This window comes from Nelusetta ayraudi, unplaced genomic scaffold (genome assembly GCF_046127955.1).
Source record: "Nelusetta ayraudi isolate G7.1 ecotype Tasmania unplaced genomic scaffold, CSIRO-AGI_Nayr_v1 ptg000016l, whole genome shotgun sequence".
NCBI lineage: Eukaryota > Metazoa > Chordata > Actinopteri > Tetraodontiformes > Monacanthidae > Nelusetta > Nelusetta ayraudi.
The window spans coordinates 1,756,388-1,900,566 of record NW_027466066.1 but is presented as its reverse complement, the minus strand read 5'-3'; the positions used below and the strand labels follow the sequence as shown (position 1 = coordinate 1,900,566).

General features: G+C 47.2%; 2 protein-coding genes across 3 annotated transcripts in view; both read right to left on the bottom strand.

Moving 5' to 3' along the window:
• Window positions 1-28,169: 28,169 nt before the first annotated feature.
• On the bottom strand, window positions 28,170-134,807 carry LOC142886690 (protein shisa-8). Of its 2 annotated transcripts, none has more exons than XM_076023765.1 (5): window positions 134,701-134,807; window positions 106,371-106,982; window positions 74,551-74,672; window positions 38,762-38,878; window positions 28,170-29,627 (listed from the first exon to the last, which is right to left on the bottom strand). In XM_076023765.1, the coding sequence occupies exons 2-5, from the start codon at window positions 106,931-106,933 to the stop codon at window positions 29,017-29,019; spliced, it is 1,413 nt and encodes a 470-aa protein (XP_075879880.1). In that variant the 5' UTR covers window positions 106,934-106,982; window positions 134,701-134,807; the 3' UTR covers window positions 28,170-29,016. The 2 variants fall into 2 exon arrangements, with proteins under 2 accessions (XP_075879880.1, XP_075879879.1); XM_076023764.1 differs by lacking the exon at window positions 134,701-134,807 and adding an exon at window positions 107,378-108,244.
• A 9,084-nt stretch (window positions 134,808-143,891) lies between these two features.
• The window catches only part of LOC142886674 (myocardin-related transcription factor A-like), a 16,629-nt gene continuing 16,341 nt past the window's right edge, over window positions 143,892-144,179 (bottom strand). Inside the window, exon 18 of the mRNA XM_076023738.1 lies at window positions 143,892-144,179. This exon is cut by the window's right edge and continues 530 nt beyond it. The gene's annotated coding sequence lies outside the window, so the exon portion shown is untranslated.

The window sequence follows — 144,179 nt, the reverse complement described above, 5'->3', positions numbered from 1 at the left end:
AGATTGCAGTTGCTGCCAAACTGTGCTTTTCTGCTGTTGTTTGCCGGTGTCATGCAGGACCAACTGTATTGAGGGTTGAGCAAGCCAGCAGACCACTGGCCACTTCTGTCGCATCAAACTTCATCCTTTTTTTTTTTTCTCCGCCCCCTTTTCATAAAACTGATAGGATTTCAGGCAGAAAACTGACCAAAAGCAAAATCAAGAGTAAGCACTGAGCCATCCTGCAAGTTACACCTTTAATCGCTCCATGCGGGAGTCCTTTAACAGAGCAAGTTGCGTATATCCCTCTGTGCCTTCATTCGCCTCTGCTAAGCTGGTTAGTTGATGCACAGCACAAACGGTCACTTCCTGAACAGTCAAGATCAAGCTAAAAAAAAAGAAAAGAAAAGCTAAACTGAACAAAAAAACTCTATAAAATTCTATCTATAAAATTCTTAAGATGCAGAATTGAGCTTTGTGAAGAACATCCGAGTGATTTTCATTGACAAGAAGTAGGGATTAAATCAATGATGTCCCAGATCCAGCGAGTTTCGGTTGCGGTGAATTAATGGGACACAGTAATCTGATGAATGCAACACTATAGCTACCAGTAGAAATAAGTTTTCTTCACAACGTTGTAGAAGCGGGCAGGGTGAACGTGCCATGCACAAGTGCTCATGCACCTCAATAACGTGTCAAATAGGAAGAAGCACAGAAAAAGGAAACAGCAGAGGTCGTACAGTGTCCTCCGACCAGCATTCACTTCAGTTGAGTTCTCCTGCAATAAATCACATTTTAATCCCTCGTGCTGTCGTTCATCTTTAGTAAATCTAAAATCACTAAAATAGTGGCTTTAAATTGCAATGTTTTTTTTTTTTTTTTAAGAACTTTTTGTTTTTGTTTTTTGCGCCTCTAATGAGCCAGCGGACTAACTTGCTAACCAGACCACTGAAATGTACGACTGCACAAGTCACCCTTTGTTTTTGTGATGCAATTTCTTTCTATCTGCTGCCTGTAATGTGAAATCCTGACATATTCAGCCTAACGTAGATTGTTTTAAGTAATTTAAAAGGTGTATAATTTATGTCCCTCTATTCAGTTGTTTTTGTATGTTTTTTTCCTCTTTCCTTCCATCGACATTAAAAGCCATCGACTGCATACATGGTAACAGCGCCTTACCTTTTTTTTTTTTTTTTTTTACTTTCTTTAGCCAGCCGCTTGGAATTTAAACAATATTAATCATTTTTGGTTTCAATAAAAAAATATTATTTTACATAAACAGTTGTCATAAAAAAAAGGACCTTTAGAAACCAGCTGGCTGCATCTGCTAGCGAAAGCAGTATTTCCCACACACACACACACATTAGTCGTGCGTTCACACTGTTTTTATTTACCTTTTGGGTTCTGCTCGGCAACAACAGCAGCTGGTGGTGCAGCTTCAGCTATCTCTCATCTCGGGTCATCCACATGAGCAAATGCTGCAGGTGCTGTGTTCCCGCCAAGGAAGCTTTTTCAATTCATCCTGACTGAAGCGCAGTGGTGGCATCAGATTGTATTGGCCATTGAACATATCATAGGTTTGCCTGTAAAAATAATAATAATAATCATAATAATAATAATCATAATAAAATTGATTTGGGAGGGTCAAGTTTTTTGTCCATGCTTGTACCTTCGTGTGCCATGAACACACAACAATGTGTGCACGAAAGTGATGATTTTCCTTCCAACAGCTGTCAGGGAAGACTAAGCTAGTCATGCCCATGTAAACTTGCTTCCCACATTACGTGGGATACAGATTCTGCAATATTTTATTCAGCAACAGAGATTAGTGTAGACTTGCTTCCGGTTGGCCACCAACCCTGACACCTTTCCCCCACAATACATTGTGTTCATTTTCCACAGGTGGTGTAACGCACCCAAAATAACAACTCTCAAAGCTATCAACAAGCTTTACATGTCAGTTGCAGGAACTATCTGAACCATAGAATGAACCTAATTCATTGCTAGCTGCTTTACAGTGTGAAATACATTGTGAGGTGAACACTGTGCAAAGCTCTTCGCATCTCGCGTGTGTTTCTCGAGCAGATGCTTAAAAAGGCGGAAAAACGGAAAAAAAAGAAAAAAAAAAAGCTCTCATTCAACACAGTCATTTCATTTAGTGAGGGGGAAAGTACAGGGTGAATGAACACGCCCACGTATTTTGACTTCTCGGCGCTGATGTTGTGGTGCCGTGACTCAAACGCCTCAGTGGATCTGCTGAGCAACTGCTTAATTGCAACGATTAAGCAGGTCATTAACGTTGATTAGGCCTCCATAATCATCTCCATTTAGGGAGGGGTTCAGTGCCAGGAGTTTCGCAGTCAAGTCTGAAACTCCCTCCTGTTCTTCTGCAGTTCTTTGAGTGTCCACAGAGTGGCGGTGTTGCTCTGCTTCAGGACAGAGGCGCTTCGGCAGAACAGAGGTGAACTCAATGAATGCAACGATTGAGAAGAACGTTTGAAGTATTTGGCGCTCTTATTATTTCCCCTTTATGGGCCTGTCGAATCAACAACATCGCAAACGTCTGGTACGCTGCCACGTTGTGTGTTGACAAACCGCATTAAAAACTGAACGGCCGGAGTATCTCGACGCCACCACGTTCATCAAATGAAACCATGTGACAAAGACGGTGTCATTGTTCCAGATGGCAGACGTCTCAGCGTGCGGTCGCCTTGACAGATGCAAAGCAGACTTTGGTCCTCGGCCTTTGGTCCAGCGCCCCCTCCTGAGACGGAGCGGCTAGTAAATACAGACGGAGGCCGGCTTGCGCTAGCTCCCCCGCAGCTAAGTAGCTGAATCAGCCCGGTTAGTAGCACAATTGTGAGCGTGTGCGTGTGACGTTTGACAAACGGTAACCTTCTCCGCGACGACAAGGGTACTTGTTAAGCGGGCCCAAAGTTGTTTGCACGGCAGCACCACCTCGGTGACAAAAAGCAAAGTGAGTCACGGCTGCCGCCCCCCCCTGCGCACACTCCTCCGTGACAAATCCATCCGTGACATATAGGGGTGACTTGGCTTTTCTCCCTGTCGGCTTAGCTCTGACACAAAGTTCATGTTATAGCTGCTAATGTAAAAAAAAAGTTGGAGCATTTGCAGTGCAGAGCTCTGGGATTTGGCCAAACGTGTTGCAATTTTTCCTCTTTAAAAAAAAACCAACCCAAAAAACAGCCCAAGCAGACTTCGGTTCAATCCACGCTGGAGCCTGTTCAAGCTAACTTTGGGCGAACTAATCGACCGGTCAATGTCTCAGAACTGTGGGAGGAAGTCGGAGTAACAGGAGAGAACATGCAAACACCACTCAGAAAAAAAAAAAAAGGCCAGAAGTACGACCTCTAAACTTTCTAGCTCGCCTGAACCGCCTTTTTCACTTTGCAGGTCATTTTACAGACATTTGAAATCCCCTCCTCATGTGAAAACCGGCTGTCGGCGAACTAGCGTGATGACCTTGTGCATTGCGTACACACAATATGTAGCTAAACAGGAAGTGATGCCATCAATTCTGTGCTGTTCAGCGTTCCAGTTGATTTGAATTGATGATTTTGTTGAAAGACTGACATTACTTGATAAATGCCTTTCTTTGCAGGAAATAACCACATTTTAAATACAGCCGCAACAATGAACCCCACTGGAGAGCGTGTGAACATGGCTGCCGTGCTAATTGTTCCAGCCTTTTTTATTTTCAGTTGCAGTTTACAGGCGTTGTATGAAAGCATGACTTTAATCAGAAATCCTAAAATTAACAATGTTAATCATTTACCAGCGGGCCTTTCATTTCAGCACCTTCTCACACCTTGTTTGGCTGAGAATTCAGGTGTTAACTTTTACTCATCCATCTTTTATACACGACAACTCAAGTATATTTAGCTGGTCTGAGCATGCAGGGAACCAATCAGCTCCCCTTTGGTTTTTTACCAAAAAAACAGGAACCGACAATTGCAAGCTGCAAAACAAAAACACCAAGAAAAAGAATAAGAAACTGCTTCATACTGCCGCTGCTGAAGACGTCATTGTGAATGTTAAACGACGCCAAGGCTTGTTACTGGCCTGTAATGTGCATCCAACGCTGCACCAGTCAGAAGTCGCACAGTGTTAAATATCTCGCAGGTGATAGGAAGGGACGGAAGAATCAGCCAGTCACTTTCACCCTCCAAGAGTTTTCCCCGTGTTCTATTTATACATGAAGTAACTCTGGATCTGAAAGGCATCACATGCCGCCATGACATGAAATGATAAAAATTTCAAGGTTATGCAAAGTTGCGTGAAAGGCCGCAGACGTCTGGAAGAAAAAAAGAGCAAAAACATCTCATCATTTTCTCGTGATGCTAACACGCCAGTGTCGGTGAGCGAGCAAAACAGACCTGAAGCCAACACGTGCAGGGTGAGAAGACAAAACCTGGGAGGAAAAGCGCAAGAAAACAAGACGATGGCACAGGTTGCATTTGTAATCCACGCCAGGTTTAGCTCTGTTTAGCTCCAGCTCGCTGTGGCTCCAGACGGAAGTTGTCGTATTTTTACCAGCTTTAATTGTTTTGAGGTCAGTCCAACGGTTCTCGGTGTGAAAGCAATGTGCTTGAGTCTTCATTGTGAATTCTCACTCTATTAACTGACGGCAACGCTCGACCGAAATAGTAAACAGCTTTAGCAGCTTTTTTTTTTTTTTTTTGGAAGGGAGGTTGGTAATCAAGCCCACTGGAGTGCGATTTGGCATCGTCTCCGGCTCCGATTCAAGGTGCTGCTTTTTCTTTCGGCTTCTGCCGCAATTTTTCTCACAGCGCGGTATCGGCGTGTATGTGTGTGTGTGTGTGTGTGAGACGGAGAGAGACACAGAGCGTGAGGGAAGGTGCCAGACACACGCAGAGAGGGAGTGAGTTGCTTTTAACAAGTCCATATTAAAAGCGGCAAAGCTCTTGGACGGGCCTCTCTAGGAGAGCTACACCCCGTCCTCCCCGGCGTTATCTTTCATTTAACACTGATATGCATAATTAAGGGACTCGTGTACCGTTTTTGAAGGTGACCATGCCACTTAGAGCGAGTCAAAATTAAGGGCCGCCCCCGCACGCAAGCAGCCTGCTCGCCTCGTGGATTTTTTTGGTGGGGGGAGAGAGCGGAAATCTGTAATTTGTCATACACACACACACACACACACACACACACACACACACACACACCACAGGAATGCGCACACACATTTTTTGTTTGCCTGGTGTTCTGCAGGAAGCAGTACCCCCCCCCCCCCCCCCCCAAAAAAAAAACAAAAAAAACAACCTCCATCTCATTTGCAAATCTGCACGCTTGGAAAATCCAGCCGCGCTGCAAAACCTCCTAATAGGCCTCAGCGCAGCCGATCTGAATCAAACCGAAGCACCAGTCAAACCCCCTCAGACGCCTAAACTGGAATAAAAAAACACGCTTTTCTGCGGGAAATAACGGCGCCAGCGCTCGGGGGCGAAAATCCTCCCGCTCGTTTCGAAGGGGGTCCCGACGAAAACGGCCGCGACATCGGTGGGCGCGACGCCGTCATGCCTGCTCGGATGCGGTTTTCCTCGCTGCTGTAAGTGTCACTCTGGATGAGCGTCAGCGAGAGTCCCAGCGTGGATGAAACACAGTGTATCTTCCTTTGACTCCTGCCCCTGTTTGCCTTTACTTTTCCCCACTCGTCCTCTCCCAACTTCCAACTCGACGTTTTTTTTTTGCCATGTGTTGCCTTCAATTTTGTTTACCTTCCAATCCGTTTCATCCCCATCTCCTTTCATCTCATCCCCGCTGAATCCTTGTCCTCAATGTTCTCAATAGAGAGTTGTTGTTTTTTTCCCCTCCATTTTCCCGCTCCTGACACTCTCCTGGCCTTGTTCCCTGACCTCTGTCACTTCTTATCAGAGGCAGCTTTGAGAGAGATGTGCTCAAAGCATACGGACAAATTTACTCGGCCGACAGACACACATGGAATTCATCTCAGTGACGCAAAAACAAACGGCGTTAGCTTAAAGATCCAGTGTGTAATATTTGGCTTGATTTATGATTTTTAAATTGATAAAAGCCTAATATCATTCATTCATTTTCCATACCCTACTCCCAAGCTCAGGGTCACGGGGGTCTGCTGGAGCCTATCCCAGCTGTCTTAGGGCGAAGGCAGGGTGACACCCTGGACAAGTCGCCAGTTCATCGCAGGGCCACATAGAAACAAACAACCATTCACACTCACATGCACACCTACGGACAATTTAGAGTGTTCAATTGACCTCACATGCATGTTTTTTGGAGTGTGGGAGGAAGCCGGAGTACCCGGAGAGAACCCACGCAGACACGGGGAGAACATGCAAACTCCACACAGAAAGGTCCCAGGCCCGGAATCGAACTCACGACCTTCTTGCTGTGAGGCTTCAAAGCGGCTTCAAATACAGTAAACCAACGAAGAAGAAGGTGGACGAGGAATCCGGGGTTTGGGTGCGCAGGATACCGTAGCTCCCTGGCAAGTTCAGGAGGGGGAGGAAGAGTGAAAGACACTGCAATCAAAAATGTAACCACTTGATGTCACTGTTTCTTCCTCAGAATCATCAAATATCACACGCTTAACCCTTAAATGAATCAACGTTTGCCAGTGCTGCGTCCCAAGCAAAGAGAAGACAAGTGTGCGACGGCAGGCTCCGATTCGTCCCGTTTATCGTGTTTCCTCGAGACTCGGCCCACCAGCTGGGGATGGATCCAGCCAGCTGGCCAGGTGACCGTTTTAAGGGATCACCTGGGTCAACAGCTGCTGGGTGCCGCTTGTCTGAGCCGAGACAAGGCCAGGATAACTGCCGTGACCCCCCCCCGCCACAACCCACTGCATAAATACATAGATGCATAAATATAGAAGGAGACGACACGTGCGCTGACCTTCTGCCACATCGTTTCCCATTTGCAGCCACTTTCCCTGGATGTCCTTGAGCTGCTCCCATCTGGAACTAGATTGTCGTGGGTGTGTGTGTGTGTGTGTGTGTGTGTGTGTGCACGTGGGTGGGTGAAGCTGGTGACTTCATCGGCATCTGTGTTCGTGCGTGTGTGACTGAGCAGAGGACAGCTTCGCCCTCGCTGGGCGCCAGATTTGCTCCAAACTTTCATCAGACACTGGACATCATCTATTTTGTTTTAAAATGTGATTTCCGGAGGGACATTCTGGACCAATTCATTCCTCCACTTTACTGTCGAGCACATAACTAACCCAGATTAGCGCACGCTGTGTTTGTGGGACACGAGTAAGAAATAATGTTTATTTGTATTTAAGAGAACGATTACTATTCAATTGACTGCTACAATTCAAAGCAGTGGTGTTAAACTGCTTACGAAACTCTTAATATGAAGTTTCTTTCATCAACATCAAACACAATTCTTGCCAATTTTATTACATTTCAGTTGACATGCAATAAATAAATCCACTTTATTTGTTTTCATTTCATTTTTTTTGTTGCCAAAAAACACATTTGAATCATAAAACAAAATAAAACAAATTAAAAAAAAAAAATTGTGTCAAACAATCAAAACACTTGAAGTACACAACGTTTTGGCACTTCTACTGTGTGTATCTATGTACACAACACACACACACACACACACACTCACTCTCACACCACTGCCATGCTCACTCACGGGTCAGTGACAGACCTGTTAAATCACCACTGCTGACCCAATTCGTCTCAGCAAAGTGAAAGTGTGTGTCTGTGTGTGTGTGTGTGTGTGTGTGTGTGTGTGTGTGGTCACGGAGACGTGGTGCCAGAGTCTGCAGGGAGGCGGTGCTTTTACACCTGCGAGGAGGAAATGTGAGGCTGGAGGAAATTGAAGAAAAGCAGATAAGAAAAAGGAAGAGAAGAGCAGGAAGACAAAACAAAACACCTGACAGCTGAGGCTCCAAGGAGAAGAATGATTATTTCATATTGTTTTTACAATATATTATCTACATCATCATTGTCGTGTTAATAATAATAGAACAAAAATATTATCAATGTATTGTTTAGATTCCTTGTGCTGTCTTCTTCGTCAACACTCACCACAGCCAGACTCAGACACTCAGTTGTCCACGTCCAGAACGCCATGTGGACCCCACCTGTATTGTAGTATCCACATCATCCACACGGTGGCACCAGCTCAGAAAACATCCTGCCTGGTGTCAGTTGGACATTGGATTAGATTCGATGTTAGAATGGAAATAGTACAATGCGCTTCTGTGGGCTTGAGGAAAATTCACCTTGGAGCGCGAGAATCCAACCCTCGACCGTTTACGGCCTCCGTGTTAAATCTGAAGTGTTTTTTCCACATGTCGAGAGACCGCCCGCCCGCTGGCTGTGGCTTCATATTGCACGTGCACGCAGTCAGGGGCGTCCATCTGTTGACGTCACAACTAACGCTGTCATGCTGCGGAATGTCATGTGTAAAATTCAAGAAAAACATCAAAGACGGCGGCGGGATGTTTGACGGGCGACGGAGCCCCGAACGCCGCTTTTTCCCCGAGCCTTGGCCTTGGATGCAAATGGGTGGGCGGGATCTCCGACAGGAAGGAGATTCCAGAGAAAGGCGAAGAGGGAACGATTCTGGGACGCGGCGGAGAAAGACAAGTGGCTCAGCCAGCTGGCACTTCTGGTGAAAGCGATTCGCCTCGTCCCACAAACAGCCCCATGAATCATTAAAAATCAAGAAGAAAAAAAAAAAAATACAAAATGTGGACACGGCAGCCTCTTCTCTCCTCCAGGCTTTTTTTTTTTTTTAAATCCACCGACACATTTCAACTCAGGGATCTTCCCCCCGTCTGCTGTCGGAACCTTTAGAATCCTTTTGTCGGGGGGGGGGACATAGTCTGGTTGGACTGTGGGAGTGACATTGCGCTAACAGCTAATCAAAATACAGTGTGACCTTTGCAGAGACGATCGTCTGGCCAATTTGTTGCACTTCAAAATGTAGTCAGTTTTACATTCCGTACGAGGGGCTGTGCGACTCAGCCCACGTTTCTGATCCCCCCCACCCCCCACCCTTTCACTTTCCTCTTTCCTCAATGCGCTAGCACGCGATACATTTAGCACAAATTAAAACATTCCCCTCCGATTGTCTCTGCCCTTGAGCCACCGTGCACTGCTCCTCTTCCTCTTCTGCTACAGGCAGTTTGAGTGGGAGTACTCCGAGAGGCTTCCTTGGCAAAAATAACATTCCTGTCAAAGTGTCAAACTTCTGTAATTACACAAACTAAAAATCTCTTGTATTTTTAGTTTTACGTGTCGAAGTCAAACTTTTACTTAACTCCACTGTCAGGCTAGCTTAGCCTCCATGATTACCGACTGATACCAGCTGTTTGGTTAAACTAACTGTTGCTTAACCAGTTATCTACTTGAAATGACATGTACTAAACACCTTACTATGATGCAGCAATCCAAAGCAAGTAACTGTGTCTTTTTACAAGAAAGGATAAAGGGGACATTGCATCCTGATTTAAAACCAGGTCAGGATTGAGCCCATGTCAGTGACAGCCAAACAGAATTTAAAGGTCCTTTAAAGGTCTTGCTCAAAGTGAGTACCGGCCGAAACACACACACACACTGACGCAGGTTTGGACCGAAGGATAATGATTTGCATGGGCACATGGGCAGCGAAGCGCTCAGCAATCTGCCAACTGGAGGGGATGAGGGCGCGACACACGATAGCACGGAGGCGCCGGGTCAGTGGAGAAGCGAAGACGCGGCGCTGTGAGCCCGGATCGGCGTGGAGTCAAGGTGAGAGGCTCAGGAGTTGCTGACGACATGCGAGGGCACTTTTTTTAATTTATTTTTTTTAGAGGTTATTTACAAGAGTTGAGGCTCAGGAGACGACGTTGCAACCAACGCTGCCGTGTCAAAGAGTTTCAGAAAGTAGGAGGAAGGTAACGATGGCAGCTGAAAGCCGCTAGCTGCTAGCTTAAGATTTCAGCTGTGCAATGTCGCTCATCCATCTTGTTAACTACCACTCAGTCAGCCCCAGTGCTTTTCACTAAACTCGGAAGTTGGAGCGAGGGATGGGGGTTCTCTCTGTACGTGTTTGCTGCTCGTCCATACCCGCGTATGACAACACACCGTGTGATAGTTTGCGCTCAAAAGTCTCCAACCTTCCAACTTACGTAGCGGACGTCGACGGTTGAGACCTGATTAAAAAAAGACCGGCTTCCTCTTGGCTGTGACAAAAGCTGAAAGCGAATGCAGCGAAATGTTGTGAGAAAACCACAGAAAAATACCAAAGGAATAGAATATCTGCAGAGAAGCAACAGGTAGCCTCTCTGATGCTAATGAGACTAGCAAGGCTGTTGCAGCAGTGGAAGTTTAATTGGGAGTGAATGGACTCATTAAAACTGTTTTCACAGCGCATATAGAGGTTTTCATTTATTCATTTTTTGATTTTTTTTTTTTTTTATTGTTGACTGATTTCGTTAATCACTATTGTTTGGGGACTCTATCAAGGCCTGACACCAAGAGGAAACCTCAAGTCTGCTTGAGTGTGCGTTCAATCACGTCCAGACGTTCCCTCTGGCGTGCCATGATTATGAAATTGGAGGAAGTGCCTGAACAAAAATGGAAAAAGCACAATGCAATCAGCTATTGACTGTCGTGATTACAAAACATCGTCAAAAAAGAAAAAACTGCCACAAAAAAAAAGCAAAAATACACAATAATTACATAACATATAATCCGCTCCTTGGATGTGTGACACATTCAGTCTGCTGAGTCAACTTTTTTGAACTACCAAACGAAACTTTAATTGACACGCACACAGTCAGTGGCTGTGAAAAATAAATAAATAAATGCGCACATTGTACATTCAGCGCTGCCGCGTTCATCCAGCCTCACAATGTCAAATTAGATTTACATTAAGATTTTTTAACGAGCGCCATTGTTGCCTCCTGATGCGGGTCCCACCTTTTAATCAGCCGCACTCCGCCAGCGTCTGGCAAAATGTGGGCCGGCTGCGAGCTAATTTAATCAGGCTCTCCAGCTACGCGGCCCCCGTGCGCACAACGTGCCCATTCGAATCTCGCACACTCGACTTCGAATCAATTCGGTCCGGCTGCCTTTTGTGATTGCCGAAAGAGAAACAATCACGACGAGGCGCGTTATCAGCTGCGTTTTTTTTTTTTTAGCGACTTAATGAATCCCCCGGCGCCTCTTGCACTGGAGGGGGCGCCGCGGCGCTCGGCGATCGCAATCGCGCGGGATATTTTTTGACGGGGAAGCTTCGCCGTGCACTCGGCAAAATGGTGAAAGTTAATTCGCAGTGATTAACGCACGACTATAACGTCCAGTGTGGAGATAACGTTTGACTGCAGGCTCAGTGCGATTTTTTGGTTTTAAACTCAAGACGACAGACGCGTGGCTAGTCGGGCTAACGAGAAATGTCTCTGCTTTATTTGGGATTCTTGTTCAAGTTTACCCGGTGGATGTATCGCAAGAAGTGGATTTCAGACTTCCACAATGGGGGCCGCACCGATTTAGTGTAGTGGCCATTTGCGGCACTGCAGTCAGAAATCCCATGCGCCCCCAAAAAGAAAACAATACATGGCAAAAATGAAATAAATGCCTGAAATAATCAAAATAAAACGAAACGCCGCGTGGTTCAAATGAGCAACTTCACTGAACGCCACATTGGCCGTTTGTGAAGTAGCCTTTGTGTTTGTGTGTGTATTATTTGGTAGGATCCGTCTGATGTGTTGAGTCAAATCTGGCTCCAATATTAAAGAGGCAGCGGCAGCAGAAGACAAGTTCAGAGCTGTTCTCCGCCATCCACCGCTCTGCAGTATGAGATCAATCCTTTACACTGCATGTCGTGTCTTTTTTTGGGGTTGGGTTGCAGAGGGTGCGAAATTACAGCCGGCAGCAAATATAGCAAAAAAGGTCGCGGCGGAGAAGAGCCACGAGCAGAGCGGCGGGTGCATTAAAACTAATGACGTGGGAAAAGCTCGGCTGTGCCGGAGCGTCGGAGCGATGGGAGGCGCCGAAACAAATGCAAGAGACGGACAGAAAAAGCTCAGAGCACAACGAGAAAGAAAGAAATGCAGGGGAAATCTCAAAAACTGCCTGTGCCTGAGTCTGTTTCATCTTTCCATCATTTCATGTTCACAAAGTTTCCGTGTCGTCACTGCGCCGCTGCAGTTGTGACAGCGCGCATCTCAAGTGGCGGAACCGCACTTTCAGCAAATTGGGACGAATGTTCGAACTGTAGTTTATCGAGTTAATCACCACAACATTCCCGCCCCGGAAGAAAGGCGAAAATCGTGTCTGAGCATGGAGGATGTTTTCAGAGAGCGCATACGCAATTTCTCTTCCAGCCAGAGGAGGGAGACAAAAAAAATAAATCTTTTACGCACAATTAGCACCAAAGTATTTTCTTTCGCATCTCTTTGCAATTGTGATAAATAATTGTAGAGGTGTTGTTGTTGTTGTTGTTGTTGTTGTTGTTGTTGTTATCTCGACAATACACACAGTATTAAATGAACTAATTTCAATTTCTTCTACTACTGTTACTTCAAGCTGAAACAATTACAGATCATAAATAAGAAAAATGAGTGGCGAAAATACTTCACGCGACTCCAATTTATACACACACACACACACACACACACACACACACACACACACGCAAATGCGGTTGATTCAGGAGAACAAAAGAGATGAAGACAATCGAAAGCCACGTTCAGCGAACGAAAGCCACGGAAGCCGGGGAATAATTGCACTCTCGCTGGTTGATCGAGAGGCAATTTCTCTCCACCTGCAGCACAACTTAAAGGTGTCAAAGGGCGCGGCCGCTGCAAACTCCCAGCGCCGTAAACCAACCAGTCAGCCAGCCTCAAGAAGACTCACATAATCAGCAAGACAACAGCCAACGTCTGTGGGGGCTGAGCGGCGGTTCCGCCAACGTCGGCCTAAACGCAACACGTCACACCCAAAATCTTTCATTTTGAGCCTCCCTTTTTGATGACACGCATCTATTTGTCCTGCCCATTGTTTGGCTCGGCGCCGGATACAGAGCGGCGTTTGCCGGATGGCCGCGGGAGACGGATAGCGGAGCGGCGGCGGCGGAGCTTCAGATGAAGCAGATTAATGGTGGTAATTGAGTGGAAACATTGCAGATTAGTTCAAAGCAGTTCTGGGAGAGTGGCGATACAGAGTGACAGGATAGTGCTATAATAATAATCGCTGAGTCATTGTTCACTGGCTCTGTGAAAGCGATAGCGTCGCGCGTGTTTGGTGCCAATTTAAGTGGAAGCGGAGAGGAATACCTCTCTTTTTTGGAGGACGTCTCGGCGTGAAATGCTCGGCGAGTGTTTGCGGACGCCATCTGCTGGGTTCCCCCGGCGCTGATAGCGTATCTGCGTTTATGTGATATGTGCGCGCACTCGAGTCCGTGAGCGCGGGCGTTGTTCAAGCAATTTGGCTAATTAATTGGGCGAATTAAATAAACGCAAACCAATTAGAGCTGAGGCCTTTATTTCCTGTTTGTTGGAGCCTGTTAGGGGGTTAATCAAAGCGAAACACAGCTAAGCCCCAGCCAATCAGTGGCGCCTGGGTGTTGAAAAAACAACAACATGCAAATAATTACTAAAATACATACTGATAACATGCAAATTAGATGAGGAGCCCCAGCCTTTAGCATTTTATGCTCCCGGTGACATTACCCACATGTTGTTCAAGCTCACACTATATTAATTACGCCGACTGTTCGGTTTACAGTAGAAGAATGCAAGGGGAGCGTAAACAAGGGAAATAACTCCTGTGCCTGTGTGAATTAAAGTGCTGCTAGCGGTGAAAGTCGAGTTTTTCCCCGTCTGACTAAAGCAACTGAAGTGAACGAAAATGCATTTCATCAGAGAAATATTTATGAGATATTTTTCATTTAAAGGTTATTTCAGTGCTTAATCTTTATAAAAAAAATACAACTCAAACAAAACATTGCTCTTTTGATAAGCTTTTATTTTGTCAACTGTCAAATGTCTCGGGAGGTAGACATGATGGGACTCCGCCACTGCAGCGGACCGCAAACGTTAGCTTGCTAATCCATCACATCAGCGCAGTTTCTCCGGTCAGTCAGTCATGTGGTCATGGTTAATCAGGATATAGACGCACGAGTCAATGTAGTCAGTCAGAGCGAGCAGCCTCGACAGAATGATGGCTAACCCAGCCAATCGGAAAAGATCAGCTTGCAGTATTTTTTCTTTTTTTTCTTTGTCCTTGTCTCCTGCTCTTACTGCTGTTGGTTATGGTTAACTATTATGTTTGTGCGAACTGTGTGTCTGGCACTCATGTCAAGCAGATGGATTACCTTCAAATCAATCGTGTTTCCTCCTCAGGACTAATATTAGTCCGGATTTTCTTTACTTGGTCGTGACAAATGCAATTTGATGGCTCGAGTCGCGTGAGCTCGACCCCATTGAGGTTTGTCCTTCCCTTTTACGCTACGGCTATTGTTTCTTTGAGGTACAGCGGCATCGGAAGACAATGAAAGCTCGTGCGGAGACGGGGCTGCACACTCAGCAAAGCTTTTGCAGAGAAATTAGAGCTGACACACGGCGGAATCCCTCCCATCAGACGCGAACCAATTAATCGTGACTGATTTCAGGTTGAGGCGGAGGCTGAGTGGTTTATCGCCCGATGACTGACTGGGACTGCGTTACTTTGACTTCCAGACGGTTCATTTAGAAGAGCCGGCAAACACAGCCCGCACCGCATTCAATTTTCCAGCCACGGTAATTGTGGACGTGTCCAATCACCGTGAATTCCCTAATTTCCTTAAGTTTAATTAATTCCGCCATCTTGGCTCGGCCCGTCCGCCAGGTTTTATGAGCTGTCTGCTGCCTGGCCCTCCATCTGCCACCGTTTCCCATCTGAAGCAGACAAATTGATTGAGCCTCGTCTTTGTTTTATGGACTAGCCCTGAGTACTCGTCCCTGTTTTTTTTGGGGCTTTTTATATCCCTGCTGCTCTGGCACCGGCGGAGAAGTGTGGAAAGCCATCGTGGAGAGCTTAACGTTCCCCTCCGATGTGGAATAGCAAACAGAGACTTGGCTGGTTTCGCTTATTTACAAAAGAGGCTCAACAAAAATCAATAAGCGTTTAATACAGAGATAAAACCTGAACGTGTTTGCATAATGAACGAGGTCAACAAACCACTCACGGCAACATCATTGCTCTATTTTTTAATTTCTCTCATTTATCTCTCATTCTTTGCTTCGACGTGTGTGTGTTACGAATGAAAAACAGGGCGTACGAACACACCCATTGGACGCCAAACACTCTCAGACAACAACGAGGTGTTGTCTGAGAAAGAAATTCCTCCAGCTGGCGCTGTTACCCGGGCAACATCGTAATAACTGTAAAGATCAAGGCGGTGTCGGACTTGTTAAACCTTCGGGGACCGGGAGAGCACCAATGGCGACGGCACAAATTGGTGCCTTCAAGGATCCTCGGTGATCACGAAGATCAAGGACTCGAGGCGGAGCCGTAAGAGGGTGATAGATAGAGTTCAATAAGGGGGCAGAAAAGACTCAACGGCAAGGTCGTAACTGGAGGGTCCAGGGCAGTGGCACAACTGGTCAGAGACTCATTGGGACAACGTACCCTTAATCATCAAGTCATACTTTGGGCAAATCTGACTGGAGAATAGCAGGAAGGGCAGAACAAGACAGAAGCAACATGGAGAAAACCTGTAAAAGACTCCTGCCAATCCCATCCTAACATTTCTTCCTTCGCCGTCCTACTCTGAACACGCCAGACGTGACGTTTTTACGAATCCGTTTTTGAACCTCTGCAGCACGGCGAGTGCATTTGGGGAAGGGGAGGCCGGTGTAATTTGCATTTGGACCAATCAGATTTTCTCCAACTGCGGGTGGAATCAGCTGGGACCAGCTCCAGGCTTCCTAATGGCACGAGGTGCCTCATTAGATGTGCACGAGCAACGTCCCCGTGGCGAGCCTCAATACGTTGCCGCGCGTAATTAAACCACTCGCCAAAAGCCGGTCGGGAACAAAGCAGAATTTTTTTTCCCCCTCCCCACTCAGAAAAGCCTCCAGTGCCATTCCCACCCCCACCCCCCCTTTTTTTTGTTCTTCCGATACATCAGAAATACCATCCGGCTGTGATGAAAAGTGACACTGCGGCAGCGAGCGGCAACGCAACTCCCTTCAGCGGCGGCCAGTTCTTTACGACATTCCTCTTCTTCTGTGGTTTTTGAAAGTTAGCTTCAAGCGGTGGTCTCCTGCTTTTGTTCTAGCTGAAATGGTGAAACTCGGTTCCTCCTAAAAAAAACACTTTATACGAGAGTCGTTCACGACGGATGTTCCGCTTCAAAATCCCAGCGATCCAGCGAATCCCAACCTGTGCAAAGCGGTACCGTCAAGTTCGCAGTTGCGGCTTTTTCGTTGGTGATACAAGGACTTTCTTCATACCTCGATCGCCTGAAATTCGAGAAGCAACATTCGGTTCTTCTTTCAGCATTTCGCTTCTGCAGCAGTTGAACGATTTGTCCTCACGGCCAATTTCTTTGGTCCCTTTCGCTTTTTCCCCCACCGCCCTTTATTCACCCTCACGATCCTTGCCAGGACAGCGAAGCCCCGCCTACTTCTTGTGCGTTGCTTTTTTGCCATGCAGCTGCATCCGGCTCTTTTATTCACTTTATTGCCAGGATCCTTCAGCCAGAATCTTTAGGCCGTGTCTATGTCTGGTCTCACAATAGGAAAAACACACACACACACACACACACACACACACACACACACAGAAAGTGCCAAGGAGATGGTGGCGAACCGTGCGGTGTCTTTGTCTATATGCGATGCCAAGATGCCCTCGGCGGCGGAGTGAGATTTAGACGGATAGACGGAGAAAAGGGAGCGCTCCTCCTCGAGAGGCCAGCGGTTTAATCGGGTTTATGAGGCAGCGGGCGGAGCAGATGGATGGAGGACATCCATCTCGGAACGCCGCGCTGTCCGCGGGATTCTCGACGGCCTCGACGCGCATCTTTCACCTGATCTTTGCCTCCTATTCAGTCAGCTGCCCTGCTGCTGTTAGTCTCACTCACGGTGACTTTGTGCCTCACGGCCTTCGATAGCGTACGTCCACACTCTTCTGCTCTGTTCCATAACGGCGCGTTGACATAGTAGTGCAAAGTAGTGTGTCAATATTAATGTGATATATTCACATAAAGTGTTAATAAAAAACTGCAGCATTCATAAATAATGATCACAAGCGCGATCTCACCCAGGTGATCACCTGTTTAACCTCCCGCCACTAGGGGAGGCGCTACAGGTCTGTCAAAACCCCGGAATAATTGAGAATTTCTACAATGAACAGCACAGTATTCTGCAGATTCAAGCTGCTAAATGTGAGTCAATTGTTGTTATTCGTGCGCAACGCGATTCTGTCCTTTTAGTAGAATTTTATCATCTCATTTCCAACCTCGAGGGCGTTTACGACGTGACAACGTGCACTTGTGCGACGGCAGTGAAGGCATCTGATTTAGATTTCGACGCTATTGCTATTTTTATCGCCACATTACCGCACCTTACGCAAGTGGTTGCAACTTCCATAAGGGCCTCTTGAAGATTTGTCACAGCGCCTTCTCCCCTTCCGGAAAAAAAAACACCACCACCGCCGCCGAGCTAATGCTACGCAGTGGGTTTCGCAGAACCGTTAAAACGTAACCTCATTTTCCTATTTACAAGAACGCGACCCTGCTGGAGCTCATCAGTCGTCACCACCTCCGGACATGCAGGTGAGCAGATTGATGGAGCTGTCCAAGGCCGTGCCTGCACAGCCGCATGTGTTGGTGTGCATATGTGTGTGTGTGTGTGTGTGTGTGTGTGTGTGTGTATCTTCATCAGTTTTTTTTTATTATTTCGCTGAGGATTATAGCAGAAGAAAGAAGTGGAGCAGCGTCTTTGGAATGCAGAGCAACGGGATGGAGAAGAAAAAGTTATGCTAATGAATGCATAATGCATGAATAAAGACAGCAGTGTGTGTGTGTGCGTATGTGTGTGCGTCAGAGTATGTACAGTACGTGCACGTGTGTGCGCATGTGTGTTGGCGAGTTCACACGCGCAGGCGACGGCTTCCCTTTTCCACCAGCCAGATCCGCCGCTTCTCTGATGGTGCGAGGTGTCTCATTATGCGCAGTGCATCGCACGGCACCACATGCGTTATTCTAAATGACCCACGCCGCGCAAAACCTCGCAGCCCGCCCGCCTCATTAGAACCCAGCAGCTCCGCTCCCGTCGAGCTTCCGCTTCTGCGGCGTCCAGCAGCCCGTTAGCTAATTACGCGCGCGTTTTGCGGAGCTAATTAGTGTCAGAATTTGACGGGGCGGCGGATGCCGGCGCCCACTTTCGAAATCAGTTTTGGCATCCGTGAGATGAGGTGATCTCTCCCCCCCCCTCCCCCCCCACCATCCCGTGCAAGGATAAGATGATAATCACGGCGTCAGACGGCACACCGGAGAAGCAACGGACCGTTCGAATCGCCTCCGATTAGAAAACAGACACGCTTCTTTGAGACCCACCTGCTTTAAGTTCTGCGTCGCGTCCTGCCACAAGATCCGCGTGGAAGTTAATTTGGCACCCGCTGACAGTAACGCAGGCCCGCGAGGCATCTGGATAGTGCCGATTTCCTTTTTTTCTCTCTCGAAAAATCTCGCAGATCCAATCTGCCGTCAGTCTGTCTTAATTTCACAACCAGCGAGCTCCCATTAAGCTGCGATAAAAACAGAAGCAGACTGCTGCCGTAGCCGAGGAAATGGAGCTGAAGGGGAAACAGGCGGAGGTGGTGGTGGTGGTATTGTGGTGGTGGTGGTGGTGGTGGTGGTGGGGGGTACAGCCCAGCTGCTAAAAACGCAAGCTTGGGATGCTGCAGCGCTGGCTGCTCCGCCGAAAACGATTTGGTGAGACCTCAAAACGACAGGCGCTGATAGTTCAGTTCACGGGAGTCGATCGACTCCGACGACTATTTCGTCGAAACGTTGAACTCCTCTTTGTAACAGGTCGGCTTTTTTACACTGCAGTCGCCCCCCCCCCGGCCTCCCCGGAAGACAGAAGCGACTCTTGATGCGTCTCGTTACACGTCGAACAAGTGGCAGAGCGGCGAGTCCTCGACCCTCGTCCGGCTTTTGTTTCCTGCTGCGACGGCATTAGACGGATTAACCTCCGACGCTTGAAGCTGTCCTTTTCAGCTCTCCTCCGCCACCACCATCCCTCCATCCCTCCATCCCTCCATCCATCCCTTTTGTCTGCTCTCCCAGCTTATGTTACATTCTGCTCCGTTCCTCGGCAAAACAAATTCCCCTCTCGCTCTCACTCTCTCTGTGCTGGCGGGAAATGTCACCCCCCCCCCCACTTTTTTTTTTCTCTCACACGTCTTTTGTCCTTCAGCTTTTCTTTTCTTTATCTGCCTCGCTCTCTTCCCCGCCGTCGTTTTCATCTCGATGATATTTCTTCCAAAACGGGCGGATGTTTCCTCCTCTTTTCTTCCCCCCTTTTTTTTGCTTTTTGGCTATTTTTCTTCTCTCTTTTTTGTTTTCTCCTCCCCCTTTCTTCCCTTCATTCATGAGGCTCTCTTGCCCGCCTGTCATTACCCACTGTCACCGGCGGCTTTGTGCGGCGCCCGCCCGTCTTATCTGCCTCCGTCAGGTGCCTCCAGCTGCGGGGATGCACAAAGGTTGACTGGTTGGCATTGTGCCACGGAGCCTTCACGGCCCTATGAGGGAAATATTTTGGGGCCATTTTAATGCTAACGGACCCTTTTCCTGGTGTGGCTAGCGCCGCGGCGAAAAGCCCTCTGATTTATAGCTCCAATTAGTGAGAGAGCGGGAGCAGGTTCGTTTTCCGGCGCCCCGTTATTCTGGGTCTTTGAAAGAAAAACTTTTTTTTTTTGGGGAGGGTGGGTGTGGAAAAATCATGTTAAAATACAAAATTAGTCACAGCGGATGAACGTATCTGGAGGGCAAGCGAGGAGGAAAAATGAAAATAGCCTCTTGATTCGATGCAGGACGTTGGCTGTTTTTCCCAGCGCGGGTTCCTCGATAACAATTATAACGCTAAAATGGTTCCTTCTGTTCCAGCTCGCCGTTAGCTCGCGCCGAGGTTTCACTTTGTCACAGAATTACACACACACACACACACACACACACACACACACACACACACACACACACACACACAAACTCCTGCTGCAGCCGCTGCACGGCGGCTGAATAAGTCATGGTAATGCAAGATTCCCGCATCCTCTGACCTGAATAAGAACATTTATGCACTGGTGCTGAGCCTCAGGACGGCCCGGCATTGGAGAGAGAGAGGGGAGAGGGAGAGAGAGAGGGAAGAGAGAGAGAGAGAGAGAGAGAGAGAGAGGGAGAACAGAGAGAGAGCATGCAAATAGAGGGGAAGGAGTGGAGAGCGAGCGAGAGAGAGAGAGAGAGAGAGAGTGGGAGAGGGAGAGAGAGAATTACTGTGGACATGGTTTGTGGCGTTTGGCTTTTTGCTCTCTGTGATGGATTTGGTCCAAACCCTTGAGACACACAAATGAACTGTGACATCTATGACAGCTGGAGATGATGCCCGCTGCACCCCGCCCCCCTCACCCACTGCCCCCCCCGCCCCCACACACACACACACCCACACACACCTCCCTGGGCTTTCTCATCTTCCTTTAAAGGAGGTATATTAATACATTTATTTTGATGTTTTTTGACGGTTCAGTTTCTTTCTTTTTTTCCCTCGCTTCTCGCTGCCTCGACCCGCTTACTGTGCAAGGATTTCCCGGGTAAAAAAAAAAAGGGAAAAAAAAAGGACGTCTTGAGGCGAAACCAGAGGTTTGTTCTGTACTGGCGTCCTGTTTTTCTGTGCTGTTTGATGAGCATTTCCCAGTAAATACGCCGGGACACTGCGAGTTTGTCTTCCGAGCCTCTGAGGCTGGAGGCAAGGGGGGGGGAAAAAACAGAACAAAGAAAGAAAAAAAAAATCAAAAGATCTTTTTCCATGCTGTCTCGATATGACATCTACAGTACATTGCGTTATCCCTCCGCGCTGTTGGGCTGCATGCCTGAGCTTCGCAGGAGGTGAAATTCAGTTCAGTGACGTGCACACGACTGTTCAACTGTTATTCCGAATAGGATGTGCGACCTCATTTCATGTCCCATGAACACAAACAGAGTTTTAGAGTTTTTGAATGAGGTTTTATTTTTTTTTCAAAATTAGCGCTTTTTCCCTTAAAGCTAATTTGAGACGCCCCTAATGTTAGCCTCATTTTTTAAATTTTTTTTTTTAGAGCTGCGTTTTTTTTGGCCACGTGAACCGCACATTCCAGTGGCACTGGAGCGCAAACTCCCTCGTCCCCGGGGCGGGGAGCGCGCTTCTCTCCTGCGGTCGCACGCTATTTTTTAATAGCCACTTCCAGGACATTCGCTGAACTCACTAACGGGACCGCCGAAAAATCCCGCTGTGCACTGCTTAACAAAATACGAGTGCGGGGACATCGGGATGTTCGGAGAAAAACAGGTGCGATGAGGCGACGCAAGGCAAGAAACCTGACTGGGAGTTTCTGCAAGAGGGCGAGAGAGAAAAAGCATGAATTACCACCAGACTTGTATGACTTTTTAGCTACAGCCGCTAAATCATGAAGCCAAGTAGCCAAACATCAGTCTGGGATCAGAGGTCACAGTTGGCCCCGTTATGTTGACGAGATGATGAGTACAATTCAGAGCTGTTAACATGCATGTCAGCACTCACGGAAAAGCTCTTGTCCAATCAGAACGCTTGGTGAGAGCCACCTGTGGTGCAACCATGGATGTATTATAAGCAATGGCAATGTGGCGTGCAGCGATTTTTTTCCCCCTCCCAGTGGCCACTCGAGGTACTGCAACAAAAAAAAACATATGGCCCAAAAAGCATTTTTCTAATATGATAGGCTGATGTTGTAACTCCATTGAAATTAACTGGCCACTACATCGGATGCTGGGGCCTCGGTGCAACATACTGGCGTGTGTGTGTGTATACATATATATATATATATAAATATATATTTGCTGTAGGAAATAACAAGTCGCAGCTGCGGTGTGATTTGGAAAATGATAGCCACCGAGGTCTGATTACAAAATGATCTCTTTAAGCGTGGAAGTCCATCACTCCCTGGGTGCAGTAAATTGCCCTTTGACTTGTCTAAATGCATTAAGATTGAGATTTACTTCAAACGCGCATTTGCGCGAGCGCGGAGGGGATTTTGGTTTTAGTCTTTTCGCAGGCGGCAGGAAGCGAGGCGGCAGCGGCGGCGGCGGCAGTGGCGCAAAAGGAAAGAAAAAGATTCTTACGTGCTGACGGATGACATCACACACTCAGGGCTCTCTGCCAGCTCGCTCACAACCCACAGGATACGGCGAAATCCCAGATGATGTCAGAACAAATTAGACGGCAGCACGCCTCTTCGGGAAGATCTGGACTCGGGGCTGTGCATGACCAACGCACAGGCGGAGGAGGGAAGAAGGAGGAAGAGGAGGAGGAGGGAGCCGCTGTCCTCCCGTGATCCTTGAGCGATTTTGGCGAAGGTTCCGTAAGTGTTTTGGGGCTCCGTCAGATCGATGCCGGAAACACGGGAGCCTGGCACTTTGATTCGTCAGGAATCAGACTCCTTAACTAGGCCACAGAAAGTTTGGTGAGCATCTCTTTGGATTGAAGCTTTGAGATTATTAGTATTGTGGTGGTGTGTGTGGAGGTGGGTGTGAGGAGGCGAGCACAACCACCCATCAAACGTGTACACGTCTGTACTGTTTTTCTTTTTGGCAGAGGAGCAGATGACATCACCAAAGAGGAACCGTACCCGAAGCCTGAAGATGATGATTCCAGCCTGCCTGCTAGCATGTCTTAGTTCAAAATTGTATCACGTGTAGCCATTATTGGGCAATTGCAAGCTTCCTATAGACAGAGTTCCGAGAGTTGTATCTGTAGCACTACAGGACTGGCCACTCCCTCAATAAGAGGAAATTGCAGGCCAGAAGAACCTCGCTGTCTGTCGTTCTTCCACCGCTGGTGGCTACAGATTTTTAGAATTTCACAGACAAATCGCACCCTCTGAATTTGTTGATCCGTTTGCATTTGACTGGTCCCTCCACTCTCCCTCTGACCCTTTCTCAGTGTTTCGTTTTTTCTCTCTCCACTCCCCCATGATGTCGATGCTAACCTGCTGCGGGGAGTGATGAAGTCGCCGTCAGGACAACAAACATGTAATATGGTGCAATAAACATTTCAAAGGCGAGTGGCCCGACTGAACGCGTCTCATGTTGTGTGTCGGTTTTGCAAGCCGACCCATTTTTGTGATTCGTTTGCAGGGGACGGGGACTCTGACTTTTTATGGGGGAAACAAGAGTCATAGTTTGGTACGGGGCGCACTGTTGATTTTACTGTGAGATGGGTTGCGAGTTAGATTCCCATGCCAGTGGGTTGCCAGTTAATTTGAATGTTCTCCAAAATAACAGAAAGTGCAAAGCACTTATTTTGTCCTTTTGAATGTTTTAATTAAACGTAATGTGGACTTTCATTATTTTATCTTATTTTATTTAGCGCGTGAAACTACAGAGCATTAAATTCTTGAGCATACATCCACAATTTAGCCTGTAGCAAATTGGTGAAGTGTTTTTGGGTAGAATATCCTATCCTACTGTTACACATGTTTATGCTTTGGATTGAGATTTCGCAACAACTCAGTGTAACTGCCTTAAAAAGTCCCGCCAACACTTTCTCATTTTTCTTCTCCTAGTTCTTTCAGTTCACCAAAGCAGTCACTCACTACTACATCCATGAACATTAACAATGGTGCAACATAAATTATACAAACATATTATATATATATTATACGTATCTATCTATCTATCTATCTATCTATCTATCTATCTATCTATCTATCTATCTATCTATCGATATAAATAGTACACTTTTACTTTACTTTACTTTATGTTTTCCTTTTTAGTCAGTGATTTTGCAAAGTAACTCTTGATTGCTTTGCTTTGACCTTTTTAACCCTTCCAAAACTAGTACATTTGCATCATTACCCGAACAGAAAGAGCCAAGTGCACAGCGTATGATTAACAAATGAATGCTATATTTCTTGAAAGTTCAAACAGGACACGTGGGCCAACATCGTATGAGTGCCTATGGACATCCCAGTCGGTAGACAGGCAAAAAACGTCACGTATATAGCATTTTGTATGCATGAAAACATTGTTCGCATCCCCTTCATGGCTAGAAAAACAACAACAAAACAAAACCAAAAAAAAAAAAAAAACCTCTGGAGAAATTGGTCTCGAGTTTACAGAAGTGACATCAGATTGCCCAGTCTGCTTTTATATAAAAAGCCCTTATATAAGCTGAGTAGTCAACAAATTTCACAGCAGACAAGTGGTACGGCATACATATATACACAAGTAGTACATAGCAATCCAAGGCAGCCTACTGCTGCTTTAATACAAATTATCATGAAACAACGCATGACTTTTTTTTTCTCTTTTTTTCCATTTTTTTGTTGTTTTTTTTTCGCAGATGCAAAAGCTGTACAAGAAACCACGGAACCCTTTTTCCCCCCCCTCGTCTTCCGGCTAACCTGTTGGCAAAGCACTTGGATACAATGCAATATCTTTGAATATTGAATACATGAGTGCATGTACATCATACAGTGTCAAACAGCTAATGTCCTCCGGCGGTCAATGACGGGTGTGCACGCTAAAATGTGGAAGCACTTTGCTGTCGGTCAAATAATTTTTTTTTTGTTGTGTTTTTTTTTTTTCCATTTCTGAAAGGAGTTTAATCCTTAAAGACACAATACAAAAGAAAAAAACCCAGAAAAAAAAAAAACAAATCCGACAAACAAATCGAAACCATTGAACCATACACCATAATCTACATATTGCTAAGGATCATGGAGGCCAAGTATGTCTACCGGGTTGCATTCGGAAAACCCGCGGTAGAATACTTGCGTTGTTTCTTTTATAGAGAAGGAAGTTTTACAGACGACAATCAGTTTCAAGCGAGCGGCGCCGCAGTCTCTCAGCGATCAGGAGAAACTGAGTCGACGCGCCAATGACGGCCGATGATCCAGAACAGTGGCGGGAATTCCCCGCCGTTCTGAATGCATCGCGAGAGTCAGCCGTTGTGTCTTCTCACTCTCTCCCGAATTCAAGGCTTTTGGTCCCGTTTCCCCCCCGCCCACCACCACCTACACACCATCACGCAAAGCGGTGGTGGTGGGTTGCGTGGAAGATATAATTAGCGATTTTCGCTAAATTTCGCTCTTTTCGTACGCTAGCGCGACGTGTCTGCGCCGCGTGTTGGTGTGCATTTCGGTGATCCACGATGCTTTCACATCCTGATATAACTTTTTTTTCTCCCCCTCTTGTTCTTTCAGGAGTTTGTCCGTTGAGAGTCCTCGGAGTCTTTCCGGCTCACAAGTAAAATCAATAATTGAAAAAAAAAAAAAAGTCCTGCATCCAAGATGTCCGACCGCTGGGGAGGGAATGAAAAGCATCAAGGTGTTTGACGGTTGCGTCTTGTGATTTCCGGCATCTTGGATCTTCTTCCAAGAGAGTAGAAAAACTTCCAGAATCACTCACAGTGTTCCGTTACAGTTCTGTCAATCAGTCATCGCGAGCCCCGCCAAAAATTTGGAGAAAAAGCCGTCGACGGAGGCGACGGGGGCGGGGAGACGAAAAAGAGAAAAAAGAAAAGAATCGGCAGCCTGTGTTTTCCTGAGCGAGTCGCTTCAGGCCCGACTCTTCCGACCTGCAGGCGGAGGTCGTCGCGGTCGAGTGTGAACGGGGCCCCTCGTTCACCCCAGTAACGATGTTCAAATTTGTGCCAGGCTGAGTTCCGGGGGTCCCTTTGACCTTCCCAGCCGCCATCCAGCGACCATCCTTTGGAATAAACGGGGGGTCGAGGGGGTCGGGGGGGTTTGCCTCGAGCATGTCGAGGAGATAAAACGCTGAATTGATACTTTCAGACAAGGAGGAGAAGGACCCGCGTCTCTCCTCCCTTATTGCTTCAGCGACATCGTATTGCTTGTTTTCTCTCTCTGTCTTTCGGATGTTCTGGGGGGGGGGCAGAGGAGCTCAAGGGGCTCCGAAATAAAAAGTTGAAGTGGCCTATTTTGTTGTTCGGGGCGTGTGGATATAAAAGTGAAAGAGACGCATTGATGCTCCCATTGATGCTCCCATTGATGCTCCCATTGATGCTTCTGTGCTTCCTGATCCCCCCCTCCTGAGCCCATCCTCCGGTACTAAAAGCGCTCCAGGGGTTCCCCTCAGAGTTTGTATGTTTTTTTTCTTTGACCCCCACCTCCACCCGCTCCCCACCCTCCGACATCTCAGAGAGTTGACGAAGCCAATGCGGCGTGACTGGGGAGCGTTCTGTTGCTAATTCAGACGCTCTCGTTAACGTTTTACTCGCTTGCATTTACATTGAACCAAATGCACTTTTTTTTTTTTTAGTTTGGAAGGCCCACCCCTCATTCCAGACTCTGATCTAGCAGGCTTGTCACCCGCGCAAAGAAAACTGCATATTTAGCCCTCTGTTTGCATCCTTCTGCAAAAAAAAAAAAAAAAAAAAAAATGCTAGCAAAAAAGTTTGTCCATATCGTACTGCGTGGGAGCGTCAATGTGTTCGGGGAAGGGCGATAAAACAAGGGGAGGCTGCATGCAGGTCTTAGATGGGGAACCAACACCTGGCTGCGGGTGTGGGCGCCCCTTGTGACATCATGAAGGGCCAATTTCCATGGCCCCAACGGAAATTTTTGCAGGCAATCAAAGAAATAAGATGCACTTTTCTCCCCTTATTATTATTTTTTTTTAGCTATTCACCACCAGGCTACTGACGCGGTTGTTTGTGTTTTTTGCTGCTTGTTCATTCGGTCGCCTCAAGAGCAACGAGAGGAACCAAGCGAGAGGAAGTCGGCTCACCGGGCTCGACACCTCAACATAAAGTTTTCGAAAGCCCGACCTACATTTCTACTGTCCCGCTGGTGGCACAAACACAGTGACCTTGCCGCGAGGTCGTTCCATAGAGAAGAAGGGGAAGCCCCGATGTACAGTATGTCGATACTGCCGAGGCTGAAGGGAACATCACGTCACGTCAGCCACGGCCAAACAAATCTAATCGGAGAGGACGTCCTGCTGCGGCTGCGCCCGGGAAGACCGACCACATCAGGCTGATGTCTGCTTCGCTTTGACCTTCCCCATTCATCTGAAGGTCGGAACTGTTTCGTTTCATCTTTTTCGCCAAGCGTGGATTTCTTTTTCTTTTTCTTTTTAAATAACGTGTGGTTTTACAGGCTCGGCGAACTAATTTGTGCTAATTGCTTCACACTCGGACACACTAGACGCCCGGAGTCATTAGGCTGAAAGCCGGGGAGTCCAAACTGATATTAATTCACACGTCCGGTGTTCTTCGTCCGCGAGGGTCGACGCCAAAAGAGGAAATTTTGGCGCAATAAACGACATCATTTGAAAAACCCCGATGACTGAAGAAAAACGTCGAATGGAATTTACAAAACATGCAATTTTCTTTACGGCGACCTATTGAAATGCGCCGATTTTCATGCTTCCCTGAACGTAGAGCATCAGGTAAATGGCGCTCAGCTTCATTTGCGGACGGTGAAGCACTTCATTTGGAGGTGCAAATTTAAAATTAAAGAAAAACATTGGCAGGCGCTCTCTTGGGTGACGCGCAAATCAAACGAGCTGGGCTCAGATGCAGTCGCGCTTGACGGGGAAAAAAATCTTCTCCTGAAACCGAGCCTTCGGTTCTTGGAGCGAAAAACGCTCGGTGATGTCCGTTATCGGCGTTTGGGAAAGAGACGGCCCCCTTGTTAACTCGCACGACAAAAGTCGTTGTGTCGGGAAAACTCTTCATCTCTCTCTTTCCGACGTCGTGATGCACCTCAGGAGGGCAGATGGCACGCATGTCCAGAGCCGTGACGGAAGGGAAGGTCGGGAACACCTGCGAGAGAATGGTAGCGACTCGTTTGGCTGCCTCGTGCCCCCACGCCCCCTCCCAAAAAAAAACAGCCCCCTGGTGTCTGAACGGTGCGAGTGGGAAGCACGTGGTTCCGCATCCGCTGCCCCCGTTCCCATTTTGCCCCCTGGAACGAGATGAATAAGAAAGACCCCCCTCTCCAACACACACACTCCCCCTCAGCCCCGCCCCCTCCGGTGTGAACTGGGCCGGCTGGTATCTCCTTCTCCGGCGGGGCTGGAGGCCAACGGGAGCTGACAACACAATGGAATTTTCTCGGCTGACGGGGAGCGAACGTCTTCCGGGGAAGCTCGCCCCCCCCCTCCTCGCCACCCTACCCAGCCCCCCCTCACTTACAGCCGCCTCCGACGGACCTCCGGAATGAAAAAAAAAGGGAAAAAAAATAAACCCTTGCAATTGTTTGTGCGGTAAATAACACGAGTGTCAGGGATCTGAGCGCTGGCGGCCTGGCGGGGGGCGGCGGCGGCGGTGGAGAGGTTCGGCAAGGCCGACGGGAGGGGGAGGGGCTGAGGAAGGGGGGGAGCAGGAGACACGCTGCGAGGCCGCTCAATTATTTAGAAGCGACGCTGAGTTCAAAGGCCCCGCAGCCGAGTCGCCCCGCCGGTCCTCCACCTTCACAGCGCCGGCGGGTTTCAAAAAGAGGGGAGGGGAAATAGACAGTCACTCACGTTACTGTTCCTCTTCTCAATGATGAGAATGATGAGATACGCAGACAAACACCCCACCTCCCCCTGAAAAAAAAAAAAATCACAAATGAAATAAAAACCAGATTATACACGATATTCTCTCCCTCCGCTCACCGAAAAGGAAAAGCGGCACTGCGATATTTAGATATCTGAGCATCTCGCGTCTCGCGGCTCCACTCGGTTTCTCTGCCATTCGTTTTGTATTTTCCTCCTCCAGCCGCCAGCTCCTGACCCCCTCCCCCGACTCCACCACCTCCACCTCCCCACCTTCCGATCCTGTGCTCAGACGGTGACCTCCGTCTTGCTGTTGGTGGGCAGTCCCTTGTGCTTGGGGTGCATGTGCGGCGAGTGGCCGTAGCCCAGCGGCTGCGAGAAGAGCTCGGGCAGCGTCTCGATGCTGAACTGCCTCTTGTTGGAGTAGGCCTGGCGCCGGCTGTTCTGCTGCTGCTGCTGGTGCTGCAGCTGCTGCTGCTGTTGGTGCTGCAGCTGCTGCTGCTGTTGGTGCTGCAGCTGCTGCTGTTGGTGCTGCAGCTGCTGCTGCTGCTGCTGGATGATGGGATGGTGCTGCTGCTGCAGGAGCTGCTGCTGCTGCTGCTGCACCACCTGCAGGCCCATGTGGGAGGCCACGGCCGAGTGCTGCATGTGGCTCTTGCTGGGATCCCAGACTTTGAACGCCGAGCTGGACGTGAGCGGGTGCGTGTTGGTCTTGGAGATCTTGGGCTTGGGGATCTGCGAGGCGTTGATGGTGATGGCCAGCGGCGCGTGGACGTCGGGCGGCGGCAGGAAGGGCTTGTCCTTGGGGTGGAAGTTGATGGGCTGGAAGTTGGGCGGCGACTGGCGGTGCGTGTAGTCCACCATGGGGTAGCTCTTGTAGTAGTCCCTGGTGGCCGTGTCTGGACGAGGTGGCAAGGAGACACCACAGAGATGGCCATTAGTCGGGTGAGTGGAGTGGGGTGGCGGGAGGATGTCTTTTTGCATGCAGGACGAGTGAAGCATGCCGGGGGGGAAATTACACACAATAAGATGATAATAAACACAAAACAGGTAGTTTTCTTGCTGTTGGTTTCATGAGGAGGTTTAAGTTGTTTTGTTTCTTGGCTTCATGCAGTAAAAATAACTATAACAATAAAAATTATGATACATTTTTCTTACAGAGCGCTTTACCCACTTTATAACAAAAGGTTCAAACACATCGGAAGGCAGTTGAAGTTGTTTTCACACTGTGTCATGTGCTGTTTGACTATTGAGGAGTTCCTCATTACTAGTGTTTGTTTTGTTTGTTTCTTACTTTGTCAGTTTTGTTTGTTTTGTTGTAGTTACAATCAAGCTGTGGTTGGCGTGGGCGACTGGAAATCAACCGTCGTCAATGGCAGACCATTTGTTTTTCTAAAACAGTTGAAGTTGGTTCAGAAAAAAAAAAAGAAATGTTTTTTTTCCAATCATGGAGGTGTGGATTTGATTTGAAAGTGTGTGTGTATAAATTCTGTTGTCCACTTACAAGAAAGGAATAAATCAAATGAATGAATAAATAAAATTAGTTTCATTTTTACACACATATTTATTTGAAAACTTAACACATTTTTAAAAAATGACCCATGAAAAAGTATCTTCTTATATTCTCTTTTGACATTCTGGAAGTTATGTCAAATGAGAAACATTAACTATCTAACTGTTTCACAGTTAAATACACACATCTTTGTGGCAAACAAGCCCAATAAGGCCAAAACTAATAAAGGCTGCGGGCCGTCTGGTGCACGCGCTGTTGTATTTCCACATTCAAGCTTTTGAACCGCTGACACACTGACCAGGGAGTTAAAAATATCAACAGTACCAGAGAGAAACAAGCGGAGGGGGCGGAAGGGGCGAGCGGAAAAACAACAACACCCTTTTTTTACAGAGGAATTGGCAACAGTGGCAGCGGTAGCGGCAGCGGCAGCAGCAGCGGCAGTGTGAGTGAGTGAGTGAGGTTCAGGGCTAAAATGTGGGATTTGTAGGGGATAAAAATAGAGCGGGTTCAAGGCGTCACGTCAGATTAGCGCAGGCCGGCTGAGTGGGAACTCGACGGTGCCGCTCGGCCGCTGCCACGACATCGCTGCCTTCACAAACACTCTGCCCTCAAGACGTAAACAACCTTGTTTGCTTAGCCGCCCCTCCGCCGCCTCCTCTTCCTTATTTTTATGAGTACCCTTTTTTTTTTTTTCCTGGAGAGAAATAAGAGACTGAATGAGATTGTCGTCTCCTCTCCTCAGTCACTAATATGTGATTTGAGATCCGATTTAAAACAAACAAAAGGAAACAGGTTGATTAATATGCAAACAAGTGCTCAGATGCACAACAACTATTTTGTTGCCTCCTGGCTCAGACGGCACTATGGCCTCATCCAGGCATGGGCAAACTGCGGTCTGAAACTTGAGAAAAAATTATATTAATAGAAAGTAAGTCATAAAATAGCGATATTTAATCAATTTTTGCAATGTTTTAAGAGTCATTTCAATAAAGAGCTAAATACCGTGGGGCTTCAAAGACACTGATTTTGTCCTAACTTTGTTCATAGTGTCAGTGAAACATGATGGAGGCATTAGACCTGAGGAGAACCATGTAGTTTAGTCAACCAGCAGTACACAATGATATCGCGTGAAAAGGGTCAGACTAACACACATCTCTTAGCATCTGTGAGGCATTCCACAAGGACGCTTTCTGCGTCACTGTAAGTTTTACATGAACATACTTCAGCGAACCCGACAGATGAGAAGAACCACTTTAAGGCGGGAGGAAGTTATTTGTTAATGTCCCAAGACGTTTTTAACATCAACCAGAAGTAAATAATGGGAAAGTCAAACCTACATTTTTGACGTGGTCATGCACTCAGACCTGAATCTGAACATCTTTTTTACCGCCAAAACACAGGTTTTGATGATTATTATTTTCCTTTCCTTTTGAAAGACTGCCGTTAGTTTAGGAAGCAATTAATATTTAGGAGCAAAATACATTTTGGATCGATGGCAACGTCACTCAGACTGAACCCTGCTTCGCTTCAGAGGAGATGAAGGTTTTCGGCTGCAGCAGGCAATTCAACCAAAAATATCTATAAAAGGTCACCGTTTCCCTCACGCCATTGCTCTAAGTTCTGCGCATATCTCGCCGTCGTCCCTTCTCATTTACAGCATCTCCTGATGCGGCGTGAAGCACTTTTTTTTCTTCTGTTGTTTGAAGTGCACGGCGAATAGAGCCATCCCGTCATGCTTGGGATCGTTTATGGCTCTGAATTCCTTTTTTTCTATTTCTGCCTCTCGTCCTCGGTATCTCTTAACATCTTAACATCTGTCCCCCGTCTCATAACACAACGGGAGGCAGCTGCTATCAGCTTGTACTACATGCTCGCACGACAGTATGCGTTTGGATGTGTTTTCTCTCCCCCCACCCCCGCATCCAGCCCTATCTGCCTCTGCGCCTCGGCGTCTGATCATATCACTGCCGCACTACAAGCAGGGAGATCGGAACGAGATTATGTCAAGAGTCAGGGCAACGGATGCGTGACCACTTTGCCGTGATTCGCTGTAACGAGGGTCGATGAGTGTGGATGTGCAGTGGGGCTGCATACGCAGGGCTGTATGGACGCTGGCGGCAGATAGTGATCATTCTTTTCTTTGTTTTTGTGCAAATGAAGTGCTGGACTAGTACTGACATTTACAGAAGTTAGAAGTAAGGAAATACAATACTTTCTTACTATACACATCTGTACTTTACTCGAGAATTTCTTTTTTCTTTTACTGCTGACATGATTACACAAATGTCTGTACTTTCTATTCCTTACATGTTAATTTAAAATTCTGTCGAAAGTAATTGACTTATTATCTATTATTAGGGCTGTTGAAGTTAACGCATTATTAACGCGTCTCGCACGCAAGCAAAAAGGAATAGTTTTATTTGTCAACCCTAATGGTTAGGAGCATTGGCTTGGGAATACCTCAAGGTTTGAGTATTTTGGTTTTATATTTGTTGTATAGAAACACAGCAAACACCTTGTTAAGTTACATATAGAGCAGGGTAAAAATTTTGCCCTAAATTTGCGATTAATCGTGAGTTAACTCAGGACACTAATGCAATTAATGACGATTAAAAATTCGACTGACAGCTCTATTTATTGTAGTGGTGCCATTTGAGCTATGCTGTTGTGTAGTTCAATTTCAAAGTGGATAATATTTTAGAGGGCATGTGGAAAATGACATCGGCCATTGGAAAAAAAGGGGGGTAAAACGTGTAAATATCCAATAATGGCTCACTGGTCAAAACGTACTGTATGTGTCGTTAATAGAAAAAAAATCTCACATTTTTACTTTTTACTTACTTACATTTCAGAAACTTACCGAAGGAGTTGAATCTGCTCTTTCACTTTTACCAGAGCATTTCTTTTTCCAACAGCCAATTCAACAGAACATTGAACTGCAGCTGCAATATTTTCATTTTTTTTTTGACAATCCTCTAAGATTCTACAGAACTTATTTGCCAAACAGGTGTTGTGTCGCAGCTGAAAGCAGAGAATAAAAAAAAAAGAAGGAAAAAACGTCTTTGTTTGCGTTTAAATGTCGAGGATCAGGCACAAATGTGTTTAGGATTATCGCGTTTGCACTCCTCGGAATGCCGCTTTCTTTCCCCCTCTCCACCAATGGATTCCAACATGTGTGTGCCACTGCATGTGTGTCGGGCACCCTGCATCAAAGAGCGCATTTCCATGCATTCTTCTCGCTGTGAATGGGGATTAAGGCGGCTGATTAGGGCGCTTCTTTTGCAATCGCTCGGCGCCGAAAACCCCGGAGACGCTCGTTACAGGTTGCGGGTTGCGCGGTGGGCACGGCCAGGATTCCCGGCCTTCAAAAGGAATCCTCCCCGTTTGCTAAGCTACCAGTTTCTTGGAGAGAGAGATGGAGAGAGAGAGAGAGAGAGAGGGGGGGGGGGGTTCACATCTGCGGGCCGGGCGGGAGAAAAATCTGGGACGCAGCAATGAATTAAACACACACACGCACACACAAACACACACACACTTCCTCCCCACAACAACTGCTGTTGCTGCCGTCCATTAGAGTGTTTCCACACACTGTGCCAGCCGGATCACCTGACAGCAGGCTCCTCTGTGACTCCGTTGTGCGTCTTGTTGTGAGTCTCCATCTGCTCGTTCGGTCCGCGAACGAGCAGAACGAGGATGTTTTTTTTCATCCCTCTCCTCAGCCCGTTCCTGTTTAATTCATCCAACGCTCTTCGCCGCCGCCCGTCGACTTTTGCCCTCCCCTCTACAGCCTGGAGTGAGGAGGCCGCGGGGCAGAGTTGGAGCTTCCGCTTGGCTGCCGCACTCCCGGAAAATGTGAAAAGTCTCGCTGGTCACTTGCTGATGCTGAATGATGATTGTGAGACGGGCGGTAATTAGAAGCGAGTTCCCTTTGTTGCTCGATACTTGCTTTCTGTCTTCAACCACGGCCCGGTCCATACGCGGCCCGTTAAGGGTTTTAATCCGGCTCTTACTATAAATAGTAAGTAATAAAGTAGCTGTATTTCATCCAATTTTTCATTGTTTCAAGAGTCATTTCAATAAGGAGCTAAATACCGTGGGGGCGTCAAAGGCAGAAATATTGTTGTAATGCTTTTGTTCATTTTCAATGAATATTAAACCACATATTTTCTTTAATACCATTATGTTTTTCCTCCTATGAGGTGGGTCACCAAAACACTGCTCCGACCCCTCTGTCACATTCTAGAACCCATTGTGGCCCACCAGTCAAAAAAGTTTGCCCGCCCCCGTCTTAAAATCTCACTCATTGGCCAGTCGGATGAGGTCACTCAGGATGTTTATTGGGACCATTAACACACAGGAAAAAGCAGCACAGGTCAAAATGAATATATCAATATTCGCAAGGATGATGAGCGCAACTCAGATTCAGAGCGAAACGGTCGCGACGAGAACGACGAGGAGAGGCGGCGATTCGACATTAAACTTGGAGTAAACTCATTCTCATGACTTGATGTACTTTACTTTATCGCCTGTTATGTGTGCGTCACTCAACACAGCTGTGGTTTTTAAAATGCCTGCCGAGCGCGACTCCAGCCTGCCTCGCAGCCTTTTCGGCTTGGAGCGCATTCAAAGCTCGTCCCGGGTGCTAAAGCATTAATGGCGCGGTCGTAACTTTTAAGTGCCGTCGATATTCCGCATCTAAATTTGACAGGGGATACGGCTAAAAAACAAAAAGAGAGGAGGAGCTTATTACAATTTAAACGGGAACGGCGCCTCTCGTATCTCGTCGGCCACTGAGCCGTAGCCGTGTTTTTGTTTCGTACGTGCGGTAACGAGCACGTTTATAATCCGCTCTCAATGTTACGCAAGCATCAGCACTTCGAAAGTGTCACATTTTAGAAACTCCTCCTGACTTATCGCTCAATTTCTGCTCCTAATCCTAAAGTACTCCGTCTCTTGGACCTGTTCTGCCCTGTTCCTGTACTTCCATCATCATTTTTCCCTGCTCAATGTCCTCAGTTTTACTATCTGCGTCGCGGTTGGCTGAGATACAGACAGATGTAGAGTATTTTCACTTACAAATGTGCTGTTTCGCAGCTGCATTTTGTGTTGCCGATAAATATTTCAGAACAACTTGGCCTCACATGGCAAAGCGTCAGCCGCCTCGTCCCGGCCCGCTGTGCCCTAGCCATGACTTTGTCTGCACAGCAAGAATCTTCGGTGCCCAGTTAGTTGTTTGTCGGCCAGCAAGGAAAGCTGACAAGCGTGCAGGAATAAAAGACTGGACTGCATTTCTGCTTTTTGAATCCATGACAGGTGACAGCAGGCAAAACTCAGCGTGAAGTGCAACACAAACACTTAATTGTGTATCCAGGGAACATTTGCCCGATTAGCTGCCGCACAATTGTATTTGTTCATTTGATTTCTTTTTTTGCGAGTCGACGCCAAACGAGAAGCGAGGAAGTGCATTTTTCTTTTTGTTTTCTTTATTCTGCCTCTGTCTCATCAAAGAGACAGAGTTACAGTATTAAGAACACCGTGGAACCCAATGTTTTTTTTTCCCTCCCCTCCTACGAATGATCAAGAAGATATTCTTGCGAGAGAGTCATTCCGAAAGTCAAAACGATAGAAGCAGGAAAACAAACACTCCAATTATACCAATTCCTCTCAGTACTGTGCATCCGGTCGGAAGCAAAGCCAGCCAAACATTCAGTAACAAGGGACAGTTCATCTTCCAGAGCCTCCACATGAAGAGAGGAAGAAGTTGTTGCCGTTTTTTTTTAATTTATTTTATTTATTCTTTAACTCTGACTCACTGAGGAACACCCTTATTACTAGGGCTGCCAGTCAATTCAAATTTCTAATCGCGATTAATCACACTAATGTCCTGAGTTAACTCGCGATTAATCGCAAATTAAGTGCAACTTTTTTTTTTTTTACCCTGCTCCATATGTAACTTAACAAGATATTTATTGTGTTTCTTATACTCTCGTAAAAATTGGAGAGGACAATAATAATTCCTTCGATCCTGGCCTGAATCCAGCCTAGCGCACGCACGACACGGCAGAAGTACAGGGAGATGTGTGAACAGGCCTCTGCCTCTGCTGTGAACCTGGCGCTAATCGCGCGTTAAAAAAAAATTGTGCCGTTAAAAGGACTTTGATTTAACACGTTATTAACGCCTTAACTTTGACTGCCCTAATTATTATAAGACACTCGGATGCATTTGTGACATATCGTAATGAGAATATGACGATGATAAGGATGACTCCTTGACACAGGAGTCACACACACACAAAAGTACAAAAATAGAGTTTTGCTCTTTAAAAAAATAAAAGATTCAATCTGTTTCTGTGACGTAGTCACACATTTACAGAACACAAAGCATATTTCCATGCAAGCATTTCATTAGGTCGTACTCGGATCGGTTGCAGCTGGCTACGCTGTCACATCTCCTCTCTGTTCCGGGTAACTGAAGTGCTGCAGCGATGACGTCGCCCAGCGAAGGAGTAATTGCTGATCTGCCACGCTGAGTTAACGAGAGGCCGAGAAGTAAGAAAAAAAAAAAAAAACCAAGCCGTCCTTAAGGCGCTAGCGGGAGGAGGAGAGCGGCCCGGAGGCCTGGATCGACCGGCTCCAGCCTGCAGCTCGTCCCTGGGCATCTGTCTGTCTCTCCAACACACACACACACACACACTTCACTCACACACACACACACACACACGCACACACGCACCCCCCCCCCCCCCCCCCCACTCACAGACAGACAGGCGAGGGCAGCGTGACGGCGATGGGCAGCGACAGGCCGACACGTGTATGCGTATTATTATTTCATGATACGGTTTAGAGACGGCGACCATCAGAGCGTCGGTGGCGGCGGCCCAGGATGAAAAAGCACGGAGACGCACGGCAGACGTGTCCGCAGCCAGATGACAAGTCCGCTTCTCTCGCCGAGCCCATGCGACTGCGATGCGCGGCAGAGGTGTCACGTGCGAGGCGGTGCGGCTGCATCGGGAATATTTATAAAGCGGCGAAGTCTGCGAGGAGGCATTTGAGCGAATCGAATCAGGAAATGACAGTACACACACACACACACACTCACTCACACACTCCAAGTAGAGCAGCGAGGGAAGCATATGCAACCAGAGTATGTTGAGCAGCGAGGAACTTTTGAGCAGGTTTTATTTTCTTCTTTTTTCCAATTTTGGGGAAGTCAAAGTGAATGAGGAGGCAATGACGTTTAGATTATGGACTGGACTGGAGGACGAGGCCCCGGCGGAGATGGCAGTGCTCGTCGTCACGTCGCAAGACGTCGATGATGGACATTTTTCATTTCTCGGAAATTGGAAAAAGGTCACAGGGCACAATATTGTTGTGAAAATAATGGTACAGAAGTGAATTTTGTATCATGCCGTGCCTTCAAAATGTCACCGGTTTGTAAACTGCACTGTGGCTCAAAAAGTTGAAGTGAACAAATAAGAATTTCAGGTTCACATAATGTAATAATGCAGATAAAAAAAAAAGATAGATATTATCCTTTCACACACCTACGCAGGGACAACACGAGCGAGTATATAGTCACAAATATTGCCAAAACCTGAGTGGAAAATACATCACATCATGTTTACAAGATAGTGGAATTATTGTGCTCATTTTTAAGAAAACATTTGCAATTCTTTTAATAATTATTGTTTAAAATTGACTAATGATGATTTTGAGCAGTTGAGGAACGTGTCTGAAGACATTACTCTAACTTTATGGACAACATTTTATATACATATAACATTATATATATATATATATATGTATATATATATATATATATATATATATATATATATATATATATATATATATATATATATTTATATATATATATATATATATACACACATATAGATAAGAACACTTTAATACAAACAGAATGAATGGAACACATGATTAGCATAAGCCTTATAAAATAGGTTTTCAAACATCCAATTTTTGAAATAAAACTCACCTGTCTTTGTTTTTTGGTTTATGCATAGAACACCCCACACTGCATCATTGGTATGTTTTTTGTGTCATTGAATTATTTTGTACACTAAACCTTCGATTTGGACAAAAGGAAAAGTTCAACAAAATCACGGTAAAGTTTAATTACCTTGCATGACGTGATCTAGTGGGCAGAAAAAAAAAAAAAAAAAGGAATGAGTCACAGAGTCGCATATACGTCTCGTGACTGGAGTGAAGCCCGACTCGTAAGGAATTCATTATCCTAATGGATGCTTGAGCTCCCTCAACAGCCACTTACCCACTCAGCCGGGTCATCACTCTGGTGACATTTACTATTTTCCATCAGCCTGATTCGGGCTCTCATCTTGTGGAAGGTAGTTGGCCTCTCTGCCCTGTCTATAGTTGGAGTGCGTGCGTGCTTGCGTGCGTGCTGGCTCAACCCATTAGGTTGCGTTAAAACGCGCACGTCTCGGCTCTCAAAGCTGTTCAGTCGCCATTTGCGGTGGCGGCGGCGGGAGTGGCACTCACCCGTGGCCTTGAGCGAGGTGTACTTGTTGAAGCCGATCCCCAGGTTGTTGTGCGGGTGAGACAAGGCCATGGCCGGACCCAGGGGAGACAGCGCCGCGTTGTTCAGGTGGTTGTGATCTGCGGGAGCGAGGAGGCAGACGGAGGGAGAGGGTAAATATTTGGGGAGCGCAGTTCACCTGTACAAGTTTCAACTTTCAAGCAGCACTTCAGTTGAATTTTGTTTTTTTTGTCTTTATCTGTATTTTACTTTTCATTTTTGTCAAGCACCTCGGGTTGCATTTTGTGGATGAAAGGTGCTACATAAATAAACTTTGATTGATTGATTGATTGATTGATTGATTGATTGATTGATTGATTGATTGATTGATTGATTGAACAAAGGAGGAGGAATAGTGGCCTTGGAAGTAATTCATTGTTAATCCAATGAATTACTTCATCGATAACCTTTTTTCCCTCTTTAACATCTGCATTCAAAAAATGAAAGGTCCCATTTTAGGGACGACCAGAGACCTTTGTTGGTGTCTATCAATGGGACCACAAAACTAAATGTTCCTGCAAACAAAGGGCTAGATATGTAGTTTTTTATGGTGATCAGAATTGGTTTTATTATCATGATTATAGCTCGCAATGGAATCCAACTTCATGTTGAAGTCGAGTGTTTGACATCTTGTAAGGATTTTTTTTCCCCCAGCGGAATGTCAATACTAGAAGATGTTTGCGCTGATTGTTGGAGCTAATGTTTGCACGCTGAGGGGTCAGGATGGATTATATGTCAATTAGTTGTAATTCTAGCAGTTTCCCCATGGATCAGGTTGCTCCCTTGTTTTCACATGTATTGAAAATTTCATGAAAATAACGTGATGGGGCATAAAGCCCTTTTCTTTTTAAAAAAACAAAAAAACAAAAAACAAAAAAAAAGCAAAACCGAACAAACTGCAAAAGTTTGACACAGAAAAGATAAAATAAATGGTTTATTATGGACTTTGTGAATTTCGATCGTGATATTAATAGAAATGGGAGGAAGTTGTTCTTCTGATAAAAGTATAGAATGGCAAATATAAAAAAAGTTTTTTTGCTTTTTTTTTTTTTTCAAAGGCACATTGCATCTTTAAAATGGGAAGCTCCTCTGGGCCTCTGGTAGAAAAAAAAGAAATAAGGTCAGCCGAGGATTACCTCACTCCAAAAGGCTAAAAACTTAAAACTGTTTCCCAAGGGGGTAGCAGGCACGCACACACACACACACACACACACACACACACACACACACACACACACACACACACACACACACACACACTAGCTCTCCCTCTCATGCACACTCAGACATGCATTTAAACACAACAAACATAACACCCGTGCCCACCAGCCACCACCCCGTGACGACTGAGGCGCAGCGGAGGCAGTGAAGCGAGAGAGGGAGGCGAGGGGGGGGGGGGGCGAGAGGGGCAGGGGAGGGGCGAGCGGGACAGCGGCAGGAGGCCGCGGAGCGGAGGATGCGACGCACAAGCGCTGATTGAATTAGAAACAGGCCTTCACTTCCCCGTGTAATTGAGACGCGGCGGCGGCGGCGGCGACACGCTGCGATCAGCCGTGAGCGAACCCTGCAGCGCCGGTGGCTGCCGCTTGCCTGTGTAAAATTACGGAATTCTTCACGGCTATTAACCAGTAGGGTCGCCTCTGGGACCTTGGAAAACAAAAAAAAAAAGCTGGGCCCTGTCCTGTGGTGCAGTGTGTGTGATCTGGGAGAGCGCCACCCCTTGTTGAGATTGGCAGTGCACTGGAGTTCACTGCACTGGAGTGCACTGCCACGGGTATGCAAATGTTTTAGTGTTGAAGTGAGTTAGTCAGCGAGGAGGAGTGGGGAAAATAAAAAATCAACTAATTGATGGAAAGGTCTTTGGCCACTGTCCAGTTTGACCGGGGGGTCTTTTCCCAGCAGAGAGGCAGACAGACAAAACACTGGAGTAAAGCTCCCCCGCTTCCATCAACATCTTCTATTTTTAGTTTTTTTAAATAAATGAAGTTGACAAAAGCAGCTGAGTCGGCGTTTACTTTCGCTCCGCCTTTTGCTTCTGGCTGGAGCTCTTTGCTCCTAAAGTGGAGGGTGGGGGGGGGGGGGGGGGTCTTTCAATTGTGCACAATTTTGAAAAAATAAATTAAAATAATAATAAGCAGTAGTTGTAGTAGTAGTAATAGGAGTCGTGATAGTAGTAGTCGGTAGTAATGGACAGTTAGGTCACTTCAGCAAGTCATATTCACCATGCTGCTGCCATGTGATTGGCTGATTATAAAAAAGTAGCCACAGATTCTGTTTGACCTGACATTGGCAACCAGGGTTTACATTACAAAGAACTGAGGTGAACTTTTGTTATTGATCAAATACTTATTTTCTGCACCATATTACAAATACGTTCTTTACCAATCATACAGTATGACTTCCTGGATTTTTCTTTTTTTCTTTTTACATTCTGTCTCTCACAGCTGAAGTGCACCTATGATGAACATTACAGACTTCTCTCATCTTCTTAAATGTTGTTTTGTGTTATTAAGCAACTGAGGATTTCACTTCATTAAGTAGCCAATGAGTTTAGAAGTAGAACTTAATTCTACTTAAGAACTTAACTTAAGTAGAACAAATAAGACTTGGTTTGGAGAAAGTAGAGCTTGATGAACCATGATCCTGCTGTTGAGGGGCAACAGCAAGAAAAAGAAGACAAAAAAAGTAGAATGTTGAAGTGTTTTTTGTGCAAGACGCAAGGATCTAAACGGAACGGAGCGCCGCTCAGGTAATGAGAGTCCACGTGAGCTGCCGCTTTCCGCCTTTCACGCAGCTGCACTGCGGGAGCAAAGGAGACGCCAGCGATTGAAAGGGAATATTTTCTTGTCTGTCTTCTGTTTTCTCGAATAAATTCCGCCGCGAATGTCCTACATTCCCCCCCCCCCCCCCTTCAGTTAGGGCGTGCACGTGCGAGGGGTGGGGGGGGGGTGCGTGTGCATGCGCTTCCGTTCCTTTGATGTGCCATAGTATAGTGCCCCCCGGAGGAAAAGCGCTCATAAAAATTCAAAATTTATGTTTATTAAAGACAAGAGGAGGGAGGAAATGAGGGCTTACAGTATATAAACGCATTTCACAGGGCCTGCGCGCGTGCGTGTGTTGTGCGCGGCGGAGAGGAAATGTTACGCAACGCCAAGCGGTGTGAAACCTGTGCGGCCACACGTGTGTGTGTGTGTGTGTGTGTGTGTGTAACTTTGTTTGGCGTGTTGACCCGAAACAACCAGCGTGCCTCTGTGTTTGTTTGGCTGCCTACGTTTGTGATTGCAAGCTTGCAGTGCTTGTTGTGTGTGCATGCCTGCGTGTGTGTGTGGGAGAGGGAGAGAGAGAGTGTATGGCAAGGCAGAGCACCACTGGGTGATGGCCTAATTCGGCTGAACATCAAAGGGGACAGACTACTGCAAGTGCTTCAGCAAGCCTTACTCTGACACGACTACTGTCTCTCTCTCTCTCTCTCTCTCTCTCTCTCTCTCGCTCTCTCGCGCACACGCACAGAGAAAACAGATGTGAGGAGGATGAGAGAGGAGGATGAGAGAGTGGCGTGGGTAGCGCTAAGATGGGAGAGCCCTGTGTTGTTAAATGCATAAAACCAGCAGCGATAAGAGCACCGCCGCCGCCGCCGCCCTCGTCCTCGCCGGCTGACGCGTCCGAGTGAAAGTGGCTGGGACGGAGAGCCGAGCGGCGCTCACGTCACATCGTCTCACTGTTGCGAGCGAGAGAGAAAGGGTGGGGGGGGGGCGAGGCAAGCGGCGACGGGTCAGCGGAGGCCGAAAGGAGAAGTTTTTACTCGCGGGGAAAACGTCCTCTCGCTAGCGCGTCGCTGCAGATAATAGAGAAGTTAAGTTTTCCGAACGCCGTGCGCCAGATGTTTTGGGGGGCGTGTCCGGCGTGCGTGTTAGCCTATCAGAGCGGAAGTTGGTTGCTGCGTGTCCGCGGTCACTGCAGGCAACCGGTGTTACCCGACAGGACTGAATAAAAAAACAAAACACCGATAGTTTCCTTTAAATGAGAAATTTAACCTGCAGTTTACTTGTTGCCCAAAAAGGAAAAGCTATTTGTAGACTCAATACGGTTGTTAATTAAGTCACAGATATTGCTTGTGAGTATTTACAAGAGTCACTATTTGTGCCCTGAAAGTCGTAATACAGAACAAAAATACGGTATGCATGATTTAATTTCAGCTGAATGCACCTGGTCATAAGTGATTAGTGACGCTTCCCAACTGGTGGGAGTCTCAGGACCCACAATTCGTTCTTATCATGAGGTCACAACCCCCAGTTTAACAACATTTACCACTTATTTAGATATGTAAATAATTTGCATGGTATATTTTATTATTTCATCATATAAGGAAGGGAAACTGCCTACAAAGCTCTGCGACCCACTTTTGGGTTGCGACCCACCAGTTGAGAACCGCTGGTCTAAATGACAGTTGTGTTGCCGTGCTCGCGGAGACGATGCTCCGCCGCGCGCGTTTGCCGTCTCTGTTTGCGCACTCAGAGCTTGAGAGGGAGGCATGTGCACGACACATGAGCCTCCGTCCGTTCATGTGTGTGCCGGGGAAGAAAAAAACAAAAACGACAACATGACAACACGCGACGTGTGCTACATGTGTGTCGCAGCTTCCCACAGCCGCGGTCACGCCAGCTCGTCTCCAGAGCAGATGCTGCCTTCACGTCCTCTCTCTCTGTCTTTGTCTCGTCTCTCTGCACCGTCTTTTCATGTTTGCGTCTCTCTCTCTCTCTCTCTGTCTCCGTCATGGTGTCACCTGGCCTCACCTGAAGTTCTCACTTTGTCCCGTTCTTTTTGTTCGCTTTCCCCGAGCCAGACGGGGCCATCTGTTGTCTCGGCGATGAAAGGCGTCAAAGTTTTGAAAGTTCCCGTCTTCCGTCCCGTCAGCTTTTGCTTTTTTGCGACGGTGGTCCGGGAAACTTTGGGCCGCGGCCTTGTCTGTTTTTTGTTTTTTTAAGTATGGATTTGAAGAGCTCCGCCCAACAGCTGTCTCGACTTCAAAAGGCTGTTTGTTGTGTAGAGTTTACTGGGAGAGCGTCAGTCTGAGTTCTAACTCACAAATCCGTCTGGAAAAGAGCCCGTAGAAAATCTTTGGAGCAAGAACTGGAAAATTGATGGGAGGAGCCTTCTATCTGTCTGCCAATCAGATTTCTAGTAGTGTGAGGCTTCCTGCTTGTGTGAAGGATGACACTTGACCTTGAGGTGAGCTTTCTTGTTAAAAATAAAACCTTTGCCAAGAGGTCAAGAGTAGAGTTTAGCTTCTGGTGCTGTTCTTTACTCATCCTTTGAACTTGTCCAGTTCTGATAAAACTCTTTGCAGCAAACACCAAAGATGCAGTCGCTTCCTCTTCCCACTTCAGCCGATGTCGACTCTCTGGGTAAAACTCTGTCAGTCTGGCTTTGTATTCAGAGAGAGAAGGCCCGAAAGCCATACTTAGCCTGTGTTTAGAGATGAATTCATTTTCATTTTGGCCTCACGGGAAAAGTATTTCTCTTTGCCCCGTTGTTGAACGCTCAAGATATCGGTTAAAGCTAGATGCAACGCTGTGAAGCTAACAAGCGAACGGACCCGTGAAGAACGCGGTGAAAGGCCACGGCGGCTCTCCGCGCCATCTCCCTCGCTTCCTTGAGTCCGGCACGTGCTTGCGTGTGTGTGTCTGTGTGTGTGTGTGTGTGTTAAATGGAGTAGATAAAGTTATTTTAGTTCACCGACTTTGACGCGGGAATCTCTCTGTCGCCCCCTCCATCCCCTGCGCTCCTCTATTTGCAGGTTAAACGAGGGCTTGTCCCAGGATAGCGCCGTTATTATTCTGCTTTTAGCCCACACATTGAATGTACTGAACTTTGGCTGCCTGTCTGCTCAGCGTTTTACATAACCCACTGGACCGCTACTGTATACCACACACGCACACACACACACACACACACACACACACACACACACACACACACACACACACACACTTGGAAATAAACATATGGGATGGGAGATAGCTGTGCTGGACTGAAAATAAGCTTGAGGTTTTGCCAGCACCTTTTACATAAACTAACCTCACTTTACTCTATCTATCTAACTATCTATTCATCTATTGGTTGCGTTGCTGAATTTCACTCAAAAAGAACATCAGTACTCTGATTATGATCAATTAGAGAAAACTTTAGAAATCCAACGGATGTTTTGACAATACTTCAACCCATTCTCCTTCAGCAAAGGAGACCTCCAGGTGTCGAGGCAAGGGCATACACAGAAAGAAGCCCTTCTTTCCGTGAAAGTGAAAAGACAAACAAAAACAAATAGACAGCACGCATCGACACGCAGTCTAAAGAGGAGAGTCAAATCCAAGCCGTGGTGTCAGTGGTATAAATCTGTCACTATTGCACGAGAAATGTTTTAGCTGGGAGCTTCAGTGTCAGTGTTCAGGAAACATTTCCCGACAAAAATTGAATTTTTATGCAGTCATTCTTGAATAATGAAGGAGTTCAGGAAAAATAAAACATTAGTTTGGAGTTCGAAGTCTTTGGGCATCCTGTGAGATTTTGGAACGCGACTTCTTCTCCGAGGCTAAAACAAAGACGGTTTTACTGCGACACAGCTGACAGTGATGCCGCATCCTCACGAGGCAGACAGTGATATCAAACAAGCGGGATGAAGCCAAAAGATTTAGGAAACGTGTGTGCTTGGCGTCGTTTTCAGCACCACGGACAGAGCCAAGAGGCAGCGCACCAGGGTCTGACGCTCATCGGTTTCAGCATCACGGACAGAGCCACAAGGGTGCACACCAGGGTCTGACACTCATCAGTTTCAGCACCACGGAGAGAGCCACAGGGGCGCGCACCGGGGTCTGCTGCTAATCGATTTCAGCACCACGGAGAGAGCCACAAGGGTGCGCACCAGGGTCCGCTGATTATGGTTTTCAGCACCACCGAGAGAGCCACAAGGATGCGCAGCAGGGTCTGCCGCTCATCATTTTTAGCACCATGGACAGAGCTACAAGGGGGCGCACCAGGGCCCACCGCTTATGGCTTTCAGCACCACGGACAGCTACCCGGGCAGTCCCTCCACTCCCTGGGCTTTTTTCCTTTATTGCGCCGCTATCGCCGCTCAGCCCGCACAGATCGCTGTGCATCTAACTTTAATGTGTCTGCCGCGGCCGGTAAATCTGTCAAGCAATATCATAAAAGCTGTGTAGCGGCGGGTGCGGATATTGTGTTTGTTTATACGCACACACCCGTGCACACGGCAGAGTGGAAGCATTCGTCCCTTTTTCTTGCCATTTTGTCTGCACCTGAATGCGAGTTACGCAACAGTGGCAAGCGAGCCGCTGTCTTCATTCCGTGATTTCTTTTTTTTTTTTTCTTTTTTTAATTACCTACAAAGGGGCTTCTCGCCCCCACCACGAGGCTTTTGAAGTCCCAGCTGCAACCTCCCCTTCCCCCCACACTCCCCTTCACCCCCCTAAGAGTGACTATTATGACTCACTCCACCACCACCACCGTCGTCGCACTCTAATTGTTCTTCAAAGGACAACAAAGCAAATCCCCGGACCACCGCCGCCTCTTTAGTCTTCTGACAACTCAATTATTAAAAGGAGGTAATGGCACGGCAATCACTTAAACTCCGGCTGGCTGAGAGGGATTTGCTGATGTTTCGGTTGCGTCTGCGTTTGCGGGCAAAAACTTTTGAGCGCGCGCTGATACATTGCAGAGACAGCGCGAGTTGTAAGTCAAGTGTGTGTGTGTGTGTGTGTGTGTGTGTTGCATAATCATCTCCAGCTCTATCCAACAGCTGCAGAAATTTAGAGAGGTGAAGAAAATCCCCCCTGCCCCCAGCCCTCCTCCCCCACCTCCCTCCTCACAGTTACGCAACAGGGCTCAATCTGGGACTCATGCATTAAGCTAATTTGCCAGAGTTAATCTTTCATGGAAAAAAAAAAAAATGGGAGGAAAATAAAAATCCGAGCATCGTCTCAGGCGAGGAGCCCGCCGATCGGTGCGTGCGCAGGTCAAGCCAGGGTCATTTGAGCATCTCTCGGTCTAATTAACTTCACATATAAACTTGTCAGCTGACCCTCCTTTTTTTGGTCGGCCCCAGAACTGAACATTGGTCACAGTCGTGAACTCCTGCTATCACCTTGCTTCGCCTGCTCTTCCAGAACAGCACCGTTTGATTAGCTCATCTCAGTCCATTTTCCAGGGGTCGTGAACAATTGATCCACACACACTCACACACACACACACTCACACACACACACACACACACACACACACACCCTTTTTGATGTGCTTGACTCAGACGGGAGGAGTTCAGCACTCGCGGCTCTCTGTCAGGCAGCTCCTGAGAAGCTCTCTGCTCCAACATTCAGGCACTGATGAAAAGCTTTTCCCAACACACATTCCTCGCACACAAATCCTGCCCAGTTTCATTTTATTGCAACGTCAATGATCCAGACTCGGGCCCTCGGGGTTAGTTCTGAGAGAAGGAGCAAGCTGAGATGCGCCAGTACTCCCAACCTTACAAATCAAGGGGCCTTTTAAAGGTTTCTCAGCATTCTAGTCGCCCTTTGTTCTTTTTTAGTGATATATTTTCATCTACATGTTGATATTTCCCTCAGCCATAAAGAGATTTGAAAGACACGCAGCGGTGAAGCTTCTTGTTTCATGACTGAGGGTTTTAAATGGGTTGAAAAAACATTTAAGCGGCATTTAGAGTGTTAGAGAGTTAAAAGTGAGACTCAAACTAAATGGCCCTTTGTAAACCTACAAATAAGGGTTATTAGGAGCAAGTAGGACAGACCTGACTAGGCTTTTAGTCCAAAGAGGAGCCAATTTATCACAGGGAGGAGGCAGCCAGCGGCTCTCTTACACACACACACACACACACACACACACACACACACACACACACACACACACACACACACACACGTATGAGGCAGTGTGTGAGATGAGACAGCGCTGAGATAAATGCCTTCAGCTGCAGATAAATGCACCTGCCAGAGTGGATCACAGTGGAATCAGGGATTACTTAGGGGAGTCTTGGGTTGATTAAAAGAAAAAGCCTGGAGAGAGTTTGTGGGGGAGTGACTCCTCTAATAAGCAGACAGTTGGGATTAGCGCCGAACTCTCTGTGATGTGGGAGGGCCGCGTTTCGGAGTTGGAAACGCATTTAGCGTCGGATCCTGCTGGATGCCTATAGACCCTCGAGTGGCGCATGCGAAACACTGCTGGAATTCGACTGAGCAAAGGCTGATTTATCCATCCATCCATCACTTTGCATCACCGATTCTTTGGCACTCAGTGACGTGGGGGGGTGCTGGATCCAATCCCAGCTGTCTCAGAAGGTGGGGGTGGAGGGGTCAAAGGTTCCCTATGGACAAGAGGCACACAACCGTCCACACGCTCACAACTACAGCCGAGTTTAGAGTCGCTAACTAGCCTGACGAGCACGTCGTCTACCTTGGGAGAAACTCAAGGTCGCAGCGACAACGTTCAAGCTGCACACAGAAAGGCGGTAATTGAATTTGTTGTCTGTGTGTGTGTGTGTGTGTGTGTGTGTGTGTGGACATGACACATTGTCAAATTACCATGCGTGAACATGATACGCGGAGAGCTGCCGCAGCCTAGAATTTATTACCGCTGTGCGTGCCACTGTACGGTATGTAGCTCAGCAGCTGGTGAAATTCAGCTATATATTCATACGCAGGGACAGGCAATTACTGAGACTAAGTTTTATACATGTGGTGTGGCACTTATGCTAATTTATGCACAGGGCGAAGAAGCTTGTAATAATACAACAGAGGTCAATCGAAAGGTTAAAACGTTGCTGCAGGTTCATCATCTGAGACGTTTCCTCTGGTCGTCTGTATATTCAAAACGCATGTTTTTTTTGTATTTTTCCCCCCCAGGAAAAACAATTGCTCAGGGAGCCCGGGACCATTTTCCCCATACAGCCCCTCCGCCCCCCCATACTTTCACTTTATTATTCTGTGAGCTTTACACCTGACATTAGCAATCATGGCCCACGTTGTGGCTGACAAGCGAGATTTAAACCCTCTGCGTCCCCTCATCCATAAAGCCTGCTTGTCGCTCCGGGCTAATGTCGCCACCATAAAATAAAATGATGGAAAAGAAAGCACTCCATACGCGTCGTCTATTAAACCCAATTCCTCGCGTTTCCACCGCGCTGCGCCGCCATCTCGTTCCCATTCATCAAAAGTGGCGCCGTTAAAACAGTTTAACCTGCTTGATTGGCTGCGCTCGAGGGCCGAACGCTCGGCCGAGAATACATATCTCTGCTAAAAAAACAAAAAAAAAAACATTGCGGGTTCATCGCCGTCACCGAAAATAATTCACCTCTTCGCACGGCAATTTATTCTTGTTTGGTGAAGTGATGAAAACCCTCGGCGGAGGGACGGGAGAGCGAGACGAGGACGGAGAAAACGGGATCCGGCGGTTTGATGAGTCGGCGCCGCCGCAGCCATTACTGGCAAATGAGGCCTACGAGGCAGACAACACACACAGGCGCACTCGTGCCTGCGCTCTCAAGGTCAGCCAGACAAACACACACTTGGTATGACATATGGAAACACACTCTCGGGCTCCCCAATCAGCGCCGGCCCTCTTGCGATGGGGTGGAAAAGTATCAAGCGTCAACTCGATTATTTATGCATGCCACTGGAGACGCACAAGAAGAGGGGGGGGGGGGGGCAATGAGAGGGGGTCGGGTGGGGGTGGGGGGGCGCATTAAGCCTCCCTTTGAAATATTTCCAAGCAGACCTTTGATTCGGGCCGCGCGCGAGAAAGGAAAGCAATAAAGGGTGAACAAAAAAGCGCGGAGATAACGAAGGAGGGGAGGCGGTCGGCCGACTTGGAGGGACGACGGGAGAGCAAGGAATTTCTCTTCTCGCATCGGGGGGGAGGGGGGGGAGTGGGGAGGAGGTGGTGGGGGAGGAAAATAATTAGGACGCAGGCCGCGGAGGGATAGGGAATAGAGAGAATAGGGAGCGAGGGTGGGCGGAGCCAACAGTTGGTTTCCAGCAGCGGCCACCACCCTTTTTTGCACCACGGCCCGGTTTCATGTTTTCTGGGACCGGCGTGAAAACTGTGGTATTTTCTAAATATATTAATAAACGTGAATCCACTGCGTACCCGTTTGGAACTTTATTAGCAGCGACAACAACATAACATGAGTAACATAGGCTTTTTTCTTTCTCAATACTCCAAAGGCTGCCGGTCTTTTAATGCAGGGTGATTGGTCTCTGAGTGGCCAAGCAGTTTTGAAGGCTTCACTGCCTCATTAGAGAGCCGGTTGCCCGCATGTTAAGCAGAGTGGGCTTGTTGCGTAGGAATCTTCTGTCGAGATAAAGTTAGCGGGAGGACTCCTGGTGTTTGGTTTTCACTCATGTTGCTAGCTAGCGTGCTGACTGGTGGGTTTTACTCTAACGGTGATGTATCACGTGACCGAGACGAGCGCCATCTACGGCTCAACAGTTGAGCCGTAGATGGATGTAACAGAGAGAATCCGGTAATTTTTCAAAATAAAATAGCTCAGACTCAAAGAATAAATAAAACTAAATTGATTTAACGGAAGTTAATCAATTCAGGGCGGCAGACCGGCACCGGTACCGTTGTTTAACAGGATTCAGAGTTGGAGTTCGACACACACAAACACACACGGGCAGGACAGGAGAGTGTGCGCGGCGATGTCGCAGATCCCATTATTACACAAGAGCAGCGCGGCCGCGGCCTCGCTGTCACTTCGATGGCGTTGGTTAGCGAGGAGGGCTCGGCCCCCCCCGATGTAATTTGATGTACGATAGTTGATGACAGTGATACAGAGCGATGTGGCGTGCGCATGTGTGCGTGCGTGCGTGTGTGTGTTTGCTCAACTCGTGAGCAGGATACTCCACCCTGCATTCACTGGACAAGCATCAAGGTTCATCAACGCGCACATGGTTGCACAACGTTGACGCCGGCGTCCATTGGCCGCCCACTCGCGCAACCGCGCTCCCACAGCGCGGCAAAGCGACGGGCTCGGTGGTAGAGAGAACGCCGGGAGTGTGGAACTGTTGGCTCCACTTTTAATTTGAGCATGACGTACACCACCGTTCAAAAGTTTGGGGGCACTAGCTACGTTTCCATGACAGTTCTTCGCTACATAAGAGCGATATTTCTAAAATTTTGACAAAGTGCGATTTGCAGGTGTTTCCATTGAAAAGGTGTTTGTACAAAGCTATTCATTCTTTAAAATCACAAAGACGACTCTCGAAACCATCCTATATGTGTTCAGCATGTGTTCCTGACGTGCACTTTTAATATTCTTCGGGCATTCCGGCAGATTGTTTCATATAACATGTGATAATGGAGTTCAACGCAGAAATGAGTCGGTGCAGCTGGGAAGGAGCTGATTTCCGAAGGTCAGATGTCACGTTAGAAAAAAACCCACATTTTTTTTAAGTGTCTGTTTCGATGACTGAGCCTCGCCGCGCTGATTCCAACTCCTGTCAAATATTCGCCCAACACTGACCGTCAGGAGAAGAGAACGTGCCCTCCGCTCAGCACTTCCATCCTCCCCCCGGACGCACAGGGAGATATGCTGAGTGTTAAAAGAACTTCGGCCTTGGTCCACAGCGCCGCCATGATTTTGCAGGATCGTCCCACCAGGACTGTTAGCTGCCTTCTTAGCGCGAATCACAAATTACCGTCGCTAGGTTGATGATGATGATGACGATGATGATGACGATGACGATGATGATGATGATGATGATGCTGATGCTGATGCTGATGCTGATGACGGTGATGGTGATGATGATGCTGATGATGATAACCCCGTCTAAAAACCTACCCGTTTGCCCAAGCCTTTATAGCCTTGTACTTTTCATGTTGTTATATTGTGTGAAGCGACTTTGGGTTTTGTGAAAAGCGCTTTATAAATAAAATGAATTATTATTGTTCTTATTATCATGCTGATGCTGATGATGGTGATGGGGATGATAATGATAAGGAAGATGAGGATGAGGATGAGGAGGAGCATGAGGAAGGTGACGACAATAACTGAACAATCCTGCAAACCCTTTTTTTCTTGAAATAAAATACAGAAATGAATAACTATGAATGACAAAATGACGCTGAACAAAAGCCAGCAAGGCGAGGAAAAGAGAAACGCCTCGAGACCCTACTGTCATACCTCGTTCGGCTGTTTGTTTTTGCAGACAGAAACCCCCTGTTTACAGTGAGCCATTTGCATGCGTGCGCCTCGTCTCGGCGTCCCTCCGGCTCTGCGCTGCGCCCGTTACTCTCTGACTAATTGTGGCAGCCCCTGTAATGCGATCGTGGAGGCGATACGCCCCGCCGCCGCCGCCGCCGCCGCCGCCGCCGCCGCCTGTAGCCGCAGCAGCCCAGCGTACTTCATCATGGAAACTCCCCCGAGGTGCGCAGCCTGGGAGATGTCCGAACGACACACACTTTCACGCAGGTGTGTCCGATCTCTTTTGTTTGCGCCGCTCGGCTTGTGTGCGTGTGTGAGGAGTGATATCATCTATATTCTCCCGGCGGCTGCAGCTCAGCGACTCCACGCGGCGCCATAAAAACCCCCGCAGCCAGCCGGCGCTGTCCTTCACTCAATGGCTCCCATTACAACGCTCGGCGAGGGGCGACTGATCAGGAATATTAACTGCGGCCGTGCATCGACGTTGGCGGGAAAAAAAGAGGGGTTGGGGGAGGGAAAAGAGTGATTTAGAGCAGCAACCCTCAAAGGATGTGAGAAGGGTGCACAGGGAACAAAAGAATGGCTCTGTCGTCCCCTCGGCCTTGAGTTCTTTCAACAAGCAAACGTATTACGAGACTTTAGTCTCATTCAAGTGCGACTGCGGAACTCAGGCATGTGGAAAAGAGTAGCGAGTCATTTTAAAAGGGATTCCACGTTAAAACCTGTTACTATTATTACGCTGGTTTCCAGTGGAGCATGAATAATTACCAAAGTACCAGCAGAGTTTAGCCCTCTGTTTACAGCCTGCAGCAAAAACAAGCACATGCTGAGTTTTCTCCCCCTGCCAAAACTGATGCTTTGTTGGACCTTTGCGCGCTTAGGAAGGAAAGAAAACGGTGGCGCAATCACCTGTGTGAGGGTTGAATATTTTCACGACACACACACAACACCAATGGGGTTAAAATTTTACTAAATAAAGTAATCCTTCTCAACACAAAATTATTCCAACTTTACCGTCTCTATCGTTTCATTTCCTTTGGTGCATCTTCCAAAAATGACTGAAAAAGTCTGAGACAAAAAGCCCTCCACAGGTCCAGTTCCTGCAGATGCGGGCGAGCGTTCTGCGCCACCCGTTGGACGCACGTACGCGGCTTGGTATTCAAATTCAGGCCATGGATCGCAAGGTCGGTGGGGGTTGAACGATTTAATTGACCTCAACATTTCAATTACACACAGAGTGGCTTTGATTAAGGCGCGTTGTTGTGACAGCCCAGCGACGTGTTCGGCGGCCGCGGTTGTTTTTCCATTATTAAAAAACCTGCCTCAGCGGCCTGAATGTTAACGCCTTGAGCGCGTCGCCGCAACAAAAGAAGCCGGCGCGTTTACTTTACAAGTCCCGGCTTGAAACTAGACGCGAGTTCAAAGCTGCTTCGCAAGCACTTGGGTACGAAGTGGGACTGGTGGGTTTTAACGGAAGAGAATGAGACAGAAGGCGACATGGGAAGAAAACAGGCAGTGTTGTCCTTTGAGAGCAACAACACAAACACACACACACACACACACACACACACACACACACACACACACACACACACACACACACAGTTTTGCACAGTGGCACATTTCCCAGAAGGTCCGCATGCAAACGCACCAGAACTGATGGGGCTTGATCGCGTACATACTGTACGGCCAATCTTGAGCAATTCAGACCTTCCAGACATTTCCACATCATTCCTTCTTGCACACACACACACACACACACACACACACACAGACACACACACACACACACTGTTGTCTTGTCGGATCAGGAGCCGGCCCCTCTCCGTGTTCCGCAAAGCGTGAATCTCTTGCTTGCGCGCCCATCCAGCGTGTCTAACAGTGATTGATGCTCGGCAGACGCACTCTCAGTCAAACCTCGCTTGCTCTGCGCGCGCGCCGGCGTCTGCCTGACCTTCAAATCACCTTCCATTCCAGCAACAGCCCTCCTTCGCCCAACCGACGCCCACCGCCCTCCCTGTTGTGTGCTTCCATCTAGGTGCGCTCTGACTTGAAACCCGATTAACGCGGCAGGGCGGGGTCGTCGCCGCCGAGGCCACCAGGGGGGGGACGGAGCGAGTTCAATTGCAAGGGGGCGAGGAGTGGGGGGAGTACATGTTGCCGTGTCCTGCGCAGACTGCTAATTGGCGGCCGTATACCCCGCGGAGGGGGCCGAGAACAAAGGCAGCGCGCCGCGGAAGGCGAAGTGGGCGGACATGATGGAGAGCGGCGAGGGAGAGTGGGTATGGAGATCATAGGGAGGGCAGATCTCACATGAAAGCCAAGAGGTTTTGAGTCGAAGATTGAGCATTTCTTTTTTATTTTTGGAAAATGTTTTCGCGCATGGTGCGACTACTACGAAAAACTGACTTTTCCAGCACTTTAAAATGTCTTTTTGCGTGATTGGCACGCCAACTAACTATGTGACAGGTCAAGCTGATTATCACAGTAACGCAGGCGGACGAGTGTCAAAACAGCCTCTTCAGGCTGAGTGAGAGAAACACTTGCTTTGGAAGACCCGTGCAGCTCAAACTCGGGAACAACTGTCGTTTACTGTTGGACACCTGGAAATAGTGTATAATAATAGGACCCATTGAAAGCTCCCGCAAAATACACTTTACAACAATTTGTGACCCTTATTCATTCAACTGTTGACTATGAACTTATAGTTCAGCATCATAAGGGGTGAAAAGAAAATGATTTTTCGAGAAACGTTTTGAAAAATTGGCTTTTAAATTTCTTTTTTTTGCAGCGTTTCACTGAAGAAGTGTACTAACATCTCAGAAACGGCGCTACATGGCGAACGCAGAAGTAGAGGACAACAAAACCTGCAGAAATTTGGGGAAAGGATTTCAGGAATTACCGACAAAAGCACATTTTCCTTCTTTCCCTCGCAAATGTGTAGAAGTTCAAGTTAAAGCATTTATTTTTGTTTTTCAGCAAAGGCTACCTGTACCGTTTTCCGAAGAAATTTAGATAATTTTCTTCTGTAGTTAGATAACCGACGTTGAGTCCGGGATGCAAAACGACAACAACAACAACCTAGAACAACAAACGAAACGGGCCCTTGAAAATCAAGCCAAGTGAGAAAGACGGGGGTTGCAGAGGTGTGACGGCGCGCGGCAGACGCCGGGGCAGAACGCGAGAGACAGAAGCGCCTCGCGAAGGGAAACAAAGGCAGCAGATGGCTTTGAAACAAAGACGGACGACGGAAGAGGGCGAAGGTGACATCCAGCGGTGGCCCCTCGGAGACGCGGCTGGATCTCTTTCTTGCTTGTTTGTTTTGTGAGGAATCCACCACCAGCAAACCGCCACTCAGAATTAGGGATGTTAACAATTAATCAATTATCGATTAATCATCGATTAAGAATTTAATCAATTAAATTAAATTAAATTAAATTAAATTAGTCTCAATTAATTGAACATTTTTTACACGGGTAGTTAATATCATTGTAAAGAGTGATTCACCTGCAGATATTGTGATGGTCATAATATACCTAGAACAAGTTACTTTTAAACAGCTTTTAGCAAAAAAAAATTACTCATTAGAAGTCAACTTAAAGTCAGAGGATAAATGTTCAGGGTGTTCTTTTTACTATTCTCTAATGTAAAAATGGGTCACATTGGACCCTCAACATTATTGAAGGATTAAATAAAATTGTTTCTTACACATTTTTTATTGTGAAATTTAGGTTCTCAGGAAAAAAAATTGCCGCTTAACAATTAATCGTTAATCGATCGATAAGCTCAATCAACTAACGATTAATGAATTAATCGATCATTTGCATCCTGACTCAGAATCCGAGCACATTCACCCTCTTTTTGCATGGCTCTTCCTTGTTATTCTTTAGTCATCTATATCAGTTTCTCCAGCCCACCAGCTCCCCCGCCAAAGCAAATTTCGGCCCGCTTGCGGCAGTGATTTGTGGATCCTGTCACGGTGCGACTGCCGGATCGTCCTTCCTTCTGACCGTCCGCCCCCCCTCCGGAGAGAGAGGCGACGGGGCGGAGGCAACCGGGGGACCGAGTGGGTGGATGTCGGAGGGGAGTCTGGCCGTACCTCAGTCACTAACCCCCCCCCTCTGTGCACCGTCATCCTGGAGGTAGTGTGAAATGTAGGCCGCCACACTAAAAATAATCCAGACAGAAGAGATGCTTTGCTCTCATACTTCCATGAATGAACCCACCACCACCACTACCACCACCTCCACCACCATTCTTGAAAAGACCAGGTTGAAGTTGCGCTCCTGGTTCTCTTCATTAACTCAATTGCCGCCCCTCCCCCACCCCGAGGACGCACTCAGTCGCATCCAATCATCCGGCGAAGGGACCCCTGCAGTCGGCGCTCTCTGCTGTTGTCGCGAGCTAGTTGCGCTAGCTAATTGACAATTTGCCAGTGAACGCCAACGGACTCACTCTCACGCTAAGTGTCATTCGCTAGCACCTTCTCGTGATGCTAAATCAAGGCTTGGAAACTCTCAAGAGAATTGAGCCCCAATTCACTTTAATAACGATGTGCAGGTGCAGCTCACCTCTTGTCGAAAATGATGTTTTAGTGGCTAAATGTTTCATATTACATGTTTCATGGACGGTGTTGAAGCTTTATAAATGTATTTGTCTGTCGCGATAAACGGAAAATAGAGCAAAAACGTAACCTGATCACCTGACTGAACATTACCGGAATATGTTGCATCTGTTTCACACATCCTTTTGGTGAAGAGAACACCGAACCTGGCTGCACCACCTGTCAATCACACTCTAAGTGGACTTGACAGCTTTCCAGGGAGCAACAGCTTCAGGCTTCTCACCGGTGTGACTCGCCCTGAGACACCACTGGGTTCAATTAAAGCTCTTGCCAAACCTGTTTATCACCGAGAAAAGTGTTGCTGTTTTTTTCTTTTATTCTGAAAATGCCATCCGATGCCATTTGATAAAAATGCAGATGGCGCAGCGTCGTCGCTAGCCTCTTTAGCAGCAGCCCGTTTGCCATTCACTTGCTGTGTTTTGCCTCCTTTCTTCTTCAGTGTTCTATCTTGCAGAACTCACCTCCTGGGTGTTTCGCTGGCTAAAATGCTAGCAGGTTGTGTTAAACTGACATCAGCTGACAATGTTTTCTGTTGGAGGCTGCACATTTTCAACATGTGATCCAGTGGTCATGCAAAAACAGCTTCATAAGTGAATATTTCCTGAGACTCTAAAGTGGTCATTAATATCATAGAACCACCGGCTTTCAAACATCCAAATCAAAACGGCTCCTTGATAGCGGCCTGTCAAAAACAAATAAAGTTAGTTTTTTTTTTTCCTCCCTGGTCTAAAATTATTTACAGTAATGAATAATTCCCTTTGGTCTTTATTACACTCAAATTACACTTTTTGGTTTGTTTATGCTTTCACGTTTCTTCTGTCTGTCGGGTGACACCGTTTTCTTTCTCACCTTGAAAAACCTTTCGATATTTTCTTTTTTCGTGGCTGTTGTGGACTATCACTGAGCATTCTGTTGCCATTTTCCAGACCTTGACGCGACTTAAACGGTCAACACTGATATAACAAATTGTGCCCAGCGACCTGTAACGCGCGCTGTTGACTCTTTTTTTCAAAGCTGCCAGTGTTGTTGCTCCCGCTCAAACAATGTGACCGCAGTCCGGCTGCGCGGGAGGATGGAGAGGCGAAATTGACTCTACCCACTTTGGACGACGGCAATCCCCCTCCTCGATTCCATTTCGGAACAACAGCACCTTAAAAAAAAAAAAACGCACCTACGTGAGCTGTGACTTCATATGCCAAGGTCGCCGCTCTGACGTTTGTAACATATGATTCAGCCTGTTAGAGGTGAGCTGGCTGAAGTGTACCGCCCCGGGGGGAGGTTATGAAACGTGTTCGCTCGGGGCGGCCAACGTGGCTGCGCTTGGCTCAGCGCTAAACACGTGGTAATACCTGGGGTGGATTTCATATTTTATTCCCGCTACCTTAGATTAAGTCGGATTAACCCTTTAAAACCGCCGCAAACCAGAGAGTTGGCGTAATCCAACGTCTGCAGAAGCCTTGGAAGGACTAGAAGCAGGTTACCTGATGAGGAAGTCCATTGCTTTGCTACGGTCGCCAACCAGTCTGACCTTTGACCCCTGACATCGACAAGGCTATTTATATCAGTCCAGCCCATCTGCCACCTACCAGCATCCATGTTCATCCATGTTCACCTTGTTCAAAGTCTCTCAAACCTCCTAATTCCGAAACTTCTGCGAGAGTTGCATAAATTATTTTACAAATTCATTATGTTGAGAGAGTGATAGCCAAGATCAGTGTGATGTGGAAAAGACGAGTCCTCATTACGTCTTTTACGTGACCAAAGTCTCTGTAAATGACCCAAATTTATTCCACAAAAACAAAAACGCCAGCCCACTTTCCATTGTGTCTAGTAAACAAATTATTGAAATTATTGAATTGAATTGTGTGTCCTGCAAAATAAATACCCAAGTAAAACGTAAACGTATATATTTTAACCAACAAAAACAACTCTGCGACTCACTTTTGGGTAACGACCCACGAGTTGAGAAACTATTGTTGCAGAACCTTCACAGACATACTGCATTCACAATAGATTCACCCAATCGCCTCCCATTGTTCTGCTTTCATCCCAAGATGGAGATGCGAAATGAGCCCAAACTCCTTCCCAGTCGGAGCGCCGCTTTCATCCAAGAAGCCACCGCAGAACGGCAAAAACATTGCACGGGGTAAAAATCTGCGGTGGGCGGGAACGCACAGACAACAACAAATAACGGCACGATCCAAAAGAGCTTAAAGGCCACGTGTGTCACAACGGGTTCACGTACACGCTGCCTGGCAACGAGCCTGGAGACGGGGACTGGGCGCAGCAGCAGACAAATATAGCACACTGAGTGGCGCACGTACGTACGTAGCGTAGCGTAGCGGAGGGTGTGTGTGTGTGTGTGTGTGTGTGTGTGTGTGTGTGTGTGTGTGGGTAACGTCAGCAGTTTTGCCATGCTTGACATTTCTCTCACTTTGCTGGCGAGCACATGCAGGCTGTCCGCTGACATTTCGCGACGGGAGAGCGACGGAGATGGGGGCAGGGGGGCGGGGGGGGGCGGGAACCAGAGCCGAGGTTCCGCCCACTGGGGTGTAGGGATGCGTTTCCTCCGCCCTCCCTCTGCAGTTTTCCGCCCTCCCCCCTCTTCGCCACCGATTCCCGTCGCGCTTCTCACCTCATTGTCACCTCCATCTCTTACTGTCTCCCTCACGGGCGTGCACACACGCACGTGCACGCACTCACACAGCCGTACGCTTGGCGCACACTTGCAGCGACACATGGCGCAGCAATATCTCTATTTTTGGCGAAGCCGTCATCAGTTTTTTCCCTCTTTTTATTTATTTTTTTTTTACCTCTGCTGCGCTTTACTTTCTTTTTTTTTCATCTCCCCCCCCGCCCCCCCCGTTGTTTTTTCACCCTTGCCTTTTCGCTCCCTCCGCCTCTAAATCCCCCCCCCACCCCCCTCGATCGCCCCGAGCCCCCTGCGGCTCGAAGGTGAACGATTGAGACGCCACAGCGAATGACGGGGGCGGCGACTGAGGAATCCGGCTCCGCCGACTGCCTCCGCCGACTGCCCCCCCACCCCCCTCGGGCGCCTGCTTTCCTTCACGGTGGCCGGCGTCGGCCTCCCTCTGATCCCCCATAATGCAGCGTGATGGCTGTGTCAGCGCTCGGCCTGATGTCGGAGAGAAACTACGTCCGGGGCAACAAGCTGTATACGTTTCCTCTCCTCCTCTTCCTCGTCCTCTTCTTCCTCCTTCCGTCTCATCATCAGCTCTCCACAAGCAGCCTGTTGATGGAGTGTCTCCGCTCCGCTCGACTGTTTTGCGGCAAACGCATGAGCGCAGACAGACACAGGCCGGGGCGGACGCTTCCTCTTTTGGCTCTGGGGCCGGCAGCGGCGGCGGTGTTACGGCTAAATCGATGGGCGCGCGTGAAGGATGAGGCTCCTCCGGGTGGCACTTTAACGAGATCATCACCCCCCTCACCCCCTGCCTTCAAACCTTTGTGTTTTTCTTCCTTCACTTCTTACAACCTGTTCCACCCTTAGGATACCTCGTCTGTCTGTCTGTCTGTCTGTCTGTCTGCTCTGCTTGCCTGCCTGTTCTGGGACTTATCTACTCTCCTCCCACTTCCCAGCTTCAGCCTCGTCCCCGACGCTCGTCGGCGTTCAATATGGCGGCGAGATGGAAAAGCTAACAACTTCTCCGCAGGTGACGAGGCGGCAGCGATGCGACTGCGGCCTGGAAGCGGAGCCGCCGCAGTCCGATGTGCTTCCCGAAGCTCGTTTTTTTTTTTTTCTCACTGGCAGCGGAATAGAAATAGCAGTCCACCACAAATTTGACAGATTTGAAAGTCCAGTGTTCTCTAACGGTAATACATGTCTTCAGCCTGTCAGCGAACTCCCCAGAAATCAGCTAATTACATCCTTTAAGTAGATACTACTTTGTCTCGCACTGTTGAACTAAACACAGTTCTGGGCATCAGAACATAAGCAATGAGATCATTAACGGGGCCCAAGGTAAAGATCTGACGGAGTTTAAAGATGACAGCTAATCCACAAGGTTGTGTCACGTTTGAGGCTTCAGGATAAATTTAACAGTGGTCTGCAACGCATCCATATAAGGAGATGGATTGTGTGCAGTTTGCCTTTCCTGTCTGTTTTGTCATAAGAAAGAATGCCAGAATACAAAGACGCAAAACATCTGGGAATAAAAGTCTGTCTCTTTTCCCATTCTTCATCTTCTCTCCCGTTCATCAAAGGTTGCGGATGATTGATGGCAGCGTGCCGGAGAAGACTGACAGACTGACACGCCGGCAGGCTCAAAGAGTGTTTAGGACGTGTTCCCTCCCGCAAGCAGATGGCGGAGCGACGAAATAAAGGATGGCGGGAAAAAAAAGGTATTAAAGGACGTGCCATTCCTCCAGTCACTTCATTTTCGGCGGTAATCGCGGTGCGGCCCGATCCGAACGGAGTGCCAACATTAGCGCGGCGCTCGCGCGGCTGTAATTCACAGGTGTGGGAACAAGGAGGTAATCAAACCGGCGATTATCCGCGTGGCATCCAGATGAAGATCGGAGCCTAATGCGAGGTGTGAAAAGGCGCACGGTAATTGGCAGACTGGGGATTGCGGCGGCGTGTTCCGGCATATGGTGGGAGTGCTGGGACGAGGACGAGGACGAGGACGAGGACGAGGACGACGCTCTCTGGCGAACGCGGGAGTTGGTTTTTCGGAGAGGAGAGGTTGGAAATGACATGAGCGCGAGATTAAAGGCATCGCGCCGGGACACATGGGAGCAGAAAGCACGTATGCCACCGGTTATGTAAAAGGCCCCGACTATACGTACCCACGGTGCTTCCACTCGCTGACAGGCATCATTCAGATTTACACACAGAGAGGCACAAGCTGTTCCTTCTCATTTGTTTTTCTGCAATATGCTTTCCATCCTGTAGAGGCTGCTTTATCTCACACACTGGGCCTTTAAGCGCGGGTTTCTGCATGATAAATGCTAGGATGTAGCCTCCGAGACAGTGCACTGACGCACAGTTTTGATGGATGATGCGATCTAACCATTCTCTCCTGTATAGATGCACGCACACGCACAGATTTACGCACACTTGTATAGTGAATTCTGTGCATTTAGTATTGAAATGATGCCGTGCTATCCAGCACGATGGATATGTGACTGTGAAGGTCGCCTCCTTTATATAGTGTATCCATATATGCACATTATATGTAGTCACATTCACAGTCATAGCTGAAAATGTATATAATAAGGTTATAGTGCGTTTACCTTGCATAAATACTTACTGGGGTTTCGGGCAGACAGGATTCGTGGTGTTTATACATATTTCTGATCACATTCAGTCTAAAGATGATCCCCCCCAAAAAAACAACACCCCATAATATGAATAATTTCCATCCAAACGGAGCAGTGCAGGACCAATTAGCATTCTTGGGAACGGAAGATCCAAAGACAGTGGCAGCGGTGGCAGTTTCATCAGAGCGGGAGAATGTTCTCATTAAAAAGGAGAGAACAGGGACGATTTTTCTTTCCCTCCACTTGGTTTTGTTAAACTAGTTTTTCCATCTTTACACAAGGTGGTGTTGGCCGTCGCCCCCTCAGATCGGACCGATGGGAAGCCTTTAACTGTCACAGCGAAACTGCCAAGTGTGGCCACTCCCACTTCCTCCCTTCCAGATTGTTGATTTGATTCGCGAAACATCTGCTGCGTTCAACCCAACACTAATCCGACCCTCTTGTCGACACCACCACCGCCATCATCATCATCATCATCATCATCATCATCATCATCATCATCATCATCATCATCATCTCCCCACAGGTGAGCGCTGAATCACCGCCGCCGTAAACAAAGCGTTTCCCTGCGAGGTCCGCCCGCACGCGTGTGATTGGACGGGGGGGAGGCGCGGGCCGACGTGTCCGCTCACAGGTCGGCAATATGGAAATGAACCGTACAATTAGTCACCGGCGCTGCCTCGCAGTCTTGTCTGCTTGGCTTATTTCCTCGTCTGTCCACATGACCTCCCCGTCGTCGCGCGCAGGTCTTTGTCATCCCGGCGTGCGCGTGCACGCGCGCGGTAAAAGCGGGCTTCTGGTCGGTGCTCCACAAACCCTGTGGCCGTCACACAGCACATCGACTGTCATAACAGACCTGACTCCCCCTCTGAGGATCACGCATGGCTGAGTGTGATTAGGTTAAACACGCTCTCTGAAGTGACGTGATGTGATGTGGCACGGCGAGTGTGTGGACACGCGCGTGCACGCACGCACACACACACACAGACTCTACATTTTAACGTTGCTGAAGCCACGAGTGTGTGGGTGATTGTGCTACTTAGGTCTCTTTCCATTTTTGTTTCTTGGCGCTCACACGTTTTGCTCAGAGGACATCAATGTGGGGTTTTTTTTTGTTGTTGTTTTTTTCCTGTTCTTAAGGTGTCCACTGCCATTTGTGGCCCCCCTCGGTTGGAGGTGGGGAACTCAATTCTTTTTACTGGACTCTTTACTCCAATGAGAATCTGCCTTTGGAATCATTTGTGTCGGTCACCCAGAATGTGCACACAGCCAACCCACCCTCTCCCAAGAGCCAAAACCACGAGATGCGTTTCCATTGCAGCTTTTCGCAAAGTAAAAGCGATACTTCTAAAATTTCGACTTTCGAGAATTACGTTTGCTTTTGTTTGTTTCCGTTTGTTTGCTGTGGTATAATGGTTGTTATATTTTTCCTTTTGATTAGTCTCCTCCTCCTTCCAAACATAACGCACCATTTGAAGTGAACTGGTCACGTGACTCCATTCATCCCATCCAGTGATGTGTGAATGCAAACAAAGTGTTTCCATGACACTTTTGCGATATACTTCGATATCGATTCATCTGAAAAATCACCTCATGAGAGCGTCAAAACCTTTTTAGCGATATCTGAGAGGTTTCACAAAGTATAGGTTTTCCCATTGCCAATTTTTTATCGCGATATTTAGGTTTTGCGCAATTCCAGGGGATTAATGGAAACGCAGCTAGTGATTTGAACAGTGAAATTTCATTCATATTATCATTTGAAACAATGGGAGCAAACTGTTCATTTTGTGATAGGGCCGGGCTACTGGAGCGGCTCAGTGATTTGCTCATTGAGAACTCATTCTCACAGCAGGGAGGGAAAGTGGGAGCTGAGTTGAAACAACAGGGCTGAGCTGCTGTTCCCCCCCCACAGGGTTAATGCGGCTATTAACTTCATCTATTTATACACACGCCGTTAGAATATCAGTCGCACAATAGTGACTTATTGTCTCGTCTCTTCTGTACAGCTAACTGGTTAGCGCTAGCAGGCACGGGTGAGCGAATGCGTTAATAGAGGCGCGGAGTTGTGACTCACGAGTCGGTTAAATGACTCTGGAGTTTTTGGCGCGCACACGCGCACACGCACACGCACACACACACACACACACACACACACACACACACACACCCCTAAAGTCGTTAATGTTAAACCGGTGTTTCCTCAGCGATAACCACGTCTATTTAGGTTCACAGCAGGCGCAGCCTGTTCCCAATAATTGCTTTTGCTTTGCGATGCACTGTATATGAGTCATGTCCTTTGAAATTCTTCTGGAAACCGATAGCGGCTGGCCACTTTGTATGTGCTACGCGGGACTGAGCACGTAGAGCATGATGTATGGTCTCGGCGAAAGGGGAAGAAAACTGCCTCCTTCACTGGTGATTCTCGGCCTGGACGCTCTTCACGTGATGGGACTGAGCTCGCACTAGAATGTAGTGACCCTTACTATTATTATTAGATATAGATAGATAGATGAATACTTTATTAATATCCAAGAGAAATTTGCATCATTATTATTATTATTACTACATGACAGAATGAATATACTATTCCTCAGAGTGTGGGTCAGACTTAGAGCTCCATTACTTTCCTGTCCTATCAGTTAAAAACAACAAACCCAAAACACAATTACTGCCATTTTCCGTCCGCCTGACAACAAAATGTCTTAAAAAAAAAAATCCCAAACAAGGCGTCCTGTCCTCCACCCAGCGCTCATTACTATTCTGGCAGTAAACAACTTCCCTCCAGCCTCCTTCTTTCTTTGAAGTGAGAATGCGTCGCCCGTCGCGACGGCTCCTTCCGCGTCGTCTTGCCTCCCGTGCCGCCAGTCGGCAGGTGCGACCCGCCAAATTGATGCATTAGCCGTGAAGCCGTTTAGTCCACTCTATGAGCAGGGGTTATACCTCATTATCGCAGAATAACAGAGCCAAAATTGGAGCGAGATATGTTTTTTTCCCCCCCCTTTCCCTCCTTCCCCTGCAGTGACGGTAATGCTATCAGTGAGCCCGCAGCGGTCTAGGCTAATCCTGGGCATTTAATGTATAGCCATGCAGTACACCTCGGTGTAGGGGCTCATATCAGTATCCGACAGGCACACACTCACACACACACGCACGCACAGGCGCGCATTTTCCACGGGATTCCACGCTCAGCCTTTGAACTGCCACTCTGCGCTGAGCTGCCCGCGCACATGGAAAAAAAATGCAGTCTTTGCTTTGCACATGCAGCATTTCTAAAGTGCTTTAGCGTGTGCGGACAGTGAGTCACCTTCTCCCGTGTGCTCTCCCTCTAAACGCCTCCCTCCGCCCGTCTTGTGCAAAACTTCAATTGCCTTCTTCTCACAACTTAGCCACAATGCGAAACGGAGACACGTTTCACAGAATTCCTCTCTTTTTCTTTTTTAAGGCCCGACATGTGAAGGCACGTATTGATCCGCACCCGTCGGAGGCGACCGAGGTGACAGACAAGCCCCTCCCCCTGCCGTCCTACTTAAGTGAAAACAACGTGCGTCTTCAGTGGTCTCAGGATTCCGTTGAAAAGAGTCTGTTTGTTTAGGTTTGTGTCTTTGTTTTGTTCAGTCAAGGGTTCTATTTGTCCCACCTTTACATGTTTCGGCGGAGCTTGTCGATTCAGTTGTGTCGACCACGCCACCCGTTACCCGTCCTCTTCCGAAATCACACAAACCCACAAAGATGACAACAAAGCACAAAACGACGCAAGTGGAAACGGTTCAAACGACACCATCCGACTCATTTGAGCTGTCATTTGTCTGATTAGCTTGACTCAAATAGCCGCCTGAACACACTGCCCGTGATGGCTGCAACTGCTAAGTGATTGACTCTGTGTGTGAGTGTGTGCACGTTTTTCTTGCAGCAGCCACGGCTGCTTACCGAGCAGAACGAGCTCTTCGGTGTCCTTCAAATGACTGAGGGAAAACAGCACCGCTGCACGGTGACGGATCAATGTGAGCGTGCGCGCGCGCCTGCCCGCCCACACGTTCACGCACGCACGCACGCAAACTCCGTCTTATTAAAGCGCCTTCGATCTTTATGCACACGTGTACAAACTGTCAACACGTATGAGGTTTTGGCCTGAGCTTAGCGGCAAAGCCCTCGAGGCTTACTGCATCGTTCTCGCCTCCCGGATAATTTTAACCCTCCATCGCAGCAAGTGTGGACCAGTAATTTTGAGGATGGAGAGGAAGAAGGAGAAAAGGAGGAGGAGGAGGAGTTGAAGGAGAAGAAGAAGAAGAAGAAGAAGAAGAAGAAGAAGAAGAAGAAGACGACTTGCCTCAGCTAAGTTCAGTGTTGTGCCATCAAGTTACCATAAGATGTGAATAAAATCAAAGTGGGAAATGGAAGAAAAACATAACAATCTATGTTTTTCCCCCTTGAGAGCTGCTAAACTGGACTCTGGGGCGAAAAACAAAGACGTGAAAAACCGGCAAAATACGGGCTCACGCCGAAGACGCGTCCGCCCGCTCTGCTCCTCCGATCCCTCGTCCGACGCGTCCACTCATTTCCCCCCGCGCTGAGCCGAGGGTTTGGATCGCTGTGATTGCCGCCGCGGATCAGCACGTACCCCAATCAGAGCGACAAGCGTCCCCGCCTTTGGTTTCAGTCGCCCCGACCGCCTCGGTCTGTCTCTCCCCCGTCTCGGTCATTGTTTTGGCAGCTGACTGGAGCTGTAATCTACAGCAGCCCCGGCTCATTAATAAGCTTATTCTGAGTGTTCCTCCTCTGTGAGTTGTCTGAGTTTCAGGCCTGGCAGCAGATTAGCGCAGAACCAGAGCAAATAGATCAGGACGGCTGGCGCACTCAGCCCTGTCCTGCCTGAGAGCTTGGTTGACGTATTCTCTCTCTGCCATCCCGTATAAGGTATCTGCTTTTTTCATATCCTGCTTTTGACATGACTACTATAGAGTTTTTGTTCTCAACCAATCACTATCTTTCTGGGATTCTCCTTATATATTTAGCTGTTTTTTTGTGCCCCGTCACCTCAAAAAGTTTTTCTCTGGACGGCGGTTCTAAACTCCCGAGGAAAGAACGGACCAAAATGAACATCAGGTCTATTTATTGCAGCTCTGTGATCATTTTCTGGGTGACTTTGGAGTTCAGAGGGAGAACGAGAGGGATCAGACAGCTCAAAAGAACCGCAGACGCTCTGTGGCTGTGATTTAGAGGGTGGAAGAAAGAGGTGGAGGGGGGAAAAAAAGAAACGCGGGGAGCGGATTGGGAGCGAGAGGGGAGGAGGCAGGCGCACGGAGATGACAGGAAGAGTGGGAACGGTGGAAGGGAGAGCGGGGGGACGGGGACCTTGAGGGCTGCGCTTCTGTGCCTTGGCAGGCGGCAGATGAGGGGAGATTGGCAGCTAATGAGAGGGAAGTGGGAGCGGAGGGAGCGAGACGGCAGGGCAGGGCAGATCGCAGGGGCGGTAAGAGCAAGACAGAGATACGCGGGAGGATTAGGGAGCCGGCTTACACCTGATTTATCCACCCTCAAGTTCACGACATCTCAATCCAACAGGAATTTCTGCTTATGCCAGGGCTTACCTTGCTCAAAGACGCACGGCGGGCTTTCCTAGCCGGTTCCAGAACCATCCTGTCCAGTTAATTGACTGGCAGCGCTTGCCATTGGCTTCCCTAGGTTTGGTCTTCAGTTTCGAGGTTGGTTTCTGGTTTTACTTTCACCGCCACTGTCTGTTTGTGCAAGCACTTGCACCGGAATGTAGTTTTTAATGTGCACTGGAAAGTGAATGTTTTGAATGACACAGTAAAAGTCTGAATGTCGGGATCTCTTAAAACAGATAAAACAGAGAGGGCCCTGGTTGGGGTTAAAGGCCCCATATCCAGCCTGGTCTCATTGATTCTATTATTTTTGGAGAAGCTGTGCATGACTGAATGAATGAATGAATATCAATAAAGACAGACAGACAGATAGATAGATAGATAGATAGATAGATAGATAGATAGATAGATTTTGCCACTAAATGGAGAGAGGTATCAGTGCCCTTTGTGACATCACATAGGATGAACAATAATTTCAGACACAGTCCAGGAGATGCAGTATTGTTAGTTAAATGAGTAGCGTAATAATACAAGAATTTCAAACTGCTGTTCATACAACCGTACATGTATGAAATGTATTTATTTTGTCTGCATTTCTTTTTCTTTTTGGATCATTTCATGTTGCAAGCACTGGTGCATTACTACAGTGTCTGTGTTTTTAAATGAAGCCACACCCTCACTGAGGCTGCGAGTGGTGACACACAACCCTCCTGTGCTATAAAACTCAGAGAGTCCTTGTTGTGTAAAAGCCGAGCGTTCTGGGGTCAGGTGGAGGCTGCATTAGCAGTTGCAGAAGGTCAGTTGTGTGTGTGTGTGTGTGTGTGTGTGTGTGTGTGCGCGCGCGCGCCTCTCAGATGCTAATTGGAATGGAAACACCTCCTCTGAACAGATCATGAGACCCGAGGTCCCATCAGTCACTCACTCACTCAGTTCCTGGGTTGGGAGACAAGTTGTGCACCTGATGCACGCACACTGCGTGCATTCTGCCTGCGCGGGCACGCACGCACGCACGCACGCATACGTTTACAACATGTTTACCACACGCAAACACAACCCCTCCCCCACCGCTACCTCAGCAGTGGCGCGCCGCCGACCGGCTTAGCGCGGATATAATTGACTCTGGCCCCATGTGGAGCTGCATCGATGACCCACGGGGCCGCAGATGTAAACAAACGCTTCTTTTTATCCCCCCCCCCGGTCGCTCGGTTGGTCGCACACGCGCGCACACACTGTGTCTTTTCACTTTGGCCCCCGTTCTGCGTGATACTCCCATGATACTCATTTCCTTGTTTTGATTTCAATGTCACAGCGATTCCACCTCCCGCCTCCGTCCCTTGCTCCCGCCTCTCCCACTCTTTCCTCCCTCTCCACTTCCTTTAAGGTTCCTGCTCTGCTCCCTTCCCTTCCTCCCCCTCGTCTCACTCTGTTTATTATCACCCCACCACCTCCCACCCACCCACCCTCCGTATGCAAATTATGGCCCACAAATGCAAATCCCCCACTATCGGAGGCGAGACCTCCGGCGGCGGAGGAGCGTGTGGTCGCCTCGGATACTGCCGGAGCCTCCGCTGGCGTGGAGGCTACTTCACAGAACCGGCCGTTCTGTGCGAGTGTGAAAGTTGCCGAGCTGATCCAAGGCGCCGCCACTCCGAGTGATTCACGCCGAGTTTGCAATGTAAACAAAGGCCGAGAGAGGCGCGCAGGACAGTGTTAATGTCAAGGCGCGTGTCTCAGAAATGATTTGCAATCGCAAATCGCCGTGTGCTTCGATTAGGTTTGGTCAGGGACATCTCGAAGTGGTTCAATCGTTTTTCAAGGTCAAAACTGCCTCTGAATTGCGCATGCACAACATCTGTGAATGACTTGAGCAGCTTTGACGTCACGATATTAATTTCTATGAAATAGTTGAATCTGCTCCTTTGGGGATGTTATTTTATTATTATTCTTTTTTTTAAAGCAACCCTTTACAATTCATGTTTTCTCTCTCCAACTTTGTGTGTTTTTTTTCTGGGCCAATGAGTAGCCTGGTTGGCATCTCAAAGCAAAGCTAGGCTTTTGAAAGCGTCAAAGAAACAACAAGCCAGCTAGGAGCGTTTCCATCAGGTAATTTCAGAAGACGGCAGTGCAGGCAACATACCTCAGCATTGATGTAACAAACCTCAAACAAAACAAATAGTTACCCTGGAAAAATACAACTTGGCAGGTTGGATTTACATTCACGAAGACAAGTCTTCAATATTATAGTTAAAGTGGTAGTTCATTCAAATTTGAAATTTCACCAATTCCATTCTCGCCCTGTGTCGACACAGGCTCAGTGCATGCGACATTTTTTAACCTACAGAAACTTTGCCAAGGCCAAACGTTCATAGAAAAGGGAGGAAATACATAATACATCTCTAAACTTTTGCATGCAGGAGACACAACAGTTCGATTTGACCTTGACACAATTATTTTCAGCCAAAAATATTCACTGTTGCCGCCGCCGCCACGCAAGGTTTGTTCCAGCAGAATGTAAACTAGATTTCTATTCTGGCGGGTTGCATGTTCAGAATGACAATAAAGCCGTCTATTGTATTGTAATGGACTTCCAGTGAATGGAGAATACATTACAACATCGCCGTGCCCCTTCGCACCCAAAGCGGCGGCCTAAAAGAATGCGTGCAAAAACAGCAACTGGATGGAAACGGTCTGTGGCGCTGTCCGCGGTGCTGAAAAAAGAAGCCCGTCAATTCTCGCCCTGCTCTGGGCCCGAACGTTGCGGCAAAGCTGCAAGGATCGGCAAAGACTTGAGCCGGCGTGCCTGAAATCGGGCTCAAAGTGATCCAGACTTGCCGGCTTTCCGCATTCCCTACCTTCTCCCCGCTCTTGTTGCCAGCCATCTGTTCTCCTTGCGCTCCTCCTCCTCCCCTGCCACACGTTCTGATTCACATCCCATCGCCAGAAACCCCCCACTCTCACGCACGCACGCACGCACGCACGCACGCACGCACGCACGCACGCACGCACGCACGCACGCACTGTTTGCGCTCCTGTTTTTCACACTTTTTCGGATTACAATCTGCTCCGGTATGGATGGTCGCATCTACTTCCAAGATCCTTTTTTAAAGTCTGGTTTTCTCCAATATCTCCCTTTTTCATGTAAATACGCATCCTTCGTCATCCTGTTGAAAGAACTCAGATTTTTGCTTTCATTTTGGTTTGAAAAAAAAAAAAAAAAAAAAAGAGGACAAAGTGTGGGAGTGCGCAAGGATGACGTGTGAAATGTTTGTGTTGATGCAGCCCTCTACATATGTTAATTCATTAGCAGGTTTGCGTATATGTGTGCGCAAAGGCACACGCTCTGTGTTGTGTTGTGTTGTGTTGTGTGTGTGTGTGTGTGTGTGTGTGTGTGTGTGCAGAGCAGCAGAGTGACTGTCCTCGGGGCGGCTCTCCACACCAGAACAGAGCAGAGCAGAGCAGCAGCTGACCAGCTGTCCCCCCTCGCAGCTAGCAGCGTGTCGTCGCTTCTATTCTCTCCATCTCGCACTCTGTTCATCCTTCTTGTCTCACCTCTCCCCCCCCCCCGAACCCCCCAAATCTTTCCCACCCTCTCTTGTTTTTTTCAAATCATTATTTTTTTGCGTCTTGATGCTGACACGCAAGGTCCCAGTCCGTCCATTGCTCCTCTGGTTTTATACGCTTTTCCCAAACAGTTTCTTCGCTCACTTCTTTCCACTCAAATCCTACTTTGGACCAAAACTCCCATCCCTGCTATCTTCCCCTGAACCAGTCGATGCAACCGCGGCGCGACCTCAAGATTTTTATTTCCCCCTCTGTGTGTTTTTTTGTCTCTCCTTCTCATTTTTCTACCTTCTCCCTCTCCGTCAAACCAGCCTTGAGCTCAACGCCGCGGCACTTTCATCCCTTAGTTCATCTCTTACAGTGTATTAAATATGCATCTGGCTTTGAAGCGAGCGGCAGCGAATGGAGGCAGATAAGGAGATCACTCCTTTGTCGGGGAGGGAACGCGGGGATTTGGCTGCTGTCCTCATTATTGGCGGGAGGAATCGGAACTTGTTCTGAGAAGTTTCGCGCTAATAATCTGCAAACGGGCTCGGCGCCGCTCGTGTGTTTGATCCGCGGCCTCGTCTCGTCACCGGCGTGGCGATGCACGTTGCCGTTTCTGTTGAGCATGTAAAGCAATGGGAGTGCTTGATTATTCCCTCCATGAGAAAGGAACTCTTATCATTGCCTCCTGAAACACTCTCAGTGGCAAGTGAGGGAGAAAAGCCATGAAATGATCCTAATTGTTATGTGTGGGTATCAGCGGTTTGCTAAATTCAACTTTAGATTTAGAGGAAGTTGATAATTAGCGCCCTGCAGTTCTGGCAGAGAGACACAGATGGAACTGCCACAGTGGTTCTCCTGAGTTTGGCTTCCAAGGCACAAACAGACACCAGTAGCTGTGTTTCCATTACCACTAGAATTGCGCAAAAATTAAGTATTGCAAGAAAAAAATGGTAATGGAAACACTTACATTTCGAAAAACCTCTCAAATATCGCTAAAAGGTTTTGACGCTCTCACGTGGTGGTTTTTCCAGACATATCGATATAGAGGTATATCGCAAAAGAGTCATGGAAACACTTTTTTCGCATTTACATGTCACCGGACGTGACGTATGGGGTCACATGACCAGCTCACTTCAAGAGAAAATGCCAGGTTATGCTTGGATTTTTTTTATTTTTATTTTTTTACAAATAATCAAAGAGAATAATATAAGAACCATTATTGACAGCAAATACACGTAAAAACAAACAAAAGCTAACGTAATTCTCGTGAAATCTCATGGGACGAGATTTTACGAGAATTGCAGCTTATGCGCTTCACACCATTCAAATGAAACACCTGCAAATCGCAACTGTGCTTTGTCAAAATTTTTAGAAACATCACTTTTATTTTGCGAAAAACTGCAATGGAAACACAGCCAGTGTCACATGCAGAGGCAAAATGTTATAAATGGCTGTTTTTTTCTATTGGGCTTTTACATTTTTGACCTGGCAGATTTAAGCATTAAGTGCCATTAAGAGGTGATTATGTGTGTATAATATAAATGTATACTATATAATATATTCAATAATTAATTTACAGATCTTCATACATATTTCCACTGTGACTCCCTCTGGCTGGTTTGTCACTCTGTCTCATCTGTCCCTTTCCCATTTCCTTTTCAACCCAACTGGTCAAGAGGCGGGTCTGCTCAGGGTTTCTCCCCACAGGGGAGTTTTTCCCTGCCACTGTCGCTCCACACTTGCCCTGCAGGGATCAGTTGGTTTCTCTTTTGACTGTGCAAAGCGCATCGGAACGTCCGTGAAAGTGATTTATCACTTAATAAATAAATGCTGACCGACAGACCGACCACCAATCCAGGTACTGCAACTCACCTTCAATGAGTCTGCTGCATTTGTCTAATATGCAAGAAAACACCTGGCCTGCTGAACGTGATCAGACGAGGTCAGCTCGGCCGAAAGGAAACGACGTAACCCTCGACAGATGCATTCAAGAGCTATAAGCACGGCAACACGACCTCCTGTTAATACACAAATGCGGTTCTGTCTGCTAATTAGACAGCGAAGACCAGAGTGAAAACACCAGGATGAGGCAGCGTGTGTGTGTGTGTGTGTGTTAAGCCAAGGACTTAATGGGCGGTCGCTGGGGAATATAGAAACAGGAGGACCAAAGGAAAGTGAGAGGGAAAGCAGTGCTAATAAGCACCAGAACAGGGTGAAAAAGAGGCCAAACACTTGTTTACCGCCAACGTGGGAAGCTAAGAGTTAAGGGATACGCCGAGGCAAATTCCTTTTGTCTTTATGCGTCAATAAATACTGCAAGCGTTGGCGTGTGCAAAACGTGAAATAATGATGCTCGATTATGACTTGTGTGTGAGTTATTTAAGTATAAAGCAGCCCGTTTTATTATTTTTTTTCTCCCCTCGACGCTCAGTGCAGCGGCCCTTATTTTTCTTTTTGCCATCCTTGCATTTGAGAACAAGATCTCAAGGCATTAACAGCAAATGGGAATAACACTAGACAGGAGCGACAGTCAAACAGGCCCGGACGCTATTAAGCAGCGGGAGCAGCGGACGGCCAGCGTGGCTGCTGCTGCTGCTGCTGCTGCTGCTGCTGCTGCAGGGGCCGATGGCGAGGAAACAGAGCATGCCATCGCTCTTGTCACAAATGAGCCCGCAGGAAATATGGCGACTAATTCGAGCCTCACTTCACCGAGGAGGAGGAGGAGGAGGAGGAGGAGGAGGAGGCGGCGGCGGCGACGGGTTTCAGCAGGGCACTGTGTGTGTGCGCTCTCTGGTCCAGCCATCAGAAGAGAGGGGAGGACAGATGGGTCAGACAGAGCTCCCTCTGCGGGGCTGGAGCTGGAAAACACGGCTAATTACATCTTAATTAAACATGACCTGTCTGCCTCTGTGTGTGCGTGTGCCTGTCTGTGTGTGTGCGTATGTGTGTCTTCACCACTGTCTGTGAGGTTATCACATCAGATCAGAGTTTGTCACGGCGGATGTCAAGGGTCCCGATTCGACTGGAACGCATTTGTCTTTATCCGACACAAGTTTATAGGAGTCACTCACCAAACTCTGTTTGGTTTTGATTCATTTGAGTCACTGAATTGGCCACCCACGGGGTACACAAAACCATATGTATGCAAAAACTCCGCCGACTCCAAGATCAAATGAGTGATTTGTTCATTTTGAGAGTCGGGGCCGGGCAGCGTTGAGCAACTGAATGAGCCGTTCGTTCAAAGCAGGGAGGCAAAGGGGTGTGTTGGTATTATTGTTGGTGTTACCATTAGTATTATTTACATAAGCTGAATCTATAAGCATTATTATCAATATAACGTTCAAAAAGCAGGCATGTACATGAAGCATCTCAGTTGTGGATGTTGCATCACTAAACGATTCACCGAACAAAGAAAATACGAAATCGAATCCTGTCAGAAACGGAGGGAGTCAGACTGACCGTTGTTGGAGCGCAGAGCTCTCGCAGAGATGCCGTTGGTGCCGATCCCAATAGGATGGTGGACGCCGGTTCCATCCACCACTCCTGCCTCTCCCGGCTGCTTCAGAAGTTCGGTCAGAGTCCTGCAAGGTGAGATTGAGTTTCGTTTTGGATTGCAGTCAAAAGGCTAAACGGTGAACAATAAAAAAAAAAAAGAAACATCGACAGGGTTTTCATGATAAATGCACGATTCATGTTAATGTGAGTGTAATTTTACATTCCATTATCACACTTTGTGAAAAATCTTCATTGCAAAGGCACCACCTGAGCAGAACTCTGCCTGCGTGTGCAAAACAAACCCCGAGCAGAGCACACACACACACACACACACACACACACACACACACACGCACACACACACACACACACACACACACACCGTTTCAAGACGGAGGGGAATGCGGGATGAAAAGGACGAGTCTCTGGCTGTTTACCAGCTGGGAGCATCAGTCGTTTTATAAAATATAAAGCAGCTTCCCATCCTGCCGCCGTCTTATTGTTTTGAAGCCTTTGAACAAGTTCAGATGCCTCCACAAAACTGGAACACCGGCAGGAAGCGGGCCTCCAACATGCAGATTTAACTCTGGAGGAGCGCTGGAGGAGGCGGCGGCGGCGGCGGCGGCGGCGGTGGCGGCTCCCGTTTATTCGGAGTTATCTCGTTAAAATCACCGGCAAAACATTGAGTCACGCCTGTCAATAAACAGCGAAGATAGGAAAGCGCATCTGCTGTGACGGGCAGCTGCACCGGCAAGCGATGCCTTAAAATAAAGGAGAAAATCAGCCCGTTGTGATGTCACGCAGGGCGCGGGCACGCCTGCAAAGTTAGCGAAAACACCCGCAGCCTGCTAAACGCGCCGCAGGTTGTAAACAGAGGATAAAATTGAGTGTTTTCCGTATATTTAGCAGGGGATGATGAACCGAGCGACTGGGCACCGCAGGGGGACCGAGGATGAGGAATGAAGTGAAAGTGCGGAGAACAGGGGAGCTTTGGAGCAACGTCGGCTTATAAAATAAGAGGCCGCCGTCTGAGAGCCGCTGCGCTGCCCAGACGCCCGTAAATTCTTCCCAGCGCCGAACCTCAGCGCTCCTTCGAAAAGTCGGCGGAAAACGTAACCGCCACCCGCCTCCCCTCCCCCCCACCTTTTAAGGGGCCGCCGGTGAAACACTCCCCCGAGCTGTAAAACATGAGCAGCAGTAAAAGCACGGTGTGATTCAGGACGCTAGCGTCAGCGACTGTTCCGAGATAATTCAGTTTTTGCCCCTTGACGCCATTTGCAACAAAAGAAGGACAAAAAAACAAAAAACAGAGGAAATTCATCTGGCTGTCCTTGTGCTTTTCAAAAAGGAAACAAAAGGAGGTCTCCAAAAAGAGTCGAGCCAATCCAAGATGAAAGATCTCCAGGGGAGCGGCGCAATTAGCCCTCGGTTTGCAGCCCCCTTGCAAAAACGCTCCATAATGATTCTTGATAAAAACCGACGCTATGTTGGATGTTTGGAAGCGGGATGGCTCAGGGGAACGGAAACCAGACCCCCTTGTGATGACACTGGTGACATCACGAGGGGCTGATTCCAAGATCGCAACTGACGGATTGGATGTCGTTTGGTGGAAAGTCCTGTGCGAAGAAGTGAATTTCGCCCGATAATTTGTGCGTGTGTGTGTGTGTGTGTGTGTCTGCAGCCTCGGAAACACAACGGTTCCCAAATAAAAGTTCCACCGCTGACACAACGAGGCGCCTCCAGCTGCGCTGTAAAACGCTTGACTTTTGCCATTTCAGCAAAATCCATGATGTCAATTTTCTGCTCCGCGGCCGATGCACCTCCCGCACCTCGTCAATATCCGTCCACTTTCATTCCATTAGCTCGGCCCCGCCCGCCTCCTCGCAGGTAATAAGGCCAGCCGACGATGTTGGCTTTACTGCTCCTGTTTGTTCTCCCTGCAAAACACCCCTCCCTCCCTCCCTCCCTTAATGCCTTCCCTCTGGTTTAGGGATGTTAACAATTAATCGATAAGCGACTAATTGTCGATAAAGAATTTAATCGATTACATTAAATTTGTTGCGATTAATTGAACATTTTATACACTTTTTTTTTTGTTAAATGGCGTGGTGTATACCTGTATACCTAGAACAAGTTACTTTTAAACAACTTCAAAAAAGAAATGTTGAAATGTGACCCATTAGAAGTCAATTTGAAGTCAGAGGATAAATGTTGAGGATGTTTTCACTGTTCTCCAATGTAAAAATTGGTCACATTGGAACCTCAACATTAATCAAGGGTTAAGAAATGTCTTTCTGACACATTTTTCATTGAGGAATTTAGGTTCACAGGGAAAATCGCCTCTTATTAATGAATCGTTAATCGATCGATAAGGTCAATCAACTAACCATTAATGAATTAATGGTTAGTTGATTGTCTAACGACAATCCCGACTACAGTCGGGTTCTCCTTGGCCCTCTCACACTGTGCAGCTCCATCAGTGAGTCTCCCGCCCTCCGTTTTCTTTGTTTGCCTCTGTCTCTCCGCACACGGCAGCTCCCTTTTCATCCCCGCCATGCATCTTTCACTCTGGAGTCTTTTCACACTCGGCGGCCCAAACGACGGCGGCCGCGTCGCGAAATGTCAACAGGATCGGCCCATTTTGTTGTTTTGTTTAAATCCGAAAAGCCTTTCTGAATCATAAATCCGCCTCCACTTGACTGAAGAGCATCGGTGGCGGTGAAGAGATAATAACGACCCCCCCAGTGGTCGACATAAAGGCCACGTTAGATAGAAAACGCTGATTAAATGACACCAGGTACCAAGAGTTCACCTGAGAGCCGCGTGGATGAACCGACACAAAACGCATTGCACGTCTTGCAATAGCATTTCCCCCTTTCCCCCTCCCCCGAGTAAACATTGAAATGCTATTTTCATCTCACGAGCTTTTCAATATGTCATGTTTGCCGCGCCGCAGACGCCGGTTCAGGTCCGCTCCCGCGTAGCCGAATCTCTCGCGCAGCGAGCACCCGAGAACACGAACGTATGCAGATTTCATGACGCCGAGTCGCTGTTTCGCGCCTCTTTGCGTGTAAACAGGCGTCGTGGTCGCGTGAAGAGCGAGGGAGAGTGTTCCACGCCACTGACAACAAGCGCTCGGCGCGTCTTTTTTTTTTTTGTTATCACGTGGAGCAAAAATTCATGGGGGGTGTCAGCCAGTCAGACTCATTCGGTGTGAAACTGATTATCCGCTGAGTGAGCTGCTAGCAATTTATTTTGTATGTAATGCATATCTGATAATTCATTTTGTCCTATAGTAGCATGATATAGAAACGTTTTCACTCGTTTTATCTTTTTGTTGCATGTAATATTTGCAGCATGTAAAATTGTGCCCTAGTTTTTGTTTACTTTATTGGAGTTATCAGCTATTTTCTGTGACCTTAGTAACTAATTGAGCTCTTTTCTCATTAAGGCGCAGACTGGAATGCCAATGAAGCTCCTTTGAATCTTTGAATGCAACCATCAGAATAAATCAGCAAACTCCCCCCCACCCCCCATTTCTATCCAACTATTATTATTTGCTTTGTTATTTCGGGCTTTTTGTCTCGACTGTAACACAAGACAGCGTGTCTCGTGTTACAGTCGGTTGGTGTCCATGTATCACATCCACACACCTTGTGAATACCTAGAGCCAGGTTTTAGTCTGGCTACAACAAAGCTAACATTTGGCTTATTTTTTGTTCGCAGTTTGACAAAAAATGTTAAAATTCGGAACGGAGGCGAGGTGCGTGATTCCTCTTTCCGTGAGGTCGAGCGGTGTGAAACCAAGCGAGGCGCCCCGCGACCTTTCCGTGATCCCGGCGACGAAAAACAAAAAGCGTGCCGTTGTTTTCAATCGGGCGCGTGCTGCTAAAAATAAAGTGAGAAAAAGTGCCCACGGTTGCGACGCGAGGCGTTTTGCATTGTTCTGCATCGCACACATACACACTGGCTCCCCCCCCGGGGGGTCTGTAGCACAGCATTTTGTGTGTGAATCACTCTTCACTGTCACAGCAGGTTAGTTTATATTACAAGACCCCCCCCCCTGCAGATGATTCCAGAGGCCTGCGAGCCAGCGTGGGACCGAGCGTCCAGGCCCAACTCTGCTGCCGTGTGTAATTGCGTGTTGCTCTATTCCACCTACAGAGGCATCGACCCACACACACACGCACACGCACACGCACGCACACACAGACGCACATGTGATGGAACTGTCTGAAAACATAGGCCGAGCAGAAGCAGCATGCCTTCGCACACCACACACACACCTGCCAATGTCCTTCCTACAGTGTGGGCCCTGAGGGACCTAATTGATGCCACACAGGAGTGACTCACCCTTTAATTCTCAGGGGTAATAACGTACAGGACAGGTTACAGAGCGTGCGTGTGTGTGAGTGTGAGTGTGTGTGCGAGCGGGCAAACGCGTACACTCTTTTGTGTGCAGTCCTGGTTTCCAGCGGTTTCATAAAATTCCTCCGGGGCAGGAGAGAGAAGGGAATTTTTAGCAACACAGTGCATGGGGTGTGGATGACTTCATGACCAAGTGGGAGCTGCTTCCTTTCTGCTCTATGAATAAAAACGGTGCAACTTGTCACAACAACAACAGCAGCAGCAGCAGCAGCAGCAGCAGCAGCAGCTTTGTTAAGGCCATTTGACCGAGTGACGCAATTTCCCTCCCACGGAAGGTGTCATTACGATTTAGAGGGACCTCTGTGTACATATATATATGTGTATGTATATACATATATGTAGACACACATATGTGTGTATATATTTTTGCATATGTGTATATATATATATATATGTATACGTATATATGTATATATATATGTATACGTATATATATATATATGTATATATATATATGTCTATATATATATATAAACACACACAAAAATATACATATATATACATATGCATATATATGTATTATGTATATATATATACATATGTATATATGTATATATATATACATATATACATATATACATATATACATATGTATATATGTATATATTTGTGTGTGTGTATAAATACACATAAATACATCTCCATATACATACATATACATATATACTCATATACGGACACACATGAATGCATGCATACATACATACATGCATATACATACATACATATATATATATGTATATGAATATATGTAACCTTCCTTCCTTCTCTTCCCTCCTCCTTCCTTCCTTCTCGTCTTCCTTCCTTCGCGCCGCAAAATGACAGAGCGGACCCTTGAAGTCTCTCTTCATCACAAATTCACCGCACTGTATCCCTACATCGCAGTCAAAGCAACGCACACACACAAACACGGAGGCGCGCGCGCGCACACCCTCACGCACAGCCAGATAGACAGTAGGCTAAATGGACACTGTAGTGGCACAACAAGCGGCGGCGGGGCGCTTTCTCCGAGGGGGGTCTGATACACAAGCGCTCGCACGCTGGGCCCAGTGTGTGCACACGCGCACGGCGACGCGGACGTGCGGATGCGTGGTAGCTGCCAGATAGTGCGCCCTCGCAGGGCTTTGGTACAGAGCCTGGATCTGTCTCCCACCCGGCTACACTCCTATTAAAGCTGACAGCTGCCAAATAATGTCCCTTGGCATGGCTGAGCGCCTGCCATGCCAGGGCCTGTTTGTGTTCATGCACAGTGCCCAACATGAGTGTGTTTTCGTGAGTAACCGTTGCACAGGAAGCGCGCCTCATTCCGAAGCGACCTGTTTTTTTTTTTTCTGGGGGGCGGGGGGGGGACGCGGGAAAAGAATTTGGCAACGACAGAGGTTTTCATTAATGCTTTCAATAAACACACATCGACCAGCCAGTTATATAAAAAAAAAATAATAATTTGATTAATCGACAACACTTATAATTATGGCTTCAGTGCAAAGCATCGTTAAGGCGCTTATCTTTAAATGTATATTTTGGCCATGAAGATGAAGCATCGCCGGCCTCGGAAGAATCTCGCGCGCGCGCTTAACGGCAGAATTAGCGACATAACGCTCATTTAAGACGGCCGACTGCAGTGAGTCTGAGGTTAAAGCTGCTTCAGTCCGGCTCCCCTCTGATCTAAAATTAGACCGTTGCACCAGCAGTGATAAATCACACTAATATTGTCATTACATTACCTAATCAAGCACAATCCTCCCCTCCGCGGCTCGCTCAGGAAACAGCGTATTAGTCCCCAGACTAATTACCGCCGTGGCGTAATAACCAAACAGAAATGTGACACGCCAGGCTAACTTACCTACTGCGGGTTAAGTGCGAGGAATTTCACTCTGTCCAACGTCCTGCTGGCCTCTGACCCGACTCACCTGACCGGTCAGAGACGTGTCACTTCCTGTCCTCAGTGCTCAAGAAGTTATTTGGGGTTTGCATGTATATATTATGCATTTATATATGATTACAAATAGATAAATAAATGAATGAACGAAAAATCAACTTCTGAGTATTTTATGTTCAGTTCTTTTTTCTTTTACAATTATTTAGGTCAATAGCAACTGAGCTTGTGTGAAACTACCGCTTCGAAGTTCTCCATTTTTTCAGCCTTCTTTTTATGGAAACTGCTTTTTCTGTTTACCACAAATGCATAAAACTGGCATTCTTTTTTTTCAGCTCAGCCCTTTTGTTCCACCTCATTCTCTTGGGCGACGCTCGTTTACCCAAACAACATCAAAAGTAACAAGTTAGTCCGTTGGACACAATCCCCAAACAGAGCTGGACTGACTATGTATTATACATCTACCACTGGTGTTGTCTTGTGTTTCATCACCTTCATATTCTGGGGCGATATTCAGACGCTCTGACCTACATGTGCTTTTTCGCGAGAGGCTCAAAAAAAGAAATGCATTAGTAAACATACCCAGGGACGCTCAGACAAGGACCACGGCCTTGAACCCGGACTGGATCTGTCCCCTGATTTCAACACGGTCCCAACACTGTTTCCAAAACCCTTCTGCGCAGTCACTCCAAATCCCCGTCAGATCCCTAATCGCTCGTCGATACACGGAATCCGTCCGGCGCGGAGCGTGGAGATGGCGTCAAAGCGCAGAGTTGCCAGCAGGCCCGGGGAGCGGCGGCGAGGCCGTCGCTGGCGAGATCTCGGCGCCGAGGCAGTGGCGCAGCGAACGATGATGTCACAGAAAATACCATATGTCAGCCGCTGAGTCACTGCCTGCGCTCATTATTTTTGGGCCGCCTTTTATTTTAGAAACAACGACGACAACAACAAGCAACATACGCGCTACCCACACACACACACACACACACACACACACACACACACACACACACACACACACACACACACACACACACACAGTCGCAGAGATTCATTCTCCTTAAGGGATTTGTTCCCAAACATTCATCAGTGTGACGCACGAATCAAGCACACATGAATACACACATGCGCACACACACTGGCGGAGGAATACATTAAGGCCCGTCCTGCGAGGCCTATTGATAAGGCGCGGGTCACTCAGTGCGCCATGATCTAGCCACCATCCATCATCACACCGGGGCCAACAGGATGGTATCGATCGGTTGTTATCGGCTATTGATTGAGGCGTAAAGAAGCGTCCGGCAAGAGAGGAGAATTTGTTATGACGGCCTCTTTTGCATGAATAAATGAGCACAGCACACTTAATAAAACTGAGGGCAATTCTATTATTATTAACTGACTCGCCTGACTTCGCTGTTATTGAATTGTTAACTATGCAACAGTTGTTTTCAACAGGGTGGTGGATTGCCAATGATGCCATGAATGCGATTGATAAGTCAACAGTGTGGTAATTTTTAAAAAAACATTTACTAATAGCGTGTATTCATTTTTTCATAATGGGAAGTTTTGGCATTAAAAAACATGGATTAACATTGTTTGCAATACCCTTTTTCGCCACTACACGCCGCTCAATCTAACACACTGGGCCTTTAAACACACGCCGAAACACATATCCAACAGCGCATGTTAACCATCAAATATTACAGCATTTGATCACAAATACGCATCATGATCTGAAATGATTGAATGATTGAAAACAAACACAACACAAAGTGGGATATGGAAATGTTAATACTAACAATTAGTATTAGCAGTGTTTGTTCGTGATTATATTTATACTGCTATTTAATCTACTATGTTGGGTCACTATCAACAGTGTCCCATGTTACACCCAATTCCACGGCATTATTTTTCAGCCTGGATGACAGCTTGCATTTTCCAAACAACAACAACAACAACAACAACAACAACAACAACAACACCGTGCAGACCACAATACTGCTTTAAATCTAAACAATTTCATTTTATGTTTACGATGAAAAATTACGAAGGTTCATCATAAAAGTTATTCTTGTCAATATCAATGTTAAGATAGTATGTTAATATAAGTGCAAATGTTAGTTTGTAAGCACTCGTGACCTCTTTTTACTATTGTAGTAGGTTTTGTGATTCATCAATTCACTTCATTCAAAACTTGGAAATGGATGATGAATCTTATTGCGTTTTAATTGGTGAAAGCAGGAATCCCCCTCCCCCCCCAACCCGCCGACGGAAACCTTGAGACCCTGATGGCGGAGTCACCCTCCCGGTCGTCCATCCCTTTGACACCGACAGTCAGATCAATCCAACCCTTTCTCGCCTGAAAATGTCACGTACTGTAAATATGTCACGCTCAGGGCGGCGCTGATAAATTGGCATGACCGCGGCACTCCATCACACCGCCGCTGTGACTGGGTCCAGAAAATGTTTTCACCGTGTGCGTGAAGCGCCGAGTTCACTGACCTTGGACTTCGGCCGCCGGCGCCCACACACACACACACACACACACACACAAACACACACACATTCACACACACACTAGCGCTGTATGTGTGCGCGAGTTTTCTCCGTTCACTCTGTTGGCCCAGGGAGCTCACTTCGGGAAGGCGGGACACGCACACACACAATAAATATGCACCGCGACGGGACGCATGCATGATGTAAAGCCCCGTGTACATCACATGCAAATTACACAGTGCATCATCCTTGATGGGAGCTGCTGTCACTCAGCGACGTGAACCACGAATGAACTCACGCACAGCCTGATTATGCGCGCGACTATGTGGAGGTTCTACAGCTCCAAAAAAAAAAAAAGTCAATTATGCTGATGATTTCAAGAATATCTTGCGCTCAAAGAGTATGGAGGGTTGTTTTATTTCAGCCAGTGGAAAAAAGCTACTGTTGAAATTTAAATGAGAAGGTTGTGAATAAAAAAAAAAGAGCTGAGCGATTTTTATTTACATTTTATTTATTTTAATTTGAAAACTGATTTTGCATGTATGTAATACGAAGTTATCTTTGTTCCATATTCAGGTTGAAGCAAAACCTGTTTGGCTCCATACAAAAAGGCTCACTGTTCTACCTGGAGGAACATTTTTTCAATAAATATCAATGTTGGCCTGAGACTTTGTCCGAGTTTGACATTTTGGCCCACTGAGTGTTTGAGTTGAACACCGCTGCTTTAGTGGCGTTCTTTTTGGATGACACACTGTAGTCTAGTTCTTATGAAGCTGCTCATTTTTATGCCGTCACCGGTTACAAGCTCCCGCTAGCTGTGTTTTCTAACAGTTGAACTTCTCAAGGGAGGCTGGTTGCTCCGTAAAACCAGCGTTCAGCTAAAAAGTGAATCAGAGTGTTTAGAAGCCGGCGAAAAAAATGAAAAAATCCAGCAGCAGATGCCAGTTTGCGAGGTCACACTGAGCTGAAAGAAGATGGGTTCACTGCAAGTTAAATGATGTTTGGACGCATCTTTTCCAGAGGAAAAAAAAAAATAGTCTGGGTTAAACAACAATCTTACGCAAAGTAGGGCGGCACTCCGACCGCGTTTTACTCTTTTTTTTTCTTTTTTAAACGCCGCAGACTTTTTCTTACTTGTTGGCATCTATTTTCACAGACCGCTAAATCAACCTCGCCGCCGCCGCCGAGCGCAGCAAGAACAAAACAAGGCGGCGGTAATCTGCCCGACGCGGAGCAGCAGCGTCTTTGATGCAACGCAGTGTAATGCAGACGGAAAGTAACACCGCGGAGAAAAAAGGGGGGGTGGGGGGTGGGGGGGCATTCCGGAGAGAGTCGAGATTCAACCTGCGTTTAGGTCATCGTGCACGTTCCGTGCACCTTCCTTTTAAAGTGCCTATAACTTCACACACACACACACACACACACACGCGGTGGACTAATGGATAAACCACTTTCAAAGACAATCCATGTTCCTCGTTTGTCATGAATTCAAACAGACACACACACACACACGCACACGCACACACACACACGGACACACACACGTGCACTATACATCAGATCAGGGGTTTCCGCATGAGTGAGTGCACAGCTACCGGGCGGGTCACATCAATGACTCTAATCTATCAACCTGTCCGACTTGACTTCTTCTAATTCCATCCACATCTTCCTCCCGCTCATCGTCATCATCGTCGTCGTCATCCTCCTGGTCTCTCCACTCCTCTTCCTCGCCTCCCGCGTTCTTCTTCGGCGTCATCTTTTATGCCTTTTGATTTATGCATGATCGAGTTTCCACTGTGTTTTTTCAACGGGAGGAGACATTGCGACAGTTTCATAAACTACAACTTCAGAAAACCCGCAGACCTCAATCTGGATCCACCATCAATCACAGATATATGGACCGTGTATCATCTTTCAAAGGACACCTGCCTGCTAAGATGTCTTGTCCCAATAGGCACTGCACTAGTAACCTAAATTTTGATCCTTGAAATGCATGTAAAGAACCACATGGACCTTACATGCAAAACATTTTTAACTCTGGTGATTACCATTAACAAACTTCACATAGATCAACTCTCTTCAATCATCAGTCAGGATCTTTTCCACCGATTTGTCCCCTTTGTCTTTGTCACATCTGAACCACTCTCTCCGATCCTCCATTGTGTAATATGTGGAGATCTTTAGGAAGAAACAGCAACATCAGGTGATTACATTCTAGAGTGCAACGCTCTTACACTTGCCAGCGAACTACAATGGCCAAACTTGGATACCTCGTCCACCTTCTTCTTCGTTGGTTAATTTTATTTAAGCCAAATTTGACACACTTGTATGTTTAATAGGCTTCTGCAGACTGCGACTACTGCGTTCTCTCGCATTAAAAAAACCCAAAAAAACAGACCACACTGTTGCGATGTGTGTCGCACCGTGAAGGCTCTCAGGCTCCGTTCCCATACGCGCCGTGGCAGCCGTTCCGAGAGGAAATGGAAAACAGGGGGGAAAAGAGGACGTGAGACGGTCGGAGGGACAGCGACGGAGCAATCGCAATGAAAAAATGGACTGGGCCACTCCAGCCTCTTGATAAGACGGCAATTAACCAATCTCTTTCACCGTGTAATCTCCGAATTCTTTGCCGTTCCCGAGCCTCCTGCCTCTCTTGTTTTTCCTCTGCAGCCTCTGGCCTGTTCCTCCTGCTAATGGCTCTCCAGCGCCGACGACACACTCATTTCAGCGCCTTCCGCTGCTCCTTTCCTCTCTCCTCCCACACTCGGCCGCCGTCTCCATTATTATTAGTTTTACTATTCTGTCTATTGGCCCTCTTTTATCTCCACACCCTCTCTCTCTCTCTCTAGCTCTCCCTCTCTGTTACGTGTGCTGTTTAGCCGCGCTTAGCTTCACCTGTCAGCTCGGATCAGGGCTGTGAAGCAGCAACATGACAAACTGCCCTCTGATTCACTTGCACGCGCGCACACACACATACACACACACGGGCGCCATCAGACACTGGCAGGCGCGCGCACACTTGTAGCGTCTTCTTCTCTTGAGCTCTTAAAAAAAAATAAAGGAGAAGGGAAAAAAAGCGCTGCACCACCCATCTCTGCATTTCTCTTGCGTTTCACGGGCTTCTCGCTTTGTGTTGATGCTTGAGCTGCTGGGGGGACCACTGCATTGCGTCACCTGTTCCTGGACGGTGCGCACCCATCGCCTTACCTTTAAATATCAAGCCAACACCAGAACTGTGCAGATGCCGGAAAGCAAGTGGTCTTCAAATTCCATGGAATCACCGAACCTAAAACATTAGTTATCTAGAGTTTGTAGAATTTGATCGTGATGCCCCAAGTAAGCAACTACTGCTTGCTGCTCTTAAAAGTCCCAGAAGATGAAATAAAGATTCAAGGAAAACAACCAAGGGTCTAGCACAGAGGTAGGCAAACTTTCTGACTGGTGGGGCCACAATGGGCTCTAAAATTTGACAATTGGTCGGACCTGGAGCAGATGGATGGAGTGTTTTGGTGACCAACCTCATAGGAGAAAAAAAAATAACCCTAACCCCATCATGGGATATGTAGAAAACACTGAAGAACTTGATGAAATACAGCTATTTTATTGCTTACTGACTGTTCATATAATGGCTCTCGGGCTTTATTTTGCTGATGTCTGGCCAAGCAGGTGAAAGAAGAACGCAGAACGGCACAAAGCGTTGCTTTCCTCTGTGGGAAACACACGTCCACCTTTTCCTGAATAGCACCACCCAGCAGAGGGCCTTGACCTGTTATGTCCCCAATTAAACGGCTAATTGACACGCTTGAGCGCGATGGGCACAAGGGTCGTCCAATCACCTTCCGAGTTAAGTTCTGCCTGCCAATCGCCAAAAGCTTCTACGGGCCCTTCACCACCTGGGCATGTGAACAGAAGTAAGAGACACTCCATCTCGGAAAAGTTGCGTTTATTCTGAATAATTCAGAGTTAAACTGGAAATATCGACGCAGGCGCCTTTGCATTAAACAAGCGCAAACACACACAAACACCCCTGATTATTCCCTTTCTGCGCAACCAACCCCCACCACCAACCCTACCCGCCTACATTTACCTCACTTTAATGCACATGATGTAAATTTGTTGGCACAGGCTCCTCGGAGTCCTGCGAGGCGTAGAGGTCACCCTCTGCCACGGGCTGATCTGTGAAGCTTGTTTCTAACGCAGTAGAAATGATTCATGTGAAAGAGGTAGTAAGCTGGTCGTGTTAGAGGAATCTATTAAAATGCGCGAGCCCACCAACAGTTTTCATGTGAAAGCCCCCCCCCCCCCCGCCCTCCCGCCGACCATTTTCTCCTTCAGGATGTTTAGAGGTAAATAGCGAAGGGCTGCTCGTTAAACATGCGATGCGCTTTTATCAAGATACAACAGCCAGTTGTGTGAAGTGAATGCTTTATGCGGCGGTTAAGCGGAGAAGCTGGTTTGTTTTGCCGTCAAAAACACACCAATAAAACAGATGGCGTTTAAAAGGAACTGTAATTATTCTGCTTTACTGCGACTCCTTCATTATCTCATCTGGCCCTCTCCGAAGTTGACATTCAGCAAAATATTTCCCCAGCAATTCCCCCCCCCCCCCAAAAAAAAGAAAAAAAAAACCCGGCCCAATTATTTCCCTTATTATTCAAATCACCCCTAGTGAAATGATGCCTGCATGAACAACAACAACAAAAAGGCCTCCCTCTCTCTCCCTCTCCCTCGCTCTAGCGAGGCAGATGTAGACATGTGGAAGACGGAGAGCATTAAATGAGAGTCTCGGAGAGGTTTCTTATAGCTGGCGAGGAGCGGCGGCTCCATAAATCCACTTAATGGCAGGAGATATTAGCATGAGCTAAGCTGCCGGAGAAGTCATTGCTGAGAGGCAGGCCAAGATGGAGATGGATGGCAGGAGACGGAGAGATAGATAGGTGGATGGAAGGCGAGGAAGAGGAAGAGGAAGGCGGCGCTGCGCACACATACGTAGAAGTGCAGCAGGCAGCAGCTATTTTGCGCTTTAACAGGATTGGTTGATTGATTGGTGAATTTACAACAGAGAAAAATGCTTAAGTTTTTACTTATTTGCTCATGAAGATATAACACATTATGAATGATGAGGTTATAATTAGTTACATCCACTATTTATCCACCCTAACAAATCTTATAATAAGTTGCCAAATGTAATTATGAATGTTTAATGAAGCATTGTGAATCCATTATACTTCTTCTTATAAAGGTTTATCTTATCTTATCTCTTATCTTCCTTATGAATGTGTTTATTATATTATATGCAAAAACAAAATTGGTTCTGCAAATATAAACATCTGAAAATGCACTTAGAACCTTTTGTGGGAAAACTGTTGCACGATTGAACTGGTTTGTGCAACATTTCATCATCACATCGACATCTCTTTATGCATGGGTGTCGTTACTGGATACAAAAAGTGCAAAGTTGGACCGAGTCCTTGCATCTGTATGCACGCTGGCGTATCTTTGACACGGTGCAAGACAAAGATCACTGACACGTCTGGCCCGGGCGCCTGCAGCTTCCATCTCGAGATAAGCCGGCGAGCTAAATGAAACGTTCCTCTGGGTTTATCTCACATTTCCATCTGATGGAAAGCTTGTGCAAAGTTGAGGTGGGGCTCAGAAGGTGATGAGGTGAACTCCTCGCCTCTTACATTCAGGTGGCTGTTGACACTGCTGCTAATTTGTCTCTGCTTGGGGTTTGTGGCTGCTCTGCTTCGTGGAGAGTCTTGCAGTCAGGAGGAGGTGCCTTCTGAAAACTGCCTTTTACTGCCAGAGAGGGAGCTGCACAGCGAAGAGAGCCCATTCATTCATCATTCACAACCTGTGCTGACACAATTGTGAATTTGAAAAGATTTATACCTACATTTTAGGCAATGATGATTTCTCTGTGCGTTTCTCTCATGCTTCTACTGCATTTTCTTTACATCCCTGGATGAGATTCTACCTTAGGAGGAGGGACAATGAGACAAACTAGAGTCCAGCAACACAACTCAGGGGAGAACATTCGCACCACTTGTTGGCCGGATGGAACTCTTGGAAGCTCTTTGGTTGACAGAAGAAGAATTCCAATCAAAACTCCTGAAAATAAATGTACATTCACCGAGTAAAAGTATTTGTTTTGTGCTTTTAAAGGAACTTAAAAACAACGATCAATGTAGTTTGACTGATGATCAGATTATTGTGGTGCCAGAGTTCTCTGCAATGAACAATCTTGCTGGCAAACTATGTCCAGTACAATAAGAAATTCCCAACTGATATTAATTATGTGGTGAGAGGTATTATTATCTCATGCTGGCTCAAGTCACAGAGCATGAGAGAAAAAAAATTTCAGAACAAAAATCCAAACAGATGAAAATTGACCGAATCAATTTTATGAGCTGAACGTCAGAATTTGATAGGAGGAAGAGTCCAGAAAACTTCAGCTTAGCAGGTTGACACCTGGTTAAGTTGAGCAGTTGAATGTTCTGCCGCCGAGTTCTCAACCGAGTTCTGATCACTAGCTCCGTCCACTTGACTGAGCGCTATTGCCACGATCACACTTACACCTGGCCAAATAAACAGTACCAAGGGGGATAAAAGAAATCAACTCCGGTGCAATCCATTTGAAAGAAACGAGGCAGGCGTCCAAGCCCCTAGAGACAGATTTATAAAAGCCCTCTGTTTCCTTGAGATGGAACAAGCTAGAAAAAAACAATTTATCGCTCCTCAACACGAGTTGTTTAGCTGCTCGGCACCGACGAGGCCTTTTTTACTCAACTTTGACATTGCGAAAAATACTTTGAACCTCATTCACTGCCAATTCTTGCCTCCATTTTCCACGCTGAGCTGTCAAATAACTCCAAAAATGGCCCGAGGGTTTCGCAATCCACTTCAAGTTTGCAAACTGAAGAATGTGAAGCCCGGTCACCAGGCGGGTGGAGGGGGCTGGTGTGAGTTAACTTGCATTGCCTTTCATTGGGGGGGGTGCAGGTGGAGGGAGGGAGGGGCAACGAATAGCTGCTTGTGATGTGTATGCGGCACGTGGAGCCCGACGGCCCTCTGCCGGAGATTTATCACGCTCATTTGTGCAAAAAGTAGGAAGTGGGGGAAGCAACGTGGCCGGAAAGTCAATGATTCCCAATGATAAACATAATGAATGGAGGAGAGGAGAGCACACTGATGAATAGATCTGCGGGGTAGTGAATGGGTGGCGGGGGTAAAGGAGGACAGAAGGTTATTAAGGAAGGGAGCGAGACAACAGGGGAAGGGATATCTGGGCAAAATAAAAGCACAGAGGAGCGCATGATTGGGATCAGAGGCGAAGGCGACAACCGCAGGGTGGATCTTTTTTTTTTTTATCACAAAAACAAACGGCTTTTGTTGTCGTGTAAGAAGCCCTCGTTGTGATGTGCGTGACGAATGCGTGGTGTTTACTCCGAGCTTTGTGTTTGCGATAAGTGGAGGGAGGGGGGACATTTTAGACTCGGGACTAATGTCTTATCTTGACTTTGCAACACAGAAAACAAAATAACCTTGTAGGAATGAAAGGAAGAAAGAAAGCATCTTGTACGAAGTTATTTAAGATTTATCTCAGAATCTTTTATTGATCTGTGGCTCAGGCTGCGGGGGCAGACGTGCCAATTATAAGAGAGACACATTTTTGAATTGGCCATTAACTTTGAAAAAAAACAACAAAAAACAGCCTTTAAAAATGTAGGATTTCAGCTAAATACCTGAGGGGAATCGTGTTTGGCGGCTACCAAATTCAAAGAAAGATTCTAATGAGAGGGAAGGCAAATATTTTGCAGGGTCTCCAGATGGTGATCTGTAGAAATGATCGTCCCCTTTCATCCTGATTAGAGGTGGGAAAAAAACCCGATATGAAAACATCGCCTCTATTGCTTTGAAAACTGAACCGGTTGTTCACTGAGGTGAAGTTTGTCTTTGGCCGAGTGCAGATTCTTTACTTCTTCTACTTTATGGAGGATTTTCTGTAGTGGAGCCAAATCTTTTATGATGTCACAACGGGGCATCAATATCGCTCATCAGGTTAGTGACCCCCACCCCCTTCCAAAAGTGAAATATCATCAGCATAGAATAGCATCAGCTTTGGCAGAAGGCTCAAACGAGACGGTTTTGCTGCAGGCTGTAAACAGAGAGCCATATATGGTCTTTACCAGAGGCCTGGTACCAGAGGCCTGGAGTTTTTTTTTTTTTTTAAAGATGATTATGCATACAAAGCTGCTCTTCTGGTGAAGCACAAAGACATGAAAACGGGTGGGACTTCAAAAGTCCTGAAGCTTCATCTCCGTTTACGTAGATTCGTGGTCTCGTCCGTCAGTCAATCTGCAACCCAACCTCAGATTATATTCCCGTCATAACCATGAACAAAATCCCCCCTCCCGTCTCCGTCCGCCCCTCACGCTCCTCTCTCGGTAGCGGACCGGAGCTCTGTGTTTGTTTCCCCGACACGCTTCTCTTCTTACGTAACCGTTGTTTCTGTGCCTGCCTGCTCCACTTTCCGACCCGAGGTTTGGAAAGACTCAGCGCGGCTAAAAACACAGAGAGCTGACGAGAACTGGGGTGGGGAAGGCGTGGGTGGGGCTGGAGCCGGACTGGGTTTTAATTGGTTAAGGGGGACGAGTGACAGTCGGCGTTTCTCACCGCGTCACAGCGGAGATCGCGCATGATCCCCAGAGCCGTTTCACGTCAGTCGCAACGCAACTCTGCCTTACCTAAGATGTTTTGAATACATTGCGTAATTGCTCAGAAGCCTCACTGTGAAATCAGACAGATTTGAACACGTGGAAATATTCTTTTTTTTCCAATGTGTTTTCCAATTACTTTCAATGACCAGACGCTATTCATGAAAAATTAGATCCCTGCAAGTCATCCAGTGACTTTTTTCCCCCGCTGCCATATCGGTAACATGAATAGCAATAGCAAACAGTTAATTTGGCCTACTTTCATGTTGCCAAAATGTAAACAAACAGGCTAAAAATAAGACGCCGCATCCTGCAGCCAACAGTATAATCCATGGAATCCACGGATAGCCTACATTTCACTTCCTGTTTGGGCTAAATTTTCAACAAACTGAAAAAAAAATATACTTTTATGTAACCCATATATCTTTATTTCAACCCACCAAAAAACAATATTTATGTATTTCCCAAGTCTCCAACAGGACTCAGACTCAGAGATGAAGCGGGGGATTCCCTCACATTGGGTTTCGTTTCTTTATGTCTGAATCCAAGAATTAAAAGAGTTTATGATTTGCTAGTTAGTTTCTTTTTCTTTATGCAATGCTCTTATTTTCTTATAGCCCACATCGGCAACCCAGAACAAAACGTGCAACAGTTTTCATTTCCACTTCAATGTGAGCCTTCTATGCAAGCAGGACCAAATCCTCAGAACTCAAGGGGGTCCCTCCCTCAAATGCGTTCGAGCCATTGATGCTGCCGTCTGTGCGAGAATGTGTGTGTGTGTGTGTGTGTGTCCAGGCTCACAGGGGAAGGGCGGAAATAAGAAGCTGGACTTTAAAGGGGAGGCCGCTCGGGCTGCGGTGCTCCCAGGGAAGACGGACAGACGACGGGCAAGGGGAGGGATGGATGGAGGGAGGGAGGGAGGGAGGGAGGAAGCGCACTGGCTGTAAAAGTGTAAAGCGGGAATGAAGGTGATGGATTGAGCACGGGGTGCCTGGAGAGAGGGGGGAGTGATCGGGCCGAGGTGAGTTGTGGCCGGGCCATCGCGGCTGTCACGCAGAGATGAGGAATCTCGCTTCTCCTGTCATTTTCTATTGACTCGGTGTTATTTTACAGCGAGCCGCGGGGGAGCATTATATTGTTTTCACGCCAGGCCGACGGGCGGGAGACATCTATATCCCTTTCCTTCCTTCCTTCCCTCTCTCTCTATCCCTTTCCCTCTTTCCGACTCCGGCCCTGGCCATCCTCCCCTCTTTCCGTCACTCCGCCCCGGCGTCAGTGTTGCATCACGCTGATATTTATAATGTTCACGCCGCATCCGTATAATTAGAACGCAGGCATCGACTGCATGGCCACTGCCAAAATGCGGGAGTGTGTGTGTGTGTGTGTGTGTGTGTGGGCGCCCGCTCAGACCCACTTCAATCTGAGGGATTGGAATGCGCGAGACTTCCCTCTGACCCGGGGTTTAGATAATTGGGTTGATATCAAACTGTGTTGCAATCTTTGCTCAATGTTGTGTGTCAAAATAAAAAAGGGACTTTACTGTGTCAAAGGTCTGACACACGTGATAAAAAGACACAAACAAAGTAAAGCAACAAACAAAAACAGTCAAAAAAGGAACGATATTTTGCAACAAAAACTATTCCAGGATTTTCTTTAACGACATTGTTTGCACTGGTGAATGTACATTGGAGGAAGACCAAAGCCTGAAAACAGAATTAACAAGATCTCTGGATTATCATTTTGGGCTGGAAGTGGTAACCAGGAGGGTACATCTCTTTCTTCATTAGCAACAAGTCAAGACGTGCGAAAACTAATCAGGAATAAGTCATTTAGAGGCTCATGTTCGAGACAATAAGAAAGATCTAAGAGCTACAATCACGGCTGCTAAAATTGTATTTGTGTGGCTGAGTTCATTTATTTTATTTATTTGTTTTTGTAACGACTGACAATTTAATCAAAGGCAATGAACTGGAGCATTATTCCAGCCACGGAACAATTTCAATCCGGCAACGACCTCCCTGCGATCCCTGCTTCTCTGACTTGAACTTCTGGACTTCCTACAGGTGAACGTGAACTGCAGCTTGCTGCCGCTGTTGTTCTCGCGATCGCCAGTGTGTGTTTTGTTTGTCTTTCCAGCATCGCCTGCGTTTGTATGCAGGTGTCTTGTGTGCGCGGGCACGCAGGCGCGCGTGCGGCAGGTAGGCCGTCTGCCGAGCGCCAGACAAAATGATTTAGCGACGCTATCAAGCGGAGTCCCTGAACCCCCGTGGTGTCATCAATCATGTGACAGGTTACACCCCTAACACACAGGAGTGGACCGCCAGTTAGCTGCCGGGGAACGGTAACATGGTGTAGGACCATTACTCAGTTTAAATTAGATTGAGGGCACGTGTTGCTGCGATGGAGTTTCATCAAACGCTTAATCTCCTCAGAAGAGCCTGGCATTTGCTATAATGTCGCCCCCTACTCATCCATTTTCAGTAATTACGGAGAATTCCATTGGAGCAAATACATTCGAGACATGGTTTGAATCCGAACCTACACAAGTCAACCATTTTGGTCCTTTTTTCTTTTATTTGCTAAAAGAAAAAATGGATTTTGTGCAACACACTGCTTAATATGTTATATTCTGTTCTGATTGTGGCCTCTGGCTGAGAGTTTGTTTCATCAGAAATTTTCCAGACTGTGTCGAAAGTCACATGGACGAGGATTCAGGAAATGCAACTGGTAGCAGCTCTAATCTTTGGTGATTTTTTTTTACTGTCTGACAATCACCCTGAGCAATATCTGAATGAATTAGGATGTAAAATGACAGTTTGAGTGCAGTTCCTCTCACCAGCTGCGTTTCCATTACGTTTTTTTCGCAAAATAAAAGCGATTTTTCTAAACTTTCGGCAAAGTACAATTGCGATTCGCAGGTGTTCCCACTGAATGGCGTGAAGCGCATAAGTCGTAAATTCTCGTAAAATCTTGTCACGCGAGACTTACGGGAATTACATTTGTGTTCATTTGTTTACGTTTGTTTGCTGCCAAGAATGTTTGTTATATTTTTCTGTTTGATTGCTTGTAAAAAATATTCTGTCTCCGCCTCCGTCCAAACATAACGCGCCATTTTTACTTGAAATGAACTGGTCATGTGACCCCATACGTCACGTTCGGTGACGTGTGAATGCGAAAAAAAAAAAGTTTCCATGACACTTTTGCGATGTATCGATACGTCTGAAAAAGCACCTCATGAGAGCGTCAAAACCTTTTAACGAAATTTGAGAGGTTTTTTCGAAGTGTAGGTGTTTCCATTACCATTTTTTTTATTGCGATATTTCGGTTTTGCACAATTCTAGGGGTAATGGAAACGTAGCTAGTGAGAGCACAAATGGCAAGAAAACCTTGTTTTTTTGTTGTGCGAAGTTTGCCTTTCCCCTTATTTCTTGTGTCAGATGTGAGTCTGTCTGCGTGTGTCCTCAGACAGATACACAAGAGAAACACACAGTCATAAACACAATCATACAAACAGTACAATCTCATCACAGCGCAGCAGCAGCAGCAGCAGCAGCAGCAACAACCACTGAACATTATCAGATTCTGATGGATGGATAATTGGCAGCACTGCCTTTGGTTCATCGACATCACCGACTGATGTACAAACGAAGGAAAACAGGACAGAAAAACTTCAGCCGGCTGCAGGATAATTGAGCCTGCGTTAAAAAACAAAACAAAAGTGAGTAAAAGTAAACGGGGGGGGGGGGACAAAACCGAGAGGGGAGAAAGACCGTTGAGGAGGAGGGGGGCTCGCACGCAAAAAAACAAAAAAAACAACCCGCAAACAGACGGTGAACTGGGACGACGCAGGAATGAAAGACGAAATCTTCCCTCTCATCTTCTGCGGTTTCATCCTCGCGCAGCCACGGCACCACAGACAGTCTGGGGCCACGCCAGAGTAATTATTGTTTTTGAACGAGACGGAAGAGCGGTGACTGGAGATTGTACTTTGTAGCTCGCGCGTTGGTTTTAGGCGTTCCTAAAACATCGGGAAGGAAAGAAGAGAGTGAAAAGGGAGAGCAAAGCCCGAACCCCCGACACATCGCAAAATAGAATATTTTCAGGTGGAAGTGGTACCAGGAGAGTTGTGCATCTCTTTCTTCATTAGTCAAGGTTTGAAAAAAAAAAAAAAAAACTTATTCAAGAATAAGTCATTTAGAGGGTTACATTAGAGACAATAAGAACAATTTAAGAATTATGAAAAATAATTATGGCTTCTAATTCTTTATTTATTTAGTTATTTAATCAAAGCCAATAAAGTGGAGCACTTTCAGCCACGGATCAAGTCTAATCCAGCAACAACCTCCTGCGATTCCTGCTTCTCTGCCTTTAAAAAGTCAGCGATGCAGAACCTAATAGCCCGGAAAATGTATTTTTCCCGCCTCGTACGCACATTTTGCATTCGGCCCCCTGGACGAAATGTTCCAGGTAATGTGTCACCGAGGGCCCAGACACCAGGGTCGGCAAAGACAAAGCAAGTCGAAGTCGAAGTCTGTCGAGCAAAAACTGCGTCTGGTTGTCGCAGCGTACTTTTCAGAAGAGCACTTTAGCTATAAAGGTGCAGTTCTGAAAAGAAAAGGGGACGCCAAAGACAAATGGAAAGTGGTGCTAATAAGAAAAACAAGCTCTGATGAATTTAATACATAATGTAGTGGCCATTATAGGGTCCCTTTAAGATCATACATTACAAAACTCTTTGGATATTTACGATAACACAAAGAAAATGCCGCCTGTAACATTCATCATCATCGTCACCATGGCGACAGCTTACCACCAACATTTCTAACGATTAGGTGACTAATGTACCATATAAGGACAGTTATAGTGTTTCTTAAATGGAGCCCTAATTGGATGCAAACCAGACTCCCAACCTCATCTGTGACCCTCACATTAACCTGTGGCTATAAAAGTTAAACATTCCACCACCGTGCCACTTTGCAGCGCCTGTTACACTTTACAGATTTACAGTGGAATTGTCCGATATTCATCTTTTCATGAGGCGAAGCTGACACCTTCCTCAAGGACCATTTTGATATTACAAATAACACTCATTCACATTGTGCACGCCCATCTTTTTCACTTTTTTTCTGCGCTTTTTTTGATGTTACCCTTGGCTCAGGACTCCCAAGGACGGGCCGATGGTAAAAGATAATGAAAAAAAAAAAGAAGAGCGAAAAGAGATAGAGTTATGACTCGGAGGAGTCAAAGATCCAGAGATGACCAGCTACAACACACAGCGAGCGATAATGCTTGTTACTGTGCGCTCCAGCAAACAGCTTCAAGTAAGCAGTTGATTTTCTGTCAGGGCGACTCGGAGTCGGCGTCAATCTACGGCGGCGGTGGAGGGGGGTGGGGAGGGGGAGGAGACCATTACCGGGACCACTGGAGTGAAAACGGAGCCCACGCTGGACGGCCTGTACCCAGCGAGTCGCGGGGAGAGGCACACAATGTGACGCGCACGGGAGAGGGAAAAAAAAACAAAAAACACGAGTCACGGCCCACAGTGCCTCTTTGTGAAGAGTTGGCAAAACATCGTTAGCCGGAGTGAAGAGGGGAGACCGCGCGTTCGCACACAACAATGGAGCCTCCCACCGAAAAAACTCCCACAGTGCCTCCGAATTAGGGCGTCCAAAGTGGCCGCAGCTCCTCGCCAACGGCCCTGCCGGCAGCCCGAGGCCTCGCGGCACCGTGGAGTCATCGCTCATTATGCCCAAGCGGGTTTTATCTTTTGGATTCCGCACTTCTCTTTGAAGTTAAGGCTCGATCGGACGTTTTAAACACAAGGCCTAGTTTGATAAAAAAACAAAAACTAAATCTGTTCATTTAGGTGTGTGGGATCTGATGACAAACCAATACATAATTCATAACAGTAGGAGGATATGTGGTGGGTTCTTTTTTTTTTTCCTTCCGTTTCTCCTTTTTCCTGATGTTATTTTGGATGAATTCAGCGAGTCACAGCGGAGCCGAGATGAGGCAACTGGAAGCAGCGCTGTTGCAATGTTGACACGCAGCAGCGAGGCCTCTTTACGGGGAGAACGTCGGAGAAGGTTAAACTCACTTAGTGGCAGCGATAATATTTGCAGGAGAAGTGGGAGACGTGTGGTCGCGGCGAAGCGTCGTGCGCTTCCACTTTTTTACCTCGTAAAGTGTTGCTGGGGTTTAAGTGTTTCGTGTTAAGTTCTTGGGTGTTAAGGAGCTCAAGTTCAAGGAGTTTGGTGTCATACTTGCAACTTCCCTCCACGCAGCTACAAGAGTTCTTCTCTTTAGCTAAATAAAGGCGATCAAAAGATAAATTCCACTTCCACTTTACATCTTCCACATTTCTATTTGTACAAAAAAGTTTGACGATTCGTGTCAAAGAAAGACCACTACTGCTAACAATATTAGCAATTATGATTAGTTGGTTTCATCAATTAGTTATTGTGAGAATGCATTGCGTTCCAAGCCCTTTTGTCCGCGTTTCAGCGCTCACTTGACGTGCACCGTGTTGCTACACCACCGATATACGGTGTCATTTCCTCCTTCTATCACACCATCTGCGAGCCATTGTTCCTGGCCTGACCACACCGCACCCCGCACTGTCATCCTCCGGTGGGGCCGGCGCGGCATGAACGTGAGGTAAGAGGAGGGGAGATAACGAGAGGAAGCGTCAGAGGCTGGCGACGGGGCCGAGGTGAGGGGGAAAATTCAATAGTTGTCGCCTCGGCGGAGACGCTGCAGCAACAGTTTGAGGCGGGGGAAGTTCGGCGCTGCCGCTCTGCAGCAGCCTGTCTGTCCGTCTTTCTGTCGGTCTGTCTGTCTCACTGGGCTCTGCTGCAATGAGGCGTGGTGCAGAGTTACAATCGTAGCACGGCTGCGAGCGTTGTCGGGCGACACACCGCTGCAAAGGATTGCAGAAATCTAATGGTAAAAGGTCCCATATTGTGCAAAATTCACCCCAAACAGTGTTTTGTAACAACAACAATATACCGTGAGGCTTCAAAGATAGAAATTTAGTTGCTGTTGTTCATTTTGACATTTAAAGCACATGCCTGCTACATATCCCATGATATATTTTTTTTCTCCTATGAGGTTGGTCACCAAAACACTCCATCCATCTGCTCCTGCTCCGGCCCCTTTGTCAAATTTTAGAACCCATTGTGGCCCACAAGTCAAAAAGTCTGCCCTCGCCTGGCCTGGCCTGTGCATTGAGATCCATTTCAGCCAAGACGTCAAATTTCAACCAGCAAAATATATGTAGCTGGATTCATCATATTCAGCAAATAGTTTTTAAATGTTCTGGAAATCTTCCCTCTATGTTGTTACAATTTTATCGGATAGAGATGAAATGTGCTTGAAAGTATATACAGGTACTACCCGGAAAATTTGAATATCAAGTAAAAGTTGTTTTATTTTGGCAATTTAACATAAAAGATGAAAGCAACACATTTTAATGAGCCATTACACACAAATTGACATCTCAAGCAGTTCTTTGTGGTAACTTTGCTGATTAAGATTTTCAGCTTATTAAAACCACAAACTCAGAAAATTATTATAAAATTTGAGGGTTTTTTTTAAGCTGCAAGACCTGATCAGCAAAGTCCAAAGAAATAAAAACTTGAAATATATTGATTTGCATATTATTCGTTTATATAATATGTCAAATTCACCTTTTAAGTTGAATTGCAGAAATACAACAACCTTTTCAGGATATTCTAATTTTCTGGGTAGTACCTGTATGTTGTAAAAATCGGACAACAAAAGAGAAACAGCCCGCTGAAAGGAAACAAGAGGAACAACATTGCATCAACTGACCAATCTAGCGCACCATGTACAACACGACAGGCAGTGGGTTGCAATCCATCGACCAGAGCTGCTTTCAAAGGCCGACAACAAAAGGACGAGAAGAAAACAGAATTTTGAATGTTGCACTCGCGCGGAGCCAACTCACTTCAAGCACGTGGACCTGCGTCAGTACCCACAAGGCACTGCTTCCAGTCTGAGTCATTAAGTGCTCGGGTTTGCAGCTGTTACAACATGATGTTACAGCAAGGAGAATGACTGACTGCCTACGTCACGTCACTTTGACTGTCCAGCTGTTGAGCTTGTGTGTCTGTGTGCGTGCGTGCGTGCGTGTGTGTGTGTGTGTGTGTGTGTCCATATGCTTGGGATTGTGCAAAGTGAAGACACAAGAATCCCCCCTCGACTACTGAGCTAAAAACAGTGGTAAAGCGGGGATTGCCTGTGGATGTGAATTAACTGCACTGTTTCATAACTCAGCTGCTGCAGCGTTCTGGGACTTGAGGAGGAGGAGGAGGGAGATGAGGAAGAGGAAGAGGGGGAGGAGGTGGAGGGGGAGGAGGAGGAGGAGGAGGAGGAGGAGGAGGAGGAGGAGGTTGGCTTCGCAGGCGTCATCGCTCCCAAACAAAGACGGTGGGATCAGCAGAGGAGCCCACAGACATGTTTCACATCAATGGGCTTTTGTCACTTTGGAGAATTAGCGCTTCATTTCATCTGTTTCATTCCCTTTTGTTTTGCGCAGATCCTTTTTTTTTGTGCCGTTTATTTTTAATTCAGGCATCAAAAACAAAGCAAAAAAACAAGAAAAAAAAACAACAAGAGAACGACCAAATTTATATTCTCCCCCCCCCTCCCCCCCGCCACTTTCACGCCCACCTGACAAGCCTTCCGAAAAAAAACGAAAAATGCAAAAAAGTTCATGGGGCTCGGCGCAGGCCTCCCCCCCCCAAATATTAGACTCATCCATCCTCGCCGCTAACTGCTCGTCGAGAGCGGCGCTGTGTTTATCCCCGGCCTCTAAACACCTGTCACGGGCGGTGATGAAGAGCGCCGCCGCGGCTGAACAATAAAGGAAATAGAAAGCCACCGCCACCGCCACCGCCACCGCCGCTGATGAAACCCGATACAGTAAAAAAGGTGGTGGTGGTGGGGGGTGCTGCTGGAAATGGTCGTTCGGCTTCCCTGGCGGCTCGTTATGGCGCCGCCGCCCTTGAGATCACGGCGGCGTGGCGGAATAACTTATGCTTAGCGCTAAAATGTTGTTGACAGGGGCCGAGCGAGACACAATAAAATGATATGCGTGTGTGTGTGTGTGTGTGTGTGTGTGTGTGTGTGTGTGCGCGCGCGCGCGCATCTGTATGAAGATGGCACTTTAATAAACATTAAGTCCCATAATGCTGATATTCACTGCTTGGGTAAATCCAATCAGCTGACCTGACTGTTTATGTAAGCAATGTTAAGCCTATTTTATATTAAGATTTTTAGGTTTCTGATTGTCACAAAGCCCTGTTTTGCTACTCTATAGGTTCTCAATGACATTACAACCGTAGCTCCTGCGATTACTATCTTCAATGGTAATAATAACAGTAATAATCCCACAGTCTGCAGCACACAGTTTGCAGAGTATGATTCTTTAAAGTGCATACATCTGCTTCGCCACGCATGAGCTGACACGAGGCTGGGAAATCTTTTCTCGCCAATTTAAAACTCCCCATGGCACCTTTGTGCAGCGGAGGTATCGTTTTTTTTTTTTTTTATATCGCTTGCATGTTCTTTTTTTTTGGCACGTATCTGGTTATTCCAGAAATTAAAAACGGCCGGAGAAGCATTTAGCAGTGCTAAGAATTCCGAATGCCATTCCATTTGTGTGTTTATGCAGTACAATTCAGTGCAGTGCACACATCTTTTGATAGACAATGTGGACAGGGCAGCATTGTCCCAAATTACACGCTACCCAGCAGTGATGCCATTTATATTTTTTTGTATTTATCGGCCTGTTTGTCTTCTTCTTTTAGTTTTTTTTTCTTTAAATAACAAACTTTGACAGGTAGCCAAATACAACCGTCATTTGGCAAATTAGATGGTGACACCAAACTGCCAAAATTCATATCTGTTACTTGCAAAAAGTTGAGAAGTTTGTAACATGGAGGAAAACAAAAACAAAAAACAAACCCTCAATTGTTGGATCATTTGATTTGGAACATCGAAGTCCACTGCTGGTTACCTTGACTTGTTTTACTGTGTGAAATCTGATTCATGTTTCCATACATTTATTCTGAAAAGCTGCTGGAAAGGTTAAATCCACACAACAAGTCCAGTTACACTGGACTTAACAGTCAGCAACCTTTTCGTTGCTTCATCCCTCTCTCATCTTCCTCTCAGCACCGGCTTTGCATCCAGTCCGCAGTCTCAGGACCTGAGCTGGGCCTAATTAGACATAACCTGATTTGTCGCATCGACTGCATTTCTCCCAGTCAATATCAAAAGGACATAATTCATTTCTGGGGGTTCGCCCGCCCGCCCGCGTTTTTCAAAAGCTACGGGCGGAGGGGCCGTGCGGGAGGTGAGAAGTAGTCGGCGTGGGGGGGTGTGTGTGCGCTGCCTTGCAATAATAGGAAGCGCGGGCGCGTGTCTGCGTGTGTGTTTTGCGCAATACATCATTCCGCCGTCGCCCGCTGTGATTGCCTGACCCCGAGGCATCGCTACCTGAGCAACCAGGATTTGGTTTTGTCGAGCAGGGGGGGGGGGCGCTTACACAAACACACACACACACACACACACACACACACACACATTCTTACTCACAGCTGGGCGGAGGTGTCGCGCTTGTCAAGTGTTTGCGGGTGGAGAATAAATCGAAAACGCGACGCCCAGCGACGGACGATATCGCCACCATCCCGCGGCCAAAACCACCAACAGGTCTCGTTCCTCGATCTTCAGGTCCGTCTCAGTCCCTCAATGTTTTCATACCGACGACATTTCTTTATTCTGAGACCTGAGTGCATTCTTTATGCAATCCGGCTCAGACCGAGATAATTTAAAGGCGATACCGAAGGACAAACGTCGTCGGTGCGGCGTGTTTGAGATGTGTTTAGATCATTCACGCTCCATTGCGACAGTCTGGGGCTGAGAGAGAGGGTTTGTTTGCCACCCCCTCCACCCTCCGCCCCCCGTCCCCCTCCCCCCAAACTCCCTCACCACAGGAGCATTTCATCCCCGGCTCTCGTGGCGAATCAACAGCGAGTCTAACAGATCCGCCTTTTATTACCCGGCACCTCCCTTTCCCTCTCGAGTAAATTTCTCACTACTTCGCCATCCTCTTCTCCTCCCATCACGCTCCACTGGACTGCTCCCCTCCGCAGGCTCCCTCATCGCTTGTCCTCTCGTCGCTACTGTGGATCGTTAGCACTGCTGACGTCGGCTCCGTCGACAACAGTCTCTATTCAGGCTTTCTCAAGTCCAGAACTAGGCTAAATTGGATTGATCTTTTTCCATCAATGAAATGGTCTCATACTACAGAATAATCCTTAATACTGGTCATATATTGTGTAATATTGCCGTGTCATTTAGAACTGTTGTGGTCGTTTGAAAGAAAGAAGAAGAAAGAAGGGGCGATGCTCAGATCCTTTAAATAAAATTAGTATCAGACCTTGTTTTTTTGAATGATTCATTCCTGGAAAGATTTGATTAGTTGAGTATTTGCAATGCAGCCTACATACATGGTTGGGTCTTTGTTTGTAATTAGGAAGGCACAGGTGTGCCCCATGATTTGTAATTGGTTAGTAATTGAAGTCTCAGTGTATATTTAAGATGTGTTCATGACTGTTTGGACTTTGACCCTGATGAAGGCACACAGCTGCAACGCATGTATGGCCATGCCATAATAAAGGCTTTTAAATTTGCTATATACAGCAGAGTCACCGTGGATTTTTCAGTTCCTCATCCTGCACTTCACTCGTACACTCCCCTTTTTTTTGTCGGTCTTAACTAAATCTGTCAGCTTCTGTTGTTGTTGCTGTTTATTGGTTGACAGAAAACATTATGAAGATTTGGTCCACTCCAATGCGCGCAAATATATATTGAATTTTACTTGATTTAACCTTATGAAGGTCTTAGGAGTAATTTAAGATACTTTGTGCAGATAAGGTGAGTTGTGTCGTCTCTTCTTTGGATTGAACGATTGTCACGTGGCGCGACCATATGATGACCACATGGCCACGACTGCGTCCACAAAAAAACAAATAAAAACACACCCGCTAAGCACAAGCTGTTGGAAATTTCTCTTTCCGGATCTGCTGCCTTCCTACAATTTTCCGCCGTGACCTTAAGCTTGCGTCCTTGGAAACCGGGATCCGATCAATAGAAGTTTTTCCCTCCACTGAATTGTGACCCTACAGATTACCTCCTATTAAACAGGCGGGGCTGCTGTACAGTCGAGCAGAAACCTGATTGGAGTCACCGACTGCTTGCAAACTGCTGTGATCTGTTGCTTTCTTTAATCCGCTCCTCTTTGCTCGCAGAGTCAAGTGCAGCGCTGAGCCTTGGCGATGGGAGGATGGAGCAGGACACCAAAAAGCAGCTCGGTAAGATATTTTGCGACCGGTGGTCTGATTCCGTAATTAGTTCTAATCTGTTGCACGTGTTGCACCAGGATACCCCACCACCACCTTCCCAGCACGCATTTAATTCCATCGGACAAACCAATTTTCCTTTTTTTCACCCCTCCTGATGTTGTTGTTCTATTCCCTCACCCCATTTTCAGTCCAGGAAGGTCAAACTGAGCAATTGGGCCATATGAATTTTTTTGGGTTTCTTGCTCCAGGACACTTGAGCGGGACAGATGCTCGCCAACATCTGTCTCAGTGATTGTGAGGCATGCAAATGTCACTGCCCCGGCAAAAAAAAAAAGGGGGGGGGGGAAAACCTTTATTCTAGTGCTTAAAAAATAAATACATAAATAAATGAAAAGCCGATGAAAATGCTCGGGTCTGGGGATAGAATGTTCCAAAGAGCTGCCAGTTTCCATCGTGTTATTGGTGGCTCAGCGTGCTATAAAAATTAATGAGCTCTGAGGTCCACTGTTGTCCTCATCTCGTCCCCGTCCCTCCCCGAGTGGAGCCGTCCAGTAATGACATGGCTTTAAAGGGGCCCCCGTGCGGTCCCGCTCTCAACACCCGATTGGCTCGCTCGTCACACCCTGCACACACACTCCGCCTCTCTGTCGTCCCATCTCCACACACACACACACACACACACACACACACACACACACACACACACACCCATGTTCTCTGTACTAGAATTATCCCTTGGCTGCACTCCAGTCGGATCCGCTCAATATTCTACCCTTCCAAAATCCACCTCCCTTCATTGTTCAGCGGAGGCCGCGCAGTTGTGTCACAGCAATCAATCAGCCGTCAATGTGAAACGGCTGCGCCAGCGAAGACACGCCCACGCTGCGATGGGCCTCACCCTTTACTATCACCTGACAAGTCCACATTGGAGGCGCAGCCTTCTGCTCGACGGCCGCAAGGTCCTCTCACGCCGCTCCGCCTCCCGCGGTTTCGTGCGGCTGTCCGACCCATTCGATTGGCCGCGGTCGGGCCACCCGACTCGTTCGACGGGTGACCCACATGAAGACGGAGTCTCGATCCTCTGAGTCAAGTTGTCAATCACATCCTGGTTTCAAATCAACATTATACCATTCGACAATTGGATCGCGCAAAAAAAAAAGACAACAACCTGTAACTGCTGAATCGTGATATATTTCGAGGAAGAATTAAAACGTTTTTTTTGTTGTCATAAGACATGAAAAAAAACAAACAGCAGAGAGGGTTTTTCATTGCAAATCAGCTCATTCAAGCAGTAATTTTCCCCACTATGGTAACTGGGGGATTAAAAAGAGGGTGGAGAGATTATACACAACAAAAAGGTGCAGACTGAAACTGAAAGCTTTGAAAAAAATACAACTTTGTCCATTAAATGTCCATCCATTGGTCCATTCCACTCTCCATCATCCATCCATCGTTCATCTGTCCTCCCATCAAACGTCTATGTCCAGACCATCCATCCATCCATCCATCCACCCACCTGTCTGTTTATCAATCAATCTGTGAAAATCCAACTACAATCATCCATCCACCCATCCCCTTTCCCTCATTCCGTAGATTAATCCACCCATCTCATCCACACATCGTCCTTCGTCCATTGATCTGTCGATTCATCCATCCACCTATGTGTCCACCCATTTGTCTGCTTGTCCAGCATACATCAGTTGGTACATCCACCCACCCATCCATCCATCCACCCATCCATTCTATGACCCCAGTTTATATTTGTGTGTAATAATTATGTCCGCAGTAATGATACACATTTACTCAAACTTCACAATCAACCGTATCACATTATCAGTCCCACCGGTCATCACCATCTCGCCCGACTCTTACCTGGAGTTGGTCATGTCCGTCTGCCCTCCTTGACTCTTCTCCAGCCCCAGCTTGGTGAAAATCCCCACCAGCACCATGATGGCCACCACTCCGCAGATAATGTACACGATCATGTGGGTCCGGTCGCGGTCGGGCTCCTGGTGGACCTCGGTCACTGGTGCCGCCGGCTTCCCGGTGTTGGCCCACACGGGCGTGTCGTAGTTGGAGCAGGACGTCTGGTCCAGGCTGTGGATCTTGAACTGGCAGCAGAAGCGGTAGAAGCATGAGCCGCAGCAGAACAGGTAGATGCCGGCGTTGCAGTTGAACGGCGGGTCCCACTGGCCCATGACGTCGTAGTAGCCCCAGCAGCGGCTGACGGCGGTGGGGAACACTTTGTCCTCCTCCGGCGTGGGCGTGGCCAACGCCGCCTCGGGCACCGCGGTCGGCTCCATCGTCTGGTTGCCGGTCAGGACCTGGGCCAGAGCCTGGCCCGGCGGCCGAGACCTCAGTCCGCCCAGGGAGGTCAAACCCAGGAGGACGGCCAGCGATAGGCTCACCAGGAGGGGGTGAGCGGAGGTGGCCATAGTTAGCTTAGCGCGTGTAACTATGAATCACGGACAGAAAATAGACCTCCTGCGAGAATAGAAAGAAGAACACAGCGCAGAAGAGACGGGGGGGTTAAATCCATTTCTAACGCGTAATTACTGAATAAACGTACGTAACAGCGGAGAGTTAGCCTGGAGAGTGTTCAATTACTGTTGCGGGAGTCGTTACCGTGCGCGGCAACAGGAAACTAAATTGTCGTCGAAGGGGGCCGAAGGGGAAAACTGAGTGAAGGAAATCAATCTGCCATCTCAACATGCACCTAACAGGAGCGAATGGGTCCCCTGTGAGCAGGCAGGCACACAGTCACACACACCTTAAGTGCCGTCTACTGTACTGTGTGTTACACTGTGTGTAAAGTGTGCAAATGTGTGTGTGTGTGCTATCAGAGCAAAGTATATGTTCCAAAATGCAGGTAATGTCACCTTTCACAAAGCCATATGTCACCAGCAGACAGCGCAGGCAGTCGCAGACAAATCCCCGGCTCTGCCTCGGAGGAAACCCACTTAGGAGGGCGCGCTACAAACAAAGTGACTCCCCTCCGGCATTTCCAGCCATATGCTCCCCCGCCGAGCGGATGAATAATCCGTGGAAGAGAGTGAGAACTCAGGGTAGGGAGGTGGATGCGAAGAAGAAGAAGGAGTAGAAGAAGTAGAAGAAGGCCGACCCCTCTCGAATTTGCACGTGGTTCGCAGGCTCATGAGCCCCTGAAGTTTGATGGGAACTCCGAGTGTCCAACGAGCGCCCAAGTCCACGAGCTAGAGCACAAAAAAAACAAAAACAAGAAACTTTGGAGAGGAGTGTGTGAAGTGTTGTGGAGGGTTCTTTGTTGTCCTCAGCTTAACTTGCGTCCAGCATCTTCCTGCTCTCAGAGTCACAGCTCAGATTGTGCATTTTTATTTTGGTGGTGGGCATCTTTTTCTTTTGTTTTTGTTCAGCTGCGCCTTACGTCCACTTTTGGGGAACTTTGCCGCTTCCTCTGAGACGTGCACATCCACTCTTTGAGTCCCAGGGTGCTCCTGATGTCGCTCAAGATCTTCTCTGCCCCAGCAGCTCGTCCTCCAGGAGAGACTCCTCCAAGGCTCCTGCAAGGTTTAAAATCCTTGGACGGTCGCAGTACGGCCGAGTCCCCTTTTTGCACCTCAGGTGTGTTTTCCCCGACTCACACGCACTGCTCCGCCACTTGTTCACAAAGGTTCCACGGGTCCTTTTCCGTCAGTCGGACGGACGTGCGACGAGTCCGTCGGCTCTTTGTTCCTCGGCGAGCGCAGCGGGGAGGCGGAGGATGAGGGAGAGGAGGAGGAGGAGGAGGAGGAGGAGGAGAGGGGGAAGGGGAGGGATGGGAGCGGGAGGCTACTCCTGTTGCTGCTGCTGCTCAGCTCACACCTCGTCCACGGATACAGGGGTTCGACGGCGGAGGGGGGTGGCGGTGGGGAGCGCCGGGGTCAGCCCGGCTCCGTCCCGACTCACGAGCTGCCCAAGCTGAGGGAAAAGGTGGGGGATTGGGGGGATTGGGGGGGGTGGGGGGGTGGGGAGCGGGAGGTGGGGAGGGGTGCGGGAGGGCGGCGAGAGCCTCGATCTGGAAGCCGGCGGGAAGCTGGGAGACGCTGGAATTACCTGAGCGGCGGGCGGAGCGTCCCACAAAAGCAGACCGGTGGGCTTCTCCCCTCTGACGGTCACCCTCGTCTTTCGCTCCCGGAGCCGTCCGGTTCTACCTCTGGTGCCCCCCCCACCCCGACCCCGCCACCCCCGATCCTAATCCCCTCCTCTATCAATCCCCTGTACTGTACTGTATTTTTTTCTCTCTTCGCAGCCTCTCCTCCCGCCTCCCCCTCCAACAGAACTTACCTCCCCCTCCCCCCGCCCCCTCTGGGGAGTTGATCTACAAGGTTTCCTTCCGATTTCTTTTTTTTTGGGGGGGGGCCGGGAGGGTTGTTTCTTTTTTCCACCCGAGGAGACACCGTTGTCGGAGGGAGCCCCACGGACGGCGCTCTGCCCTCTGCACTTTGAGCGGCGCGCTGGAATATTGGCTCCCCGAGACGAGAGCGGACGCAACAGCCAAAGCGACGGTGGGGGGGATGGGGGGGCGGGGGGGGCGGTCGGGGGAGGGGGGGGGGCTGATCGGTGAGAGATCCTGTTTTCAAAAGAAGCCCCCTGTGAGAAAATAGGACTGTCTGCAGTAGAGGCTCTTTGTTGCTGTTGTTGCCCTTCTTACTCACTTGCCAGTTTGGAAATTCGCACCCCCCACCATCAGTGCATCTCCGCACCAGCGCGCTTTTTTGTCAAATTTTTTTTTTTTTTCAACCCCGGTGGGCAAAAAAAAAAAAAGTGACAAAAAGGAGACGAAACCCCGCAAGAAAAATAGGGGGGAAAAAAATCTCCAAAGCGTCGATCTGCAACAGTTTTTTTTTTTTTTTTTTTTTTTTCTCAAGCTCAAGGCTGCAGAGGCAATGGATTGTTTTGCTCTCAACTGAGTCCCTTCTCAGGCTGCGGCTTCTTTGAAAACAGGCATAATTTGATATATATGTATAGGAGTTTTAGATATATATCATATGTATGTGTTTTCACTGGTGCGCTGCTTGTGGGAAGCCCCGGACTGAAGGAGAAAGTAGAAGCAGTAAAATTGCTCTGCTTCTGTTTGTTTTTATTCCGTCCTCCCCATGTGCCGCCGCTGCTGCTGCTGCTGCTGCTGCTGCTGCTGCTCGGTCTTCATCAGTGTGTATTCCGTTTTAGCTCCTTGCGTGCGCGCGCGTCTGTATCCTGTCTGTCGGCGATGCCCTCGCTGCCGCTGCTGCTGATGCTGCTGCCGCCGCTGATAACGCTGCTCCCCGCTTGCTGCTCTCTGGCAGGACTGGACCACAATGACTCTCTCTCTCACACATGCAAAGTCTCTCTCACTCCTCCCTCACTCGCTGGCTCGCTCACTCCTCCCCCTCCCGCTCACTCCTCCTCTTCTCTCTCCCTCTCTCTCTCCCTCTCTCTTTGATACGCGCACTTATATTATTTGTGGGCAAACGATCACAGCTTGCCGATTCTGTGTCACCCTCTATGTTTTTTTTTTTGTTTTTTTTTACTCCTATAAAAACTGACTCTCCCTTCTGCCATTTGTTACCAATTAGGTTTTAAATCAATCCCCTTATCCTCATTTGCATCTTCCCCCTCCCCTCTCATTTTGGATTCCAATTTTTGTCTGAATCCTTCACTCTATTTTTATCCCCTTTATTCAGCCGCGATCGCCCCTCATTTCTCACCTTTCGGCACAACAACGCGCAGGGAGCGTTAGTTGACCGAGCGGCACCGACACCCCCCCCCCGCGCACCCCTTGTCTCTGAAGCGAGCCTGTCTGGAACATGTGCGGCGCCGCAGCAGTCTGAAAGGAGCTGATTAAGGGAAAGGGACGGGAGAAGGGAAGAGGTTTGGGGACGGCGTGGGGAGGGGGGTGGGGGGCAGGAGAGTAGGAAGCAATGCTGGGATAAACAGGGAGAAGGAAGGAGGAGGACAGGAGAGATGGGGGTTAAAAAAAAAAAAAAAGAAAAGAAAATGTAACGGCTGCCAGCCAGAGAGGATGGAGGGGAGCAGGAAGAGACGGGAGGAATTAGCCACTGGGAGGGATTAAGGAAGTTGAGGAAAGGAGCCGGGGTGGGAAGTGACAGAGAGATTGTGCGTGCGTGTGCGTGCGTGCGCGTGTGTGTGTGTGGAGGGGAGGGAGGAATCAAAAAAAAGAGGTGGCGACAGGTAGGAGAAAAGATAAAAGCCACGCGCAGAGGAAGGGAAATCTGAAAATCTAATCTGGGTGAGGGAGAGAAGAAAATAGGCCTGAAATGTTCCCAGGAAGTAGACATGGAAGCGAAACACAGGGAATTTGAATCCAACTACGCAGTGGACGTCACCGGAAAAATACAAAACGCAAAAAAATACGAAAAAGCAGCCGAGGAACCGGCGCGCGATATTTCGTTCTTTTTGCGAGGAGCTGACGTCTGCTGGCAAAACCGGCTCGTTCAATTTCCCCCCAACCCCCCCCATCTTAATCTTGTTCTCCCTCCTCACATTTTCCTCTTAATCGACGCAGAATCGGCATTCTCAAACTAAAAATACCCGCAGCTCATCTCCGCCGTCTGTATCCTGTCCAACCCTTTCGGCCTAAATTCGCTTAAACTCTTTGGCAGGAGTTGTGTCAAGAACATGTGCACGCACGCCCGCACGCACGCACGCACGCACGCACGCACGCATACAGACACACACACCCAATGGGCGCGCTGGCAAAACACATGCACACACATCCGCTGCGTCACACTACAAATGAGCTAATCCTTCTCTTTCCCGCGGCCTGACGTTAAAGTGTCCTCAGCACAGTTTCTCTCGCGGGTCATTCGTTTAGGGTGAGAGGAATCCGAGTTTATGCGGCGGCGGCGGCGGCCGCAGCCACTCCAGCAGGGGGGCTGCCTTTGAACGCTCGGAGAGTGAAGGCGGGGAGCGAAAAGGGATGAGGTGGAAGCGGGAGAAGAAAGATGGAGGCAGAAGAGGAGCGGGGGAGGAGGAGTCCTGGGGGAGCAATGGAGGCGGAGGGGTTGGGGGTGGGGCTGGGGGTGGGGGAGGCGGGGACTGAGCAGGAGAGCTGCCTTAAATCATCTCACTGCCTGGGCTGTAATGTCAAAGCACACATTCCCCACTCGGTCTCGTCCCCCTTTCCAAGGTTTCCTTTTTTTTTTTTTTTTCACGCCCGCAGAATACGTCTTGCACGTCACAAAAAAAAAAAAAAAGAAAAAAAAGAAAACGCGATTTCCTTGGGTCCCGATCTTCATGACAGCCTGCTTGACGGGGCTGATTCGAATGGGACTGACAGTCCTGTAAATTGCTTCATCATCTTTAACTCGCAGGCCGCCCAGACAGCGAGGTTGGCAGGCTGAAGACGTTTTGAATAACAAATACTTTTTTCTCACCATCAACAAAAAAAAACAGCGAACCCATAAACAGACGGCGAAGACGGGCACACCACAAAAATTAAATGTCTGACTGTAATGGGCGGCTGCAGGTATTCGTACGATAGCCAGCTGAGAGGTAGTAATGTTAGCAGGGATGCACCTATACCACTTTTTTTTACAGGATGAGTAGAGTTTGAGTATATGTTAGTACTCACCGATACCAAGTACTCAATAACGCCATCACACATTATAGAATTACTTTGATTTGTCTATTTTTCCACAGATGACGACAAAAATACTTTCATATTTTTCCAACAAAATAATTCAGGGCAGTTTTTGTTTTTGGTTTCGTGCCATCCCGGCACAGACAGAACAAAGTGCACACTGCAAGAATAAAGTGAAGCTTATAGTTGGCAGGTCTGTGATGGCCCTAACATAGAAAAAAAATATCCGAAAGAAGAAAATGAACAATCCAGAGAAGACGAGAAGAGATGAATCGAGTGTGAGGAGACAAAAAAAGTGCAAACGCTCCAAACTCATGACAGAGGAGGAGCACACAGACTTCAATGCGTCAGCTGGTATTAACAAGGGCCCGGGTGAAACTAATGAGGCTAATCAGAGTGCGTCAGTGTGACTGCCAGGTTGCCGTCAGCCAGGGAGGCAGCACACAAAAGCAGGTAGTGCTGTATTTCAACCGACGATTACGTAAAACCTTTTATTTGTGCTCAAATGTCGCACTGTCGGGAAATGTCCTTAAAAACTGACACGTGTGCACTCTCCATTTTCACAGTGCTTCACGGGGAGGCTGTAGGCAACGCGGTCCGGGGTGAGTGGAAATCGACCTGAGTGCAAAGTTTTGTGTGGTAAGAACCCAGAGGTTAAAGATAAAAAACACAAAGTTGGAAAGTCAGACAGACTCTGCCACTGGTGGTTTCGTTCGTCTTGCCAGCCTCTTGACTTTGCATCTCGCTTTCAGTTAAAGTTTCATTTGCAAGATGAAGCACTCCCTCCAACCCACCTCTCCTCCATCTGGGCCAGCCAGATCTTATTCCCAGCTGTGTCACTTCTTTTTTTTTTTTGTAGTGGGATCCCTCTTCGCAGCCCTCTCATCTTTCCATCCGCTCCGGTCAAAAGAAAGTGCACAAAGAGCCCGTCGCACTCCGACAGAGAGACAAGTCCCGCTGTGAAACAAGAGCCCTCGTCCGGGGCCCCGCGCTCCGGTCTTGAATTTCATGTTGTAGATTTTTGTTCATTGGCCAACTGGGAGGCCTGCCGTTGGACAGTTTGAATGTGCAAATGTCTGTTCTTATAATAAGGAGTATTCACCTCTGTTTGATGCCTCTTCGAGAGGCTATTCATGGGCTTTCGAGAAAGATGACTTTCTTTGTAAATACATGAGTGATGGGAGCATCCTCCCGAAAAATGGTTGTGACGTTCAAATAGTGCTAGCTTAGATTAATGTCAGGGTGTTGACATTAGCATTACATATCAGCTGTGAAATGTCTCATACACTGTGCATGTGATGATTTTCATCCCGGACTCGCATGATTCATTTTCCTTGTTTAATTAAAAAAAAAAACTGCTTATTTAGCCCTCTGTTCACGGCTGCCAGCCAAAAAAGCTAGCTTTTTAGCTTCCTGCTAAACATGCCAACACTAAACTGACATACATGCCCGTGCACGTCAGGCTGAAACCAACCAACGCAGAAACCAATTATGCAACTGGTACAGCCCCGAGACCCCGAGGCGCTGCTTGTGTGCATGGAAAGCATCCGCGCACATGGAGCCATGCAAAAAAGCTACCAATCAGCTGGAGCCTCCCGGGGGAAAGAGGACCCGGGTGCCATCATCAGCGGCGTTCGTCAGCGGAGGATTATCCCGCCGCGTCATTGCGGGTGGGGGCGGGCGGGCGGGGGAGGCGAGGGGTGTCATTATCAGCCCGCCCGTCTCCCGTCTCATCGCGACGCGGCCAAGCCGAGGTCCCCTGCAAAGCGACAGGCCGTGCGAGTTTGTTTGTCTGTTTGGGTCTGCGCGCGTGCATTCGGCCCGAGTAACTCAATCGGGCCCCCGTCAAGAGATAAGAGCCGCCGTCCTCGCCTCGTTCCAGGGTCAGAGTGAAAGAGATGCGGAACGAGGCTGCTCGGATTGGGGAAGGACGGAAAAGGTGAGCCGCGGGTGAGCCAAAAACAGGGGATGGGGCGCGGCTGCGGAAGGTTATGGAGTCGAAGGTTATAAGGCGCCACCCTAGTTGAGTTTCCCAACAGAAAAGTGTCTTCAGGCCTTGAGTTAAGTTACTCCAGCAAGTTAGGATGAGAGGTCATGAATAAAAATTTCAAAACACTTCAGACTTCACTCGTGTCTCATCAGTCTCATAATTCCTTACACAATATTCCTATTTTCCCACTGTGGCCCGTATCTATCAACCTTCTATCAACCCACACGTTGAAAAACTCCCTCGTCAAATTGGCTTTCCCCTCCCCTCCACTCCCAAACCCATTCCCGTGGTCTCAAGCCATTTCTTTCTAGACAGACAGATGTGAAACACAAGTCCAACTTTCCAGCTAGCATCACGTAGCATGTCAGATTAATAATCTCCCTTATTCATTTCCATGAGAAAAACGTGAGCTGCTTTGTCAATTCTTCATAGACTTTTGTACATATATATATAATTTAAATGTCAACCCCGGGGCACCGCTTAAACAGTTGCACTCCTGGCAGGAAGAGGGCTAAAAAGACAAGGAGGGGAAGAAAGCTGCAGCACGAGCTCGCCGTCATTCACTCTGTCCGCCTGTGCCAAAGTTTGGTGGCACAAAGCGGATTTGTAAAATCCACACTGTTATTGAGGCTCGGCGTGGATGCCTAAAGCCCTTACATTAACATCTTTGATAAGCAACACGGTGCACGTCTGTAATCCACTCTTGTATTAGCACACGCGGTGTGTTACAATTACTCCTCAGTTTAAGCTAATCGTACGGACGGCGCTTTCACTGCCGCCGAGTTCGGGCGGTTGTGCGTGCGTCTCGTTTAAATGTATGGATTCCGGCGGATTAGCCCAGTTTGCGCCTCGTGTTTCCGTCATCCAGGCTCCCAAACTTGCGGATGACTCATATTTGGTCCAGTCCCGCCAATTACATCACGGCTCATCTCAGAGCGCCTCTCTCCCGGGAGCTGTTTATCCAACCACTCTATATTTATCCCCTCATCACGCTTACATAGGGAGCGCGGATCGGCACGTGCTGCCGATTCACCTGAACGGCAAGAAAAGGAAGCCCAAGAGCACCTTTGAGCTCGCCGCGACGGGCCGTAAACTCGGGGAAAATCTCATCTCGTTCACAGCATGTAAATATCTGACATATATTGGAAAGCAATTCCGCCGTAGGAGGATTTTTTTTTTTTTTTTCCAGATGTAATCTAAAATGCTCGCTGCTGAGATGGCACTATCAAAGGCGCCGCTTCCTCTTTAATCCGATTCTTCAAACTTCAAAGGGAAAGTCAAGTTTGGAAGGCTTATGGCGCTGCCTGAGTTACTGACCCTTTTTTTTTTTATCCTTCTGGGGGAGGGGGGGATAGGGTAGGGGATGGGGGGGGGGGGGGGGGGGCACCAACTGTTAAAATAGAGGATGAATTTTATAATGTGAGCAGCAAGTTAGCAACATATTAACTTTAAATACGTTAAAATATTCAATCAGCACGCCTTGATGTTCATAATCCAGCTAGAGAGGCCGTGTGAAGCCTCTTTTAATGTCTAATTAGCGATTTGGGGCCTTGAATTCCCCCCCCCGGCCCCCCCACCGTTGATTATGCAGCTGTTACGCAGCTGTTTCCCATTGTCCGCAAAATGCCGCATCATATTCAGCGCAGTGAAGTGTTGCTACGTTCAGCCACTGAAGCAGGAAATATCTCCTTTTATTGGCTTAAAAGGAGCGCTTACCCAGGATACTCCCACAGATAAAAGTCCTGGGTGACTGCACATCGCGCGCATCAGAGATTTATCGGAGCCACAAGTGATTGCGCGGTCCCGCCAAATCCCCGATGTTGACAGCAAGCGGCACCTTTCTTCCCCACCCCCCCACCCCCACTTTCCTCTCCCAAAGACGGCTTTGAAGTCATTTTAGAGCGACACCACCTTGGGTCTAACTAAATTAAACTCCTCCAAGGTGAAGTTTCTTTTCTCTCTTTTTTTGCAGTTCTATTCCAAAGTTGGCGGGGGGCGTCTTTTAGGATTCGCTCCACGCACTTAGCGCGTTTTTTTCCCCCCCGCCGTCATCAAAGCCAACCGCATGACCCCATTATTCCTCTTTAAGCTCCAAGCTGAATTGGAATCTTCGCTGTAACTCATCACTCCATCTGGGCAAAGTAAATAAACAATTAACCCTATAAAAACCATCTGGATCATATAAAGCAAAACAACTATTGCCTTCATTGAGAGGACGAATGAGTATTTTATTCTATACAGTTAGGGAGTATTAAAACATGCATATCAAATCTGATACCTCAGGTGAACAAGGCTTTACAGGGTTAAAGAGAGTCTGCCACTCTGACTACTTACATCTCGGTCTCTATCGCTCTCTCTCTCTCTTTCTCTCGCTCTCAACATTTTTTGCATTTCCTTTTCACCCCAACCGGTCAAAGCAGATGACCGCACTCTAGAGTCTGCATCTGCTCTAGGTTTCTTCTGACAGGAGACATCTTGCTTGCTCTGGAGGGTTCAGTTGGTTTTCTTGGTTGGTTCTTATTGTGCAAAGAACTTTGAGATGCCTCTGGATGTGATTTAGGGCTTTACCAATAAAAGGTGACTGAGTTGATTGAAGAAGAATTGGATTTATGAAAGAAAATCACAAAGTCACACTAAAGGGAGCTGATTGGTTGTAGGACCCTAACACAAAAGGAGTGTCGTAGCAGGTCTTGGTCTTGAGACTAGGCATGGCTCTGGTCTTGGCCATGTCTTGGTCTCGGACATGGCAGGCTGGTCCTGGTGCAAGGACGTTGTACAATTCACGAGGATGGTTGTACCCTGTCGTTTAACACTTTTTTTCAGTCTTGGTCTCAACTCGGCCTCAGCCTTGCTCGGACTGGGTCTCAACATGGTCTGTCTTGGTCTTGGGCTTGTCGTGGTCTCAGTACCCCTGCTCTTGCTAGTGTCTTGGTCTCACATACGGTGGTCTTTACTACATAAATGCTGTCTATTAGCAATTGGCAAGATGGATAAGAGACACTTCAGGACTGAAAACTAAGGAAAACGATCCAGCCTCTGTTTGAGGAACCTTTGAACTAAAAAAAAAAAATGCAAACAGCTGCCATGACAGTGGTCTTTCTCCCTGATCACATGAGGCGGCCAGACCCCTTCGCTGCAGTTCTGTAGTAGGTTATTTTTGGGTCAATCCATTCATACAATAGTTCATGGGAAAAAATATTTTGGACCCTTTTTTTTTTTACTAGTCTACTTTTGAGCCTTCCAAAAGGACAGAAAAATAGGACAGCAACAAGCAATTGTCAAACGGGCGCATCTGTCTGTAGCACTGGTCCTAAAGCAGATTCTAAATCAGACAGACTTCCTAATATCCCCCTGGTGGACTTCAGGGCAGACACAAAGAGGGCAAACAGTGAAATGTAATGAGACCAGTCATTAGAAATGCATTGCATTGGATATGATCTGGGAGGAAAGGGGTGTCTGGGTAAAAGGTTCATCTGGATCTGCGCAGGGAGACGCAAACATGGGCAGATAAAGCAGAATTTTCTCGCCTTTTATTCCACCCGCTGAGTAACACACAACTAAACACCGACATTTGCAACAGCGCACGAGCCCAACTTAAAAATAAATGCGAGGCTGCGTTTGACACGTCGTTTCATACCAGATCTCATTATCCGCTCACACGTGCCTTCTGTCAGTTTTCACACTCGCGCGCGCGCGCAGAGAGACGCTCGCACGCTTCCATAGGGAGCGCTATAGTAAGGGTGTGTTTGATGCTGCGCCTGTTTGCGCACGGCCTGTTTTCCCACTTTGTAAAAGGAATAAATCGGTGACCTCGTTTCCCCGCAATCGTTCTTTGTTGGGTTTTCTTGTGTGCGTTCAGTTAACCCCTTTAAGCCGTGTAATCGCTAATAACGCTCACAAGGTCACGATACTGGTTTGTTGCGCCGCACCCGCATCAAACACACACGCACGCACGCACACACCATTTTTACCGGCACTGTGAAGGGTCATCTCTGAAGTAATCAATAGTTTATGACCATCAGTATCGCTGTCATTGACAATATAATCACCTCACAGCCCAGCCAGAAGAGTGCGGTCCTTCATCGCGGTAATCATCTTTATAATTAGTATTGATCGGAATGGATGGATATTTAAAGCTCGGTGAAGCACGGAGCTCAGGCTCTGGAAGATTAAATGTCACATGCGCAGGCAAACATCGTCGGAACGGAGGCCAAAGTGTTCCTCGGCCTTATTCATCCCGAAAGAAATGTAACAGGCATTCTTGACTAGATAAACTTGAACGCACTCTCCAGTTTTAATTTTGCTTTGATATTTCATGGAAACAGACAAAATGATAGTGGAAGTTAAGTTGATGTCACTGTAAGTATCTCCTCTGTATTGTTTAGCATTTTAGGTTCAACAATTCAAGAAGCCATTCTGTCAGGATTGTCATTACTACAGTCATGGATATCCATTTTGCAATCAATCAATCCATCAATTACTTTCTTGGATTCGACTGCACAATTATTTGAGTTGGTGAAAAAAAAAAAAAGTGAAATGTGAAAATGACATTTCTGAAAAGATCATGCAAAGTTTTTCGAGAACCAGCTGAAACAACAACCACAAAAAATGTAAAGTATAAAAAACAACATTGAAACAAACAAAAAAAAAAACAACAGAAAAATTCCAGTCAGAACCAGTTTCCTTTTTCCAGCGTCTCCTTAATCAGCAGAATTAAGGAAACAAAGACATGATTCAGGAAAATTGTAATTCAATATTTTTTCAAGTGATTGATCAATTAATCGCTTCAGCATCCATCATTAGCGCTGAGCGACGTCAGCCGTTTTTCCTCAAGTCTGTTTAGCTGAATATCACACGATGCGACGGAGGGTCCCAACGTGGTTGGAAAACATTTCAGAGCCGTAATCTCACCTCCACATGTTCAGAGATTATTACTGGGGGTGAATGATTCCACTTGAGATGGCAATTAATTGTGGGGGGTAACGTCTATTTGTCGGACACTCGCAAAGCCAAGGTGAAAAGAACTCCGGGTACTGTGCTGCTGCTTCTTATGTGTCCATAAGGAGGTTAAATTCTAGATATAATGAGGTCGATTCAGTAATTATAAAGGACATTCGCTCATGACTGGTCGCCATAAAAGTCGGCGTTCCACTGCCGGAGTCGTAAATCTGGCCCAGCAGCTGCCCGAACGGCCGGCGCGAGTTCACACCAGTTCATGTGGGATTGAACCGTCATGCACACTTATACACATTAGTTCCCGTATGGATCTGCTGCTTACACGGGCTAGTTTGAATTGACAACCAGCACATAGCCGGGACCACTTTTAACGCGGAGAGGGTCACGGGGGCAGCGGCGAGCGCTCTGGCGGGGGCAAAAGCAAAGTCACGCCCACTGACTCATTGCTCACCGTATGGCACAGATGACGAAGAGGCTTTTTTTGTTGTTGTTTTAATTTTCTTGTTTTTTCTTTTTTTTTTTTTTTTTTACCTCGGAGAGCTTTTGTTCCTCCACTTCCCTTTTTCTTGACGCGGTTCAACCAGAGTGCACTGCCTCCGATACACACTAAAATAAGCAGCACTCCCTGAGACGATGCCCGACAAAATAATTACAGACATGAAAGTGAAGCGCGTTCGCGTCGAGAGCCATGAAAGCGATGACTCATCGCGGAGACGAGAACAGCTGTTTGCTTTTAAGGATACCGATTAGCAACAGTTTTCATCAAGGAGTGAAAAAAAAAAAAAAAAGAAAAGAAAGAAAGAAAGAAAAAGTGGGAGCCAGCTGCTACGGACGTCACTGTTTTTTTGGCCCGCGCGTGGAACAAAACAAAACATGGAGTTTGAATCCTATCAGTGGGAATTGGGAGGGTGATTATACTCGACATCCTGCTAACAATCCCCATGTTGGTGGAACCGTTTGTAGGTACAATGTTCCTGTTTTTTTTTTTTTTTTTTCCTTTTCTTTTCTTTTTTGCTCGGGGGCAAATATACAACACAATAATAGCATCAGCTGCCAGCCGTGAAGGCGCCGCGGGGAGACGGAGGCATTCAGCTCGCCGGGTGGGAGCCGTTGAGTCGGGGGAGGCTGAGGCGGCCGAGGCGCGACGTCGGCGACGACGCCGACGAGACGAGCGGAGGCAGAATGGCGCACCGGGTGAAAGGAAGGTGCCTTTCGGTTTAATTAGCGGCGGCGAATTAATTAGCGGCAGGATGTGAATTAATTAGTGTTCCAAAGGCGGTTTAAAGGCATCGCCATAAGGAGCCACTCTTGTGGTCCCACAAGGCTTTACAGTTTGTTGCAGCCCAAACATTATCCCATTAATTAGCAATTAATTGCCGGGTGAATCCAACTTTCTATCAATCTCTCGTCGGCGTTCTATTTTTTTTTTTTTGTTGTTGTTGTTCAGTTTATCTACTCGCTCGCTCTCTGCCTCTCTCTCTCTCTCGCCGGGCTCTTAAAAAGACACGAGCGGCCTCCTAAGCACCTCCACCCGCACACCGCCTCCCCCCGCTGCTAGAAGTCCTCCCGGCGCTCGCAGCTGCATCAGCCGCTCGTGTTGCGTGACTCACTAATTTTGTTTCTGTTTATTCGCGCAGAACTGCAAACTGTAAGCCCGGGGCCCCCCGGAAAGCCACATACGCCGAGCGGAAATTAGGAATCCCGCCGTATGTCTTCCACCAGCTGCGAAGTCGGAGCACCGAGCGGCGCGCTTCATATTATTATTGATTTTTAATAGAACGACTGATTTGCCCAGCTCCCGCTCGGGGACTCGCTGCCGGCGGTCTCATGGCCACGCGGGTTTGACGGGAGCCCATGGGTCAGTGGAGACGAGAGGCAGGCCGGTCCTCGCTGTGCTTTTCACACAAACAAATGATTAAGGGCTCCGCTTTTCAGACCAGTGATGCAACCAGTGGAGGAGCAGCCCGACGTCTACATGTTGACATGGTTTTGCTTGATTAATTGGTTTAATGTCACAATGTCGTGGTGATTGTGTGAGTTTTGCATTTCGTTGTACTGTTTGGCATAGGTTCAAATGTACAAATGGATATTAGTTTGCCCAACTAACTGCTTGCAAAGGCAGCAGTCTATCTCTACACATTATTTTAAGCTTGGGCCAAGTGTGGATTTGAACGTAGACCCTGACGGTTGGCTTAAACAAGTTGAAGGGGGTATTTGTTGCTGTTGTTTTCTTTTTTTGTGAACTCATCAAAGTCAACAGGCTCCCTTTCCCAGATTCACACAGCCACAAAAATGAAGACTTTACCTTTTCATTTTCAAAGGGGATCACTTTTGTGATCACCGAGTTTCAGGAGTTGGGTTCACCATCCACCAGTTGAGACCGTGGCTGGCAACTGAATGCAGTTGCCTGCACGGTCATTGAGTCGGACCTGTGTTTGTGTTGGAATCTCTGAGGGAATCTAGGAGGCTTGGTAGCAGGGTTTGTTTTTATATATGTATATATATGTATATATATATCAAAGAGCTGAATATTGTCCTTGTTTTCCAAGTCGCTTCCTGCGTCTTCCCGCACTCAAAAAGATCATTAAATTTGCTTGGGCAACTTGAATATCGTGATGAGTCTGTGTGCCTCCCCGCAGGCTGTTTGACTGTGCCCTGATTGGCTGGGCCTGTGATGTTTTTCATTCCTGTCCTGGCTGCAAGTTTCATTTGGGACAGCAACGTGTCATGAATGCGAGTGTGATAAACACCTTGCTGAAGCAACCCTAATGCCGCCGGACATCCTCCTGTTACGTAACATCAGGCTTTGGGCGGACTATCGATTCTTCCAGCTGGCTGCATGGAGTCGTGGGTCGTGCTTCTCCTCCGCCAGCTGCTCGTCGGCCGTCGGATTCAGCAGCACAGGATCGATGCTGCCAAACGCTGCGACCGCACTGGAGCTGCATCTCTATATGCAATTTCAACTTTTTTTTTTTTTTTTTCTGAAGCACAACGGGGCTGCAGAAAGTATGCTTAGACTAAATTGAATAGACGGGGAATGTTCCACAAATGGAATTTAATTCGAAAGGACTGTACAGAAATGCTGAGGAAAGTGGAAGCTGAAACCAGTCCATTGGGTTATTTGCAAAACAGTATTTTTCAGCCCTGTGAGCGTCTTCTATATCTATCATACAGTTTGTCTCGATGAAACCATGAGTCCAAGCAACTTCTTCCATTATGCTATTAAGTTAGACCTAAAGTTTCATGGCAACAGGTTTGCTAAAATGTTATCCTATTCAAAGATTCTATTCACATGATGATGTTGCTCTGCTGGAGTTGTCTCCTTCGGTAGCCACATAGCGCTGTCCTATGACATAACTACTTTTTACATAGCCTCGTTAATTCACACGAAATTGCTTAATGGAATTTCGGCACGAGCATTGGCCTTTTAAATCAGGGGAAACCTGATTGGACCACTCTAAATTAATGTGTGTGTGGACTCCTTTTGATTGTTAAGAATAAGAAACATAATGATGACAAAGAAAGTAACGTTGTCGTTTCAAGCCAGTCTTCTTGCTGTTCTTCCTGAGGAAATTCTGGTTCCATTGTTTCTGAAAGGCCAAAAGAAGATTAAATATTGAGGTGATGACTCTTCGGAAAGATTGTGACGGCCGTGATTCCCAACTCCGAGATTCATCCACAATCTCAGTCACAGGCAAACACTTTTTTCTAACCTCCATCAGATTTATTTTTTGAGAGAGACCGAGTAAGATGGAAAGAATAATGCAGATTTGGCAGTATTAAAGTTTATCTCACAACTTCTCCCGCCCTGCACTCTACACTCATACTTTGGAAAAGCGCTTCAGCTCCCAATTCTGCTTATTCAACACTCAGACTTTCTTGGGCTCTTTCGCTGTAGACTCTAATTCATTTGATCTTTTTCTGGCTTTTCATTACACGTCTATGCATTTTCAGCAGTGTTTTGCAATTTCTTTTAAGCATTCCAATGCATTTTTTCCTTTATTCCTTTTCCCTTTAAGCACAAAAGCATAATTAGCATTTCCAATGTTCCCTGTTATTTCAAGCCGGTGTGAGAGAGAAAATGGTTATGTTTCACACATATCAAAAGAACTGAGCACTTAACGAGAAGCCACAAATACAGCATGTCGGACACTAATGACATGAGCCGGTCAGACAGCAAATTGCATGCGCATGGCATTTTCCTTGTTAGCCTATCCATTTAAGCTGCTACCTTGCTAAGTGTCACCAGCGGAACAGGAAGCCTTGTTCATGGTGCCATCATGTCCGTCATCCTGTAAAAGGTCATTTTGCAAATGACAAGGACATTGGATGGCCGCCAGCTTGAACTTTCATCTACGCACACGTTTTTAGAGCTTTTGTGAAACTCAATTTTTTGGGTGAAAATTCCAGGGTCAAGCACCATTTTCTCGACACAATAAAACTATTTATATCTATCTGATCACAAGTGCTTCTCCTCCTGCTATTCATCATCTTAGTATAAAAACATTTTATCTGTTGTAATTGGTTTTTCTAGCGAAACCAAATCCATCAGAATGAAAAGGTCTAACGCATGAATGTATGTTGAGGAACGCAGACACTGTAGGCAATCATGACTCCCCTAAAATCTCTTGCTCTCTCTCTCCCTCTCTTTATCTGTCTATACGTTTTTTTCCCCCCGCTTCAGATTCCTCATTAAAAGGCAGTGAAGACATACGCAGGTGGCCCAGCGCCAAAGCAGAGAGATTGAAGGGGATGATAATGATCCTATCCCGGAGTCTGCAATAAATCCCACACTGATAAGGTCAGCGGGAGAATAACGACCATTACAGCGAGAAGGGCTCCAACCGTGAGGACATTTTTAGGCAATGAAATGGCACAGAGTCTGCACTCATGTACACCTAAACCCGCCCAAAAAATATACATATATTCTTCACGTTGCTGTATGTGTGTGTGTGCGAGTCATGTGGAGCAGGGGGGTGGGGGGGGGGACAGAGCATCTTCCTGTATATCTGCATGACCGAGCAATTGTGCGCTTTGGATAGGTTTACTCACTGAGCTGGGATTGGCGAGCCCTCCACCTTTCCCGTTTCCCCCCAGCCGGGAAACAATAGCTCCTTTGCTAAATATAGCCACGGCCACATTTGTACCTTTTCTTTTTCGCCCCGTTTCCACCTCTGTCACACACGCACACACACCCGCGCTTGTCTTTCCAAAATTTGTACAGATTCCCCATCTGCCCTTTGATCTCATTTGCGGCCTCCAATAATTTTGGCAAGAAAAGACGTACAGGGACGTTGAGATGTGTAGAAAAACAAAGGCTCCGTCCTTTTTACGACAATGTCAAATGATTTTGAGAATTTACGGGCGCGTTTTATCACTCAATCAATGTTTAGGTGTATGAGCTGATTCTAGTCCCACTGACATCAGCCTTGCCTCTCAAACAGGCCTAATAAATCACTTGCCGTCGAACACTGAAGTCTCTTTTACTACAAATGGAGTCCTTTTAAGATAGCTATTCAGTGGGCGACCGTAAGTGGTTATTGGTAGTAGTGATGGGAAACTCCATTCTTTCTCCGGACTTGAGCTTATATGAGTCACTGACCAAAGAGAATTGGGTTTTTGAGCCATTTCGGCCACCGATTCAGTCACCGAGAGTGCGTGGAGATCGATAGACGTACACGAGCTCCACCCATCCCTCCACCCATCCCCGGTACCCACTGATCAGACATGTGCGCCATTGAGCAGGATTCATTGCATTGAACAATCTCGGGCTGTCGCTCGAAGATTGATAGCGATACAATGGGAATCGGCAGGATCTCCAGCTCCTGCTCGCTGGATCCGAGATATTCTTTATCTTCTTTATAAACTCACTTGTATCACTGCCACGTATACTTATTGAAACAACAAAATTGAGAGAAAAAAAGACAATAAACTTCAATGGGTTAGCCTCAGCAACCCGCGCGACCTTGAGTGAAGGAAAAGCAGTGGAAGAGGATGAATGAATGGACAGACGCATGGATGGATGGGAACCTCTACATTTGCGATGCGCTGAGCCACTTTACATCTTGTGCGACGGCATCGAACCATCAGACCAAATTATCTGGAGGGTCTTTCTCAGCCGCTAAAAGGGAGCCAACACAAAGAGGGGTGGGGGGCGGAGGCACGCTGTAAGCGTTTCCTACGACTCTTATGCGACTTGGCGTGCGGCTTCTCCCGGCGTAGCCCCTTAGCCGCGCGGTAGCCGTGTTAACAATCCTCTTAAGCTCCGCTGCTCTTTGCCGCCCTTCATCCGCGCTGTCGCAGGGGTGCGGGCGCGGCTCGTCGCCGGAGCAGCCAATGGGGTCACGCCGATGCTAATAGCTTTAAAGAGTGTTTTCCTCATCGCTCCACTCTCAGCCCCACTGCCCCATTATCACGCCCCCCACTCCATCCCCCACCACCACCAGCAGCAGCAGCAGCAGCACACACTGCGTCAGCATTTTTCCTCAGCCGCCATGCCGCATTATTGGCACATGCAGCCGGAACGTTTGTGCGCCTGTGTGCGGAGATGTATGCTCAGCGTTAGCGCCCGGGCAAACTGTTGATGGGCATCGATTCAGCCGCGTGCCATTTGCATTTGGCTTAACGTCGGCGGCACGGGAGCGTTAGTCACAGCGCCGGCTTCTGTGACGCGGAGGCACGCGCGCACGCTAATGCCGACTATTTCAAAGACTCGCAAGTAGGACAGGCTCATTTACATTTGAGCACAAGAAGTTGCTGATGTTGATTTTTTTTTTTTTTTTTTACATTGCATTTTAGATTATGTGCTGTCCCAGCAAAAAAGGTTTAATGCAGAGTGAAACGAAACTGCAGTTTGACATACATTCTATGACATCTCTGCTCGCACTTTCTTAAATCCTGAAATGTGCAACCAAGGTAGGTAGTGTGTTTGGCAAATGTTAACATTTGGCCATGCTTGCCATTTGCCCTTTTTTACCAGTCGCACTTTTGCGATAAAAATCAGATCGCTTCAACATGACTAGGACAGATGTCGAAGTAAGTAAGAATTGATTTAGTTTTCCTTCCTCCAGCTGCCTGACAGCACATTCCATATTTGACGTGAACGCTCGCGTCCTCAATTAAACCGACGAAGAAGAATAGTTGACGAAATATCCAGGTTTGTGTGCGCAGGCCACCGCAGTTCACCGGCACGCTTGGGAGAAGGAGGGTGAGCGAATAAGAGCTGCAAACTAAAATCTGACCACTAGATGGCAGAATTTTATACGCTGTACCTTTAAATAACATGCTAATGTTTGGTGTATTAGAACAAATGGTCCAGATTTGCACAGGGCACACAGCAGACACAGCTTGCATGTCTCTGCAACCAGGAAGCCCCAGTGCAGTGGGTGTTTTGACTGTTTCGCTCGTGTCAAACGGGACTGCGTGTGCTGACACTACTTGCCAATTGCAGGACAGGAGAAGCAGTAAGGAGAAAGGAAACATGGACCGAAATACTCCTTTAATGTTAAACCGAAGGAACGCCCAGGCCACAAATTGTTGTAACCCAATGCTGCAGCAGTGACTGGGATAACAAGCAGAGTGATGGACCTGTAAAGGGACAGTGAATAATGCACTAGAAGGAGACGTTTAAGAAACATTTCAACAACTTGGCACTGCCGAAGCAAGAAATAGGCCTCTTGAAAAATCTTCACCTTGCTGTCTCTTTTCTTCAAATTGAGATTCATGTACGAAATCGAAAACAAAAAAAAAAAACATAGCACTTCCTAAAATTGGGGGATCACCACACAGGGCTCTGTGCTCACATGCTCTGTGGTAGGTATACAGTGGTGGGCCTGACGCTGTGCTTTGCCCGCCTCTCTGCTGACACATGTATTGGAAATCAATAGCGTGCAGGCAAACTATACACACAGCACTACAGCGGGGCTTCCCACTCTACCTACTGCGCCCTGCGCGCTGAAGCAATAACGGCTCCTGTTCCAGAACCGACACCACTCATTAAGTAACGGCCGAGCGAAGCCACCGCATAGCATTGGCCGGAAATAAACGGGCACATCCAGGGTGTTTACTCAATCAGCTCATCATGCGATTGAAGCTTAGAAAATTTGATGGCCCGCCCACATAGCTTTTACTGGCCCGGTTCTTGAATTGGCGTACGTCGATCAATTAAAGACACACAGGTCTGTGAAAAGAGGAGCTTGCGGAGACATTAGGTAATATTGTACAGATACAATATTAATATGATGTCTCATATCGAATGAAATATTGTCCACATTCTATTATGCGAACAAATGTCACGCATGAACTCAAAGGGTGAGTTCACACCATATAAAGGCAGATCTCTTCATTTCTCTGCCTTCAAACATGTGATCAATCTGTTCCATCTCAACAACAGGCCAGTTTACCCAGAAGTGAATCCACAGCTCAACAGCAACAGAACTGCTGGGCACCCAACTCGTCCCCTTTTCTTCCTCATTCAGTTTTGAGAATTAGCGCTTTAAATTCTCGCGTGCTACTCACCAGCCAGGATTCGTGACAACCCTCTCGCTGATAAGATCCTATGTGATAATCTGCCGGCGTAAAAAGAATAAAGCTGAGGCTCTGGACAGATTTTTAAACGATCCGTAACTCCGGTCATCGTTTCAGAAGCCTGACAAAACCGCTGCGGGTCTTTTTCTCATCATCAGACACGTCATGACAGCTACAATTACTTGAGACATCAGTATTTCACTATTTTTAAAAGTCCTTAGATTCTCTTTGAGATAGATTTTTGAAATCTCATATTCCCACTGTGTATTTCCGACTAATTCGATTTTATTTAGAAGCAGCAGCGTGAGAGTCAACGGACAAACATGTGACACGACAATTTAATCCTTGCTGTCTCTCGTGCTATGAACATAGAACCAAGTCACATTTTTTATCTTAAATAGAGGTATAACTGTACAGTGCTGGCCAGCTGGCCCGAGTGTGCCAATCACAGACAACGCAGCTCTCACCTCACGCTAGACTGTAAAGTCCTGGTTCAAACTGCGTGGCTGCAATTGTGCAACGTTTTGCTTGCAGTCTGTGACGGCCTCGCGGCCTCTGACCTAGTTTCTAGTTGGTTGCAAGGGATCCAGCTCACCAGGAGAGGCAGTCGACCCTAGAATTGGTGGCAATGCTGTGGTATCAGTGGAACTCAGGGTTGTGGCACCGGGTTTGTGTGTGTGGCGCTGTGGTTAGTTCTATTTTTGGATGACCTTCCATTTATACTCATTCATGCCTTACAAACGTTACTGATAAACGCACGTTAGTTGAACACATTTGATTTCTAGTTTCTAGTTTCTTTTTTCCTACCCCTGAGCCTGGTCAATCTTCTCTTCCATGTTCTCTCTGAACATATTAGCCTGGAGAGGGCGCAAAAACCCTAATTTAAGGGTCCATTATGTAAAATTCGGCTTAACTTGTGATGTTCGTATTGGTAAAAGCTTAACATACAGCCCATAAATGCATAAATAATAGTAATTTGGTTTGCCTACCCTTAGAACAGTTTGACCGTACATACTGTATGTGTATAAGAATATACATACAACAAGAGTCTTGTTCCCAGCTAGCTGCCATCTTGCAAGCCACATTTCTAAGGAAGCTGGGTGGGGACAATCCGGCCGGCCTGAGAGCATCTTCAAAGTACGTCTTCAAAAAAACCGACAAAGAAGAAGGTGGACGGTATCCAGGTTTGTGCTTGCAGGTCACCATAGTTCACTGGCAAGCTCGAGGGGGGGTACGGAATCCCTAAGAGGACTTAGGTGAAAGAGCGCTGCAATCTAAAATGTAACTTGATGTTGCTGCTTCTTCCTTTATTCCTTATCTCCATAAATTACACACTTAACCTTCAAATAGGCCGGTCTCCACCACTTTTGCACCCGTTTTCATAAGCATGTGCAATCTTAGTAGATCACTCACCATCTGCTACCTAATAACGTGCAGAATCTGTTTGTGCATACAATTGATTTTGCATCGTGCTAGCCGGGATCACAGTAAATCTGGCCCTCTGTTGTTCAGATCCCACTATTCTCTCCATAACGCCACAGCATAGGAGCTGAGAAGTGACAGAAAAGAGGGCAGCCACATCCTCCAACAAGCAAGTCAACATGTGCCCACAGAAGATGCTTCCGTAGTTGCCTTGATGGGAGAAAACCATCTTGTTAGTTGCTCTCAGTCGCCCCCGAGAAATGTCTCATCGACTGTCACGTCGGGCACCTTTGCTTCCTCCTCACAAGCAGCTCAGAGCCGAGCCTCGTTTGAAAGTAAAGAGCTGGAGACAAGCAGCGGGGAAGCCTCCGCCGCGCGGCTCGGATTGTTTCCGCGGCGGCCTCTAATCTTTGCGCGGCACATCCTGTAACCGAATCCTCCTGGGCCCCTTGTGTGGAAACAGGTTTAAATGAGAAGCGAGACAAGCAGCGGAAGTCGGGGAGGACGAGTCTGAAAGAAAAAGGGAAAGTGGAAAGAGAAACTGGAGGAGAAAGTGGGAAGAAAAGTGATCCATACAGGTGCTGTATGGATACCTTGGAGTGAGGAGGCTGAAATGAGATTCCGCAGCATGTTGTTGCAGTTTTTAATGCCCGTCTGTCAGCAATAAATGAAGGGAAATGGTGCACAAAACACAGCTACACCTGTAACGTAACTGACAGCTACAAATAGCTCCGCCATAGAAACGGCGTCTGCAGCGTTTAAGCACCGCCGCCAGGACGGAAAACTGGGCCCTGTCAAAGACAGAGGAGATCAGAGGGAGAATAATAAGATTTAAATGTGATCTACCGTCTGTCGGGGGGAGGACGGGAGAAGGGGGGAAATGTGCATTTGCTGAACAGGAGGTAGATAAGCTCCCAGCCTTGATCTTCACTCCCTGGGAATATCACAAATGCCTCCTAATACGCCTGACGGAGAGTAACTGACTCATCGATTGCACCGGAGGTTTTTTTTTTTTTTCCCGGAGAGCGTGGGCAGACGGGGTAAAACAGAAACTCTTACGACGCTCTGGCCCGGCTTCTGTCTTCATTTAACACTTGCACCGCAGATGAAGTCGACCGAGGCTCAGATGGTGGAGACCGCCTGAACTGGGGAAGCGCCTCATGCCGACGTTGTGATTTAGCTTTCAACCCCCCCCCCTCCCCCCTCTCTCTAATCTGCCGTCACCTGAGAAACCAGACAGGTGATACCCAGGGATGCGTGTCAGACCATGTTTTGTTTTATGCGTCTTTCTAGAAGTTTTTATTGAAGGCTGCTATAAACAAAAATGATGTGTCAATAAAGAACTATTTTGTGCTACCTAAAAAAAATCCAATGCTTCAAACAGGCAGTTGTAAATCAGAAGCGTCCAATGGGAAAAGGAACAGGGCTCGGCTGATTTTCTTGAATCTACAGACTGAATCACGAAGCACGAAATGCGACTAAAATAAGTAGACGTAAAACTAACTCTAAACCCATTTTGGTGATGACATGATACAGATGGTTCAGCATGACCATGGCGGTTGGATTTAAGGTGCAGACCTACACAGTGGCACCACTGAAAAGTCTGAAGAAGGGAGAGAAGATTCAACCGCAAAAACGGAAACTCTTTGGAACGTCCCCCAAAAAGTGTGACATCTCCTTGTCAAAAAGTGGTTTGTTTAGTGAGTTAAGGACTCACGTCTGCCCTCGGGCTCGTCAGAGACGAGCGGGATGTTTTAGAGGAGGAGTTTGCTGTTTGGTTGACTGTTATGGAGAGTGAAAAAGAAAATTTCGCTGCGATGAATCTTAACTGTGACAGGTTTTATGTAGGACAAGGGTGGCACATACGAGCTTCACAGACTTTCTACCTTGTTACAGTCAAACTGAATTTTAATATAACGTTCATTTGAGGTTCTTAACGTGTAACATTTACAAGGGTTTACTGGCAAGATTTGTACATATATTTAGTTACCTTCTGGTTACATGAATAGCAAGTCCACTGCAAGTTTACGCAATTTTATGCTGAACGTTGTTTGCAATGTGCTGTCTCACCACTAGGTGCCACTAACTGTCACGCAATGGTCCTTTAACCAATGATTCCACAGCTTCGCGCCTAAATCGTGACTGAGAGCCCGAGCAGCATCCTCTAAAGGCGGCAGTGCTGTCCGGCAAGCACAGTGAGAGGACTGGACTTCCGCATATCATCGCAAAAACTGTGCTAGAAAAACACAGTTTGTTCACATGCAATTCTGCTTTGCGTTTGCATTCTGCACAGCATCACAGCCTCGTATCTCAGCGCGAAGCGAAGACACGCGGCAGAAGCTTCCGCCGCTCCGCAGCCAGAGCACAAATGTGCGCGGACACTTACGAGATGAGACATAAAACGCTGACGCGGAGGGAAAAAAGAAAACAAAAAAAAAAAACGCATCACCATAAACAGATGGAAGCTCGGGATGCACAGCTTTCTCTCTCTCTCTTCTTCCATCCAACGCTCCGTCTCTCTCCCTCTCTCTCTCGCTCTCTCTCTGGCAAGGGTTCAGTATGTTTTGTTGAGCAGAGGGGGGAAGTATGGAAGCTGTCAGCCGCCATATGATGCTGCCTGCGCAGCTCGCACATGGAGACTGATGGCAGGGCAACGGGGAGTCCCGCAGGACGCCGATTCTCTGGCATGTGGGGCCACGAGACGGACGGACGGTCGGTGAAATTGATTTGTTCGCGTTTACACAGACAGGCCCTTCCTTTGCGGCCTCTTGTTTACACTTAATTTCCACGTACACAGTGCGAGCATGAGAGTCCTTTCGCGGCCGTCGACGGTGAAAACCTCTGCACACTGCTCGCGCACGATGACAAGATCTCAGAAGAAGATGAGCACACAACTGCTTGTGTTGTGGGAACAAAGTAAACATCAGTGTAATCTGACGGTGCCTTGCTGTTGACATTTTTTGATTTTTTTTTTTTTTTCTTTTTTTTTTAAAGGTACTGGAAAGTTCTGTTATTTCAGAATTTAGTCTATTTAATGTTAGGTGGTTAAAAGTGGTTATAAGCCCTGTTATTCACTTCATAAATTTAGAAATCTTGGTGACTATTAACCACAAACACAGGGTTGGACATCATGCCTATTTTGTATTTTTAAAATAAAGGTACACAAATGTACATTTATGTGATTTTTGCTGTTTGGGGCTATCTGAGCTGCACACACTGGTGCAAACTGAGAGGGAGAGAACTGGAATTTAGATGGATGCAAAGCGGTGCACAGTCTGCAACGCTCCGGAGTCTCGCTGCACTCTCGAAAATACAAAGACTGACGAGCTTCAAGGCTGTTTTGTTTCCCAGATGGCGACATTTGGTAATTGAGGGTAACACAACCGAGAATGCTGCAGCATGCGTGCCAGTCACGGGATTCAGCAGCTCGACAAGCAGACGGGAACATTTCCAAACACGGCATCGGAACAGCCTTTCTCCTTCAGCCCATAGGTGGCAGCAGTGTGTGTTTGGTTGGAACGCAGCCCTTCGGAAAACTGCATTAACCAACGTCACCAAAGCCTACATTTGCCTTTGCAGTGGTAAAAACCTACAATTTAGAGTCGAACATATCATGTTGTCTGACTAAACATTCAATTCATTCAAATTTCAAGGAGCAACTACTACAGATAAGGCGGGTGAGATCATCCAAGGGGCTCCAACATGTCATGCCACTGGCTTGGCACGTGATACAAAATGAGCGTGGTTTGTGAAAGCCGGCGAAGGAGCCTAGATGAGTGTTATTTCTGGTTGTTGCAGGGGCGGTTGCATGGTTTACGCCTTCGTATTGAAAGTTTAACTTAGCCTTGAGCTCCACCAGTGTGCGGATTAGTCCCGCTTTCACGAAACCAAATAGAAATCGATTCATCCGCTGCTCAGGAGCGCTGATTAGCCAGGAAGGAGACGACAATGGCAAAGGCGCCCGCTAAGACAGGCACTGGCTGATTTTCGCTTTGATGGAGGAACCTCGATAGCGACGCTCGGTAATCTGTCGCTTCTCAAATCTCCCGCTCGCTCGCTCACGGCCGTTTTTGACTGAAAACACAACTGCGTTACCCAGGAACTTCACTCTGCCAGCTTACACAGACGTAAAAAAAATAATAATAATCATTCACTCTAGTGTGTTTGGAAGCATTTGCAGATTCAGGGGCAAACAGGACACGGCTGTCACGCAAAATCAAGCCCGACCGGCGACAAAAACGTTTGATAGGGAAGCTCGCGCCACGCAAACGGGGGGGGGGGGGGGGGGGTTGCTTGTTCGTAACCTTCACCTGTAGTTTCCTGCCGGGCGTCGTGTGCGTCGCGCAGCAAAAAAAAAAAAAAAGGTCACTTCCGTCTCTGCTGCTCGCCTGACCCAGATTCACAAGGGCCGACGCTTTATGCGTTTGTGTGGCGCCAGGGAGGAGAGATTGCCACAGTCTCTGTATAATCCCACGCACCCCCCCGGTAGCATTTGGTTTCAAGCGCAAGTCTGAGAAAAGTCGGGGACTCGCTTTGCAATACACATGACCTACATTGGCTGCTCGCGGGGCTCTTAAGACGACACACACGAGTCACGCTTACTCCATCCTCCTGCAAAATATCCGCTCGGGGGGGCTGGTGTGTGTGTATGTGCGTGCTCGCGCGCAGTCTTGCGAGACACACGTGCACACAGCGAGGCTCAACAGTTAAGTAATGACGGCATTTTGAGAGAAAATGCTGCTGTCACATTAGGGCGAGGATTAAATTCTCCTTAAGCCTCTCTCATCAGGTTGCCTCCCTCCAGGTGGTTACAGAAGAACTATAATCTTCACGCACACACAGAGGCGCACACACGCCCGCCCGCCCGCCCGCACTCTTACACACACACAAACACACACAGTCTTGTCTACACCTCATGGTGGGAACACACGACGTGAACATGCTCAGATGTCACTTCAAGGTGTCAATCAGAAAACGGTAGAGTCAACTCGCATGACCCGGCAAAAACCTGACAGGTTTTGGTGGAATACTTGATTCAAATTTGTAAGATCTTCATGTGACTCCAAAGAATCTTTTTCACAAAGAAAACGTCGGAGGTCTTGCGGCAGAGAATACAGTACCCGGTGTTTTATCACGTGATGCGACGAGGCAAACGTGGCGCCCTGCGTGGCGGTACATGAAGTGACGTGGAGAATATGGTGCCTGTCGGAGCGTTACGTGATGTGATGAAAATGTTTTCCGGTGTTGTATTATGTGACATGGAGAACATGGTGCCCGGTGTTGCGCTACATGATGTGACGTAGACAATCTGGTTCCCCGTGTTGCGTTACACGACGCGATGTAGACAATCTGATTCCCGGTGTTCTGTTACATGCTGTACACACGAATGGATACAACTGTACGTACATTGTATTTTCTCCAACAACTGTCGGAGAAAGATTTTTTTTTTTTAGGACGCGAACTTGGCGAACCAAGCTGATTCTGATACTATTCAACATCTGACAAGTGTGTAAGGAAGCAGCCGTAGCAAGTAACTGGACGGTCCCCAGTAAATCAGAAAAAAAAAAAAAATGGACTGTGATTGGCAACATGTCAGACAACAAACTTGCGCGGATATGAGATCAACCTAGCAGTGTGCAAAAGAGCTAACGTTTAACCTACAATGCTCATATGGAAACGCCGGTGAAAGTCTACAGAAGGATTCCTACCTTCGTGCCAGAGGATGCAGTTCTGTCAGCAGCCTTCCTTGCTATTGTGGAGACTTCAGAGTTGAGGACATTGCACCGCATGACTGCTCTTCTGCATGGAACAAAAATGCAGAGGTATAATGAAGACAAATGAAACTATGAAAGTAAATAACAACCAACTTTAAAAAAAAAAAATAGAACAGCAAAATATGCCTAATCATCACTATGCTTGTATAACTGGTTCCAAATTGTAATTTTTCAGAGTTGATCTTGGTTCTGGTTAACATGACATGAAAGTAGCCCGTAGTGGTCGGTCAATTTCAGCTGTCAGACACCAAATAAGGGCTAGAACAGAGCTTGTTCTAAGTTAAAAGCTTTGACTCTTGTTTGAAATGACAGGACACATGAATCATTTCTTATTTGTTCATAGTAGGCAGTAGGTAGACTCATTAACCACTGATATATTTTTTTTTCCAATTCAAAGCAAGAAAAGCCGCCCGCTAACATGGCCTTAAACAGCTAAGAAGTGTCCGAGGTAAATACCGGGTTACTATTTCCTGTGTTTGTTTGTTGTTTTTATTCTTCCGGGTTTTTTTAAAAAAAAAAATAATAATTTAATTGATTAATCGTCTTGCGAATTCGCTTCCGGTACCTTAACTGTCACTTGCGTACAGGACGGCTCCTGCTGTGCTCGCAAGTCCAACACCGCCCTTTTCGCGAAGAAGAATCATATGCTTTGAAGAGTAGAGACTTCTTCTTCATCGCTCGGCACATATCACGTGAAAACCGTACCTCACGTCAAAATCAAAGAAAAGAAAAGGAACTAAAGTGAGGAAGAGAAAAATCTGTGTGTGCTGAGACCTTCATTTGAGGTGAAGAATGAACACATTCGCCAGTTCGCGCATCTGTCATGATAATAGTTTCGTTGAAACAAAAAGAAAACACGGTTTTGCAGCAGCTGCATGTACTTGGCCAAGACAAATTTCAGGGGGTGGAGGGGTGGAATAACGTTTCTCATCTCACTAGCTAATGTTGTTAGCTAAAATTATAAGGATGTTAAGGTTGTCCAGGATAACTTTAAAGAAACTCTGAAGTGGCCAATGTGAAATTGTCTCAATAGTCACGTTTACTGTGGTAGAAATTATTGCTGGTCATTCTCAACTAACATTGCACAAAATTATGAATAAACCAGACTAATTTCAAACGTGGCAACTGTTAGCTATGATCCATCTGGCCCTCCAAAGGGTAATACTGTGAAGATTAGACAGCCGTTGTAAATAAGAATTTGTTCTCAAATGCTTACCTGGTTAAAATTGAGATGGACTAGCAGTTTGTTTTTTTTTGTCACATTTGCATTAACTGATCATAAGTCTGTCTGTCTCTCTGTCCTTTTTACTTTCAGTGAGTTGAACCCTCTGATGACAGGATTCAGCCAGCCCTCCAAAACCCCAATAATACTGTACATATCTATATCTGAGAGGGCCAACAGATAATAAAGATCCAGTCAACAACATTATGTGATTGTGTATTTGTACACCTTAAAACACAATTTTATTTTTTATTCATAAATAAGTGCTTTTTTTTGCTTTCGCACTTCACCACCCGGTTGTGCAGTCAGCATACACTTATCGAACAGATAGTTTTTACAACTTGATCAATTTGTTCCTTTATCTTCGGAATTCATGCCAGTGGTGTGAATAGTGTGTTCCTGCCTTACCAGGTAAGAACAATAGGAGGTTATTCCAACCAAGCAAGCTTACGCACATTTTTGGGGGGCTATTCAGACAGGGAATTACCCCAACCTCCTTGTAGGTAACTCCAGTGACCATCTTTGTGGGAACCAGCATTTCGGTCCCCACAAAATATTTGTTGAATGACAACGGTTTCCACCATGTAACAAAAAGTACGGACTCACCGTACCAGGGACCGTCGTGAAGGCACTAGAGTCTGGTAAATGATATCACACACCTTATGCTGAGGCGCACTCATCTCATACACAACACACACACACACTTCCCTCATTGTGTGATATTTGGAGCAATATGGCAGCTGTAATTAGAGGTGCGACAGCCAGACAGGTAGGGAGGTGATGATAATGGGCCGCAGCTATTTTTTGCTCTGCCCTCACTCTGTCTCATCCCCTCCGAAGTTCTCCTTCTTCATACTGCAGTGCCAGGTTGTCCAGGTGGGACTGCACACATACACACGCCGCTATCCCCCCCACCTCCCACCTCATCTTATCTCCCGGCCTGCCATTTCTTTAGCCGCCTTCATTTGTCCAAGTGACGTGATGTCAGCAATTCCGACAGCAGCAGCGCAAGCTTGTTGATCTGCTGCAGCCGCGGCAAGGCAGGACAAAGTCGACAGGCAAAGTGTTAACATATGCGGAGGGGGAGATCAATTCTTAATTGGTTGTCGTTTCATACCTATGCAATTTCCCCTGGTCTATTCAGTTGCCAGAGCGAAAGTATCGAGTGAACCAAAATCAAACAACAGTTTGAGTTGGGGTTTTTTCGTTCGTTTTGTTTGACTCAACTTCAGTGTCTCAAGTTTGCTTGGCCGGTTTTCTTATGTGGTGTGTGTCGTGTCAGCCCCAATGGACCGGCATCTCCTTTGTAACTGCGGCAGACGTTCGGGGCTGAGATCAAGCGAAGCCAATCAAGCAAAGTGGCACCTCTTGAAAGCACTCCAAGGCAGCATCTCACTAGCGATAGTGCTGCCTCGTGTGGAGAAGGAGGCGTTGCCCCCTTTTTGGCTCTGAAGCACTTGGACGCGTGTACCGAGGACAAACAACAAAGTTTCAACAAGCTGGTTAACCCCAACAATATTTATTGGGGAGGTTGGATCTCGTGTATGTTAAAGTCATTGAAGGACAACGTAAACCAATGGAGAAACTGTCAGGGCACGATTCAGGAACCACAAGCAGATCAGAGACGATCAGAATTCTTTATTTTTTCTAACCTTTTTGCAAATCCAGCAGGCAGAGACGGAGTCCAAACAGGCAGGGGTCGTACACAGGCAGGCGGGCAGACTGAGGCAAGGGAAGTCCAAATCGACTGGCCAGTTCCGAGGTCAAAAACAGGATCGGTCTGGACAGGCATGATGAAAACAGGGCGAATAGTTTCTCGCAACGGTCAGGAACATCCAGATGCCTGAACTGACGATCACACAAAGCAGGATTGCCATGGCCGGGCTTAAGCAGTTCGCCTGGCGAAGCGCATGGTGACAAAAACTAAAGACAGCGACACTCTCTGACAGGTAGGGGGAGACACAAACGCTGTTCCAGATGGGAACCCTGACAGAAACTGTCCAGCAGACAATAGACAGGGTGCAGAAAGAGTGATTGTAGCCATGTAATTGTAACCTAGGACAGGAGTTGAGAACTTTGGCTTGGGCCGTCGTCGTTGCCAGCTTGTCAGCGCTCTATTTGGACCGAATTGTCCAGAGAATGACTTTAGAACCTCCGCTGTGGCCCGCCATTAGGGGGCAGTCAAGCAACCATTGCCTGTATTGCTGGAACTCTGACCTTGAGTATTTTTCAATGTAGCCGGTGGTCCAAACCAACTCAGGAGGGAAAAGCTACACACTCAACTCTCATTTGCATTTGTAATAGCCTGACACAGCAAAAAAAAAAAAAAAAAACCTTCTAAATGGCTGTGTAATTGATTATTAATTAATCTCAATTTGATGCCAACAGGAAAATAACACATGAGAGGCGCAGGCGAATACTGCTGGGGGTAACAGATAATCTGCACACATTCTTATTCATGCGGCTCATTTTATTCATTCACATGTGTGCCTGGCAGCCATTGTCAGCTTTTTATTTCCTCTCATCTCATCGTGCAGCTGGAGCCGAAATCTGCCACCTTGGTGTGCATGCGTGCGTGCATGTGCGAGCGCGCGCTTCATCCCAGCAGGTTTCCATTAGAGCCGTCCAGATTTAGCATAATATCTGTCATGTGCAGTGATTCCTCATGACCTTGAGGATCTCACTAAGAATACATGTTGTACCGTTCTCCACTTTACTCACCACCTCCCACACACACACACACACACACACACACACAATCCATTGCTGTCACTTCCTCTCTCTTCTCCCTTTATGTTAAGTTGGCAGATACAACCCCCCACCTCCAGCTAAGCGTGAATTCACTCTCTCATCCGCCGCGGAGGTGCGAGGATGTTCAGCCGCGTACAACCCGAGCTTGAAAAAAAACAAACCTGTCACTTTTGATCAGGAGAGGCGGCGGCGGCGGCGCTCTCCGCTTCAAGTCTGCGCAGTCTCGGAGCCAGTCTGTCGATTGGACCTCCTTTCCCAGTAGCACAATTAAAATAAACCAGCTAATTAAACGAAGTCTCCTTTGTTCCGGCCGAGGCTGTTGATTCACAAACACAAACAAGTATCAACATTTGATGTTCAGGGTAATATCTTTCATACGTATGCAATAGTGTAATTGTTTTTTTTTTGTTTTTTTTAGGTAGTTAAGATTCCCTCAGTTCAATGACATTCCCATTAGATTAACTGGCACATTATGTCAGTTGTACGTAAGAAGGTTGACAGTCTTTCTGTGCAGTCTTGTTGTAAAAACGGTGACATTGTCCAGAGTGTAACCCCCACCCACTCTGATAGGCTGGTGATCCTAAGTGCACCTTTAGTTGAAGAACCTCAAAAACAAAACTTCTGCTTATGTCACACATACAAAGGAGAACGACATGCAGTTAATTTTCATAAATCTCAAAAGGCAAAACGAGAAGTTGAAACAGTCGCCTCCTCTCTGTGAGCTGAGTCGAAAAATGCTGTTGCTCGAAAATCTGCAAACCCCAAAACTAATTAGGAGGCACCTCTTTTATCCTTAAAAAAAAAAAAAAAAAAAAAAATCACAAAGACCAAAAAAGATCCTGAAATAGTTTCTCATACTGATGGTGGTGGCATAAGATTTGATTATTCTGTATGTATGTCATCATCCTCAAAGAGTCACTGCTTCATTCTCCTGTTCTGGATCCAAAGCAGAACCTTCCTAACACAACTTTTCCTTCATCCTCGACGCTCGTATTTCCCCAAACAAGACTTGTGTAAACATGCTTGTCTTAGTCCACAGCTGTCTTACCATCAATCCCTTGCATGTGCATGCGTGTTTGTGCGCATCTGCAAACACCAAACACACGGCAGGCATCTCACTGCTGGGCTTGAGACGCATCAAAGCATCTGCAGAATGACTCCGGGGCTAAACTCCCGCTAAGCCCACTCCAGCATCACGGCTTGGGGATGCATGTGTGTGTACGTTTAATGTGTCTTTAAGCTGCTCTCCACGTGCCCTGGGTGCACACTATGCAGCAGGATGTTGCAGAACAGAAGGTAGCAGTTTGGTTTGGCAGGAGAGGAGCTTGTTTTCCTCCTGACCTTCTGGAAGAAACGCACACAAAGCCCTACATGGTGTCAGTCAGAGTTGTCGAGAACCTGAGGCTCAAACAAACACTTTGCCCGGCGTGGATTTTAGAACAGTCAATTATGCAGTGCGTTTGGTAAGGAGTGACACTGAGAGACATCAAGAGTAAGTAAGAAAATTAATATTTGGTTTAAGCCGTGATAATCTGCCAAATAAATGGGGCATAGTTAATCCTGCAAAGCAGCTCGCTTGAACATTGAAATTTCAAAATGTTGCTCATCCATCTTGCCTGTCTCAAATTGAAAGCATTTTCAGTGGCTCTCAGGCACACAATGGATTCCATTACTGTTCGGCTTCCTTGGTTTGTGATGAAAGCAGGAAGAAACCAATGGTATTTGCAAGCTGCCAATATTTGGCAGAGCCAAAGCAGAAATTGACTGTAACTGCAGCATTCATGCTGTGGGAGTGACATTCACAGAATTCAATTGTAGCTGCATTGCCAGAGTGGAAAGAAAAAAAAAAATCTGGCTAGTCTGCTTGATCATCAGCTCCCCTTTAAAAGCGCTTTTTCTGGGCTCTTCACAATATGGTTAAGTCAGATAAGGGCACTCTATCTGGTGTGCCAGGTTAGGATGTGGTGGTTAACATCTAGCTTTATTGTCTCTCTTTAATGATACCTTTTTGGGGGGCATTTTATTTTTACATTTAACCTAAAGCTTGACAAATATTTATCCTGCAAAAAAAGCCACGACTTTTCCAAAGTGCAGAGCCACAAAGCCAAAAGTAATTACTGCAATTTTTTTTTTTTTTTTTTTTTTCTAAAAGGAGAAGAAGAAGCTTTTTTGTGTGACTCAGACAGTCCTCAGCGGTCCTCATGAAGTCAATGAAAAATCTTCTAACAAGTCTCTGAAGCTCGCTTCTGTTGGAGGAGCCAGAGTGTGGATTAAAGGAAGCGAAAGATAAAGGAGGAGCCATGGAGGTGAAGAACAAACAGCATGCAGGAACTTACCAGGAAAGCCAAACCCTGTTGGAAGTTGCAGAATCAAAAATCTCCTGACTTACAATATTTAAGTTGTTTTTTTTTTTTCAGCTGATCTCGCTAACATGGCGTGTCCACACGACTATCTGGTAAAGAGACCACAGGAAGAGATTTTACTGCTAATTTAACATGCAGCCAGAGACTGACGACAAAATATCATTGCCCTGTGGCTAGGAGATGACTAAAAAAAAAATCATTACATTACAAAAAACTTGTTGTGCACCAAGTCAAATTTTTACGTGAAAGTACAATTCCCCTCTGAAGATACCTGTACGAATGAATTTAACAGCAGCTGTCCTTTGGAACTCACACTGGCCTCTTATACTTGGTCTTCTTCATTTCCTTTTCATTGAAACTAAACCTCTCTCACACGTCCCGCCTCTTTTATCCAAAAAAGGAAACCGATTGGTTTTGGAAATGCCCAATTGGACCAATTCGGCTGCCAACCATGCAAGACAAGTGACATTTCTGAGCCAAAGTCTGAGTGGTTCCGCCTGCTCACACACACAAACACACACTCTGTGTGTGAGCTTTGGTGGGTGGCCGAGGATGCCCACTGAGGAACGTTGGGATGTTAGCTTTGCATCCTCTGCTTCCATCCGCGGCTAACTTAAGAGCTGTGCTCAGCCAATCAACAGCCTCCCTCACACACCCACCTATGTAAGGTCTCGCAAGCATGTGTGTGTGTGTGTGTGTAAAAAATAAAGTGGTGTTTGCACCCTTCCTCTCCCGGAGCAGGGTTTGTACCATACAGTCATCTCGTTTCCCGCCCTCATGTGACTCACTTAATGCAGCACTACAGTTGTGTCATCCACCCGCTAACAGCGCGTTTAAGCCGCCTCGTCTTCATGCCGCAGTAGCGCGCTCGAGACGGCTGCGTTGCACCGTCGGCTTCAATGCAGGGTCTGTTTGTGACGGCTCTTTTTTTTTTCCAAGATAAGCAGCAGGAAGGCGGGCGGGAATATCTAAAGGATGGCATCAAATGAATGTTGCTCAGCTGTGACGAACGGCTTCATACAGATTCAGGATGCGTTACTGCAACTTTCACAGCCGGAAGAAAGAAAAAATTGTGCACACTATAACTGGGTTACAGAAATTCTTTAGCCGTAAATAACGAAAGGGCGATTAAGAGACAACAGGCAAAATGAATGCGCTTGTCTTTGCAATAAACCTTTAGATCTGTGGTGAGGTGGTGTTGAATCATTATTATACACATTAATTGAATCAGAGATCCTATTCTATGTGTTGTTGTTTTTTTTAAACTCATAAATTACAAGAGTATAAATTGAAAAGGTTGGAACAGTCTCTGGTCTTTTAATTTCAACATCCCTAAAGTTATTAAACACCTCACTTTTATGTGACCTAAAAGGGGGAAATTCGGTTTTAATGACACTTGTCAGAACATTCCTCTATGGACGAAATGTCTCCATGTTTGAGTTTTAGAATTTTAAGGGTATCCAATGGTGAAATTATAGACAAAACAATGTTATCTAAAAATGGACTAATAACCCAACACATTTATCAAATGGGGGTGTCAGTCACTTCTTTGCGGTCCTCCACTTCCTCTTCACCAACCAATCAACTGCCACGTCGCGAGGGGATCGATGTGTCCTCACTTAAAGGTGGCTATCGATTGGCTTTCCCCGGTGGTGATCACGTATTGGCTATCTTTACAAACGGCAGCTAAAGATTTGCACCATAATTAGTGGAATGCATTAGAGGCTCAAATGAACGCCTTCGACTCTCCGCGGGACCGTTGCTTCAATTGAAAGATGAGATTCACGCAGCGGGGGGGGAATTTTAGTGGCTCCCTCCGTGATAGCCCATCAAACGCCAGGTCCGAATCCACACCCCAGGGTTTCCCTGTGGCGTCGACGGCAGCAAGGTGTCGACGAAGCCCTGGGACCTGCCTAACGAGTTCCCGCTCTCAGATCAATGTTACAGCCTGTGAATGAAATAAATAAAGGTCACAGTGCTGGAGAAAAAAAAATTCAATATGCCAGCGTGCGAGGGGGGACACAGAAGGAGTACTTTAATTAGTTCCCGAGGCCTCTGCAATCAATTAGACACACTTGTGAGTGTTGGCTGTGCGAGGGCAGTGGCGGGTCATGTTTTCCTAACAGCCTCACTCACCCACCTGAGCCGCAGCCAACCGGCCAGCCGACCCCTTAAAATACGACTCGCCAGTAACCTGCACCCGGCGGGGCTCGTGTTGTGCGTGTGTCTCTAAAGGGAGGCAGAAGGGGGACGTGAGCTTTTGCACCCGTTACTTTTTTTTCTGTGCCATACAAGGCCAATTCTCTAGGTCAGTGGTTTTCAAAGTGGAGGCTGCCGAGGGGGCGCTCGAGGGTGGGAAGAAATTGGAGAGGAGATAAGGGGAAAAAACAAACAAATGAATAAACAATCAAACTGAATTAATGTTTAATTATTGTTATCCAGTAAAACCTAATAATTGTTTGATCGTTATTATTAAAATATATCATATGAATGCCTGCCAGTCGTGTGTTGGTTTGCACCATTTATGGAGGTGATTTGCTCTTCAAGCTAGCCTTGGTCGTGCAAAACGAACGGGTTTGTGACAAAAGGACCCAAGGAACAGACAAACAGCCCAGCTGTGGAAGACACTGTTGCAAAAGAACCTTAGAATTTTGCCAACGAAAGTAAGAAAATATCAGGCAGCAAACGGTAAGTATGGCTTTTCAGCCGGACAGAGAAATTGCCACGATTATCAACATGTTGGTTGACAGTATTCTTATTCAAAGCAAATATAACAATTATAGCAAATGTAAGTAAGAAAAAAAACGTTTAATTCATTCAATTTATATTTCTTTATGTGTTTCTTTACATAATTGGTAACATTGTCTGTTTGCGAAGGGGTTTCCCCGAACAGAGGCTAATGCTGTTTGGTGGGGCCATGGCGTGGAAAAGTTTGGGAACCCCTGCTCTTTGCCATTGAGCTACTGCGCTTGCATCCATCATATTCTCTCATAAAAGTGACCCCGACCCATTCGTGAGCTGGGGTCAGGCAGGTTACAGGTCGACCTGCGCATCGGTAGAGTCGGGCAAACCGAAAT

Bases quoted from the DNA above. Each gene is read 5' to 3' on its own strand.
- LOC142886690 (XM_076023765.1), bottom strand. From the start codon at position 106,933: ATGGCCACCTCCGCTCACCCCCTCCTGGTGAGCCTATCGCTGGCCGTC. The intron at 74,673-106,370 runs GTAAGAGTCGGG...CTCACCTTGCAG, and splicing joins ACGGACATGACCAACTCCAG to GACTCTGACCGAACTTCTGA. The intron at 38,879-74,550 runs GTCAGTCTGACT...TCGCTCCCGCAG, and splicing joins AGCTCTGCGCTCCAACAACG to ATCACAACCACCTGAACAAC.